The sequence below is a fragment of the Nyctereutes procyonoides genome, unplaced genomic scaffold (genome assembly GCF_905146905.1).
Source record: "Nyctereutes procyonoides isolate TBG_1078 unplaced genomic scaffold, NYPRO_anot_genome, whole genome shotgun sequence".
NCBI classification, from domain to species: Eukaryota; Metazoa; Chordata; class Mammalia; order Carnivora; family Canidae; genus Nyctereutes; species Nyctereutes procyonoides.
The window spans coordinates 35,908,413-36,043,344 of NW_026575042.1; the positions used below are offsets into that span (position 1 = coordinate 35,908,413).

At 43.0% G+C, this 134,932-nt stretch overlaps 2 protein-coding genes across 2 annotated transcripts; one reads left to right on the top strand and one right to left on the bottom strand.

Moving 5' to 3' along the window:
• The first annotated feature begins 58,658 nt into the window (after positions 1-58,658).
• On the top strand, positions 58,659-80,207 carry MRPS22 (mitochondrial ribosomal protein S22). Its single transcript, XM_055321040.1, has 8 exons — positions 58,659-59,749; positions 70,574-70,737; positions 71,829-71,993; positions 74,041-74,184; positions 74,486-74,569; positions 75,825-75,970; positions 79,055-79,163; positions 80,073-80,207. The coding sequence occupies exons 1-8, from the start codon at positions 59,497-59,499 to the stop codon at positions 80,166-80,168; spliced, it is 1,161 nt and encodes a 386-aa protein (XP_055177015.1). The 5' UTR covers positions 58,659-59,496; the 3' UTR covers positions 80,169-80,207.
• A 51-nt stretch (positions 80,208-80,258) lies between these two features.
• Positions 80,259-109,039, bottom strand: COPB2 (COPI coat complex subunit beta 2). The gene is made up of 22 exons (XM_055321039.1): positions 108,909-109,039; positions 100,793-100,930; positions 97,478-97,564; positions 96,949-97,075; positions 95,955-96,103; positions 93,913-94,059; positions 93,059-93,158; positions 92,066-92,208; positions 91,645-91,844; positions 90,279-90,389; positions 88,621-88,709; positions 88,435-88,541; positions 87,107-87,250; positions 86,358-86,488; positions 85,859-86,066; positions 84,728-84,838; positions 83,547-83,761; positions 82,034-82,126; positions 81,760-81,940; positions 81,526-81,594; positions 81,310-81,381; positions 80,259-81,065 (listed from the first exon to the last, which is right to left on the bottom strand). Exons 1-22 carry the CDS (start codon positions 108,909-108,911, stop codon positions 80,970-80,972), a joined length of 2,721 nt encoding a protein of 906 aa, XP_055177014.1. The 5' UTR covers positions 108,912-109,039; the 3' UTR covers positions 80,259-80,969.
• Between the last annotated feature and the right edge of the window lie 25,893 nt (positions 109,040-134,932).

A 134,932-nucleotide genomic window follows, 5' to 3' on the forward strand; every position in this document is an offset into this window, starting at 1 on the left:
GTGTACAACTCAATGATTTGACAAGTTTATACCTTCCTCGGTATTTTTCTGATGCAGTAAAAAATGGGACTGGTTTCTTAATTTCTCTTTTTGAAGTTCATTGTTAGGGGATAGAAATTTGAATGATTTTTTAAATTTTATTTTGTATCACACAACTTTACTGAATTATTTATTAGTTCTAATAGTTTTTGGTGGGATCTTTAGGGTATTTTAAAATATATAATATCATGTTATCTATAATTAGAAACAGTTTTATTTTTCCTTTCCAATTTGGATGCCTTTTATTTTTTTTTCCTTGCCTAATTACTCTGGCTAGGACTTCCAGACTATGTTGAATAAAACTGGCAAGAGTGGACATCCTTGTATTATTTCTGATTTTAAAGGAAAAGCTTTTAGCTTTTCACCATTGATTCTGATGTTAGCTGTGGCTTTGTCATACATGGCTCTAATTATTTTGAGGCACATTCCCTCTATACTCAATTTGTTGAGAGTCTTTATCATGAATGGATGTTGAATTTCGTCAAATGCTTTTTCTGCATCTGTTGAGATAATCTTATGATTTTCATCCTTCATTTTGTAAGTGTGGTGTATACCATTGACTGACTTCTAGATGGCGAAGCATCCTTGCATCCCTGAAGTAAATCTCTTAATCATGTGTAAGAATACTTTCAATGTATTGTTGAATTCAGTTTGCTAATATTTTGTTGAGGGTTTTGTATCAGTGTTCAGCAAGGGTATTGGCCCATAATTTTCTTTTCTTAATGTCCTTGTCTCATTTTAGTATTAGGGTAATATTGGCCTCCTATAATGAGTTTGGAAGTATTTCCTCCTATTTTATTTTTTGAAAGCGTTTGAGAAAGATTGTATTCTTTAAATGTCTGGTAAAATCCACCAGTGAAGCTATATGGTCCTGGACTTTTGTTTGTTGGGAGTTTACTGATTACTGTTCCAATCTCCATGTTAATAATCGGTCTGTTTAGATTTTCTATTTCTTGGTAGGTTGTATGTTCCTGGGAATTTATCCATTTCTTCTAGGTTGCCCAATTTATTGGTATATAATTGTTCATTGTAGTCTCATGATCCTTTGTATATCTGTGGTATTGGTTGTAATGTCTCCTCTTTCATTTCTGATTTTTATTGATTTGAGCCCTCTCTTTTTTTTTCTTGGTAGGTGTAACTAAGGTTTGTCTATGTTATTTATCTCTTCAAAAGATAAGTTCTTAGTTTCATTGATATTTTCAGTTATCTTTTTAGTCTCGATGTCATTTATCTCTGCTCTAATCTTTGTTATTTCCTTAATTCTACTAACTTTGGTAAAAGCTCCCTTTTTTAAAGATTTTATTTATTTATTAGAGAGAGAGAGGCAGAGACACAGGCAGAGGGAGAAGCAGGCTCCATGCAGGCAGTCCAACGTGGAACTCGATGCCGGGTCTTTAGGACCACGCCCCAGGTCAAAGGCAACGCCAAACTGCTAAGCCACTGGGGCTGCCTGAGAGCTCCCATTTTTAATTATTCCTCAATCCTGCCTTTCTAGCCAGGAGGCAGGAGGGCAGCTATATGTCAAAGACTTATTTCTTTATCTTTAAGAAAAATCAGAAATACATTTTTTAATTGAAAAGGGGTTATTTGTGTTGATTATATAAACCTCAGAGAACCCCAGAAAGCATGAAGAAGGTCATAAAAATGATGCTTGCCTCAGCACATGGGGAGCATAGTTTGCATAGGGAAAGCCTAACTGAGGACCTAACCTTGGCAGGTTATAGGAGAGGACTGTGGTTACCACTGAGGACTTCCCAGCAGGGACCAGGCTCCATAAGTGCGAGATTTAAGACATGTTCAGATGACCCTGACCCAAGTCCTGTACTTGATGCATTGTCCAAGTGGGGCCTGCTGATCGGGATGCTACAGAGAAGGGACATTGGTTGGAGTAAATTTGGAGAGAGGGTATGAGGGATGAGGGTTGGCAGGGTAGTGAGGATGAAAGGGAAGAAATGTTGAGCAGGGGACACCAAAAACTGCCCTATGTGGTGCATGGGAGTGACTGTGAATTTACTGCCTTGCAGTAAAGCTATCCTGACGATGAGGGAGAGGCTGAGGGCACGGCAGACAGATCCAGAGATGTCTTGTATCAGAATAGGAAGAAAACCGAGTGACCACATGCACTTGATGAGCAGAGAACGGGAAGCATTCAGACATGGGAACAGCAGTCACAGTGTGGCCAGAGGCCAATAGACAAAGGCCAGATAAGGGGCATCCAGGACCAGTCACTGGGCAGAGGCCACTAGAAGGAGAAATGGGGTCCCTTTCTCTAATGCCTGCAGCTTCCATCTCCCCTCTGGGGACAAAGAAGGTGGAGAAAGGGAAGGAGTGCTAGACTGAGTGGGAGTTGACTGAGAAATTCTGGTAGAGACTGGGTCTCCTATGAAATTAATTCTAGCAGTGGACACACGGTTCAAGAGCTAAATAAGGTGGGGAAATAAAGAAAGGCATAAGTTTGTCTGATGGGGTCTGGATGTGTAAATTCATACCCTCCTCTTCAGTGTGTTTAGCTTTGCTGCTCTGAGGTAGGTCTTCTCTCTGTTGCAAACAAGGAGCTGAGGCACAAGGGGTGAAATTGCTTATCCAAGGCCACAGCAAATGGCTGGGCCAGGACTTGAGCTCCCATCTCTGTGACTTCAAAGCCCCCATCTATTCCTTTGGTTTCATTGTGGTCTGCTTCTTGGGGATCCTGGGACAGCATATCCACTGTATCCCCAGCAAAAAGACCCTCAAATCCAAAGTACCCCTAGCCATGCCTGAGGCCTGGTTTCCCAGCTGCTCAGCACCACGCCCTGTGGACAGAGCTGGATAACATGGGTACAGGAAGCAAGACTGCCTGGGCCCTTTCCTCCCCTTTCAGCATAGCTCTGAGCACTGATTGGAGGATATTTCTGGAGGCTGTTCAAGAGCCAGGCCCCATGCACAAAACACCAAAATGACTTGTCATCTGAAGACCTGAAAACATGGTGGAGAAATCTTGATGAGCTGATCACGGAAGATGATGCAAATCTCCCAGCCTTTGGTGCAGACATCTCCAGCCGAAAGATACCACCTCCAGATGTGGCACCCTCTAAAAATAGCAGGTAGAGTCATCTCCCCTGGCTAATTGTTCTAAGTGGTCCCTCAGTGCCATCTGGAAGTGGGTCTCGTCAATGTACCAGGACGTCACCCCAATTATGTGTGCGATGGCTCTTCAACGCCGGCCCCACAACAGAGGGGCGGCAGCTGTCTCCACTCAGCCCCCTCTCCTGCCGGCACCCGCTCTGCCTCCGATGTGCACTGCACACCCTCACCCCAGAGGTCCTGCCAGAAGAAGCCGTTCCCCCCTAGAGGAAGATCCTAGGAGCCTCCAGGAGGCAAGATTCTGGCAGAATGAGGCAGTTTCTCTCTCCCAGGCTGCAGGAAGGCAATTAGAGTGGGTGAGAATGGAGTCTGCTTTCTCTTTTCTTCACTCGGAGAAATGTGGGCCAGGTCACGCCACTGGCAGATGCTGCTGCTCTGAGTGTGCAGCATCCGCTCTGGATAGCTTTCCTGCCAGCACCTCTGGCAGCCAGGATAGGAGATGTGTGTGCGGCCCCATTTCCCCCATGGGTGTGGGCACCTTAAGGGCAGGTCCCACTCCAGGCAGGTCTGGGAGAGGTACTTGGTTAGGTACCTAGGCCTAGCTGGTTTAGGACTTTGAATGGGTTCCCTCCCCACCTCAGCCTCTGAGCCAATTAGCTGGTCTCCTTGCTCTGTCCACTGGTCAGTTGTGAGGAGTGAGAGATGGCAAAGTCCTCAGAGGTCACCTGGCTCGTGATGAAGTGCTGGGAGTGTAAGTGCATTCTTGGAAAGGGCATGGTCAGCCAGGGTAAGATCCAAGTCAGTGACTTGGAGCAGCATGGAAGAGAAGAGAGGAAAGGGAGCCCAGCGCCTGGCTTGGGGCCCTTTAGCCTTCTGCTTACCTGCCCAGCCCTGCCTTGCAGAGACAGTGAGGGACAATGAGAGCAGGACATCTTCCAGGGAAGGATCCTAAGGATGGACCGTGGAATTAGAATCACAGGGTGTTAGTGCTAGACGTGTTCTCTCAAAGTACCAGGTCATTGTACCCATTATATCTGGGAGAGTCTTTGATCAGAGAGGGCTTCATTGTGATTTTTCACCCAGAAAACTAGAAGAAGAGCTGAACATAGACTAAAGGACTTGAGATATCCAGCCCTGGCTGTTTTCCCTGCCCCCCCCCCAACTGCTTCCCCTCTTCTCTGAAGGCCTGAGTTTCCAAGTAGAGACAAGCTATGGGCACCCTCACCTGGAGATGAGCCCTCCTGCCCTGCCGAGAAGAGCTGGCAGTAATGAAGCAGTCAGGACCCCTCTGTTCAGCTTACTGCAGCAAATATCCCTGAGTGATGTTCATGGGCCAGGCCTGTTGCAGGTCCCAGGTGGTCCCTGTCCTCGGAGGACTGTGGTCTGACAGGGGAGACAGTCACAGCACAGCAGGTAGTGCTCTGGCAGAGGGAGGCTCCCTATACAGTTCTACATTGTCTCTGCGACTTTGTATGTATTGTTCCCTTACCTTCATCTCGTCTCTTCCTAGAGAACTTCTGTTCAGTCTACAGAACTCAGCTCTGGCTTCACCTCCTCCAGGAAGTCTTCCTTACTTCTCTTTCTGCTGGGCCCTCATTGCCCCTTCTCAACACACAAGGGTTCACACACCTACCTGTTCACCAACTTCCCTCCGTCAGGTCATACTGTCTGCCTCTTGACTAGGCTTTGAGCTCCTTGAAGTGAATAGTCATTTGACCAGTATGATGTTTGTGTGATGTAGCTCCTTAGTAAATGTTTGTTGAACAAATATATAGGAGCCAAAGGGGGAATCAACACAGCGTAGCTACCCTGACCTTCCCCCCCGCCCCCGTGATCTGACAATCTTAAGCCATAACACAAGACACTCCCTGTGTTTCAAGGAGAGGCTTCCTCTCAGTGAAGGAGTGGAAGTGACCCTGTGTCTGAGGTCACCTGGCCAAGAAGCCACAGGGAGCATGCTCTGTGCCAGACCCATCTGGGCTTTGGGGTGGAAAGTGAGTACAGTCTGGTTCCTAACCTTAGGGAACATGCAGTCTGGTGGAGTGGATAGGAGCTGGGCTGACAGGGCCACCGGGCATGAATGATGACCATCAGAGATGGCTTTAAATGTCAGAGCAGCCTAAGGAGGGAGGGCTGGTGATGGCTGTTGGGCCTGTGTTCCAGAGGAAGGGGCACTAGTAGAGTTTCAACAGGCTTGATGAAAGGGAAGGATAGTTCAAGTGGAGGGAACAGCAGGGACAGAGGCAGAGAAGCAGAGTCCACAGGGCACATTAAGGTCAGGGAAGATGTGTATGGGGGAGCCCAGCTATATGATCCCAGAATCAGGTGGGAGAAAGGTGAAGAGGTAAGCCTGGTATCTTCAGCTGCCACAGCTGGAGGGCCCCTCACATCCAGACTGTCATCTGTAGAGGGGACCATGAGAGAGGCTAGCCCTCCTGCCAGAAGCCTGGGCCAGACTGGGGGTGCTTTGAGTATCCCCATCCAATAAGCGTAAGCCCTACCCAGGGGATAGCAGCCATCTTCATACAGGGCAGGAGCCCAGGCCGGATAAGCATGAAGGCAAGTCCCCAGTGCAGAGCCACTTACAGTTAGCCTCTGTCCCCACATGTCTCTGCCACTTACCTGTCATGGTACCTTGAACTTCCACTCGGGCGTTGTTTCTTTGGGTTAAGGCCTTCTCTCACAGTGCCAACACTCCCAGAAAGGGTAGAGCATTCAGTCCCAAATACTTGAGCAGGGGTCGGTGGAACTGGACTGGAGAGACCCTAGCTCGAGGGTCCTGGGAGACTGAGGAAGGGGGGTGGGGTGGGGCCAGATAGGAGGACACCAGAACCAGCTTGGCTCCCAGGAAAGCCTGGGCTTCTGGTCTTACCTGAGGTGTAGGATAGCCCTATTATAAGCAGATAGACCAGCAGGCACTCCATCAACCCACAGGTGGATGGGACCTGGCACTGGCCTGGGGCTGGCCTCCGTGGGTGAACTGACCACAGAACTTTGGTGCCTAGAGAGCCTCTGCAACCCTAAAAAAGAATTTTGTATATTTTATGTCCTGACATGGAACTCTTTCTAAGAAATGTTAAGTTAAAAAAGCAAGTCATAGAAAAACAACATGTATAATATGAAACATTTCTGTAAAAAACAACACATACATCAAACAAGTGTAGAGGTGCTTGTAGATGTCTGTAAGTGCATAGAAAATCTCTGGAAGGAGCCACAGGCCACCTGATGACAGTGGTTACTTCTGGGGAGAAAGTGGAATTGGCTGGGGGCGAGGAGAGGACATGCTGTCTTATGCTGTATGATGTACAATCAAGTTTGCAATTTATTTAAAATAACATTGGCTGGGGTACCTGGGTGGCTCAGTGGGTTAAGCGTCTGTCCTTGGCTCAGGTCACGATCCCAGGATCCCTGCTTAGCGGGGCACCTGCTCCTCCTTCCTGTTCCTCCCCGCTGCTCATTCTCTGTCTCTTCCTTTCTCTCTCTCAAATAAATAAATAAAATCTTAAAAAAAAATGAAATAACGTTGGCCAGCACCCTTAGGACAGAAGCGTGCTCCCCACCCTACCTTCTCACATCTTGGCACGTGTGAACCCAGGGCACTGTCTGCTGGAGGTGGGCTCCCAGGCCAGCTAACCCACTCGCCAGGGGGGCCGAGCTAGGCAGGACAGCTCCCTGAACCTGCTTTCTCGTCTGAAAATCAGAACAGTGGTGATGACAAGCTCTCCTCACTGGCTCATCTTGGACATGAGGCTTTGGGGTCAGATCTGGTTTCCATTCCTGCCACTGTTGCTTCCTAGTTATGGCATGTTGGGCCCCATACGGCCTCATGTTACTCTTTATGAACAGAAGAAAGCAACACCTCTCTTGACAGAAGACCTTGTGGGTTAAATGAGCAAGATAATATATGTGGACACGCTTAGCACACAGTGGCATCAATACATGGTTGTGCCCTGCCTCCCTCTCCACTGATAGTTGAGGGGCAGGCCTATTTCTCATGGTAGCCCCACCCAGCAGGCCCACCAGCCATCATCACACGTGATGGTTTTGGGGGATAACCCTACCATGTTCTTCCCCCATGCTACCCACTGTGCCCCTGCTCTAGTATAACGGGGCTCACCCCTACTCACGTGCTCCTGAGGGGCACCCCTGTGGCATAAACGGGAGGGGGGCCTGGAGTCTTAGCATGGCCACGGTGACTCAGGAACCTGTGGAATGCTCAGGAAATGCAGATGCAGACCTCTCCTGAAGCCCAGGAGGGAGGGCGGTGGCATGGGCAGCCCCACACACTATAGACAGCAGCACCCGTACCGGACTCCTGCGTCCCAGCTGGACTCAGTTCCACTCCCATCCAGCTGTGTTACCTCCATCAAGTTGTCCATGGGTCAAGTTCAACATTGGTCCAGCTCTGATGGCATGTGACTATTGAGAGGAAATGCATGCAATTAGAACAGATGGAGTGCAAACTCATGCAGAGGTGGGGTGGGATGAGATCCGCTGGGGCCGTACCTCCCTCAGGTCACCTAACCAAAGTGTGGTGCTGAGCCATGGGGAGGGCGTCTCCAGAAATGTCTGCAGAGACAAGCCCCAGTCCCCTCTCCTCCCTTGGCGCTCCAGGCAGCCTCCCCCCACGCACGTTTTCTGGCCAAATTGTTCCTTGGTTTATCTCTGACCTCCACTGCAAACCAGGCTCACTCTGACAAGGCTTTGAAGTCAAGTGCCTGAGTCTCTCCCTGTGAGGCTGGGCCTAGCCCAGCTGGACACGGGCTGAGCACAGGGCAGAGGTTGGGGTACACGTGGCTGGAAGCAGGAGCAGGGAAGGCCCCAGAGTGTGGGCTGTGGAGGTGGATTGGGAAGGGAAGCACTAAGGGGGGGGGGGTGCTGGGGCTGGTGGGATGGGGGTTGGTGTGGTAATGGGGGAGAGGGCCCGGGGCAGGGTTGGAGGTGGGTGTCAGATGGCTTCAGGGTTTGGCAACCAGTAGCTGGTGCCCAGGGCCTACCCTTGAGCCAAGTGCTGGGTATTTCTGGGCAGCAGTCCTAAAAGGCTAACATAAGGCAAGTGTTGGATCTACTGCTTAAGTGGCATGTACTGAGCTTCCCCGGGGTTCTCAAACTCTCAGCCTGCGTCAGGATCACCGGGAAGGCCTATTAAAGCACTTACTACCAGAACCCACCCCAGAGTATCTGCTTCAGTGGGGCCCAGGATTTGCATTTCTAACAGCTCCCTGGGGATGCTGATAGTCTAGGGACCACCCTCTAGAACCACTGCCTGAAGTCTGTGCTTCCCCACTGTCTGGGAAATAAGGGTGAACCAGAGCCAGAGCCAGGGAGGCTGTGTACACTACAGGGAGGCAAAGGGGACCTCGAAATTCATCTTTTCAGAGTTAACTGTTGGAGTAACATTTGTTGAGGTTTTATTGGGTCTCATCTGCCTACATTATCTTATCGAATCCTTATAAGGACCTTGCCAAGTGGGATTAGCACTCCCATTTTAGAGAAGGATAAACTGAGACAGAGTTGAGTCACTTCTGACCAGCAGCAGAATTAGGATGTGAAGACGGGCAGGCAGGCCGGCCCCAGAGGCCACGTGCTGGGATATAATACTTCGGCCCTTCAACACAGACCATGGGATCAGTTCAGAGCCTGGAGAAACCCCTGTTCATGGAAGGCTCAGGGTAGGCCTGGGCATGCCCCAGGGCAGTACTCCCTCTGCCCCCGATGCTGCCGACCCAGGCTGGAGCCTCCCTAAGGCCAGCCAGATTGGCCTAAAATGGGGGATACACTAATCAGGGGGGAAATGGAGGGTGAGCAGTGAGGAGGCCTGATTTACCCTCGGAACTGCTGCTGACCTGCTGGGCTCCACTGACAGGTGCTGCCCCTCTCTGGGCCGGTCCCTGCATTTATATAATGGGGGACCAGAGAGGGCCCTGTTGTGCCTTAGTACCTAAAGAGACTTCACACAGAGAGCAGCTCCCCCTTAAACCTGGCCAGGTTCACAGTCCCCTGTGGGTCTTCTCCTGAAGCCTTCAAGGAAGTGGGGACAGAGACCAGGCCCTGACTTTCACAGGATGCCCCCTGTGTCCCAAACTGCTGGGCCCTGCCAGAGAAGAACAGCTCTCTGTGGAACAGGGCTGAGCCCGTTGTTAGCTCAGTCCTATCTGATAGCATCAGGAGTGCTAAGATGTTGGCTTAGCTCCTTCCTTTTTTTTTTTTCTTTTAAAGCTGTTTCTGAACCTCCTTAGCCTATATTTTATTTTTCAGTTGAAAGCACTCCTCCTGCCCCCCTCCAATCTACTTGGCTGTATAATTCCTGGACTGAACGTGCTCTCGGTGATGCGAGAGTGTATATGTGTATCTGGGTGTGCACGGGCCCTGTGGACGCATGTGGGTGGCTGTCTCTGCAGAGGAGGGTGGTGGCACGGTGTGGCTGGGTGCACAGGCATGAGGGTCTGAGCGCGCACTGCCTCTGCGCTTCCTGGATGGGCACTGACTCCTAACTGTGAACAGATGTGCCTCGCAGGGCCAGGCAGGGATTGCAGCTGTTTGCTGCCAGAAGGCGGCTAGTTCTGGGGGTCTAGAAAGGAGCCTGGAGCACCTTGACCCAGCAGAGGAGCACCTTACCCTTGGTGGTACTGCTGCTGGCCAGGAGGCTTCCTCTCTCCGCCTGTGCTGCCGCGCATCGTGTGGGGGAGACAAGGCCGCCAAGCTATTTATCAAGCCCTTTGAAATGGTTGGGGGCTGCTGGCCAGGCCCGCAGCTGGGGGTGGGGGCGTGGAGGGTAAAGCAGTACTTTCTGGGCCTGACTTGGTGCTGACCCAGCCTCTTGCTCCTCATGCTCTTCTCTGGCCATTCAGTTCCCTAGGCCCACAAGGCAGTTGTCTGAGAAAGGGGGGTCCCCTCCTCCTCATTCATTCCCCACCCTCTGGGGGAAGGAATAGTTGCTGGAGGATGGAGAGGGGCAGGAGGGCCTCTGCATCCCAGGGCAGGCCTGAGAGCCAGGAAAGGATGGTCTTTCAAGGGCCTGGCTTTGTCTGTCCCCTCTGTGGGTTATAAGGCAACCCTGATCGCCCTCTTAGCCCAGAAAGACCCCTAAAGGAAGACAGAGTGGAATGGCATCCACTAGAACATCCCTATGTCTGCCAACCCTTTCCATGCCCAGTGCTTGGCATAGCCCTTGATACATAACAGGCACTTACAAAATGTTTATGGGCTGTTTCATAAATATTGCTGAATGAAGAGGGAAAGAGCTAGAAGCTTGGGGGTAAGGGTTGGTAGAGAAAATGAAGATGAAGCGGCCAGAGAAATGCCAAAGAGAAGTAGGGAGCCTAGCTGGCTGTGAGGTGCTACACAGGGAGGGATGAGAGAGGAAAGAGGGAGAGAAGAGGAGAGAGGTGCAAGAAGCAGCTGGGCCAGGGGGCAGGGAGGGGAGATTTGCCCCCATATTCCCCAGCTGTAAGAGCCTGGGAACCCAGTGCCCACCCCACGCCTGCCCAAGTGCCGGCACCAGCAGGATCACCCCCGGCCAGCAGGCTTTCTCTCTGCCTTCCCTCGGCAGTGGGTAGCTTGGGAATGGATGGTGGGAACTTCGAGGCTGGTCTGGATTCTTTTTTTTGGGGGGGGAGGGGGAGGGTGGAAGTGCAGGTTCCTCCTCTGTAGCTTCAGAGAGGTGCATCAAAATCAAACCTGGTGGGGTGAGGGTGAAGTAGGGCATGGGGCAGAGCGGCCATCTGGACATGAAGGCCGGGCTTGCTCTTAGAAGGGACATGCTTTCCTGAACAAGGTGCCCAATCACCGTGTCACCTCATCACTGTCACCACACAGCTGCTCTGGAGGATCAGTCTGTCCATACTGCAGCTGAAGAAACTGAGTCTGAGAGAGGCTAAGAGGTTTGGGGGGGCAGGGAGAGATTGGGGGGGGAGGGACCCAGATGTGCCTGATGCCAGAGCCCAGGGGTCAGGACGGGGCAGGAAAGCTTCTTGGAGGAGGTGGAATTTGATCGGCTGAGACTTTGGTGACAGTAAATTGCATTATCTGTAAGAGCCATTTGGAGAGAAGAAACCCCCTGTGTTTTCTTAGGAGAGATGTCCTGTTTCGGGCTGCCACGGCTGCCACCCTGCATTAGGCTGCCCCCGGGGCCCCCTGCATGGAGCAGGGGAAATTAGAGCCAATCAAGGCGATTTCAAGGCAGCAGCTTCCTTCCCAGCAGCCCGTGGCCATGCCTGTTAACCAGCCTGCAGCCCCACTAGCCTGATACCACGAGCAAATGGCCCCTAATGGGGACCAGACCTCCTCTGCCCTCCCACCTGACTGCCTGTGTGTCAGCATCCTGTGCGCTGAGCTGAAAAAGTTGCCCTGGGGGCCCCTGTCTTGCCTGCAGGCCCTGAGTCCTCTCACCCGTATGGGGGCCAGAATGAGGCGGGGGAAGGGGGGGGCTCGATCCCTATGCGTGACCCCTACGCTGGATCAGGGAAGCTCCAGCCTGTGGGGAGGGCAGGGCAGGGCTCAGCTCCTTGTCAGGCTGTTGTAACCGGTCATCTGGTGACTCCAACCTCTGGGTCTCCCTCTGCGCACCAGAGGGTCCAGGAGTGCTGTTCCCACTCTACCAAAGGGAACCCGAAGAGGCTGGGTGCCAGGGCTACTGGAGAGATTTCTGCAATGTGTATTGCTCTCATCCAGGTCCTCCTCTCAGACCCCATCTCCCTAGACTTGGTTGGAGTCCTTATCAGTCCTCCTCTGGGATTCTTGGACTCACTCTTTATGGGTCCTCCTGCTTCTGATCCCTCTGCCTCCTGGCTCCCTTCCACCCTGCTGTTGTTGGGAGATTTTCTAAAATACATTTGATGCCATTACTTCCCGTCTCTACGGTCCTCTGTGGCTCCACTGCCTTCAGGGGGGAAAAACAAAGTTCTGAGCTGAGAGGACCGCTCCCGGGGCCCCTGTCTTGGCCACTTCCCAAGCCTCTTGTCTTGAACGAGCGGCGACTATGAGTGAGGCACTCTCCTGGGGCAAAGTAAAAAAGGGTGCCCCAAAGCTCGAACTCACAACCCTGAGATTCAGAGAGCTGAGATCAAGAGTTGAGCACTTAACTGACTGAGCCAGCCATCCAGGTGTCCCCAGATAAGCCATGTCTTCATGTAGTCTGTTTTCGAATCAAAATTAACGTCAAAAAAAAAATCCGTGATAGAATATTCAAATTTTGAATGAAGAATTGGACCAACAGGGCCAGGATTGATGAGGGAAGTGGTGAGTTGTGCAAGGAAGGACCAGATGCTGCCTTTCTGTGGGCCTTGTGCTGGTCCTGTGTCTGGATGCACTCATTCTCCACCATCCAGCTGGACCGGAGTTAACCGCTCAGCATCCCCCAAGCAACACCTTGCACTGCTGTCCCCTCCTCCTGGAATTCTCTCCCAGCTCCTTCTCTGTTCTTCACCTGGATCTTTTACAATAGCTCTGAAACTCAGCTCTGGCAGTCCCTCCCCTATCCCCAGGTTAGGAGACCTTCCACATACCCCCTATCCGGCTCCTCTCCCTCCCCCAGCACTGCCCATTATTTGGCCTCTGCTCCTTCAGAGTGGAATGTTGACTTGGTCATCTCTGCGTTCTGAAAGCCCATCATGGGGGCTGACGCAGATTAGGCTTTGATGGTTTTTGGCTGACTGATGAATGAATGGACAAATGAAAGAATAACAGGGCTATGGGTCATATGCCATTGCCACTAAAACGTTAATGACCAAAACCAAACAAAACCCCTGAAGTTCCTCAGACCCAGATGGGTCCACATGCTGCCAGCACCATAGAATAAGTGCTGCAATGTTTTGGCCCAATAAAGTGATCCTAGCAGTCTCTGAAACTCTCGGCAATGGAATTTGACCTATACTTTTTAAAAACACTTTTTTTTTTCTGTGAATAAAGCTCTTCAACTAAAAGATAACATAAGAAGAGGGAGATCGTGCTGGCCAATCCTCTCCAAATAAGGCAAAACCCAACTTTCTTTTATTTTTAGCAATGATTTTCTCAATTGTAAGAAGGCACAGTTCCATGAACCAGCCTTGCATTTTGGTCCAACAGACCCACCAATTCCAGAAAAGTTTCAACAACTCATGAAGATTTGAATACCCACGATAACCCAATTGCCCCCTTTAGAGATGGGGCCCCCAGACAAAGCCTGAAGCACGAGTTGGCGCCCAGTTGCCCTGTCCCCAGGACTACTCCCCAGCCAGAGTGGACAGTTTGAGGCGAGGTGGGGTGTCCCAGAGCAAGCCTGGATTCTCTCCTCAAACTTCTGGAGAAATTCAGTTTTGCATTTCCCTGAAGTTTGGTGGATCGGACACCAGAACATCCTTGAAAATTCATATTTTCTGGATAGTCTGACTGAACACTAAGACAAAAAGACTGTCAGTTAACTTCCTGGAGACCCCTGGAGAGCCCAGCCCATAGCAGAAATGCTGGAAGAAGTTAAAGCACCTCATTATTACTATCCATACCCTCACTGTCCTCATCTCAACAGACTGGCCTGGTTCACTCTAACCTGAGCATGAGCCACCTATAAACTGGATGGCTGGAGGGAAATGCCTGGGCCCTCCTGTGGTCAAGTCAGGAGCGCGGTGTGCAAGGACTCATCTGGAAAATGGGGGTAACGTCAGGATGAGCTAATCAATGTGAAAGACAGAGAGCCTGCTGTCTTGCCATCCCTGTTTCCAATATGATTTTTATGGCCTCCAAGCTGGTGTCTCCTTGTATTCTTTCTCTGCCACAGGCTCCTTTTACTCCTCAAATTCCTCCGTGTTTGGCCAAGAACAATGTGTTTTTCCTACATTTGTCAAGTTGCTCAAAATTCCTAATGCTCATTCATGTTCTTTCCAAGGATTAGCAGAACACCCCTTGCTCGTCTTTCACCACACTCCCTCCGCACGTGGGGTAAAAATCATACTTGGGTAGAACCCTGGCTATCAATGCCCATAAAATGGAGACTTTGGCGAGACTCACTTGCATGGGGCAGAGTGGGAATGAGGCTGAAAAGCAGGCCTGAGCATCTTTAATGACGTGCAGAAAGAGAGGGGCCTCTGCCTGCATGGGCAGATGTGCACAGCTGTTAATGGAGAAGCCCCTAATACTGCGACCAGCGCAGAGTAACGGATACCCTCAAATGCTTCCTAGTGGAGTTAAGAATTTTTTGTTGATCGTGCCTTTGAACTAAGGTCATTTAAGTATACAACAGATGTTCCTCTGAGGGAAACAGACTTATAAAGTCAGGAACACAGAAGGGACCTAATGGTTTACTGGGGGTGGCGCATTAAGTTCATAGCAGTTTAACTCCTTTCAATGTTAAACAAAACAATGACGCAATTTTATGCACAATAAAAACCTGTCAAAACAATCATCCTGGGCAGTGGAGGTCCTTTCAGTCATTCTCTTTCTAAAGATGAACTGAGGGCACAAGTGACAGACATTTCTGGCTTCTCCGTGTGGTTAAAGCAGTTGGTTGGCAGCCTCAGCAGTTCAAGTCTGAATCATCTGGGATGGTCAGAGTTGGAAGCGTGGGGGGAGCGGGAGAGGGCAGGCGTAACATTAAAAGGCAGAAAATTCATGGTCTGAGTGGCTTACAGGCCTTGCTAGCCTTCGCAGGTGGTATCCACACTCACCTGGGAGACGAGGTTGGTGGGGAGCTAGGTGAATCCCATTCCTGTACCTGCTTCCACATGTCACACTCCATCATTAGAGTTTATCATTCAGACCACAAATAGTTTTTTGAGTGCCTGTGAAGCATCAGGCCCGTCCAGCGGGGTGTAGCATTGACCCCCTCAGGGTCCTCAATGGCAGTGTGGTTCTCCCTGAGAGAAGTCCTGGAGCAGAGCAAGAGAAAACTGGATTTGAATTCAGATCAGAGACTGAATCCTAGCGCTGGTCTTTATTAGCTGTATGACCTTGGGCAAGTTGCTTAGTAACTCTGAGCCTTTCTAGCTCATTTGTGAAATAGAGGTGGTCATACCCACATCACGAGATTATTACCAGGCTTGAGCGAAAGAAATAGATGAAAATTCCCAGTATGGTTCCTGGAACGGAGTGGATATTTCACTTCCCTTCTCAAGGAAGAGCTAGGCAGTGTCCTGTCATTAGGGAGCATATAGTTTAGATGGGCAAACTCCGTGTGCATAAAAGGCATGGATTCCACTGGGCCTTAAGAACGCTGGTGCTTTAGAAGCTGAGCAGAAGGCAGGCCACTTGGGCGTGGGGACCAGGCATGGGTTCCTGGAGGTATAGGCCTTGAGCTGGGGCTGGTAGACTGTGGAAAGGAGAGGAGACATATGGGTCAGATGGGGCCCAGCGAGTACAGGTGCACTGGGAACCCTGACGGCATGTTGGAGGCCCACAGTGAGGCGGCCCGTCTGGCTGAAGCATATGGTTCAGTGGATTACTGGTAGGAATTAAGGTTACTGGGGATGTGGGGTACAGACTGAGAAGGGCTTTGAATGCCAAGCTTGGCTTTTTCTGAGGCAGCCCGGAGCACTGTGGCTCTTTGAACTAGTGGACACTAATAACATTTGTATTCCAAGATTGTTGAGTTCACAAATGGGAAAAACCCAGCACACTCCCCTGTGTCCTGTGTCCATAGCAGACATTGCTAATCAATCTCAGCCTGGAGGCCTGGAGACAACCGGGGAACTGCTATAATAGTCTATGTGGGGGTGGAGGTGTGCCCTGGGTGAATTTGTTCATTTACTGGAGAGCGTGGGGAGAAAGGGTTCACTGGGAGTGCTGCTCCTAGGATCAGACTGGGGTCTGGAACCTTCTCAGCAGCTTCCTGGCTGCTCAGCACGCACCATCCTGAGCAGTCTCTGGTGCCCCCTGTTGGATCCCAGATCAGAGTCGCCGGCTGCAGCTGGCCTCCAGCCACAGAGCCCTGGCCCGCAAGGAGAGAAGGCCTGGGCTTGGGGCCGGCAGCCTGGTCCATGGACCCCTGGGTCGGAGATTCAGCAATAAGCAGTGAGTTGTGGTTTCCCATCTGCGCCCTCTTTGGCAACAACGCACATCTGAAATGTCTGACTATTTGGGCAGGAGCTTGGCAGGCTTGGCCTCACTTTGGAAGGGGGGTAGAATTTTCCCAAAATGACAAACCATTTAAATCTTTCAGGACTTTCTACAGTTACCAAGGTGCCAGAAATAGAAGGCAAATCTGCTTCACATTGTGGTAATTTCCTTCTTGATTTGCATTTCCAGCCAATTTTGATCTACGGAGATGGCAGCTCCCAGAGCTGAGTCCTGCCTTGAAGGGAAGGGAGAAGCATGGAGGCTGCTGGAGAGGAGAGGCCACCCTTCAGCCAGCCAGGGCCCCCCACCCCCAGGCATCTGTGTGGGGCTTGCCTCCATTCCACCCGGCCCCTTCAGAAGGGAAGGGCAGCTCCCTCTGCTACCAGAGAAGCCTTGAGCAGCCTGGGGAGGTTTCATTCGGCTGCTGTCACCCCTCCCTGAGTGTCACCTCCAGCCACACTCCAGCCACTCTTCACCAACGTGGTCACTGTAATCTCTTCCAGGAGACTGGAAGATTCTCTGCCTCCCTGCTCCACCGTGTTATATGGCAGCTGGGTGGTCTATTTAAAGAGCAATGCCAGTAATAGCAGAGGCTGACCCCGATGCTCTTCTTCTAGGTGCCTTGCGCACCATGACCCAGTGGGGGTGGCATTATCACTTTCCTCATGCCCATTTTATAGAGAAAGAAACTCAGTCTGCTCACCCATTCTCTATTCTTACTATCCTTTTAATTTGGTTCATTCACTGTTACTGATGAGCCTAGGTGTGTCTGGAGCCAGACTAGGTGCGTCCTCTGGAGCTCAGTTCTGGCCCACAGGGAGCTCATGTGAGTGAAGGGGACACATGGGGACAGTGAGCCCTGGTGCAGTGTGCTAAGTGCAGAGATGGTGCCCTGGGTGATGGGTTGTCAGGGGAGTGCCCTCCTGGCAGGCTTCTGTGCTGACTGCCTCCACCCTTATCCTGGGAAGAGCCAGTCCTCCCGGCCTGTTGCAGGAGAACTTTGTATAGCCCTCGGCCAGGGGGGTCCTGGTGACCTACACCTTAGAATGCTTTGGGCTGCAGGATCCCTGGGTAGCTCAGGAGTTGAGCCTCTGCCTTTGGCTCAGGGCATGATCCCGGAGTCCCGGGATCGAGTTCCGCATCGGGCTCCCCATAGAGAGCCTGCTTCTCCCTCTGCCTGTGTCTCTGCCTCCCTCTCTGTGTCTCTCATGAATAAATAAATAAAATCTTTTTTTTAAAAAAAAGAATGCTTTGGGCTGCAAGTGACAGAATTTATGACTCAAACTACTTTTTAGTCAGTCTTGTTTCACACTACAAGAAAGGCCAGAGGCAGGGTGGACATATCCAGCAGCTCACTGATGGCTTCAGGGACCCAGGTATCCCTGTCCCTCTTCTCCGTTGTCCTCAGTGTGGGTGCCATGCTCAGGACGGTCCCCTGAGGTTGAGGTGGCCACCAGTGGCACGGGACTGTGTGCCACTCTGTTGTCACCCAGCAGGAAGGTGAGAGAACCAACCAACCATGGCACATATATCTTCTCAGGGACAGTGGCACAGTCTGGACCATGAACAGGTATCAGGGGTCTTATTAGCTTAGGGCAGAGTTTTCCAAACTTTCTCAGTGACAGCACCCATAGTGCCTCAGAAATTTTCATGGCATCCTAGGCTAAAAGAAAATATCTAACAGTTTTCCTTACTAATTACTTAGGCACCAACTAGTGAGGTGCAAAATTAGTAGTAATTTAAAAAATTAATGCCCGTAAATTGGAAAAAGTTCTCTTTTTTTAAAAAAAAAAGATTGTATTTATTTGACAGAAAGAGAGAGAACAAGCAGGGAGAGTGAGACAGAGGGAGAGCGAGAAGCAAGCTCCCCACTGAGCAGAGAGCCAGATACAGGGCTCGATCCCAGGACCCTGAGATCATGACTCAAGCTGAAGGCAGATGCTTAACTCCTCTTTTTACAGAATTCTTAATTAACCATAGCTATTTACTAAAGGGATGTGTGTGTCTGTTGGGCACTACACAGCTTCCCCAACCTGGGAGTTAGACTGAAGCCCACCATTCTTTTTTCCCCCTACATTGATTTTTGTGCAATTCTTGCTTTTTATGATAGCAGCGCAAAAAACCTGACTTTACAGAGATACGAGGTCATTAATGAGCTCAAAAGTACCTTGAACTAGTAGTTTTTGTGATTCTGACAGATGTCACTGTGTTTCCCTCGAAAAGCTAAAATATCACTTGGTGCTACAGTAAATTCACTGACACACCTTCGTGCGTGGGGCACCTTCGTGCGTGGTTTGAGAACCGTGCGCGGAGGATAATTATTGTGCCTCTAGGATGCCGGCCTGAGAGAGATAAATACCTGAATAAAATTAGGGTTCTGTTTCGAAAGAAAGGGAGCAACTGGGTGCCGAATTGGTAACAGAATCCACTGAAGGGGACTTTACACCTGTTGCCCGAATGTGGAATTTCAGCCCTCAAGGAAAGAGAACTACCTTCTTCTAGCAGCTACTTCCTGACACTGCCCACTGCAGACGCTTAATTCCTGTTACACAGAGTCATTTCACTTGATTTCAGTAGGTGACTCTGTTAACACATCAGTAACTGGCTCAGATTCACCTCGTTTTGTCACAGGCTAGTGAAGCCTCTGAGCCCTTCCCAGAAAAATGAGATGGAGGAAACTAATGTTCACGTGCTGCTGGGCCCCTAATTCAGTTTGCCATTTTAGGTACATTTTCTGACCACCCTCAACCTCAGTTGCTGGTTGAGATCTATGAAATGCTGAGAGGCACTCCCGCACGGCTTCCTCCAGAGCCTCCTCCTGCCCTGGAGTCAGGGCTTCCTCTAGCTGCTGAGAGAACTGGGGTGCTGAGGACACCTGTTGACTAGAGCCTAAGTGTCCCCTGAGCCAACCACCTGTTCATCCTGGCAGGTTCTGGCTTGAACAGGTGGCTGCCCCTGGTAACAGGGCACATCTCTGATCCTGGTCTTTTTCTCTCTCTCTGTTAGGATTCTGTCCTGATCTCACTGCCAGCCTCCACCACCTGGAGCCAGATCCCTGCTCCACGCTCCCCAGAACCCAGAGGAAATGTGTGCACGCTGAGTCAGCGAAGCCCGCAGGTACAGTTTCTCTTGGCCACTCCACGGGCTTATCAGAGTGCAGTGTCCTTGTTCCCCAGTGAGTGAGTTCAGACAATCTCTTTCCGGAGATTATGTTCCCAAGCCTCTGTGCAGCCCAGGGCTTTGATAACCACCTGGTGAAGCGGCCTTCAACTCCCCTCCGGGGGAAGCTTCGTGTCATGTTTCGGAGCTGACTGCCTGAGGGGCACTGCACGGCCAGACCTGGGGGTTGGATGTCAGATGAGCAAGTGTTGGTCACTGCCTGGGCCAGACAGGGACAGGGTCAGGCAACTGCCAGGTAACTCATGCCCTGTGGGCTGGGAGCATTTGCTCTCTCTCCTTGCTGGATGTGTCAACCTTAGAGGACCTCCTTTGATTGCGTTGGGGTTTATGCTCTACAGCAAGCAAGAGTGATCCACCTGTCAGACTTTTTGTGTGCTATTCACTTTGTGTCAGGCACTGTTTTAAAAGGTTTCAATATATAATTATATCTAATCCTCATGATAACTTGATATAGGTCATTTAATTTCCTTCATTCCCATTTTATAGAGCATAGGATTGAGACAGGCCAGTTACATAACTTCCCAAGAGCATGCTATTGGCAAGTGGGAGGGCTGGGCTATGAGATGAGACAATTTGGGAGCTGAGTCCAGATCCCTGCTTCCTCTACTTCTGGCCTCTGCCAGGGGCTGGGGGCCCTTGTAGACCACCCAATTTCAGCATCCTGCCTGACCAGTGAAGACCCTAAGGCCTGTGTTCATCCAGCTCACAGTGGCAGAGATTCTGAGACTTGCTCTTTTGATCTCCTGGGCCCAGAGCTCTTTCCAAAGATGTTTATAGTTTTCTTTATTTCGTGGGGAAGGTGGCCTTTGAGTGGTGGGGAAGATGGGGTAATGTTTGGTGCTTGGAAACCCCAGAACTGATAGTGGTGGCAAAATAACTGGATTCACAGCAACAAGGTCTGTGGGCTGAGGGCTCCTCTATCATTGGCACCGAGCACAGAGTGGTGAATTCTCTGTTTATCAAGTGTAAACTGGTTCAGTCCTCTCAGAGAAGGTTGGGTAACAGAGACCAAGATCCCTAGAAATGTTCCTACACTTTCCCCACCAGTGCCACTCTTAGGAATCTGTCTCAGGGCAATCTTTTGAAATACAGGCAAAGCTTTTCATGTCATCACTTTTGCAATACCACAAAACAAACTAGGGGAATGCTCATATAAACCCTGGCTCAGTCCAGTGAAGGAAGACCATGCAGCCTTTAAAAATGGTGTTTACAAAGAGAGTCTAATGGAACAAGAGAAAGCCTACAGATTTACGGTGAAGCCAAAGGTAGAGAAGGTGAGCACAGAATGACAAAATGATAAATGCTTTAACACCTCAGTTATTTGGAAAGAAAAGAATGAACAAAGGAAAAAAAGACTGGAAGGAAAATCCTATGATATTGATTGCTCCTCTGCAGTTTTCTGTTTGTATGGTTTTCCAAAGATTTAGCTCTACTTTGTATAGTTGGAAAAAACAACCAACCAACCAGCCATAACAATATTTAGAAGTGAACATTCCGGGGGTTGGTGCCTCTCCAGACGCAGAGGACAAGGGCAGCCCCAGCCTCCTCTGCTCCCACAGGGCCCAAGGGAGGGGTGGGCTCAGAGACTGTGAGAAGAGCCATGCTGAACTGACCTGGAAGACTCGCTGCCCCAGTGGGAGGTCAGGGCAGGGGATGTTGCTCCAGCTTACCCTCGCTGGAGGAAGAAGTGTGCATACCTGGGTGGGCTGGGGTGGCTCCTTCCTGCAGCCAGCTGAGCTGACTTTGCCTGTTGCTTGGGGTGGGCCCAGGAAGGAACAGGCACATTGAGAGGGCGCCCCAGCTGGCTGGCCAAGACTTGACCTGTAGCTGGGCTTCCCTTCATCCCTTCTGTAAAGCCAAAGAAAGTCCATGTTGCCCTGGGAAGTGCTGCACTTTGAGTGGGTGGGAAGAAGCAGAGAGGGTCCAGGGCAGATGCAGTCTGAGTTCAGGTCTAGTTTAAAGTACAGAGAGATGGCTGGAGATTCAAGAGCAACCTCCTACATGGTCCAGGACTCCCAGCTGGTCCAAAGCTCTGGACTGGCATCAGTCCACCAAATCCAAGCCACAACTCTCCCTGGATACCCACCTCCTGTGGAACTGAGGGTCCAAATGGCTTGCGCCCCAAGTAAGCCACTGGCTTAGAGAGTGAGGGGACAGGGCCGACACATAGGAGATGTAGCCTTAGCAGAGTGGACTCCAAAGGCCCTGCTGCACCATTCATAATCATATCTTCTGTCTATTGCGTGCTTGTCTTGCTGTGGTGTGCCCTGTCCTGGGAACTACTCAGATGTCTACACAGAGGTCAGTTGGATGAACAGTTGGAGCAGCCTGGGACCCGCCCCAACCCTTGGTCTGCTGCCTGGGGGAATCAACCATGACCAGCAGGGAAGGGTGGGGAGTAGGAGTTGGCCTCCAGAAGAGCCACAGGGTGCTGAGGAAGGCCCCTGAGGAGCCAGCGGAGGGACTCTCCACGTGGCAGGGTTGACAGTGAGGCTCCACTGAGTGGAAACCTGAGCTGTCCATGGCTCTCCTCTGTTCATGTGATTCCTGTGTTCTGCTCATTCCTGAGCCTCCTCTCCACCCACCCACAGACTCACGGCCAGATTGGTGTCTCCGGCGCTGTGCAGATGTGCACATGGGCCCCACGCTGCCCCCCACTCGCCCTGGCTGCCTTGGTCTCCACGCTGGAGTCTGACTCACCCCCCCAGGAGCAGTCTCGGGTTTCCTCTGCTGGATCTCGCCAGGACTGTTCTCTCTCCGTGGTGGCTGGACTGGCCCGCAAAGCTATGCCTGGCATGTGTGTGGTCACGGGACAGTTACGGAGTTACTTGGTGCTGGTTATTTTGGTTTTGCGTTTTGTTTGTTACTGTTTCTTAATGCTGCTTAGATGAGACAGAGATGTGGTTATGTAAAAAGAGTAAGGACTTTAGGCCATCAGTGGCAAGAAAACTCACAGTGCAGGGCCTCAGTCCTTCTACCTATTTTATCGTACTAGCTACTGTGTACTGAGTGCTTACTGTGTACCCCGCCCACCCTCATCATGTTTCCCCTGATTCTCAAAACAACCCTAGGAAGTATGCATTTTTTGGGTCACTCATTCACCACACAACTCTTGGACTAGTTGTCACCACCCACCCGGCATTCTTACCACCCCTACTATAAGGTGAGTGACCTAGGCTCAGAGAGGCTCAGCAACTTGCCAAAGCACTCAAGGCAAGGAATGAAGGGAGGTGAGGGAGGATTGAGGGGTGTGGGCTCAGATCTAGGGAGGCCGGTGTTTGTCAGGCTGGCGAGGTTGGGGATTGCTGCTGAGAATGAGACCCTTAGGAACACGACTTAGAACAAGCAGGGATATATATGTGTGTCTGATGATTTATTGGGAAGGGACATGGCTCTGGAAGTATCCACGTGCACTGAGTAATGAGCCTGGGGTCTGCTGCAGATGAGCCCAGTTCATTCTACAGGCTCCCCAGACTTGCACTGAATGAACACCGAGGCTGAATTTGAAATCATGAAATTTGTTTTATTGGATTTGACTTTCTAAAAAGCTCCCTGTAAGGCTCAGATTACTCCCAGCCCCCATTTCCATCCAACGTTCTTAGCGGACACGTACCAGGTGCTTGAGCCTGGGCCTGCTGCCCTGGGGAGGGAGGGAGAGAGAAAGAGCAAGTGTGGGGCCTCCACACAGGCAGAGGGGACGAGACCAGCATGTGTTTCCATGCACCATGGGCTGAAGAGCTCACGGGTGAGTTCATGGAGGAGGTGGCCCCTGACTTGGGCCTTAATAGTAGAGTAGGAGCCAGACTGGTGAGACAGAGGTAAGGACATGCAGGGAGAAAACACAGCAGGACTAAGGGAGGGGACAGTTTTACACGCAGTTGTTGTGGGCCAGGGTCTAACTTGAATGGCGTGGAGGACAGTGGGTGTTCTTTTTTCCTTTCCAGTTATTGAGCTGTAATTGACAGATACCCCTGTATAGTTTAAGCATAATGACTTGACTTTCATATATTGTGAAATTATGACAACAATAAATTTAATGTTAATCATCTCATACAGACACAAAAAAGAAACAAAAGAAAAAAATGCTTCTTCCTTAGTGATGAGAACTCTTAAGATCGACTCTCTTAACGACTTTCAAATATGCCATAGAGCAGGGCTAGCCATATAGTCATCTTGTGCTTGACCACCGTGGTGCTTATTCATCTTCTACGTGGAAGTTTGTCCATTTTGGCCACCTTCCTGCAGTGCCTCTCTCACCGCTCCTGCCTCCCTCCAAGTCTGAGTTTCTTTTCTATGACTTTGATTTTTTTTTCTTTTTTTCAGATTCCGCATGTAAGTGAGATCAATACAGTAACTGTCTTTTTCTGACTTATTTCAGTGAACATAATGCCCTCAAAGTCCATTCATGTTGTCACAAATGGTAGGATTTCCTTCTTGCATACAGCTGAATAATATTCCATTGTATATATCTACCTCAACTTCATTATCCATTTGTCCATGGACACGTAGTGGTTTCCATAGCTTAGCTGTTATAAATAACACTGCCGTGAGCATGGGGGTGCAGATATCTCTTCGACATAGTTGATTTCATTTCCTTTGGATGTCTTTCCAGAAGTGGAAGTTCTGGATCATATGGCAGTTGAATTTGTAAATTTTTTAAGATTTTATTTATTTATTCAGGAGAGACAGAGAGAAGCAGACTCCATGTGGGGAGCCTGATGTGGGACTCGATCCCAGGACCCAGGGATCACGATCTGAGCCAAAGGCAGATGCTGAACCACTGAGCCACCCAGGCATCCCTATTTGTAAATTTTCGAGGTACCTCCATACTGTTTTCTATAGTGGCTGCACCAGTTTACATTCCCACAAGTGATGCACGAGGATTCCCTTTTTCCCCACATCCTCACCAACATTTGTTATCTCCTGTCATTTTTGTGGTAGCCATTCTCAACAGGCATGAGGTTTTGATTTACATTTTCCTAATAGTGGTGTTGAGCACCTTTTCATGTGCCTCTTAGCCTTCCATATATCTTTTTTTGAGGGGGAATATCTAGTTCTTTCCCCTTTTACTTTTTTTATTTAAATTTATTTTTTATTGGCGTTCAATTTGCCAACATATAGAATAATACCCAGTGTTCATCCCATCAAGTGTCACCCAGTCACCCCCACCCCCCGCCCATCTCCCCTTCCACCACCCCTAGTTCGTTTCCCAGAGTTAGGAGTCTTTCATGTTCTGTCTCCCTTTCTGATATTTCCCTCTCATTTTTTTCTCCTTTCCCCTTTATTCCCTTTCACTATTTTTTATATTCCCCAAACGAATTCATTCTTTCCCCTTTTAAAAATTTGATTACTTGGGGTATGTGTTCTTTGAAAGCTTAATCTAAGATGTTCCTGCTGAGAAGGAAAAGCAGAGTCCCAGATCTCATATGAAGACTAGAAAAAACCTGTCTTGAATTTCTTGCCACCCACTCCCACCTGAAAAATCATACCTGGAATCCCTTTCTGGTGAACTGCCCATTCTCTTTCAATTACCCACAAAGATTAAGAGGTAGTATGACAGGGTGTGAGGTCAGCCTCCAGATCAGAGAGTTCTAGTCCTGCCTGAGCCATTTCTCAGTGCTGTACTGTAGGCATATTGTTTAGACTCCCTGCATCTTATTTTACTTAGCTATTTAAAGGAGATGATGATAACTTCTATTTCACCCAGTTGTTGTGAGGATTGAGTGAGATATAACACTAGAGGTCCCAGTGTCTCTGCAGCTCAGATTGTGCAGAGCATATTCAAGGAAGCCTGGTCCACAAGCCAAAAGTAATTTAAAAAATATTTCAGTCTTCATGCATGTCTTGAAGAACTTAACAGGAGAGCCTTTCGGTAGCTCTCGGAGTGATTCTCAAAGTCACTCTCCTTTTCCCTCAATTCTCCTGCACCTGCCGCAAAAATCCTCACTCACCAAAGGGCTTTTCTGTTCTTTCCCTAGTGATTATAGCTGAATTGCCTCATAACGTGGCAAGAGGAGTGACCCAGTGAATGCTCATACATCGGTTGTGTGTGTGTGTGTGTGTGTGTGTGTGTGTTTGCGTTGTTACAGAAATAGTGCTTATAAAGCACTTAGCACAGAATCTGGCTCTTTAAGACCTCAATGCATTCTGTTATTAATAGGAAATACTGTGGGGGCGCCTGGGTGGCTCAGTCACTTAAGCATCCAACTCTTTATTTCAGCTGAGGTCATGATCTCAGGGTCCTGAGATCGAGTCCCACATTGGGCTCCCTGCTCTGCAAGGGAGCCTGCTTGGCCCTCTCCCTCTGCCTGCTGCTCCCTCTGCTTGTGCACTCTCTCTCCCTCTGTCAAATAAATAAATAAAATCTTTTTAAAAATAGGAAGCATTGTGAAAGCACATAGTAACTGTTCAAAAATTGGAGCTCAAAAATATAATTATCTAATACAAATAAATAGTACTTTTTCTCCTAAAAATATTAAATAACTGAAAACTGTTATTTAAACCTTGAAAACTTGAAAAAAGTAACTCCCCTAATGTTTTAGTTCCATAGATCTGCTTCCTGAAATAGTGTCTGTGGATTGGCAAGGGAAGTTCTCTCCCCTGGCCAGCTCTGGCAGCCTTTCTGTTTCCCTTTGCCACTCCTTGTCCCCCAAACCTCAGTGAGCACTGCTCCAGGCACAATTCAGGGAGCTCTGAGGCTGGAAGGGACTTCTGGGATCCTTGGCTTCCAGAACAGGGGCCACCAGAAAGGAATTCCAGGTGGGAGTGCACAGGCAAGAAGTCCCAAGTCACTTGCCACTTGTGTTTATTGGAGTTGGTTGGAATCTTAGCTGAGAATTGTGTGAGGACAGAGGAGAGATGGACAGTACAGAACAAGAGCCATTCATTCATTCATTCATTTATTCATGAGTACCTGCTAATTATGGCAGACTGTCATTTCCAAAGATAGCCACACGTCTATATTTCACCCTACATGCTTTTCTTATGGTGTGACTGCCGCTCTTCCCACTGAGAAGCGGGTGCCTACATTTATTCCCCTTCAATCTGAAAGGGTGTATGTGGCTACCTTAAGCAACAGAGTACAGCAGAAGTAATGCTATGTGACATAATATTAAGTTATAAAAATGGTACAGATTTTTCTTGTATTTGTCTGACTCTGTCTCTTCTTGGATGCTTGCCCTTGGCACCCAACCACCCAGAGGAAGCCTAGACCACATGGAGGGACCCAGCTAGTACTTGGTAAATAAGCAGCATCAACTACCAGCCGTTGTGATTAGTCCTTCAGATGGTTCTAGAGTTTAGTGTAAGGCCCTAGATGCTGTGGGTGTGATGTCCCTGCTGTGGTAAATTCCTGGCCTCTGGAGATGTTGGATACAATAAATAATTGCTGTTTTGAGGCACTGATTTTTGGGATAGTTTGTTATGCAGCGATAGGTTGCTGATACATAGGCTCTGTGGGGGGCTGGGCCCACAGAGTGGAAGCGTCGTCAGGGTCTCTGGGGAGATCTCTAAGTAAGCAGACAGCAGTTCTCTTGCTTGATAAGGCAGGATAGAGAGAAATGCTGAGGATGTATGTCAAATTCCCCTGGGGCAGTGGGGTGAGGACTCAGAAAGGTTTTTTGGAAGATGTGACACTTCAGTTTGCTCTGGAAGGGCAGGTGAGAGTTAGGCAGGGAGAGGATGGAAAATGGGGAAGAGTGTGGGGAGACCCCGAACGAGGGCCAGATCCCTGGAAGATGGCTTTCAGGGAGTTATCTGGGTTTTCTCACTCGCGCCATGAGTGATGGGTCTCTTGAAGAAATGACCATAGTGTGGGGCCTCACACCTGGCACAGGGCCTGGCATCTGCCAGGGCACATCAGGACTGTGGCCTCAAAACCCAGTGCCCAGCCAGGTTCTGGGCCCAGGCAAGGTGCGGGGCAATGGCCCCACTGACAACAGTGGGAATTTCTCCTGGACTCTAAAGGGTCAGCTTCTGAAGGGACGGGCAGCCGGCAGTGGTGAGCGGAGGGTCAGCAACCACAGCCAACGCACTGGGCTAGCACTGGGAACTTTCAAAATGGTGCCCTGCTCAGGGGGCAAAGGTATTTTTAAGATGAATCACAGCATCAGTGATCTGACCTCCTTAAGATGCTCCGGTCACTCCTCGTGATCCAGCGGCACTGCATGAACTACCCTTCTCTGAACATAGCTTCTCCCCAGTTTTCTTGGGTTTTGTCCTTCTCCATTTTCACCTCATTCCTCACTTTAGGCGTCCCCTCCTCTGGGAGGACCTCAGAGATGCCCCAGGCTCCTTAGGACTATACACCCCCCTCTGTCACAGCCCGGAGATGAGGGGATGTCCTGGCCTGCTTACTCGTGTTCCTCCCCGACTAGGCTTGGAACAGTGGGGTATTAGAGTAGGTGGGCTTGGGGTGTCTGTGCCTTTGTGTATCTATGAGTATCCTGCATTTTGGGTCTGTGTGTCCTCTCTAGGTACGTGTGCTTGCATATGTCTCCGGGTGTCCATGTGTGTCTAATCCTGGATGTGTCCATATGTAACTTCTGTGACTGCGTGCCTGTGTGGGTTGCGTGCCTGTGTGGGGATGCTCCCTCTGGGCTGGGAGCGGGGGGTAGAGGCAGTCACCAGTCAGAAGCCAGCCAGCTATGTCTTCATGGAGTCTTTTGCCTGCCAGCCTCCCAGGACAGCCAGCCCCAGCCCAGCAAGACACTCTGTGCCCTCTCTTCCAAGTTAGGACGTGTGACACAGACACAGCCACGGCCCTGCCCACCCTCCATCCCCCCCCTGCCTGGGTGGTGTGCATGTAGACATGGCCAGCATCTCCCTGGTCTCCGTGCTGCTCAGTAAGGAATGGATTATAATTCCTGGGCAGGCTGCATCTGCAACCAACTTGAGGGAAATAATTGTTGAGTGAGTTGAAAGAAAAAAAATCGTAGCAAGGAACTTCAATCCAGCCAGCCATCCGTGTCATTAAATTAGGCTAATCTAAATCCTCAGAGCCTAATTTAGCAGCCTCCAAGGCCAGCTGAAGCCTTACCCTACATGGCTCTCTGGAGTTCCCAAGACAGTGTCCCCAGTAGAGGTGAGCTTCAGGGGACACAGTGGGCAGTGGCTTCGTGGCCTGAGGACATGCAAAGCTCTGATGGACACCAGCTGCTCCTAAGGGACCTGGCTGTGCAGGACTGAGCTGGGGCACAGGCGGGGTTCTTGCTGGCCCTGCCCCTGCGCCAGTCCCCAGCAGCCCCCGGGGCCTCATCTGTGCTGGCCCAGCGCACAGGGCTGTTAGCAACATCAGCAGGGAGGGGCTGGCATGGGGCTGAAGCTGAATTCCCTCAAAGTCACCTTAGCCTTGCTCCTCTGAGCTACATTTCTTGTCAACACCAATCAGTGGGTGAATGTAAGAAAGAATGCAAGAGCAGTCTGTGCTATAAAATACTACTTTTGTAATGATTACAGTGAATCATTAATTCTTTCGCCCGTTTAGACACTTTGAGATTCATTAATTCAACCATTGGTCCCCTCTGTTATTCATTTTTTTCTTAGACCTTCTCCCTCCCTCATTCTCTCTGATTTATTCATTCATTCACTGGCTCTTCCTATCCCCCTGCTTCTCTTTCTCCCTCCCTCCATCCCTCCCTCCTCCCCTCCCTTCCCTTCTTTCTTCCCTCCCTCCCTCCTTTTATTCCTAGCTTTGAGGAATTGCCTGGTAGGTGCTCATCCCAGTGGCTGGCCAGAAATGAAAAGCACTTGAGGCCTCTTGCCTCAAGGATCAGTGTCTATGCCAGGCCCCTGAACTTGTTCCTCTTCTTCCATCCGTGCCCCTGGCTCCCCACTGCTCCCTTACTGGCATTTCTTCCCTGCTTCCCTCCCTAGGAGTGGGGGGGGGGAGCTGATGGTGGGCTGTTGGGTGCGCCTTTGCCAGGGGCACTCAGGAGGAAAGGTGCCGAACTGACCTGATAAATGAACCAACAGGGATGTGTGGCCTGGCCCCCCTCCCCCTTTGATCAAAAGCCTCTGAACCCCTGATGACATCCCATGGCGTATTCCTCTATTAATCAGAAAAGCCTTGACAGATGTAAGCAATTTGTCTTTGGAGAGGACTGGGGGGGGGGGGCGGCAAGGGGAGGGAGCCCGCTCCAGCCCCGTCAGCATGGAGAAGATGCTGAGGGTAAGTCTTGAAATGGGGGCTGAATTCATGCATACTAAGAAGGCAGGAGAACCAAGAGCCAGGCAGATCAGAAAGAGAAGCGTTTTCATTTCAAAGCATATTTCTTCCTTGATTGAATAGGGCCCCCCCACTTCCACCACCAAACCAGGATGCTGGAATGAGGCTGGGATCCAGGGGTTAATCCCACCCAGACCCCTTCAGGGCTCAGATGCTCAGAGCAACAGGGCCTGGCAGGTGGGGTTCAGGTGTGGATTCTCTGCCAGAACAGCAGTCAGCATTCTCCGAGTGCCCTGTGGCTGCTTCGGTTCCTGCCTGCTGCTGATGGTGAAGCTGAGCCTAAAAACACCGCCAGCCAGCCAGCCAGCGAAGCCACCATGGAGCAGGTCCAGAGTTGGCCCTGGAGACGCAGAGAGGAAGTAATGTCCACTGTCCAGAACACCCAGCCTAGACCACCAGGCAGATACAGAACCCAGAAGATGAGTCTTGGCATGGGGTGGGTAAGGGAGGGAGTGGACCTGGTACAGTGGGGACAGAGAGGGGACACCAGATCGACAAGCTGGGGACACTTCGCAGTGGAAGAAACATAAGCTGGGTCTTCCAGGATGAGCAGATGTGCTCACATGGGAAGGGCCTTCCCTTCTTTGTCAGTTTGGAGAACTCCTCCTCATCCTTCAAGACCCACTGGGCCGCCTCCTCTCTCAGCCTCTTCTCTTAATTCTTGAGTCAGAAACTATGTCCCACTCCTCTCTGTGTCCTAGTGGCCAGCCCAGGGCCTGAGTAAAGTAACAACAAATGTTCCCTGAAGTGAGTGGAACAGAGTTGCAGACAGTGGGAACAGCATGAACAAAGGCATGGAGGCAGGCAGGAATCAGCGTGGGGGGAGGAGACACCTCCGGCCTGTGTTTACTCGGTGGGGCTGTGGCCACGCAGGGTTGTGTATCAATAGGGAACCTGAACATTGAATTGCACATCTCAGTTTTGACTCAGATATCTGGCGCCCTACAAAGGCAGCCCAAAGATTCGGCTGCCACTAAGGAGTATATACAGTCTTATTCTCATTGTGGTTTTTTTGTTGTTGTTGTTTTGTTTTTTTTTTAAAGAGAGAGAGAGAGAGAGAGAGAGAGAGCTCCACAAATCCGTTTAGATGCTTCCAACATAGATTTTAAATCTCGCTCTTGCAAATTTCAGAGACCAGAGCCACAGCCAGTGTTTTGATCATTTGCCTCCTTCCCTTTCCAATAAACACCTAACATACTTTGCCAAGCTTTCTGTGGTCGGGATTTACAGATCTGTGACTCACCCAAGTGAGCCAGGGAACATGAAAAGATGTCGCTGGGGAGAAATATGCAGGAAGGATGGGAGAGGTCAGCGCCTCCACCAAGCAGGACAGACTCCCACAGCTTTTCCTAATAAACAAGTTTCCAGGGCCCTTTGAATTCTTCTGGAGAGGAGAGGAACGTTAGCATTCACATGGAGGGGAGGAACATCATGGACAGTGACCACGTGGGGCTGGAGCCTTAGAGGGGGTGTAAGCTCGGGCAGGAAGCAGAACTGGGAGGTGGGCTGACACCCGTGTGGTTGCTGACAGCCATCGTTGAGCACCTACTGTTTGCCCATCCCGCAGAGGAGGTGCACTGTCCTGTCTGGGGTCTTGTGGCCAGTAAGCGGGGAGCTGGGATCAAAGCTGGGGTTTGTTGGTTCCAAAGAGCCTATCGTTTCGTGTTCCATGATTTGGACAGTGTTGGGTCTTTCAGGAGGGCTGTGACCTGGGGCCTCACCGGCGGACCGCTCATTGAAACATGCGCAGGACGCTCATTGATACCAAGGCTCTCAAATCAGTTCCAAAGGAGTTTGGGGTAAGAGGATTTTAAATAGGATTCACCCCAGGCTTAGGGTATCCTCTGAATGCTCTCCAACCTGCAGGGCAAACGCTCTTCAACCAGGCCCGCGCACATGTAAGTTCCATTCCCCGTGTCCACACTGTTTCCACCACCTGCCTGAACCCCTGTGAGGCCAGTGCAGCCTCCCCCACCCCTGCACACAGCCCACTTTGGCTCCTCTGGCCTCCGTTTATGCCTTGGTCTCTAAGTGCCTGAGCATGATAATAAAAAGCTGTCCTGCTTACTCAGTGCTTTCTGGGTTAGCTCCTCAATCCTGCCAAGAGGTGGGTCCCACTGTCTTCGTTTCTCCGATGAGACAGTGGAAACTCCAGGAGGTTAAGTAACTGGCCAGAGGTCACACAGCCAGGAAGTGATGGCAGCGATCCGAATGTCTCGTCTGTAGGACTGGAGAGCCAGTGTCCCCACCGCCCTATGCTCTTCTGTCTGCAGGCTGCCTCACACAGGCTCACTGCCCTCCTCTGGGCTGCCACTGACAGGGGTCCATCTGGTTAACCCTGGCTTCCCAGGTGAGGGGACCAGCCCCTTCATCTCCTACTGTGATTTAAACCCAGCTTTTGTAAGGCATTTTTATCATGGTCAGACCTCAGCATATGGCTTCTGGAAGGTCATTCTTTGCATGAGGAGGCCTATGGTCATGTGCATCTGTGCACATATGTGACACCACGTGTGCATGTGACTGTGAGCATATGTGTGCATGTGAGTGTGTCGGTGGGCAGGGATGGGAGGCAAGAACAGAGAGGAGTGGAACAGAGCTTAGGACGAAACAGGAGATGAGAGGAGGTCTAGTGTTCCCAGGGCTCTCTGCTGCACCCAGCATGGGGCAAAAGCAGAGTGAGCACCCTGGCAGGGGTACAGAGACTGCAGGCGCTGGGATGGGCAGGCCTCTGTGAGGCAGACGCACTCCTCTATGATACACTTGGCCGTGGCTTCCAGGCAGCCTGGCACAGGTTGTATAGACCCACAGGGAAAAAAGACAAGCTTCCTACCAAAGCAGGACCTGCCTTAATGATGAGGTGTGAAGAAATATAGTAAAAACTGCCATTAGCTGGGCACTTCTTATGTGCTAAGTGTGTTGTGTGCATGAATGTATGTAATCCTTATACCCTTGCAAGGGGTACATTATGAATGAGGAAACTGACCCAGAGAGGTTAAGAGACTTGCCAAGCAAGTCACAGCACACCGATGTATATGGCAATATGAATCAGGTAAAGGACAGGGCTGACTTCCAGTGACCGAAGCTGAGTGCCCTCCTGGGAGCCATCAAGTCTAAGCTGGTAGGGGTGCCCCATGTCTCTGATCAAGGAGGACCCATGGGTTTCTCACTATTGGCAGAGTATGTGTCAGCAATGTTGACAGAACTTTGGAGAGCTTTGTATCTGAGTCTTGAAGGTCGAGTAAAGGAGACCCCTGGGCAAGTGCACGTTCTCACCAAGCTCATCCTGCCTCTGGGTCACTGAGCTGGCCTTCCCCTTCCTTTCCTCAGTGTGATTCTTACCAACTTATTGGGGCTGAGTTCCAGGCCCACCTCATCCAGGAAGCCTTGTCTAGTCCAACCATGTTGATCATACCCCCCAGGCATCCCCAACCTGGCCCATATGCAGGATGGCTGTGACCCAACCTGGATGATCCAACTTGGTGGAAACACCACAGCCTGGAGGCCCAGCAGAAAGCTGGCTGGAGAAAATGGAGAGGGAAGGGAGACAATGAGCCACTGTCATCTGCTGAACAAACGCAGTGGTGGGAAGCTATCAATGGCCTCTCATTTGGAAATGAATTCTAGTCAAAGAGCTGTTACTAAGCAGGTCCTTGAAGAGTGTGCAGATGTGAATATAACCAGCATACTGTTTTTAAAATGCCTCTGAACGTGCATTCTAAAATGAGTGAGCTGACTTTTTTTCTCTGAAATCCCACCTACCCACTAAGGCAAAGCCACGGGGTTTGTGCTCTAGGGGAGGGGCCTAGAAGATGGTGTTTCATAGGGCAGGGAAGGAGGAAATGTCAAGGGGAGCCTCTCAGACTCCAAGGGGGAAGAAAGCCTCTCTTAGGTTTGGAAGGGAGAAGGAAAGAGAAAGAAGGCAGGAGGAGTGGTCCTGACTATATAGGTCCTCCAGCTTCCCCTACAAGCCCTCCACCCCTCCCCATGAGACCCAAGAGAAATGTGGCATAAGCTGCAGAGAAGTCTGAGGGTATTTCTGACTTCAGGGCTTATTTATGGTTCCCATGGAAGTAGACAGAAGATTTTGATCCCTCTTAGAGAAGTCCACCATCCAGCATGGTGCCACTGCCCAGAAGACAGAGTCAGCCATGGCTGGACAGGGAACTATGTGGGTAGTGGATGGTCTTCTTTGGTCTTCCTCTAGAGGACTTGGGAGTTGTCCACAAGTTCCCACTGGAAGATATAGGAAGAAGAGAGCAGAACAGCTGAGGGACTACCATGGTGAGGGTCAAGGGGTCCCAGAATGGAGACTGGGATGGGGGAGGCTGAGACACAGGGCATGCAGTACTGAGGACAGGGCTGGGCACTGAGGTGGGGGAGCCCGGTGGGCATGGGCCATGCTGAAGGAGACCATGAGTTCTCAGCCTTGAGCTCCATCAGAGGAGGTAAGGGGTGAGTGGGTTGAGGAAACAATTCCAACGCTTGTCTTTCACTTTCCCAAGACTCCTCCACCTACCAAAAAGGGCCACATAAGCTTCCCCTACTCTTAAAAGCTATTTTGGGAAGAAAAAGAGGAAAGCAGGAGAAAGACAGCCTTTTTACCTGAAGGGAACTGGGATTCCTTTTTTTTTATAATAAATTTATTTCTTTTTGGTGTTCAATTTGCCAACTTACAGAATAACACCCAGTGCTCATCCCGTCAAGTGCCCCCCTCAGTGCCCGTCACCCATTCACCCCCACCCCCTGCCCTCCTCCCCTTCCACCACCCCTAGTTCGTTTCCCAGAGTTAGGAGTCTTCATGTTCTGTCTCCCTTTCTGATATTTCCCACACATTTCTTCTCCCTTCCCTTATATTCCCTTTCACTATTATTTATATACCCCAAATGAATGAGAACATATAATGTTTGTCCTTCTCCGATTGACTCATTTCACTCAGCATAATACCCTCCAGTTCCATCCATGGCAAAGCAAATGGTGGGTATTTGTCATTTCTAATGGCTGAGGAATATTCCATTGTATACATAAACCACATCTTCTTTATCCATTCATCTTTCGATGGACACCGAGGCTCCTTCCACAGTTTGGCTATTGTGGACATTGCTGCTATAATTCCTTTCGTTGTTAAGCTCAGTGGCCGCCTGCTTCCCCCGGCTATCCTGAGACAGGAGATCATTTACAGAAAATAAAAAGAAGTCTCAGTTTGGGCCTTAGTACAGTGTGTTAAAAAATTTTTTTTATCATGAAACAAGATTAATCTCAGGTTTGGCCATAAGTTAATGCTGAGGGCACAGTATGTCACATGTGAGAAATCTCTCTCTCAGATCATTTACCACTTACCATTTTAAATTATATCGTCATTTATTACTTGAAATGTCCAGAATCAGAGACCTTCAAAGACCCACTCCTTCTTTCCTTCAAATGGGAAAGTTCTTGCTGTACTCCCTCACTCTTCCATCCTGGTTCCTACGTACTTCCATCCTGCTCCACTGTGCTTCCTTTCTGCAGGCAACAGGAGCGAGGGCGGGGATGGGTTCTCTAGGGGCCCAGCTTAGCGGCTACCCCATAGGGAGGGGACCTGACCAGCTAGAGTGCAGATTGCTGGGCGGAGTAACAGATCTAAGCTTTGTAGCCTGAAACCACATTTGCTATCTTAGCTTTTGGCTGCAATTAACAACTCAACCGAGGGTGACCTAGAAAATACAGATACTTAATAGGGAAACTGAAAAAAGGTGGCTCCAGAGTTAGTTCAGTGGCTTGAGGATGTCATCAAGTACCAAGGCTCTTTCCAGCTACTTTCCTATCCTTAGCACATCAGCATTTTGGCACCCATGTATGATGCTTTGCAGTCACAATATAGCTGCAATAACTCCAGACATCACATTCTCATACAAGTGTATTCAATTTTAGCGCATCTACCTCTCTTTTCTGGTAGGAGGACTTCCTGACCAGGGGAGTGGGCTCATGTGCCCACTCCCCAGACTAGGTCCTACACCCACATGCCCTAGATCAAGACATCTATTATCAGATAATCAACGTTCTCTTAGCAGAGAGAAAGGTTGGGATGTGTTTGGGCCAGAAAGCCAGCAGTGTTGCCGGTGGTTCAAGTAAGGCCAGGCAAGGAGAAGAGCCAGGGTAGGAAGCCTCCTGAGGCAAAAGCTAAGAGGAGACAAAAAAGAGAGTTTAGAGTGGGTCACTGCTCAACCACCCTGTAGATGATGATGGTGGCAGTAGGGATCGAGCTACAAGTGCTGGAGCACTTACCTTGTGTCACACTTGCTCACAGCAATGCTGTTGTTTTACTCACAGAGTAACTAAGGCCCACTCCACGTGCTAGCATGGGGGGCGTCATTATTGCCCACCACTGGGGCTGCTGGTGTGGGATGCTGGGAGCATTTCAAAGCAGCTGCAGTACATAGATTCCTTCTTCCCTCTCCCATCACTATTTATTTTATTTATAGGATTTTATTCACTTATTCATGGGAGACACACAGAGAGAGGCAGAAACATAGGTAGAGGGAGAAGCAGGCTCCCTGCAGGTAGCCTGATGTGGGACTCGATCCCAGGATCACACCCTGAGCTGGAGGCAGATGCTCAACCACTGAGCCACCCATGTGTCTCTCCTGTCACATATTTAAAAATACTTAATGAGTCTCCTGAGTCTCCTCCATTAGACTCCTCAAAGGTCCTCACGTTCTGGAGAACAAAATTGACAAGGTCCCTGCTCTCCTGGAGCTACATTCTGGTGGGAAGTGCAAGAGATTGTCTCAGTCAACAAGAAAGACACTGTGGTCAGGACATTGTGACAAGTTGGTGCCACCAAGAGTTCCTGGAGGGAGAGCCCTGTGTGTACTGGGCGGTTTGAGAAGGGCTCTCTGAGGAGAAGGTGGTTGGGTTGAAACTTTAGTATGAGATGGTACAGCCATGTGGTAATCTGGGGGAAGAGAACTCCAAGCAAAGGGACAGCAAGAGGCAGGCTTGGGGGTTGTTGGTGGCACTTAAAGAACAAAAGAAAATCGTCCTGGCTGGGGCCTGGCTGGAGGTTGGCTGGGCAGGGATGAGAGTGTTGTGGTGAGGAGTCTGGATTTTTTTTCCCAAGAGATAGGAGACACAGGAAAGCATCAGCAGCGGGGGCATGCCTAATCTGAGTTATGCTTTTGGATATGTACTCCTGCACACAGGGCTCTCCCTTTGCTGTGGGGCACACTGACCCTCGTTGTTCTGTGGGCATTGGTCATGTGTCCCTAGGAGGACTGCAAGTTCTGGGAGATGAGAACAGAATGGTGCCTCGTCTTGCAGCACCTGCATGAAGCCATCAGAAGTAAACTAGTGACAGAGAAGCCAGTGTCATGAATAGATACTGGAAGATCCTGTCTTCACCTGAGGGAACCTGATGGCAGCTGTCCTGGGTGGAGAGGTGTCTGCTTCTCTGAAGTGCTGGGTCCACCACTTCACACAGTGCAAAGCAGGCTTGGAAGGGAATATCCTTCTTCCCTGGGAGAGGTTTCTCCAGGGTGTTGGGGGTCCTTCTCCATCCGGCCTCCCCACACAAGCTTGGGAGCAGCCCTGGGTCTCATTAGGAGGAGACTGTCAGATGATCTCAGCGTCCGGCAGATCATTCCCCCAATGAGATCTGATAGGTAGCAGACGTGTGCTGGGGGTGACCTGGTGAGCAGCTACCCCTCCGCCCCCACCCGCCAGCCAGGGGGCTTCCCCCGCCCTCGCAAGGTGCTCTCAGAACTCGACTCTGAATACACGAAACATGAGGCCGTCCCCCTTAATCAGAGCTGACTTATGGGAAAATTAAACACAGAAGGGACACGCCAGCTCCAGGGAAGTTTCCTTCCCTGGCTTCCTGAGGCTCAGCCCTGATTCGGAGCACCATCAGGGGGAAAGGCCAACCCTGCTGTCGGCCGGAGAGCTGTGACCCCACGGTGGCAGCTGCATCTAGGTGATGTGTTCCTATTGACTGGAACAGGGAGACTAGTAACGAAAGACGGGAGAGAAATCTTTTTGTTTAATGTTGTATCTGCTGTCTAAGTCCTCATGGCTGGATATCATTGATCTTTCAGAAGTACTGAACTCAAGTCTCATTAAGTTTTTCCAGGTGTGTCAGGTACAAATTATCTAACTCCTTCTGAAGCCATTGGAAGGAATGCAGGTTCTGCTTGAGGCAGTTTACAATAGAGGGCTTTAGGGGGCCAGGGCAGAGGGACTGTCAGGAGGCCAGGCCGGGAAACCTGGAGAAATGGCTCAGGATGTTGAACTCTGTGGAGGGGAGACTGAGCTAGGCTGTGACTCGACTCCGCTGTCCCCACTTGGATTGAAGGACAGGCCAAGAGTCTTCTCCTTTGAGCCGTAGTGAACTTGCACATGGGGCAGCAGGGTGATCCAGAGCCAGGGGTCTTCTGCACACACCCTCATTTGTCCAGAGAGCCCTTTGAAGGCCTGCTGTGGGCTCCCTCTCCACTTAAAAAGACCCTTTCTCATGAGGATTTAAAGCATATGCTTGCTTGGCCAAGGCTGTCAAAATGCATCACAGAGATGGTCCCAAACCAACCGCTGAGCACCCCCCTGTCCTGATCAAAGCAGAAAAAGCAGACGTCCCGCTGCCCGTGGATGCTGGAGCAGAACATGGGGAGAGCCAGCTGGGACTACAGGCTGACAGCCCTGCTAGTCATGGGTTTGGGGGTGGGGGAGCTGCCATCTATGTGCTGCTGACCAGTTAGGCACCTGGCTGGGCCCTATATTCAAGGTATCCGAGATGGATCAGTGACTACTCATGTCCAAAGCTAGATCACAGCAGCTTGGGCTAGACCAGGGAATCAGAGTCTGGCAGGGATGGATGGGGAGGGGCCATCCCTGCAGGAGCTAAGTGAAAAGTTAGAATGCACAGATGGTACTTGTTCCCTGGAGGTGGGTGGAGGACCAGAGGAGATATTGGAAGCCCCAAATCTGAAGCTAACTCTACAACAGCCACCTCGCTTGAGCACCCGCCATACACCTGGCATTATGCCAGAATCGTCATGCTAAGCCTTGTGCAATCCTCCTACTGGGCCTAGGGGGGTGGGCATACTGATGCCTCCCAATTTGACAGATAATACAGTGAAGCACAGAGAGACTGAGTGCTGTGACCAACTTCACCCAGCCAGCTTGTGGCAGAGTTAGGATTTGAACCCATGGCTGTGTGAGCCCCAAGTTGGAGCCCCTGATCCCCAGCTGTATCGCTGCCCAGAGATCAGACCAGACATAGCTTCATCACAGAGGAAAGGTGATAGGGGGCTGAGACGGTGGGGGTACAAGGGCTTTCCAGTGGGAGGCTGGAAACAGAAGAAGTCCATGCATGGAGAACCCCAGCTTAGCAGTTGCACACTCAGGGGAAGATTGAAAGAGGAGGATTAGAGCAATTTGGGAGAGTGGGGGCATGGGTCTCCTGCTGGTGACCACCCAGCCTGGATCTGCTTAGGGATGGCCAGGGCATTTGGCAGGGCCAGTGAAGAGCTCTTCTTGCACCCTTAAGTCTGGAGTGTGGCCCCATTCTCTGTAAACTCCTCTTTAGAGGAGAAATGAGTGCTGGCTGGCTTATGGTCATTACAACAAAGAGGCCATTTTCAGAAGAAAGCTCCAGATCAGCTTAGGAGATGATCCACTTGGGATCCCAATGGCCTTGCCTTGAGATGACTTCTGTTGAAGATTACTGTGTCTAGGAGAGAGGCAAGATCGCCCAGCTTCCTGGACTCTGTTGTACTGGTTCCTCGGCTCAGACAGCCTGGATGTCTCAGGACATCAGGCCACTCTGGTCCTATATTTCCTGGGAAGTGTCTATTAAAACCATCTGCCCATTTAAAAGGATTTGATTGCTTTCTTATTACAACTATAAGAGTTCTTCACATATTCCTGCTGTCACTACATCTGTGGGATCTCAGGGCTCGCTTTTCCCTTTTCAGTTTTGTGATCCCCTGGTTAATTCTGTGAAATGGGCTCTGCCAAGCAGATGCTTTCCCTCTCCTGATGGAGACACCTGTTCACACCTGGCTCCCCACCTGTCCAACAGGGAAAATGACTCCGCGTCCAGGTGGTTGTGAGGACTCAGTGAGGAGGTACCATGAAGAGCATAATGGTCTGAGACCTGCAACCAGGGAGTGGCCCCGACCGGGGCCCCCAGTGCAGCACCTTGTTTCTATCATAAGCTGAGGGCAGAAGCAGAATAGTTGAGTTTAAGTGGGCCCTAGTGAGAAATCAAAAACTTCTGACCTCCCAAATGCGTTCTTAAGAAGCAGAAACGAGAGCCCCAGACTGCCAGATACTAATTCAATACTTAAGTCTACAAACAACTGAAAAAGGGCAAAAGATTTGAATAGCTGCTTTGCAAAAAAAAAGACATCTGAATGGTCATCAGGCACATGAAAAAATGCGAGTGTCATTTGCCATAGAGCAACGCAGATTAAACCACAGTGAGATATCACGACACCTCCACTAGGATGGCTGAAGCTAAGAGACTGACCCATACCAAGGGTCGAGGAGGGTGAAGGGCAACCAGAGCCCTACTGCTTTGCTGGTAGGCTGCAAACAGATATAACCACTTTAGAAAACAGTTTTCCAGTTTCTTATAAAGGTGAGCAACACCCGCACAATGATAGAGCCACGCCGCCCACAGGTGTTTACCTGAGAGAAACAAAAACCGATCTCTCTACAAAGACTCGTATGCAAATACTCACAGAAGCTTTGTTCCTAATAGCAAAAACCTAAAAAACAACCTAAATGTGCAAGAGCAAGGGAAGGAATGAATAAATTGTGACATATAGTGCAATGGAATACTAATTTCACTCAGCAATGAAATCGGCCAACACCTGGTGTACACAGTAGCGTGGATAAATGTCAAAATTCTGCAGAGGGAAAGACATCAGGCACGGAAGAGTACACACTGTATTTTCCCATGTATATGAATCTCTAGAAAAGCCAAGTGGAATATATAATGATGGAAAGCAGATTGGTGGTTGCTTAGAGCCAGAGGTAGAAGGGAGTATTGACTAGGAGGGGGCCCGGAGTGCTTCAGAGGGATGAGGATGTTCTATATGTTGATTGTGCTGATGGTTACATGGGTACGTAAATTGTCAAGAATCATCAAAACATAGACTTAACATGGGTGTAGTTTACTGAGTGGCGTTATACCTCAATAAAGTTGACTTCAGGGGTATCACTGAGACATGAGGCAGAGGGTCTTGACAAGACTGGCGTATGAGGCAGGGACACACCACCGGAGCCCCCTGTGGATTACATCCCCTTCACACCCCCCTGTGCTGGGCATCTGTGTTTGCTCCCCACCCCTCCATCCTGTCTCTGAGGCTGACTGGAATGGACTGCGTGGATGGCCCCTTGCCCACGGTCTTCCTGTTAAGATCCGCCAGCAGCAGGCACCAGCAGGAGATCTGAGGGCAGAGGAAAGGGAGTTGCTGCAGGCCGCTCCTGCCCCTGGACCTTCAGGTCACAGCCCCCCTCAAGACAGCCCTGCTGGATCCCTCTCTCTTCTGGGTTCTGGGAGCCCCCCTGTCGTCCCACCCTTTCTGAGTCTGCACCGTCCCACAGCACCCTATACTTGCACACACACACTGATCAGTCCATTGGTTAAACCCTCTTCAAAATATCCTAATTCAAATGTGCCACCTCGAGGCAGCCCAGGTAGCTCAGCAGTTTACCACCACCTTCAGCCCAGGGCATGATCCTGGAGACCCGGGATCGAGTCCCATGTCGGGCTCCCTGCATGGACCCTGCTTCCCCCTCTGCCTGTCTCTCTCTCTCTCTCTCTCTCTCTCTCTCTCTCTCTGTCTCTCTGTCTCTCATGAATAAATAAAATCTTTAAAAAAAAATGGGCCACCTCCTGCTTGCAGGGATCTCAATGGATAGAGCACACCATCTTTTTGGTGAAATAAAAGAGGCTCTGACCCTGGCGAGAGAACCTGGGGTGCAGGTGGAAGTGGCAGAGGAAGGGCCAAGGGGTCCCACATTTCCCATTAATGTGCGAGCTCTGATGCCATGGCCCATTGGAGTGGGCCCCAGGGGGCACAGTCCTCTTCAAGAGCCTTGACCCAGGCCTGGGTAGCAGACAGGACGGCTGCAAGAGGCTGGGGCCATGCAGGTGGCACACAACAGCCACTGCCTGCTGTACCACGGCCTGCTCAGTCCGCCGCGGCAGCTGCCTCTTAACGGCTGCTACTGTGCGCTCGCTGTTAGTGTGGCCACCTTTCCTACGTGATTTCATCTTTTCCTCATGCCAGCACTTGGCTGAGACACTACCGTTTCCATTTTTTATACATGATGAAATGGAGGTTCAACCAAAGCAGGTAACCTGTCCAAGGTCACACCGCTTACAGCTGGCAAGCCCAGCTTCGAACCCAGGTCTGACTCCTAGGACACCTTGCTGCTGCTGCCCTTCCTTGCTAATCTTGGGATTTAAAAAAGCTCACAGCTTGTTTGGTGGTACCTCCACCTGTAAAACCCAAGGACCCAAAGGATCGATTTTCTGGCATCCTCCAAAATACTTCAACGAAGTCCCAGACCCCAGGCCTTGCTGAGCTGAGAGGAGGGGAGGCAGTTGGCCAGGCCATTTCTCCACCCGCATCCCCCCCCCACCCCAGGTCCCCATCATAACCTACAATGGAACAGAGCCTAGAGAACTCACCTCGTTGCAAAGGGCACTCATCCTTGACATGGGGAGCTCCTCTGTGTTCCGATGTCATGGCGGGACATTGATAACACGTGCTGGGCTGCCCACGGCTCTGAAACGCCTTGTAAGTGTGTCCCAGCAACAGCGCTGGTCCCCGGGCTCCCCTTTAGCTGGTGGTGACCAAGGCTGATCTTGTCTCATGGGCCTCCCTGCTGATCCCCCAAACACCCAAATGCACATGCTGTAATTATTTTTGGAGCGTATAAAACATTTATGTAGAGGTTAGAGGATGTATATATATGTAGTGACCACCCTGTACATTGCCAGGATCTTAGAAGCCCTATGTGAGCATCCCCCCATTGTCCCTTAGACTAGGGTGCCTTAAGAGCAGCACTATGACACTTGGGGCAGGATAATTCTCTGGGGAGTGGGGCTGTCTCATCGTGCATCGTAGGCTATTCAGCAGCATCCCTGGCCAGTAGCACACTCCTACCCCCCACATTTGTGGCAATCAAATATTTCTTCAGACACTGTCAAATATCTCTTGGTGGGGAGCAAAATCACCCCAGTAGAGAAGCTCTCCCATGGAGAAAACCACCATTGTGACTTGGTGACAGTCAGGACTTTGATTTTTAGATTTGTAACACCCATGCGCACATCCCTAAAGCAACATGGTTTTGTTTTGCTTGTTCTGAAACTTGGTAGAAATGGACTCACACATTACGTGCTCTTGAGTCTGGATGGGATGGCTCCTACCGCTGCGTGTAGCTGCCTGCCGGGCGTTTTCATCGCTGTGCAGCATTTTGTCGTGTGAACACGCCACACTTTGCTCTTCTACATTCTAGCACTGATGGCCCCCGGGCTGTTTGAGTCGGGCTGTGGTGAGCAGGGCCTCTGGGCACTTTCGGCTGTTGCTCTCCTGGTGCACACGTGTGTGTGTGTGTGTGTGTATGTGTGTGTGTTTCTCCAGAGCACATACCTGGGAGTGGAATTTCTCCAAGGGGTCATAAGGAATGGACATTGTTTTTTGACTAGTTGTATTCAATTATCCTCCTGCTGGCAGGGTGTGAACATTCCTATTGTTTCACATCTTTGCCAACATTTGAGATGACCAATTTTTCAACATTCGTCAACTTTTGTGTGTGTATATGTTCTGTTCCTCTTCACACTCGTTAGTCTGCACACTGTGGGGAGCCTGTCCGCATGCTCTCCCCAGTGATCGGAGCCTTCCTCTGACTCAGCTCTCCCTGCCTGCGTTGTATCTGCCTCATTTCTGTCCCCCCTTTCTCTTGCCTGGGTGCCCCACAAAGAGGGATGTGTCTGTGTCCTCCAATCTCACCAGCAGACCATGTGTTGGATGAATGAATGGATAATTCTGTTGGGGGGGGGGATCCACATATGTGTTAGCCTCTCCTTCTGACAAGGGGAGAAACTGCAGCCCCACCCAGTGGGGTAAGGCACAGGCCCAGAGCTCCATGGTGAGGCAAGCAGAGGCTCTGGACTCTTAACCCAGTGTTTCCCAGTGGGACCCACACCCCAGCCCTCCCCCATCACCCCACTGCTGCTTGGGCTGAAAGAACAAAAAGACCCTAGAGTCCTCCTCCTTTTTATTGTTCCCTACCCACCCTCATTCCCAAAAACACTTTGTCCTGGAAGCCACTTGGGGTCCGAACAGGGGAGCAGTGGGTAGGTTGGGGGGACCTACCCTACTTCCCTGAGGTAGCTGGCTTTTTGGTAGGCCTTGCTTGGGGAGGGAGGGCATATGCCTGTAGGGTGACCAAGACACAGCTGCAGTGTGAGCCGTGTTTGTCTGTTTGTCTGCCACATTTGGGCAACAATGACAAAGACTGTCATTTCCCATCCAGGAAGGCTTGGGGAGGGGCAGACAGATGGGCACTAGGGAGACAGAAGCTATGGAGGCCAGTAGCCTGAAATCCTGAGTGTGGGAACAAGGGGAGAGGCAGCAGTGAGGGAGAGCCTTCCCCCCAGACAGAATGTATGGGTGATGGCCACTGGGCCGGCCTGGCCTGGTGGAGGGAGGAGCCAACAGGTGGTAACTAGCAGGTGCACTTATTTAGTGCCCACTGTATGCCTAGCATCCTATTAAGTGCTTTACTGCATCATCCTATTTTCCTATCTTAAAGCGAGGGTTGGCATCCTGTCCTCTGTTATACAGATCAGGACTTTGAGGCTCAGAGACTAGGAGCAGCTTGTCTTGCAGGCTCTGCTTCTGCAGGCACACACTCCAGCCAGGGCTGTTGAGTGGACTTAAGACCCTTGCACTGCAGCACATGCTCCTTGAAGGCAAAGCCACAACAAACCTAAGCCTCGTGAACCACGGAGGGCAGGACCCAGAGCAGAGAGTGGCTCCAGCAGCCTCCAAGAACCAAGCAAACCTCTCCAGAGCTTGGAGGTAGGTGGTGTGTGTGTGTGTGTAGGGGGACAGGTGTGAATGCAGCAGGTGGGGTTGGAAGAGCAGGGGAGCCCTTGAGAGATGAGAAGACTCTATGAGAGTGGGGGACATTTGGGGGTTCAAAGTGAAAGACCATTTTGGTTGCTAAGGCTACTGTCCACCATCTTTCTAGAATACCTCCCAGTCCTTTTCAAAGTATGGACCACTTTGAAGCCCTTTCACCCAGACGACCCCTCATAAAGTCTGAGGGAGTAGAGTTGCCCCATAAAACACAAGATGCCCAGTTAAATTTGAATTTCAGATAAGCATCAAATAATGTTTTAGTAGAAATGTGTCCCAAGTATTGCCTGGAATATACGTGTAGGAAAAGACTCTTTGTTGATGATCTGAAATTCAAATCGATCTGGGCATCCTGTATTTTCATTTTGCTAAGTTTGGCAACCTTAAGAAGGAGGCCTGGACTGGTATCCCCATTTCACCTGGAAAGGAAGGGAGGCACAGATAAGTTGGGTGGGGCATGGCTGGGACCCGCACCGTGCACCCCGATCCCAAGCCCAGGCCCTTTCCACTGCACGCAGCTGCCACCTCTGAGAGCTAATTGCTGAACAGAGTTGCAACCTGACATCTGGGGCATGTGTCAGACCACAACAGAGCCTGTCTTCCCTTTCATCAGGCCGGGCCGGGGGAGCTGCCGGAGCCCTCGGAGGGAGGGAGAGCTGGAACTTCAAAGGCCGTGTCGCTGAGGATTCCAGCTACAGCCTTCCAGGTTTGCATTTGGCTTCATTTCTTGGACTCACTTGGCTCTGGGGACTGAGGTTGTACTTGTATGTACCGAGAAGAGATTGCTTCTTTTTTTTATTTTCCACTGGGGGGGAAATACCACCTTCACTAAATGGTACGTGGCCATTTTCCAAATCCTTTTACAGGGATCCATTAATCCTCACGTCAACCCTATGAAGTGCCTTCATGGACTGTTGTCCCCATATTACAGATGGGGTAATTGAACAGGAAGCACTCTGGGGGCTGTCCAGGACACACAGAACAGGGCTGGCTCTCGTTCAAAGGTCTTGTGAGGCCACCACAGGGAGGGGAAAATTATGTGATAGGCAGACTTGCTCCCGGGTCTCAGAATGTAAATCTCACTGAGCCAGAACCCAACAAACCAAGTCATCCCAGATTTTGCCTTCTTCCTCTGCCTTTTCTGGGAAGGAGGCAGTCTCAGGAGGCATGGAAATAAACTAAGATTTGAATGTTCCTCCGAAGAAGTGGTCCCCACATATGTCTTCAGGACAGGCCAACCCCCACTAATGTCTGGCTCTTCTCCTCCTCCTGTGGGCTTTCTGTTGCTGGGGTTCAGAGTTAACATTCAAAGCCACCAACAGTGATGGGAACTATGTACACTGATATTGCAGAGAGATTATCAGCCACAAGCAGAGAAAGGGAAGCAATTTTGGGTGCTACCTTATTCCCTAACAGAAGCACCCCCTGCCCCACCCTCTGGCCGGCCAGAGTCTCCTGGCCAACAGTCCCAACCAAGGCTTGGTGATCAGATTGCTGTGGGGGGAGACACCATGCTGTATGGGAGGGGCCCCCCAGCTGCAGCACCTTCACTTCTGGTATGTGGCAGAGGGGATAAACCCCATCAGCATCCCACGTGGCCATGTGTCACAACCTGTGGCTAGAGCAGAGGTGGGTCCTGACTTCCACACATTTCGTTCCTCAAGTATATCTGTGTGTGTGTTGGGGGTGGTGCTGCTGTGGGTGCCGTAACCAGCTTCTTTCCTTGAGACGGGCCTCAGCTGGGCTCCTTGCCTTCCTGGGAAGTGGGAAGTGAAGCCTCAGAAACACAATTTGTGGTATCAGTGCAGATGGGAACACATCTGCGTGTGTGTCTGTGAGCGCGTGCACGCGTGCATGCAGTGACCTAGACAGTCCTGTCCCCCCTGAGACAGAAAGGACAAGTGAGCCTCTGCTCTTGGGCCCATTTCAGTAGTCAGGAAAAGTTAGAGAAGGAGCAGCCATCCAGAGTCACTATTAAGAACCACCACAATGACAAGGCCGCCTGTAGGTGTGTGGATCAACAGCTAAGCCCACTGCCTGGACATCCCCTCCAAGGTGCCAGCATGTAAGGAAAGTCACCTTATATCCCTCAGACCCAGCTTATGCACCAGCTGAATACCACAAGGAATCTCAACTGATGCCATATAGAAAAGAAGGATCACCCAGCTGAGTCCTACTTGAATTCCTAACTTACAAAATTGTGAGAAGTAATAAAATAGTTGCTGTTTAAACATCTTAGAAAAAATAAACCAGGGTAAAATGCACGTTGATTACAACAGCCTCCAGGCTGGATTCTCACTGTTTCATTCTCACTGATACTAGAGGGATCTCTCCAAGGGCTGCCCCCTGTGGGTGGAATTTCTCTGATGGCTGGGGTACCAAGTTCAGATTCAGCAGCCAGGCACTAAAACCATCCTACTGCCCCGTCCTCCCCACCCCCATCTGCCTATGTCCTCTCATTCCAGCCTGTGCTCCGGGCTCCACTCACCCGACACTTTCCAGTCCCTGTGTGCCTGTGAACCCACTCCCCCTCCACCCTTAATCCTGTTGTCCTGGCTCAAGGTCCCTCTCCCTTCCACCCCCTTCTGGCTTCCCTGACCCTGCCCATAACAGCCATTTTGTACATGTCCCAAGGCTGTCCAAGTTTATTATCTTTTTGTGATAATCACATCTCACAGGTGCCTAGAACTTTCCAACAGACAAAGCACTTTCACAAGATACACTCATGTATTCTTCATGGCAACCCTCTAAAGCGGGGATCACTCACCCTACTTTGCAAATAAGCCTCAGAAAAGTTACCTGCGACCTCTGATTCTAAATCTGTTTGTGAAAAATGGGCTTGCTTTCCAGGCCTGATTCTTCCTGACTCGTGCTCTCTCCTCTGCACACGTTGAAAATTCCACAGCAAAGGCCTGTGGGCAAAAAATGGGGCTCCTCAGTACCAGATGGGAGGAGGACTCAGCTTTCTGGCTCTATTAATCCCTTTTATTAAAGCAAGTCTCCCCAAAGACAGGGTTTAGAGAGCTTTATCATCAAGCTTCCAGAATGAGAGGGGTTTGCGTGCCTGGATGTGGGTTATTGGCAGTTACAAGGTAGATGGGGTCTTTGCAGCAAGATCACTCTCTCTCCCCCTATTGTCAGCCTTTTTCTCCCCACTGCGCCTGCATCCTGGGAGATCCCCTGCCTCTTTGGTTCTATGTCCTTTTTAAGGAACCAAAAGGGGAGGACACACTCCCCCTTTCCAGTGATGCTGACCATGGAGGGTTGGGGGGAGGCGGAAGAGGGGAAAGGCACCCCGGGACTCCATCATCTGGGAGGACTAGGTCCAGGCCCTAGTGTCTGGGTCCCGACGGCGGTCCCACAGCGCCATCTAGTGGCAGCCAGTGAGTACATGCGTGTCCTCACACAGAGTGGGGCTCTATGCAGGAACCCAGAACACCTCCTAAGTGTCGCAACCTGGGCTAGGAAATTTTGCACAGTAAGTGGCTGGATCACCTTGTTAATCCTCCCATCAACTCTGCCTGGCAGGAGAAAGGGACGAGGCTCAGAGAGAGTAGGTGGCCCTAGAAAAACTTGGTTCCTTGCTGGGACAAGTCAGAGCTACTTCCAGCAGTGGCTCATGTCCCCCTCCAGTGCCCTTAGCCCACAACCGCCTGTGTCCCACCTGTGCCCCCGATTCTCTCTTGCCTCCTGAATGATCGATTATCTGCACTCTTCTCCCACCAAGTCATTTTGGGGGCAAATATAAAATGTCTTACAGAAGTAGTGTCACTCACTGAGTACCTGCCCTGTGCCTGAGGCTGCTTATAATTTTTTGAGTATTCTCACTAAGTCCCATAGCCATACTGAAAGGCAGGGATTATCAATCCCATTTTATAGAAGAGAGACTGAATCTCAGCGTAGCAGAGTAATGCACACAAATTTATCCTGCTGTACAAAACAAAACTGAGACTTACACCTTTAAGCCCTTAGATCCCTGGTTCCCTGGAAGGACCTCTTGCTCTTATCATCATTGTCTTAGAGCAGCCTCTGCTGTGGTGGAAGAAAAAATTGGCAACAAGAAAAAAAAACATAAAACAGTAGTGATCTTTTTACAAATTCAGATCCATTTTCTCTTCATGGCTTAATAAAAATGGGCACCATTATTGTCACCATCATCGATATCACATATTCCGCAAACATAATGAATGCTGTCACTGTCACTGCAGAAGGCCAGCGTGAATCATGACCCTTATGTGCCCTCAAAGTCACCATGATTGCTATTCTCTGGTTCTGATTGGGGTGGGCTCTTCTCATAACTGCCTGGAGGCCTGGACTCTTCTCTTCTAATTCTGCTTATAGTTATTCATGTGCTTATTCATTCATATATTTAATGGATATTTGTTGAGCTCCTATTATGTGTTAGGCGTTGTGATGAATACTGAAGAAATAGTGCCAAAAGGCCCTGCCCTCACAAAGCCTGCAGTCTGGAAGATAAATAGATAATAACCAAGTAAACTAACAAGCATTTGACCACAATCTTCATAAATGCTCTGAAGGCAGGACTGGGATACTATGACAGCATGTCATGGAACCCTGCCTTAGTTTGGAGGCTCCCTTCCCTGCAGCCAGCCTCACATGCTCCAGCCCACACTAACTGCACTAGAGGAAATCCTCCAGCCTCAGGGCCCTGCATCCTGGATAATCAGTGACATTTCTGGTTCCATGGGATTGCATTGCTTTCTTTGAGTTGCCTCACAGTTTGTATTACTTTGTGAGTCTTCATGAATTATAATTTTTAAATCAGAAGAAAAATGTTCCTTGGAAGTCCGAGTTTAGAAAATTCATGTTCTAATTACTCCCTAATGGTATCATATGTGTGTTCGTGTCCTTCAAATTCCTTTGAGGGGGACCTCCCCTTCCACTGGAGATAGAGGAACAAGGACTAAGATATACCTGAAAGAAATAAACAAAAAATATATAAAATATATAAAATGATGATTTTCAGAATACTAGACACCAGGCTCTGAAGGGCAATGATGCTTGAGATAGGAAGCAAATGAGGTGAGTCCTACAATTTTCACATGTTACTAACTTGAGAAGTTCTTCAGGCTATAGCACAGAGAAGGGGAACCCAGCCAGAGACCAGAAAACTACCTGAGCTCAGGAGATGGCGTTGAAAGTCCAGGGAGACCAAGGTGGCTAGAGTTTGCCAAATATACCAAAGAAGCAGAGGGATACATGTGGACCTCTGAAGATCCACAAAGTGTTCCCTTCAGCAGAGTACTTGTCAGAGAATGTATATGGAGATACTACCTGAAGCTTAGGCAAAGGCGACATCAGAAAGGAATAGAGAACAGTGGACAGCACACACAAAGGGCTGGAAATAGTGACTGTTCCCACCAGCAAGAAAAATTCATAAATTATGGGATATCATGCAGAACATTTGGAAAGGTCTTATCTGAGTAATGGAAATAATTAGCCCTATGTGGAGCACTGTTCCCGACCCACCTAACAAATCATAAAAGAATATCCAAAAAGATAGGATGTTTTAAACTCACTTAACAGAATCCCAGACCAAGACACAAGAATATGTATAGGATAGGAATACTGAAATATCCAGCACCCAACAAAGTAAAATTCACAAGCTGTAGCAATCTAACAAATATTAACTGTCATAAAAAAGCATGAAAACATGATTAATAACAAGAATAATACATCTAAACTGATGCAGAACTGACACAAATATTAGAATTAGCAGAAAAAAGACATTAACAGTGATGATAACTAGTTCATCTATTCAAAAAGTTAAGTGGAGACATAGAACATAACAAAAAAAGGCCTGAATCAAACTTCTGGAGATGAAGTGTACAATGTCTGAAATTAAAAGTAGACTAAAAAAAAGTAGACTGAGTTAGATTAACAGCAGATTAGACTCAGCAGAAGAAAAGATTAGTGAACTTGTAGTCATAGCAATCGAAATTATTCATAATGAAACACAGAGAAAAGGATTTTTTTTAAAAAGGATAGAGGATTTTTTAAAAGGATAAACTGAGGGACAACTTTAAGTGGCCTTATATATATGTAAATGGAGTCCCTGAAGGAGAGTGAGGGGTTAGGGAGTTGACAGGAAAATATTTGTAGAAGTTATGGACAAAAATTTTCCACATTCACTGAAAACTATACACCTATTGATCCAAGAAGTTCAATAGAGCTAGAGCATAAGATATGGGAATAAAATTACACTAAAGCACATCATAAAGTATTCGAAACCTAAGATAATGAGAAAAATCTTAACTGCCAGAGATAAAAAGACACATTATGTGCAGAGGTACAAAAAAATGAGTGCAGATTTCTTGTCATAAAAACATAATATGGAATACATTAGAGCCACATCTTCAAGTACCAAAAGAAAAAATTGACAATTTAGGATTTTATACCTTGCAAAAAAATCTTTCAAAAAATGAAAGTAAAATAAATATTTTTTCAGACAAAAAAAAAGATGTAAAAATTTGACATCAAGCGAATGAAGAATGCCTTTGATGGGCTCATTAGTAGTCTAGACATGACTGAGGATAGTATCTCTGAGTATAGGAAGACACATACATATTAAAAGTAAATGGATGGAGAAAAACGTACAATACCATTACTAATCAAAAGAAAGAGAGTCACTGTATTCAGACAGAGCAGACCTTAGAGCAGGGATATTATCAGTGATGAAGGCACATTACACAATAACAAAGAGGTCAGTTCTCCAGGAAGACATAACAATCCTTATGTGTATGTACCTAACAAGCACATCAAATATGTGAAGCAAAACATCTTAGAACTCCAAGGAGACTAGATGAATCTGTGATTATAGTTGAAGAATTCAGCAGCCCTTTAACAGAAATGGACAGATTTATCAGGCAAAAAAAATCAGTAAGGAGACAGTTGAACTCAATACCACCATCAATCAGCTAGTACGATTGACATCTGTCAACCACTTCATCCCATAACATCAGAGTATATATTCTTCTCAAGCTCACATGGAACATTCACCAAGATAGACTATGTTCTGGGTCATAAAACAGACGTTAGCAAATTTGAAAGAACAGAAATCATACAGTGATTGCCCTCAGATCATAGTGGAATTAAGCTAGAAAACAATAACAAGAAGATATCCAAGTGCACACTGAGCATTTACTAAGGTAGACTATACTTTGGCCCATAATACAAGTCTCATTTAAGTTATGCAAAGTATGTCTCTGACTGAAATGGAATTAAATTAGAGGTGATTAACAAAGATGTCTGGAAAACCCTCAAATATGGAGGAATTAAATAGCCCATGGGTTAAAAAAAGGAGTAACAAAGAAAATTCGAAAGTATTATGATCTGAATGAAAATGAGAACACAACATGTGAAAATTTGTGGGATGTTGCTAAAGCAAATCTTAAGGGGAAATTTATACCATGAAACACTATATTGGAGAAACAAAAGATCCCAAAACAATAACCTCAGCTTTCACCTTAAGAAACTAGAAAAAGGGCAGCCCCGGTGGCCCAGTGGTTTAGTGCTGCCTTCAGCCCAGGGTGTGATCCTAGAGACCCAGGATCAAGTCCCATGTCAGGCTCCCTGCATGGAGCCTGCATCTCCCTCTGCCTGTGCCTCTGCCTCTCTCTCTCTCTCTCTCTCTTTCTTTCATGAATAAATAAATAAAATCTTAAAAAAAAGAAACTAGAAAAATAAGCAGAATAAAGGGAATAAATAATAAAGATCAAAACAGAAATCAATAGAAAACACAAGAACAGAGAAAAAAACTGGTTCTTTGAGATGATCAATCAAATTGATAAACCTCTAGTTAGACTCATTAGAAAGAAAAGAGAATATACAGATTATTAATATCAGGAATAAGAGAAGTGATATATTTATAGAATCTACGGATTTAAAAGGCTAATTAGTTAATATTATAAACAATGTGCCAATAAATTTAATAACTTAGATTAAATGGACAAATTCCTTAGAAGATACTATGAAAGGTCACTTAAAAATAAAAATAAAAAGGTAATCTGAATAACCCTATATCTATTAAAGAAATCGAACTTCAGTTAAAAACTTTCCCACAGTGAAAAACCAAGGCTCAGATGGCTTAATGGGTGAATTCTTCCAAACATTTATGGGAGAAGCAATACCAGTTTTACATAAACTCTTTCAGAAAATGGAAGAGGATGAAAGATTTCCCAACTGACTCTATGTAGCAACAATACTCTGATTCTAAAACCGGACAAAGACTACAGAAAAAGTAACTACAGATAAATCCTTCATGAAGATAGAGTAAAATTTCTAAAAATGTTACCAAATCAATCCAACAATATGTATTTTAAAAAGAGACATGCTTATCAGATGGGGTTTATTACAGGCATATGGGGTTGGTTAAACATATGAAAAGCAATCAGTGTAATTCACTATATTAACAAACTGCAAAAGAAAAACCCTATCATCATCTCAACAGATTCTTAGAAAGCATTTGATGAAAATCAAACATCCATTCCTGAGAGAAATTTCTCAGGAAACTAGGAATAAAATGAATTTCTGCAACCTGATAAAGGACATCTATGGAAAATCAACAACCAGCATCACAGTGTGAAAGACTGAATGCCTCTCCTCTAAGATCAGGAACAAGACACTGCTCTCCAACATTGTACTGGAGGTTCTAGCAAGTATAATTAGGCAAGAAAAAAGGGGGAAAAGTCATCCAGATTGAAGAACTAAAAGCTATCTTAATTCACAATGTGATTATTTATGTAAAACATCTGATAGAATCTACAAAGAAGCTACTAGAACTAAAAAGTCAGTATAACAAGTTTATAGGATACAAAAGCAATACACAAAAATCAGTTCTATCTCTAAACTAGCAACAATCATACATTAAAACTAAAGTAACATTTATAATAGCATCAAGAATATGAAACACTTAGGAATAAATATGACCAAAGATATGATCTGTACATTGAAATATACCAAACATTGCTTAGGGAAGCTAAAGTAGACCTAAATAAATGGACAGATTCATAGGTTCATGGGTCAGAAGACTCAGTATTGTTAAGATATCTATTCTCTCCAAATAAATCCATTTGATTTGGTCAGAGATCTTAGATTTGATCTGAGATTTGACATAATTTTAATCAAAACTCCAAAAGAATTTTTTAAAAAGATTATTTATTTGAGAGAGAAAGAGAGCACAAGTAAACATGCATGCACACAAGTACTAGTGTGGGGAGGGGCAGAGAGAGAATCCCTGCTGAGTGGGAAGCCCAACATGGGGAGGGGGCACTCCCGAAGGCTGATCCCACAATCTGTGGGATCATGACCTGAGTGGAAACCAAGAGTCGGATGCTTAACCAACTAAGCCACCCAGGTGCCCCTCCAGCAGGATTTTTATAGAAACTGAAAACCAGATTCTAAAATTTAAATGGAAATGCAAAGAACATAAAATAGCCAAAACAACTTTGAAAAAAAAGGAAAAGAGAACTAAATTGGAGAACTAACACTACCTGATTTCAAGATTTATTATAAAACCACATAATAAAACAAACAATGTAGTATTGGCATAAACATATAAAAATAGGTCACTAGAATAGAATAGAGACTTCAAAAGTGTGCCCACGCAGATATAGATGGCTGATTCTGGAACGATTGGCATAAATTTGCAAAAATATACTTCAATCCATACCTCACAGTAATATACTGTTAATATAAAAAATTAACTCAAAATGTACCATATACCTAAATGTGCAATGTAAAACTATGAAACTTCTAGAAGAGAACATAGAAGAAAGCTTTGTTACCTTGGGTTAGGCAAAGCACGGCCCATGAAAGAACACACTGATAAACTGAACATCAAAATTAAAAACTTCCCTTAAAGATGTTGTTAAAAGAATACAATGGCAAGCTGCAAACACGGAGAAAACATTTGCTTGTGTGCATGTCCATACATATTTTGAATACATATGCACATTCATGGCCACCCATGCATATACACGTGCACACATATAGATCCCCTGAAGACACATACACATTTGCACATACACATACACGTAGGCACACACGCTTAGAACACCCTAAGAATTTATATTCTGGTCTTTTGGTTCCAGCTTCCCATCAGCAGCAACCACTGCATCCCACTGCCAGCCTCTCCCAGTCCAGACCCCAGGAATCTTCAGGACGCTGCAGTTCTGAATCAAAAGTGAAATTACGTTCAGGTCCCTGATCTGGCGACTGCCTGCAAGTCAGGGCAATCAGATGCGTCACATTTTCTCATAAAAGAAATTTCTGACAGGCTTATTAACCTTTGAAAATACCAGCTCTCTGTCCAAAGGAGTTCCGGAGTCCAGATCGAACTGAAAAATAATCTTGTGACAGACCACCCGGTTCTGAGCTGATGGGAATTACTTTCAACCCAGGCCAGCATGTCCCTCTGACAAAATGTTCCACATACCAAACCTGACAGCAGCCGGCTCTCGGGAGCAAGGGAGCCAAGTGTCAGCTATTATAGATCATATCCATGATGGCTGTGACATGGGGTGATTGCTCTGGGCCTCCGTCATTGTGGGGGCACCTGGTATAGTGGGGAGGAGCCAGTCTAAGTGCCTTTAACATTTATGTCCCTGTGCTATCGGACGGAGAGTCTGCCTGTCATCAGAGATAGATGTAGCCTTGGTCTCTGGCTATCATTTTCTGTTTCTAGTGTTCAGTTTGGGGTAGAACCATAGTTCAGTGGGTGCTGTCAGAAATAAAGAGACAGAGTGCCATGCGGAAAATTGGAGATAGATTAACTCCAGGGTTGGAGGCAGTGACTCATCCGCCCCCACTGTCTCACGGTGGAGGACAATCTTCTTGCTTGCTCTTTTTGGGCCCCTTTCTGGGCTCAGAAGACAGTCTGTATCATTTCTGGAAGTCTCAGTGTTTTTCCTTACCCCATGAAACACATGTGAAACAGCTTTTCCACCATAATGTTGCCAGGGACCCCAGAGTGTAGCCCTGTCTTTGCTTTGAATAAATTGGATGGCCTTGGGTAACACCTTTAACTTTGGAGCCCCAGCTGACACTAGAGAAGATGGTCATATTGATGCCTCTCCTGTCTGCTTCACCAATTTGCCATGACCAGCAGGACTGATGAAAAGAGTGCACTCCAAGGGACAGGGACAGTGGCTGTGCTTTGTCACATCTTTCAACATGCTCACCATTGCTCAGGGTGTCTCTGTTCAGATCTAGACTTGCACAGGCTTCCAGGCAAATGTTTTCCATCTTCCTCTAGAACTATCAGGAATAACTTCCTGGCTTCCAGATCCTGGTTCCTTTTCTCCTGCACTGCTGTGAGTGCCCTACCACTAGAGGGGTGCTGTTTCTTCAGGTTCTGGCATCACAGCCAAGTGCATAACAACCCCCCCGCCCCCCCACCCCCCCACCCCCGGCCCAGCAGCACCATCAGACTTCGTGTTCCTGCAGCTGCCAACACAACCCTGCTTCTTCTCGGCCAATGACTTTGCTTTCTGTTGCTTGGAGAAAAGAGGCAGAGAGGCAGGAAGGTCTTCTGATTCCTTCCTCAAAATCCATCCGCACTCAGGCACTTGGGTGACTCAGTTGGTTAAGCATCTACCTTCTGCTCCAGTCCTGGAATTGAGCCCCACATTGGGCTCCCTGCTCGATGTGGAGTCTGCTTCTCCCTCTGCTCCTCTTATGTGCTCTCTCTCTTTCTCTTTTCATAAGATTAAATAAAATCTAAAAAAAAAAAAAAAAACCTATACATACTCAACCCATTTTTCACTTCTTGCTTCCTAGTACAAAGACTGCTTTCCATCAGTGGCCAATGTTCCCACTTAGGGCCTCTTACTCTGCAGCTTCCTTGGGAACCTCCCATCATTACTTGTCCCTTCTCATTTTACTATTTGCCTCATTACCCATCTCTTCTCAGTGCACAAAGGGGCTTTGGCCATGGAATTTGTGTCTGTGGGAACATGTTGGGAATTTGGAGCTAAAACGGGCATGGAAAAACCACTCTGGGTGAAGACAAAAATGGGGCACATGTGGTCCTTGGGGAAGATGGTGTTTTGAAAACTATGTAGAAGTTTCGAGGGTGTTGCTGGAGGTTAAGTTTTCCAGACTGTCACTCTTCTTTCTCAGGCCCTGTCTTTGTTCTCTCCATCCCTCTTCCTGACTTCTGCCCCCAGATCCTCATCTTGAAGAATTCTTAAAATCCCAGGGCAAAATCCCAATCCCTTTAGGAAAACAATGAAAAGTTTAGACCCTGTAAAACCACTGATAGTTGAGTCTTTGAAATGTTGCTACACTTTTGTTTTACATTAAGAACGGGCAGCCCTGGTGGTGGTGGCGAAGAGGTTTAGTGCCACCTGCAGCCCAGGGTGTGATCCTGGGGACCCGGGATCAAGTCCCACATCAGGCTCCTTGCATGGAGCCTGCTTCTCCCTCTGCCTGTGTCTTAGCCTCTCTTCTCTCTGTGTGTCTCTCATGAATAAATAAATAAGATCTTTAAAAAATAATAATAAGACCAATTCTTGCTCCACAGAACTGAAGATCCCAGATTTGATCTGATGAACCCTACCACTAGAGGCATCCAGGGTGTTGTGGGACGCTCAGTTAGAATATTGCACTGGTGAATACGACCTCAGTTGCTCTTACCAGGCCAATCAGTTTCTCTCACCAGGAACTTGAATTTCATGGAAAGCATATAGTTGGAACCCAGGCATTCTGACAGCAGCCTCCTGGAGAGATTTCTCTTGAGTTCCTGCCTCTGGGGACCCTGGAGCTTCCACTGTTCAAGGCCTTCCTGCGGTTTGGCTGATCAGCGTTCCCTTTAACTCTGTGAGATATTCAACATCCTTCCCATCACTTCCATCTCAGTTTTAGACAGGAAAGATTTCTGTCACTTATAACCAGATAAACTTAATTGATAAAAAGTAACTCTCTATAACTTTCTCTCTGAAGATGTTCAGAAAGGAACTGCCACCCAACCATCTTGCGTCCATCCCATTTGTGAAATACCAGGCATCAAATCCTGAGAATCCCTTATCCTCAAAGTCTGCAAGATAAGTGCCCTCATTAAACCTCTTTTGTAGGCAAGGAACTGAGACTCTGAAAGATGTGGGCATCTCTCCAAGGTTACAGCTGGAACCAGGCATTGTGGTTGATATATGTCAGTAAAACTTAGTGCGGCCTAAGTAAAGGACATCAAATGAAAGGAACCGGGGAGGGTCCCCAGCCAAGATACACCTTTTCCCATCTCTTTCTCAGTGCATGTGGATACTTGTTTGACAAGTATTTTTTTTTTAATTTTTTGTTTGTTTGTTTGTTTGCCAAGTATTAACACCCTCTTTTAGCCAGGCCTTGAGACGAGTTCTTAGCACAGGCACCAGACTATAGGGAAGAGAAACACATCCTGGACAGCTGGTAAGAAAACAATAGGATCATTAAGTCATTCATTTTGTCATTTATTCAACAAATGTCTGCTGTGCATAGAGATATACCACGTTAGCCCACAGTATAATAAAATATATAGAGCGATCATCTTCATGGGATGGAAAAAAATAAGAAAATATCATAAAATGAGAAAAGAGTGATGCACTAAAGGAGTAAGGTTCTGAAACAGAATGAGGTGTATGAGTTGGTGGGGATGAAGGTGGTGGCGGCAATCAAGCCTTGGAATCAGGAGCTTTATCTGGCGTGCAGGAAGGACTGATAAGTTTGAATGGATAAGTCAAATAGGCAGTTGGGTTTAAACCTGAGGCTGGGAAAAAAGGTTTGGGCAGGAAATGGAAATTTTTTAGAGCCATGGAAACGAAGGAAAGGTCCAGGAAAAAGAGGGAGATGGTGTAGGTTTTACCTTTTCTGTACATACAGAGGACACGAATCTTTTTTTTTTTAATTGGAGTTCAATTTGCCAACATTTAGCATAACACCCAGTGCTCATCCCGCCAATTGCCCCCCTCAGTGCGCATCACCCAGTCACCCCCACCCCCAATCCACCTCCCTTTCCACTACCCCTTGTTTATTTCCCAGAGTTAGGTGTCTCTCATGTTTTGTCCTCCTCACTGATATTTTCACTCATTTTCTCTCCTTTCCCTTCATTCCCTGTCACTAATTTTTATATTCCCCAAATGAATGAGACCATATAATGTTTGTCCTTCTCCGATTGACTTACTTCACTCAGCATAATACCCTCCAGTTCCATCCACATCGAAGCAAATGGTGGGTATTTGTCGTTTCTAATGGCTGAGGAATATTCCACTGTATACATAAACCACATCTTCTTTATCCATTCGTCTTTTGATGGACACCGAGGCTCCTTCCACAATCTGGCTATTGTGGACATGGCTGCTAGAAACATCGGGGTGCAGGTGTCTCGATCTTTCACTGCATCTGTATCTTTGGGGTAAATCCCCAGCAGTGCAATTGCTGGGTCGTAGGGCAGGTCTATTTTAACTCTTTGAGGAACCTCCACACAGTTTCCCAGAGTGGCTGCACCAGTTCACAGTCCCACCAACAGTGCTAGAGGGTCCCCTTTCTCCACATCCTCGCCAACATTTGTTGTTCCCTGCCTTGTGCATACACATGGCCAACAAGCACATGAGAAAATGCTCCGCATCACTGGCCATCAGGGAAATACAAATCAAAACCACAATGAAAAAAGAAAAAAAACCACAATGAGATACCGCCTCACACCAGTGAGAATGGTGAAAATCAACAAGACAGAGGACACTAATCTTTTCCACAGGTGCAGGAGAGGTTTACAAGAAATCGTAAAGTTGCTCAGTTTTGCCTCCCGCCTCCCTCAACCAGACTACATTTCCCAGAATGCCACGCGAACCTCGCGAGGCCCGGTTGCTTCCAGCGGCTTCCGGCGCAGGTGCCCCTCCCCGCCACCTCCGGATAGTCATGGCGGCCCTCAGGACGTCTGTGACGCTGTGGAGCCTCCTGACAGGTTCTCGGAACTCGGAGCGGGGCTGTTTCCGGGCCCGAATTCGGCCCCAGCTCGGCGCCCTGCTCCAGCCGCCGCCCGGGCCCTGCGGGGTGGGGCTGCCATGCCGTCGGCTTGCTTCCGAGGCGGGTGAGTGACCGGCCAGATGTCCGCGGGCGCGTGGTCCGGGGAGTCCTAGCGCTCGCTTCCGGCTGGCGACAGCCCGCGGCCGCGGGCCCCTCCCCGCCGTGCGCCGCTCTTCTAGCTGCGCGCGCAGGCCCGGCCGGCTCCTGCACCTTGAAGGGGCGGGGTCTGTGGTCGCCAGCAGGGCCCGAGCTCGGAGGTGTGCGGGCGCCGCGCTGCGTGTAGGGGGCGTGGCCAACCCAGCGAGTCTGCCCTTGAGGGAACCGCTGGCGCCGCGGGGCAGGGGCAGTGCAGCGTGACCCAGAGCGGCGCGCAGACTTGGTCGGAAGGACCGGGAAGGGTCCCTGGACCTTAGGACCGGAGCTGAGACCTGGCCAGCCGTGCCGGGGAAGCGTTTCAAGCAGCGGGGACAGCCTAGGCCAAAGTGCTGACGTGAGACTGAACACAGGGGGTCTGGAAACCCGTGTTTGAGGTGGGATTCCCTGATTGGTAAGGCTTGGGTATGGCTTGGCTCCGAGTCTAAAAGGAGACGTCAGCCTTACGTCTCAGGGCTCTGGCTTGAACGTTTGAGCGGGAAGTATTCCCATTTATACCAAGACAGAGAACGTTAATTGTAAGATTTCTTTTTTTTTTTTTTTTGGCGGGAGGAATGAAGGGGTGAGGGATGCAAAGGGAGTGGGTGAGGTGAGATCGGAAAGGAGGCAGAATTAAACGTCTGTGTTTGCACATATTAAATTTGAGGTACTTTTGAAATTTGAGTGTAGGTCACACAGTCAGATGTAGGTACACAGTATGACCCAAAACACGGTTGTATCTAAAGTGAGAAGCGTCGGGTCAGAGTGGTAACTCTGGGACGCCCGGGTGGCTCATGCCTTCGGCCCAGGGCGTGATCCTGGAGACCCGGGACCGAGTCCCACGTCGCGCTCCCTGCATGGGGCCTGCTTCTCCCTCTGCCCGTGTCTCTGCCTCTCTGTCTCTTATGAATGAATGAATAAAATCTTTTTTAAAAATCTAATTTTAGATTTAAGTCTAAAAAAATCTAATTTTTCCTATTTTAAAGTAAAAGTGGAACGCCTGGGTGGCTCAGCGGTTAAGCATCTGTCTTCGGCTCAGGGCATGACCCTGGAGTCCCAGGATCGAGTCCCACATCGGGCTCCCTTCATGGAGCGTGCTTCTCCCAACGCCTGTCTCTGCCTCTCTCTCTCTCTCTCTCTCTCTCTCTCTCTCTTTCTCTCTTTCTCTCTGTGTCTCTCGTGAATAAATAAATAAAATCTAAAAATTAAATAAAAGTGATAATTCAAGCTGGGGAAATGGTGAGATTGAGGAAAGAGCAGTGCTGAGCACATACTGTCTGTGAAGCGCTGGGTTCCAGAGGTGAGTTCAAGACCACGTCTGGCCTTTGGAGGAGCACCTTGTTTAGTGGGGAGCACGTGAAGTAAGCAGACTACCTTAGTTTTTTTTCTAAATGAAGTTGGAAGTCATTGGTGAGTTTTGTTTTATTTTATTTATTTATTTATTTATTTATTTATTTATTTATTTATTTATTTATTTATTTTTTCATTGGTGAGTTTTAAACATGAATCTTGATTACATTTTTTTAATTTTCAGTTTTACTGAGACATATTTAACATACAGTACTGTATAAGTTCACAGTGTGCAACACAATGACTTGACTTCATATATCATGAAATTATTACCACTATAAGTTTAGTTTACATCTTTCCTCTCATGTAGATACAAAGAAAAAAAATTTTCCTGTGATGAGAACCCTTAGGATTTACTTTCTTAACAACTTTCATAGATATCATTCAGCAGTGTTAACTGTTTCCATCATGTAATATATTACATCCTAGTTCTTCTTTTAACTGGAAGTTTGTACCTTTTGACCACCTTCATCCAGTTCCCCCTCATACCCTATTCTCTGGTAACTAGAAGACCACAAGTCTGATCTCTTTTTCTATGAGTTCTTGTTTGTTTGTTTTAAGATTCCACATATAGTTGAGATCATACAATATTTGTCTTTCTCTTGGTTTATTTTACTTAATGCCCCCATGGTCCATCCACATTGTCACATATTGCAAGATCTTTCTCTCTTTTTTTTTAATTGAAGTATAATTGACACAATGTTACATTTCAGGTGTATAGCATAGTAATTCAATAAGTCTGTGCCTTATGCTGTCCTCACAAGTTCAGCTACCATCTGTCACCATACAGTGCTATTATAGTTCCTTTGAGTATATTCCCTGATGTGGGGCTTGATCCCAGGACCTGAGCTGAAGGCAGTTGCTTAATCAACTGAGCCATTCAGGTGCCCCTATTCATTTGTTTTGATTTTTAGATTCCACATATGTTGAAAATATACAGCGTTTGTCTTTCTCTGACTTATTTTAATTAGTATTGTACTCTCTAGGTCCAACCATGTTATTGCAAATGGCAAGCTCTCGTTCTTTTTTTTTTTTTTTTTGGCTGAGTAATATTCCATTGTGTGTTTGTGTGTGTGTGTATGTGAGAGAGAGAGAGAGAGAGAGAGAGAGTATACACATACCACATCCTCTTTATTCATTCATCTATCAGTGGACACTTGGGTTGCTTTCATATCTTGCTTATTGTAAATTATGCTGCAGTGAACATAGGGGTGCATATATCTTCTCAAATCAGTATTTTTGTTTTGGAGAGGGTAAATGCCCAGTAGAGTAGAATTACTGAGTTATATGATATTTCTGCTTTTCATTTTTTGAGGAACCTCCATACTGGTTTTCACAGTGACTGCACCAATTTACATTCCCACCAGCAGTGCACTAGAGTTTCTTTTCCTCCATGTCCTTGCCAACACTGGTTTGTCTTTTTGCCATTCTGTGGTTTTGATTTGCATTTCCCTGATGATTAGTGATATTGAGCATCTTCTCTTGTGTCTGTTGTCTGTTGCCATCTGTATGTCTTTGGAAAAATGTCTGTTTAGGTCTTTAGCCCATTTTTAATCAGACCGTTTGGGGTTTTTTTTGGTGTTGAGTTGTATTAAGTTCTTTATATATTTTGGATATTAATCCTTAATCTGATACATCATTTGCAGATATCTTCTCCCATTTAGTAGGTTGCCTTTTCATTTGTTGATGGTTTTGTTTGCTGTGCAAAATTTTTTTTCTGATGTAGTTCCAATAATTTATGTTTGCTTTTGTTTCCCTTTCCTGAGAAGATATATCTAGACAAATGTTGCCATGGCTGATGTCAGAGAAGTTACTGCCAGTTTTTTTTTTTTGCTCTGAGTTTTACGGTTTTGTATCTCATATTTTAGGTCTTCAATCCATTTTGAATTTCTGTGTATAGTGTAAGAAAGTGGTCCCCCTTTATTCTTTTGCATGTAGGTGTCCAGTTTTTCCAGCACCATTTATTGAAGAGACTGTTTTTTTCTCTGTCGTATATTCTTGCCTCCTCTATCTTAGATTAATTGAATGTGGATTCATCAGGGATACTGGCCTGTGTTTGCTTGCTTGCTTGCTTGCTTGCTTTTTTAAAGTGTCTTTCTGGTTTTGGTATCAGGGTAATACTGGCCTCATAGAATGTATTTGGAAGCTTGCTTCTATCTTTTTAGAATAGTTTGAGGAGAATACGTATTAACTCTTTACATGTTTGGTGGGTTTTAGCCTGTGAATCCATCTAGTCTTGACTTGTGTTTTTGGGAATTTTTTTAATTCCTGACTTAACCTTATTAGTCATAAAGAGTTTATTTAGATTTTCTGTTTCTTCCTGCTTCAGTTTCGTAACGTTGTATATTTCTGGGAGTTTATCCATTTCTTCTAGGTTGTCATATAATTTTTTATAGTAGTCTCATATAATCCTTTGTATTTCTGTGATATTGGTTGTTACCTCTCCTCTTTTATCTCTGATTTTGAGTACTCTTTTTCTTGATGAGTCAGGCTATAGGTTTATCAATTTTGTTTATCTTATCAGCTAACCAGGTCTTGGTTTCAATGACCTTTTCCATTTTTTAAAATTGTCTCATGTATTTCTGCTCTAAACTTTATTATTTTATTCTGTCTGATGTCCGGCGTTGTTCTTTTTCTAGTTCCTTCAGATGTAAGATTAGGTTGTTTATTTGAGGTTTTTCTTGATTCTTTGGTAGGCTTGTATTGCTATAAATTTCCCTCGTAGAACTGCTTTTTGCTGTGCTCCAAAGACTTGGGGCTGTTGTGTTACCATTTTCATTTGTTCTCATAATATTTTTTTTATTTCCTTTTTGATTTCTTTGTTGGCCCATTGATTGTTTAGTAGCATGTTGTTTAGCCTCCATGTGTTTGTGTTTTTTCTTTCTTTTTCCTTGTAATTGATTTCTAGTTTTGTACTGTTATGGTTGGGAAAGATATATGACATGATTCAGTCTTCTTAAATTTATTGAGACTTGTGGTCTAACATGTGATCTATCCAGGAGATTCTTCATGAACACTTGAAAATAGTATGTATTCTTTTGTTTTTGGATGGGATGTTCTGTATATATCTACTAAGTTCATCTGATCTAATGTGTCATTCAAAGACATTGTTTCCTTATTATTGATTTTCTGCCTGGATGGTCCATCCTTTGAGTAAGGAGGGGTGTTAAAGTGCCCTGTTATTTTTTTATTGCTGTCAGTTTCTCCCCTTATGTCTGATAATATTTGCTGTATGTATTTAGGTGCCTCATTGTTGGGTACATAGATATTTACAATTGTTCTATCATCTTGTTGGATTGAATACCTTTATCATGTAATACCATTCTTTATTTCTTGCTACAGTTTATTTTTTTTAAGATTGATTTTATTTATTTATTTATTTACTTACTTACTTACTTACTTGCTTACTTATTTGAGAAAGCCTCTGCACACATTTGCATGTAGTACATGGGGCAGAAGGAGAGGGAGAGAGAATCTGAAGCAGACTCCCTGCTGAGTATGGAGCCAGATATGGGGCTTGATCCCATGACTGCAAAATCACAATCTGAGCCAAAACCAAGAGTTGGATGCTCAACTGACTGAATCACCCAGGCACCCCTGCAGTCTTAGTTTTCAAATCTGTTTTGTCTGATACATGTATTGCTACTCTGGCTTTCTTCCCCCCTTCCATTTACATGGAATATCTTTTCCCATCATTTCACTTTCAGTGGCTGTGTGTCTTTAGTTCTGCCATGAGTCTCTTGTAGGCAACACATAGATAGGTCTTGGGTGTTTGTGGTTTTTTAAATCTATTCTGCCACCTTATGTCTCTTGTTTGGAGCATTTATTCCGTTTACATTTAAAGTAATTATTGATAGGTATTGTACTTATTGCTATTTCATTAGTTGTTTTCTGGTGGTCTTTGTAGTTCTCTGTTCCTTTGTTCTTTGGCTCTCTTCACTTGTTTGGTGGCTTTCTTTAGTGTCATGTTTGGTTTTCTTTTTATCTTTTGTGTACTATAGGTTTTTGATTTGTGGTTACCATGGGTTTCATATATAACATCATGGGTGTATGGCAGTCCCTTTTAAGTTGATGGCTGCTTAAGTTTGAATACATTATAAAAGTACTAAGTTACTACTTACTTTCTCTATCTTTTAATATATATGATGTCATATTATACATCTTTTTATTTCGTATATCCCCTATTTTTTCCTAATTTTAGTAGGTATAATTGATTATACTGCTTTTGTGTTTTAACATCCATACTGACTTTATAAAGTGATTAACCTACTACTTTTACTATATGTTTGCTCTTACTAGTGAAATTTTTTCCTTTCATAATTTTCTGACTTGTAGTTTTTTCTCCCTGATTAAAGAATTTCCTTTAACATTTTTTTTAAAGGATGGTTTAGTGGTAATGAACTCCTTTAATTTTTGTTTGTCCAGGTATCTCTGTCTCTCCAATTCTGAATGGTGGATAATCTTGCAGGGGAGAGTATTCTTGGTTGTAAGTTTTTTCCTTTCAGCACGTTGAATATGTTCTGCCATTCCTTTCTCGCCTTCAGTTTTTGCTGAAAAATTAGGTGACAGGGTTACATGGTTTCCCTTGTGTGTAATTGCTTGCTTTTCTCTTGCTGCTTGTAATATTTTCTCTTTATCTTAAATTCTGAATTTTAAATACTTTAAATTATTATGTGTCAGAGCATGGACCTTTTTGGGATTTTTGTGTTTCCTGAATTTTAGCTATTATTTCTTCATAAGTTTTCTGCCCCCTTGTCTCTCACTTTTTCTTCTGGGATCCCTATTCTCACTTTTTTTTTTTCCTGTTGTTCAGCTTGGCTGCTTTCCATTACGCTGTATTCCAGCTCATTGATCCATTCTTCTGCATTTTGTAATCTGCTGTTGATTCCCTCTAGCATATTTGACCTCCCAGTTTTGTATTCTTGAGCTCTGACTGGCTATTTTATTATATTTTCTGTCTTTGTCAAAGTTATGAATTCATCTGTTCTTTTCTCAAGTCCAGTTGAGTATCTTTATAAATGTTACTTTGACCTTTTTATTAGGGATATTCTATCTCTATTTTGTTTAGATCTTTTTCTGTGATTTTGTTTCATTCTTTCAAGACTTTTCAAAAGTCCTGTGGTGTCCTGTACCACAATCCCCTCTTGTCACGAGACCAGCTGTGTGAGCTGTATGCACCTTCATATTGATTGTTGTGGGCATGCTGTACTGGTGGTCGGGACTGGACCTGAGCTCAGCTGGCTCAGTATCCTGCTTTGTTAACTGCAAGTACACTGGACAACATTTGCTATCTTTACTGTTGAGAGGTCTGGCTGCTGCTGCTGTGGACTTGCTGGTAAGTGGTCTGGCTGTCTGCAGTTAGCTGCTGTGACAGCTGTGGGCCCAGTGAAGAGGGCGGGATTTGCTCCCTGTGTAGGCAGGTAAGAGGCCTAGCTGCAGGAATCGAGCACATGCTGGTGTGTGGTATTATCTCCCCTACTCTCTCCATGACAGGAGTTTCTTTGGCAGGGTGCCTGTCAATGTAGGTGGGTTGGGTGGACAGGTCCACAGGGCAACACCACAGCAAGGCACCCAGTGTTAGCAGGGTAGATGGAGAGTTTGTTAGAACTGGTTCCCAAAAGTGTCTGGCTGTGTAGTCTTGGGGAGGGCAAGAAGAATGGTGCCCACCATCAGTTTTGTTCCTGGAAGTTCCTGCAGGTTCCTGTCTTTCTGGCATAGGTCCTTAGGTTAGGCAGGAAGTCTCTTTCACCTATGCCCCAGGCACTTTTCAGACTGCAGCTTTTTTTTTTTTTTTGCTCTGTCTGAGGTGAGTTATTGTTTCAATTTTTTAACTTCTGGCTCTCCCAGAGTTTAAAATCAGCCCCACTGATTTTCAAAGCCAGACCTTATAGGAACTCCTTTTTCCAGTATGGGTCTCCCAGGGCTGGGGGAGTTACATCTTGAGGTCTGATCTTGCTCCTCTGTTCTTTTCTTTGTTTTGTTGAACCAGGGGTTTGGTTCCTGACTATGGTCTTCATTCTATAATTAGCTGTGGAAGATCCGTTTCGCCAGTGTTCTGTTTATTTTCATAATTGCCACGCATGTAATTATTACCTCAGTGTGCCATGGGATGAGGTAAGCTCAGGATCCTCGCACTCCACCATCCTTCCTGCATTCCTCTTCTTTGATTTTCATCAGTGTCTTTTAGTTTTTAGTATATAGAGATCTTTTACCTCCTTGGCTAAATTTATTCCTTAGTATTTTATTGTTTTTGAGGCAACTGTCAGTGAGATTGCTTGCTTTCTTTGTCACAGAACTTACTACTATAGAAATGCTACCAATTTTTAAATGTTTATTTTATATCCTGCAACTTTACTGAATTTGTTGATTAGATCTGGGAGTTTTTTGGTGGAGTTTTTAGCATTTTCTGCATATAAAATCCAATTGTTTGCAACTAATTGGAGACAGTTTTACTTATTCCTTCCCAAATTCTGATATCTTTTATTTCTTTTTCTTGCCTAATTGATTGGCTAGGACTTGCAGCATTATTTCAATAGGAGACATCCTTGTCTTATTCCCAAACTTAGAGGAAAGGCTTTTAGTCTGTGGGTTTGGTATATATTATGTTGAGGTATGTTTCTTCTGTACCTGATTTGTTAAGAGCTTTTATCATGAACTGACGGAGAACTTTGTCAAATGCTTCTTCTGCATCTATTGAAATGATATATGATTTTTCTGTCATTCTGTTCATTGTGATGTATCACATTGACTTGTATATGTCAAACTATCCTTGAATCCCAGGGATAAATTCCACTTGATCATGGTGAATGATCTTTTCAATGTGCTGCTGAATTTGGTTTACAAGTATTTTGTTAAGAACTTTTACATCTATAGTTATCAGGGTTATTGGCCTATAGTTTCTGATAGTGTCCTTTTTTAGCTTTAGTATTAGACTAGATTGGGTGCATTCAAAGTGGTATGGCTGTAGAATCTGGCTTTTGTATCAAGATAATGCTAGTCTAGTAAAATGAGTTCGGGGATGTTCCCTCCTGTTCAGTTTTTTGGAGGAGTTTAAAAAGGATTGGCTTTGATTCTTCTTCAAATGTTTGGTAGAATTAACCTGTAAAGTCATCTGCTGCTGGGCTTTTCTTTGTTGGGAGATTTACTATTGCTAATTGCAACTCCTTAGTAGTAATAGGTGTGTTCAGATTTTTTGTTTCTTCCTCAGCCTTGATAGGTTGCATGTTTTGAAGAATTTTCCTGTTTCTTCTAGGCTGTCCAGTTTGTTGCTATATAATTATTCACATTAGCTTCTTAGGATCCTTTGTATTTCTATATCGTGAGTTGTATTGTTTCCTTTTTCATTTATAATTTTCTTGATTTGGGTCCTCTCTCTTTTCTTGCTTAGCCTAGCTAAAAGTTTGTCAATTTTGTTATCTTTTCAAAGAACCAGCTCTTAGTTTTGTTAACCGTTTCTATTGTTTTGGCTACATTTTTAAGAGATTATTCTGGTTGTTCCATGGACCAGGGAGACTGGTTAGGAGGTTAAGCCAAGAGATGAGGATAGCCTCGATCAGAGTAATGGCAGTGGGAAATAGAAGATTAAAGAGAGATTTATGAGGTATAATAGGCAGTATGTTCTGTATTAGTGTTTTCTGTTTTTTTATAAAATGGGGATAACTGTAGTATTTCCAGGGTGGTTGTGAGGATTTGATGTGCTTAATATGTAAGTTATTTAGCTCAGTAAGTTGTGGCATATAGTAGATATCTACTATATTAGATATCATTGCTAATGTTAGTTATCATTGCTGTTACTATTACTACTGCTGTTGGCTAGATGTGGAGGGTAAAGGAAAAGTCAGGAATGTCTGTAAGGTTTCTGGCCCACATGACCTGTTGGATGCTACTAAAATAGGGAAAAATAGGAAAAGCAGATTTGAGACAGAAGAAATACTGAAGTACACATGAGATGTCCACGGGGTAGGTGGATTGAAGATGATCTTGACTGGAAGAAGATTCAGATTTTAGGGTCCCCAGCATATAGAAGTAATTAAAGTTATAGGTTGCGAGGATATCATACAGCAAGAATGTAAGAAAGGAGAAGAGTATAGTTCAGAATTTTTAGGGCCATCAACATTTATAGGACTAGCAGAGGAAGAAGTGGCTGGGAAGGAATGGTATTTTTCCCCCATTTTTTTTCCTGATGGAAATAGAGGAAGTTAGATAAAGGGATGGGTAAACTGTAAGGCAGCAGTGATATCCGGGTCTCCTCTCCTGCCATGGCTCTTCTGTGACACCGCATGGCCTTTTCAGTCTCACGTCCAGTGATCCAAGCCTGTGTTTCCTAGTTGCAGCCCCTTAATCTGGAATTTCCTTCCCTTTTTTTCTCTGTCCTGTTCAGGCCCCTGGAGAAGACCTTTGACCTGCCATGGTCTTCTCTTCTCTGAGAATATGTATGTAGCACTTGCACTGGGGAGCACCAAGATAGACTACAGTTGTTCTAGTTTCTAGAAACAAACTTTGGTTTAAATCCTGACTCTGTGACTTAACAGCTAGTTGTCTTTAGGCAGGCTTCAATATCCTTATTTATCTTATTTTGTGAGTTGTAAATACTCCTGAAAACATTTCCTGAAAATGTATGTAATGCCTAGCATCTAGGAGACAACTCTGTAAATATTATTAACATTATTATATTACTTTTTTTATTTTAAAGATTGATTTATGTATTTGAGAGGGAAACAGTCCTCAAGCAGATTCCCTGCCAAGATTACAGCCCAACGTGGGGCTCGATCCCACAACCCATGAGATCATCACCCAAGCTGAAACCAAGAGTGTACACTTACTGACTGAGCCACCTGGGCACCCCTTATTAATTTATTTTTAAGATTTTGTTTTTAAGTAATCTCCACATCCAACATGGGGCTCAAACTTACCACCTCAAGATCAAGAGCCCCATGCTCTACTGACTCCAGGTGCCCCACATTAATTACTTTAAAAAATTTTATTTTCGAGAGAGAGAGAAACCCCCAAAGCAAGAGGGGCAGAAGGAGAGGAGAGTCTCAAGCTGCCTCTGTGCTGAGTGCTGAGCCCAATGTGGAGCTTGGTCTCATGACTCTGAGATCACAACCTGAATTGAAACCAAGAGTGGACGCATAACCACCTGAGCCACCTGACACCCCTTAATTACTTTTTTGTGTTGCTTTCTCCACTAGATTTTGAGTGCCTTTTTTGGTAGTATTCCCATTACTATTTTTGTAAATGCGCAGTAAATTTCATCAAGGAATGAATGAATGGATTTTATAAGTATTAACATTATACATATTGAGGTAGACATTTTGTTAATCATTTCTGTTAGCTTTTCTGTTCAGAGATCTTATTGGCTTATCATTTTTATCATCTTCTTATTTACTAAAATCCATGTTAACAGAATCTGGTAGTTCAGAGATCAAGAAACCTACATTTATGGATGAGGAAGTCCAAAACCTACTCATCAAGATGACAGGCTTGAATTTGCAGAAGGTTTTTAAGCCAGCTGTACAAGAACTGAAGCCACCAACCTATAAGCTAATGACCCAGGCACAGTTGGAGGAGGTATGTAAATGTAGAAATATTGGTAGAATGCCTTTCTTGAAAGGGTTAATACACAAGATTTCCAGAGGTCCCTCCAGAGCGATAGCTGCTCTTGCATCAGCACTCATGATGGAACTTCCAGGCACAGATTGAGAAAAGAAATGGGAGCAGGCAGGCAGAGAGAAGCAGGGAGCATGGCCGAAAATAGGCAGATTGGAGGATGTGGGTCAGGCCTATGTTTCCACATAGAGCCTCCTTTTCTCCCAAACCTGGCTGAGCATCCTTCCTTTGTCCTGCCTGGCTCACCTTCCTTCCTAAGAAGCCTCTTCTGTGAGCTTCTTTGAGGCTGAATGCTTTGGTGGGATTATGAGATATTGCTGAACCACATCCTACTCTAGGTACCAGGGTCCTCCTGGAGTCATGGGTATGAGTGGTTTATGGAAAATGCTTTGATGTATGAATCTATGAAGCATTATTTCTCCTTTTTCTAATTCAAAAGTAAGTTACAGTCATAGCAAAACATTCAGATATCTAATAGTACATCCCAAGAAGAGTAGAAGTCCCATTTTCACTTCTCAGAGGTAATCACTGCTAACAGTATGGCATGGAGCAGTGTGGTCAGTGGTTAAGAGCATGGGCTCAGGAGTTGGGTTGCCAGGGCTCAAATCCCAGTGCTGCAACTTTGTAGCAGTTTACTTAACATGTGTATGCCTCAGTTTTCTCTTCCATGAAGTGTCACCTAGCTCAGAAGGTAGTTGTAGGCATTAAATGAGGCGGATACATTCAGAGTATTTGAACAATATATGGTGCATAGTACATGCACAATAAATGAAATCCTTTATTCTATTTCAGGCAGCTTTTGTGGCCCTCAGTCTGTCTCAGAGTATTCCTTTGCTACGTTGAGAATGGTTGAACCTGCAGGTGGTACTCTTCTGCCACACCACAGAGTTTGCAAAGGCCAGGGCCCGGGAGCCTTTTCACTTAGTGGCTACAGCTTCTTCTCTCTGTAGTTCTTGGCATTTTTTAAATCAGCGTATGTGTCTGCTTTTGTCAAAAGATCCTTCTGGTTTGTAACCCTGTGGCTCTCCTTAAGAAATATTTTATTTTTTTAGGCTACAAGAAAAGCAATTGAGGCAGCTAAAGTACGATTAAAAATGCCACCAGTTCTGGAAGAACGAGTGCCAATAAATGATGTGTTAGCTGAAGATAAGATATTGGAAGGAACAGAAACAGCCAAATACGTATTTACTGATATATCATATAGCATACCACACCGGGTGAGTACATGTCTAATTGCAAAATGATCTTTATTTGAAATATGTGGAGATGGGCCCGAGGGATGAGGGTCAACATCATTGTGACCCGGTATCTCTGAATCTTCCAAACCAGAATTCCTGTGACTGGGTGAGACCCTTCTGGAAGATCCAGCCCAGCATAAGGAAGAAGAGAAATGCAGACCAGCCCTACATCAGCATGTTACCATTTCCTTACAGATTATGGACCCACTTTATTCCAGACTGACTGCAGAGACAGAGACAGGTGTGCTAAGACAGAACTTGGGGTTTACAGACAGAAATTTCCAGACCACAAATAGGCAGACCACAAATAGGCAGAAATCTTCAAGGCAATGGGAGAAGGGGATTCTTTCTACCCAAGTTAGGCTAACCCCCTTAGCTGAAACATTTTGAGAAAGTGGTTTCTTTCCTGTAAATTCTTGATACCCAGACTTCCCAAAGGATTTTCACTTTTTAGAATTTGCAGCAAGAATGACAGGTTTTCCTTAATTTTCAGACACCACTGCTGCTTCTGTTTTGGATTTTATTCTCTAGATCCTCTTCCCTTGATGGCCAGTTCCAAAAGAACACTCCGGCACTTATAAAATAGATCACTTTTGTATTGAATTTTTTCAACTGAGGGTGAAACAAGCAATTTACAAGGTAGCCCACAAAATGCAGAATAGTGCGTAATGCTGTGGTTGGGAGAAGGGCCACCCCACATTAGTCTTTTTGTCATCTATGATCATGGTTAGAAGACATGATTTGAGCGATGTCCACGTCTGTATATCTGTGTATCAGCCACCTGTACACCTGACATGATGAACAGAGATCACAGAGTTTCATTTTAATTAAAATTTTTGCTTTGGGGTGCTTTGAAGGCTGTTTATGGGAACATTTTATAACCTGAAATGGAGAAAGGACTTAGAATTCAAATTACCATACTCCTTTTGAGGAATAATTGTTATTTAGACATCTGTTATATTTGTAGTACTTGATGATAGTTTTAATTATATTATCCTGAGAACACATTCAGAGACTCTTACACCCGAAAACTTGAAAGTACCATTTGGTTAATTTAAACATTAATCAGATGTGTATCAGTTACCTGCTATGTGCAAAATTCTGTGTAATCACTGGGTATGGCAGTGAATTGTAATGTGCAGTTCCTGCCCCTTATCAGCTCTCTGACAGTATCTGAGCAGTGTCAAGAATCTTGCACGTGGGGGCACCTGGGTGGCTCAGCTGGTTGAGCGTCTGACTTCAGCTCAGGTCATGATCCCAGGATCCCATGATCGAGCCCTGCATCAGGCTCCCTCCTCGGCAGAGAGCTGCTTCTCCCTCTCCCTCTGCCACTTTCTTGCCTGTGTTTGCACACACTGTCAAATAAGTAAAATTTAAAAAATCTTAGACATGATAAATTGCTAGTCAACTGGCACAAACAGTGGGTAGAATTCTGAGGGAAGTGATCTCATAGCCTAGGACTTGGTAGTTGGAAGAGTGAAGAGACCAGAGGCAGGTGGACTAGTCTGTCTCTTACACATTTATGTCTCATGTCAATTCGAGGAATTATAGAGGTGTGGAATTAAGACTCCACATTCTTGGGTTTTTTCCTTTTATCCCAGGGACACTTTAGAAGTAGATCACAAAGTAGTAAAGTCTGTTTCAGTGAGACTTTAGGATGGGATGGGAAAGTGAAGCATTTTAAAAGATCTCATAGCACTTCTTTCCTCTGAAATGGATTTAGATGAATCTGACCAGCTTTTTTCCCTTGAACCATTTTATGTATTAAACCCACTTTAGGACCATAGTTGGCAGTTAGTAAATACTTTCATTTTAGATTTCTGATTGTCAGAGGCACGGCAGTGATTAGTGAAAGAAGTATCAAATCTTGCCAAGTCTTTGAGGTTTAAAATTATCATATATGATTGCATTTTCTATCTCCCAGATGCATTTTATATTTTGATTGCAAATTATAATGGTGCTTAGTGGAATATTGGAACTAGAAATAAGTCTCCACAAACTTACCCTCAATTGTGTTCTATTTCAGGAGCGTTTTATTGTTGTCAGAGAACCAAGTGGCACACTACGCAAAGCTTCTTGGGAAGAACGGGACAGGATGATACAAATTTATTTTCCAAAAGAAGGCCGTAGAGTTTTAACACCAGTAATTTTCAAGGAAGAAAATCTTAGGGTAAGGTGACTTTAGTTTCATAGAGTCAGTAGTGATGGTTTCTTTGTGGAACAAGTTGGCTCTGGTGCTGCAGGGCATTCTGCTTGGTAAACACAGATACATGTTTCTAATAATGACTCCTCTATTGTTATCTTGCAATTGGCTTAGCTGGGATTTGAATTTGGTGTGACAACAATTATGAAGCCTGTATGATTTCTGCCTGCCTCTTACTGGGCACAGAAGTGGATGGGCACATCTGTCATGGCATCAGGGCAGGTGTTGATTTTTCTCATCTAATTCCAACTATGCTTCGTGGTTTTAGAACATGTACAGCCAGGACCGACATGTTGATGTCCTCAATCTCTGTGTTGCCCAGTTTGAGCCAGATTCTGCTGAATATATCAAAGTGAGTATATTTCATAGTTTCTAAAGTGTGGGCTTAAGTATGGTTATGAGTAGGATTTTTGCAGAAGGGAAGAACATCTATCATAACTGAACATCTATTGATTACCTGATGTATACCAGATATTTTATCCTCACAACAGCCCTTGAATTAAAGATGGGAGAATTTAAGCTTGGAGAGTTATGTAGCGTGGTGCAAGTTGCACAGCTAGTAGGTGGTAGCATTAAGGATCCAAACTTTATAGCAGAGCTGCTTCTCTTCATTTTATCATACAGGAACAGTCATTTACTAAAATTTGCCAAAATCTGTTTTACAATTCAATTTAATAAGTAATCATGTAGTGCTATCTCTATATAAGATAGTATTGTGGATAGCATAGGTGATGACATGAACTAGCATAGGATGTACTATCAAAGCTTACAGTCCAGAAATGATTGTGAGAAGGGTGCTAGATAAGTATGCAGATAACTATCACCTTAGGTTTAAGATGTTAGGTGCTAAGAGAAGATTAGAAAGTGCTCTCAGTGAAGGTTTCATATGGATCTTGAACAGGGTTCTAGAAGGGCAAGGAACATTGTGAAGTTGGGTCGAGAAGAGGTGTTTCAGGCAGGGAGAGGAAACAAAGTGTGCTTGCAAATGGCCAGTTGTCTGGTTTGCTTTTACATGCACTATAAATGTATGGGAGGTGTTCAGGGTTAAGCTAGAAAAGTAAATGGGGCCATGTGACAGGTGACTTCAGATGCGAGGCTCAAGAATCTGGACTTCAGTCAGCAGGCCTTTGAAACCTTTTGAACACAGGAATGCCCTTATCTTAGTCCTCAGTTCGCAAGATCAATCTAGAAGAACTGAAGGAACATTAGTTAATAAGGTGGAACGGGTAGTTGATGGGATAGGGAGAAAAGGGAGGAGTGAAAAAAATATCGATTTTTTAAAATCCTCTAATGACCAAGATAATGGTGGTCCATTATTTCTAGTGGTCTACATATATGTAATAGGTGCTGCATAAATAGTGCTTGGCTGCTGAAAAGTAATTGTTTTGGCTGTAAATGTGCAGCAGACTTGTTCCAGGCTGCACAGACTTCTACAGTGGAGGGTTGATCTAAACCATACCTGTTGGTTAAAGAGAGTAGAAGCAGGTATATGTAGACGTGGTTTAGTGATACTTTCTGGGACAACACTTAGTCAAATAATTGTGTATCCAGTAATGCTCACTTTTTATTTTCATGTTTATGAAAAAAATTGCATTTTATGTGGGTAGATTCATCATCAGACCTACGAAGACATAGATAAACATGGGAAGTATGACCTTTTACGTTCAACAAGACACTTTGGTGGAATGGCTTGGTATTTTGTAAATAAGAAAAAGATTGATGGTTTACTGATTGATCAGATTCAGAGAGATCTGTAAGTATGATCTTAAGTAAGTAAAAGAAATTCTTACTATTACAGGAAATCTGTATTTAAGCTATTTTCTCCCAGTGATGACAGTGTATTGTCCAGTGATAAATACCCTTCACTTATTTATGTGTTTGTTCTTCCAGCGTAACCCAGTTTTCTCAGCCTTTGCTTCTGTGTTAAACAGGGCTAGATTCTTTAAGAGTAAGTGGCTGTGGCTCTGTATTATATATCTTGAACACTGACTTACCTTGGCCTCACTGGTTGGTGTTCCTTGGTATCAGTAAACTTTCCAGACGCTCAAAGGGGATTAAATGGGCAATGTAAGACATAAGCCCTGGCAGGTGCTTGTTTCCCCAGTGGAACTGGAGCTTTTCAGTAAAAGTCATTATTTATGAAAACACTACAGTTTTTGATACTCCTTGCCTTTGCAAGATTTTTAAGGCACTGACAGAATTACAATTTTTTTTTTCCAAAGTCGCATGAATCATGGAACGTCTACTGTATTTTAACTGGTGTGCTCCCGGGTTTCTAGCTGAAACAATAGTGTATTTTACAGCTTGTGATGAAACTGAAAAGAAAATTGTTTTTGAGTATCAGTTGGGTTAGAAATGCCAAAATGACAAGGAAAAGAAACCACAGCTCTAAGGAAGTCCACTTTCTATGGAAAGTCCTTGACTGACTCAGAAGTCTGAACTACAAGAGGGTTTAGTGATTATGGCTGCCTTCAGACTATAGGGGGCTGTGACTCAGCTTATCCTCCATGTCATCTAATCAAAGCCATTCACATAAAGGTCCTAAGGCATTTGGAAATAGAAGGTTCCACAGGTATTATCTAAGAAATACAGCCCATATTTGGAAACAGCACCATTTCTCATAGAAGCAGCATTCTTAATGGTAGATGTCTTCAGGCCAGCCCACTTCAGCAAGTGTAGTATAATCCAATTCAGTGGGCAGAAATACACCTTAATCCCACATAAATAGGGGGCTGGTTGGCACTCATGAGGATACTCAAAAGGGATCTACTTTCAAGTGAGTCGGCAGTGACATCTGTGAATGAATTTTTTTTTAAAGAGCTTTTTTTTTAAAAAAAAAAAATTTTATTTATTTATGATAGTCACAGAGAGAGAGAGAGAGAGAGAGGCAGAGACACAGGCAGAGGGAGAAGCAGGCTCCATGCACCGGGAGCCCGATGTGGGACTCGATCCCAGGTCTCCAGGATCGTGCCCTGGGCCAAAGGCAGGCGCTAAACCGCTGCGCCACCCAGGGATCCCGTGAATGAATTTTCTTATGAAGTTTTTTGGATCAAATCATTCTGAAATGATTTTATTATAAAGACATGTAATATTTTTGTAAATAATTAGAGTAAGAAATGTGTAATTGAACATTAAAGTTCTTTATTAAAGTGTACTAATATAGGCTATTATAGTAATACTCATTACCACATATGAGCTTTTACATCTGAAGCAGTTTATTTGTATACCGGGAGGGAGTTTTGAGTACTTAACCATTCCTGTGGGATTTCTGCCCAGGACAGCATGCTGCAAACCCCAGACTAGACAGTAGAGGGTGCATGTCCTCCTGAATGGAACCCAAGGCAGAACGGGGATTCTGCAGTTTATTTCAGACTCAAGTCTGAAAATAATTGAGAGTTGGTTGGTTTTGAGAGTCTTTAAAATTTTTTTTGAACATGTAAATTGATTTGCTCTTATTTTCAAATACAGGCTGGGTGTTAAGCTAACTTGTTCAATAAGATGCAGGCATTATACTTTAGCATGAATGTAATGAAGCCCTAAAGAGGAATCTAAATATAGAAGCCCAGTTAAGCTCTTTACAGGACCACAGGCCTACGCTCCAAAGCTCCAAAGAGAATGTTATCATTTGGGGAATTTTGCTGCCATGTTTATTAGACTCTGTTAGATTATAACAAGCACAGTGCATTTGTAATGAATATGTTTCAGTTTTTTTTACCTGAAACATTTTACTATATGAACAGCGCTGGTTTCTCAGTTCTCCCAGAAGATGGCCTTGAGAGTGGACAGACCTTGGGATAAGCCTAGAGGATTTCTCTCAGGTCACCATGGCTTGAGAAATTATTTACCTCTTTCCACACTGTCAGGCCACTCTTTATCCCCCAGGGCAGGTATAATGGGAAAATTAGTGAGATGGCTGGGGGAACACTGAATTAGGATATCTTCACCGCTCCAACCCCAACTGGAAGCCAGTAACTCAGTATACGTAGCACAACCTCAAAAGCACAAGCATTTTAGAAAGGTTATTTACCCCTCAGCTTTGAGATGGCAGATGGCAGGCAAGTGTTGACTATGTGAGAAGATAGTGATTGGTTTGGGGAAGTGAAGGAGATTCTTATGCTAATTAAAATTGTTTAGAGTTTCTAGAAAGATAAGTACAAGCCAGAAGAACTGAATTCTAGATTGCTGAAGCAGAACCTGACATTCCTTCTGATGCAGGAAGCAAAATTTTAGATTTGCTTCACTAGGACACTCATTTTTAACCAATGGGTTCCTATGAATAGACTGGGGCCTGGGAGTCTTTCCTTGGATTCTCAGGCGTCTCATACAGGCATTTATTCATTAATTTGGAGTCTTAATGAAAATTTGTTAGGAGAGGTCAATGCTAATGAACTTGAAGGCTAGTGGCTTTGAGCATCCCCTGCACACCAGCTTATGTGGGATGAAGGTGATATTCCTGCCCTCAGAGTTAGATTACATTATTTGCTGGTGAGGTGGGTTGGCCTGGCACCCACCCATCTACCATTAAGAATGCTGTTTCTATGAGAAATGATGCTCCATTTCCAAAAGAAAATAGTCACATTTAGACTATATTCAGGTTCATAAATTGGGCACTGCCTGTACAGATTCCTGCCCTGCCTACCTTAGAGTACATATGAAGCTTAAACTGGCCAGTTTACTGAAAATGCCTTTGAAAATAAGTTTGAAAATATCAAACTAAAGGCCTAAAAAATTTCTGGCCTGAGGAAAGTCTAAGTGTAACTTAAAGTTGGCACACATTTATAGGACTGTGAAGCAAACGAAGAAAACCCACTGATAGCAGTAAACCCTTTCACTCTAGAGTCGATGATGCCACCAGCTTGGTCCAGCTATATCACATCCTCCATCCAGATGGCCAGTCTGCTCAGGAGGCCAAGGAGCAGGCTGCTGAGGGATTACATTTAATTAAGGTAAAGGGATTTTTCCCACACTGGCTGTTTGTGGTGATAATGGAGTTGGGAAGATTCTGAAGTGGGTCATATTTAATGGTAACTAAACAGATTGACACATACAGAAAATTGTGATCTTAAAATAGTAACTAGAGCCCCATATTTCTTCATCTGATAATAGAAACAGATGGGATGGGGGTGTGGGAGCTGCAGCTGGAGTCCAAGCAATTCAGATAGTAGAGCAGCAGCTCCCTTGTGATCAGGTCACCAGAGGGCAGGGTGGAGTACAAGGCAGCCCATGTTCCTGATCACATTCCTGTCCAGAATGGGAGAAGGTGGTGCTTATATATTACTAAGCCTTGGTTGCATTATCATCTTGAACTGCATACCTCGCAGAACCATGGGCTTATTACATATATTTCTCTGTCATTATATAATTTTCACCTAATGCTCAGAACAGACATAGTTTTGTGGGTCTGGCTTCTCTCCCAATCTTATTTTATGCATACTGCAAAAACATTTCTAAGGATACAAATGACCAGTGATGAGCCCACCCCCTAGGAGGAGCAGAGAAAAACTGTGGTACTAATTCTGGTTTTCTCTGATATTTGGGGGAAAATATTCTTTAAAGTGAAAAATTAGTTTGCTAACTTTCATCCTCTAAATTTATCTTGATGATCTGGCAAGAAGTACAATGTCAGGTTTTAATTTTTTTCTGGAAACAAGGTAAGGGAGATGGCAGCCATTATCAGGATTCTTCTGGTGTTTAGAATTACTATAGCTTGTTTGGTCCATGTAGTAGTAGGCTTATTGTTTCATAGTCAGAAAAACAATTGTGAACCTTGGAAGACTTTTTAAACTGGACCTTTGCTAATGCAGAAATGGGAAACTTTAGTGTATGTTGCTTAAAAGTTTTTTTTTTTTAAACAGGTCTTTGCAAAAACAGAAGCACAGAAAGCAGCATATATAGAATTAACACTACAGGCTTATCAAGAAACAGTCATTAGCCATTCTGCAGCTTCCTGAAAACATTTTTAAAATAAATTTCATTTTACTAAATTGTAACTCACTTTCTCTGTTAATGTTGAACTGAATATTTTAAGACTGTCAAAAGTATTGAAGGGAGTTTCCTGATGTTTTTATTTTAACAGTGCCTCTACTGAAATACAAAGAAATCTTTGATACTCTACTCATTTTCCTAGGTTATGAGGGGATGATAATTGAGAAGTATATTTGAGTGTCTGGTTAGAATTTCTCTAATCAGGTGCAGTGTAAACAACAAAAAAGCACTTCTATCTCTCTATATCACTAAACAGAGCCCAGCTTAAAGAGGTCAGAGGAGCTGGGTTTGAGAAACAGATAATTAACTATAAGACAAAATTAGGGTTGAGGCATAAAAACCCAAGTATACCAACTTGGTGGGAACATGGTCAAGCAAAAGGGTTAAGAGAATGTGGGCTGATCCCTAGGTGAGGTGTAGTTTGGTTCAGCCTTCTAAAATGAGGAGCTTATTTTCATTATTTAGAAAGGAAACTTCAAGTATTTTTGTTAATTCAAAAGATTTTATGAGATACAGTCTAATGACAGTATGAAAAAAAAAATCAAAGCCCACATTTGGTTTACTTAATAAGGAAACAATGATTTAGATGCTGCACATAAATGACTCCTAAGATGAGAAGAGCAGTGTGCTCCCAGTGGGCCACAAACAGCCTTTCCATATAAAATCTAAGGAGGTTCTCAAGAGTCTAAAGCACTGTGGTCAGGGTGGCGATCGATACCTGTCCATTATAATGATCTGTGTAGTGGGGTTCTCAAGAAACATTACACTCAATCATCCGAAATATCTTCATCCAGGTTGATGTCTGTTGTGTCAATATCTTCTAATTCCAAATTATCCAGATCTATTTCCAGTTCAGGTAAATTCTGCAAAGAAAAGAGTTATATAGCACTTTGTTATCTCTGATAAGCTTTTGAAGCTACCTCTGATTCATGATCCAAAGAGAACCAAAGCAATAGTCAAAAGGGACATTCTCTCATTTCAGAGCCCCTGCTCTGAAAGTGATTACGTCACTTGAAATGCAGAGGCCTGTCCATCCTGCAGCCGTTTCATGGGGAGAAAGGAGTGCACCTGGGGTTCCCATGCAAAGTCTAGGTATGATGTCTGTACCTTTTCTTCTTTGTTGGCTGTGTGGGAGGTGACAATTACTGGAGTAGGAGAAGCAGGTTTCCCATCAAGTTCCTGAAAGGCCAAGTGGAGATACATATATAAAAATGGAGAATTTATTCAGGTAATTTTCCCCCAGTGGAAGGCTATTCAGGATTAGGAAATGGGAGATGACACTTGAACAAATCTTAACCAGATTATCTCAGGCAGTATTCTGACCTGTTGAGCTGCAGATCTTGAGGGCTGAAAGCCTTTTGCCTCTTCCATAACATTTCTTTCTTCATTTGGCTATCAGAATAAAGTAATAATGAAATATTCTGAAGTCATAATTCATTTATGAATTTGATCCAAATCTCAATTATCAGCTCTCAATCCAACAATAAAGTATGTAAAGTAGGAACACACTTCTACACTCTAGTCACACTGAATGAGGTCTGCTCCCTGGCGACTCACCGTGACAAGTGGGTATTGCTTGGCTGGCCAAAGATCAGCATGTGTTTCCTTCACCCATTCTTCTACAACAAAGGCTTCTTTTAATCCAGGAAAAAGGTTTTCATATTCTGTTGGATCTGCAAGGGATTCTGCTGCTTTCTGATTGACTTTTGAAAGATTTTCTCTCCAGAGTTTCACCACCCTATTGTAGAGATCAAGGAACCAAAGGGAGACTTGAGTAAGTGTGCTCTAGTTTTTATCTGAAACATTTGTTCCTAAAATTAAAAGTCCGTACCTTGAAACCTGACTGGGTAAGTAAGTCCGGGCTAGGAAAGCGGCTTCTGGCAGTCGACCTGTTCTAATCAAGAGTTCCAGGCAGGCATCTAGCCTAAAGATGAAAAAGGAGAGGCACTATTACCAAGAAGAGACAAATGTAGATGTAGTGTTGCAAGGTCAGCATTCTCTCCCCAACTTCCACACATATACCTCACACCTCATTTCTGTCACTGAGTCATTTACTTGTCATCATCAGTGTGTTTACATAATCAATGGACTCCAAGAGCGTGAAGGGTAGGACAGGTTTGTGATCATTTTCGCTCTCTCGGCAACCAGTTTTAACAATTAACAACTCCTAAGAAGAATCTAAGGGGGCTTTTCAAGGCCAGCTAAGGCAGCTTAGACAAGCACATTTTCAAAGGCTTTCAGGAGCTACAGGAGCAGAAACTTGGTTTCACAAGTGGGAACATTGAGGGCAGTGTCTCCCATGTGGGCTGTGCTGGACAATCCAGTGGTCTCTAGCAGGAAAATGTCCTAGTGTCTATTTTTTTAATTTCAATTTTTTTCGAAGTTTGGTAAAGTAGACAATGTGTAGAATCCATAGGTTTTGGGGGGAAAAAAGGGGTTTTGGCTTTTAGAAATGTAATACATTACATATATATTACCTAATATCCTCGACATCAAATGAAAGTCCAACAATATTCTGCAATAACACATGAATACTAAATGTGATAACAAGAACAAGTAGCATAAAAGCATAAAATAATATACTTCGGAGTTAAGGTTTTGCCATCAAATAAATTATAGGAAACTGTTTTCAGGACAGTTTTTGGTTTTTGAATTATGGACCTATTCCTACAGGTACACAAATTTATGAATATATTATAAAAACATTGGGATACACTAAGCTTTGATAATAAAGTGTGAGGTTTATTTAAAAAGTCACTATGCAGGGCAAGGTTACTGAATATTTTTGTGTTTTATTTCATAATATGGTCAACTAATGTTGAGATGATTTAGTTTGCACTAACTGCTAGACTTTGAGAAGTATATGGTATTTTTATGCTTTACAACTGGACTCAATTCTAGAAGTACCTGACATCCTCAATCCCCTTTATTCTTGCCATGGACAGGTCAGAATTACCCAATTTGGGTAAAACTATTGGCCATTTGGGTACTACAGGAACAGCACAATAGCTTCCTGCTGTGGTAAAATAAAATGGCTCAGCCAGGGAGAGGCCAGGCTTTTGAGAAAGGTGTTTTAACATTTCTCTCAGTCCAAGCCTCCTTAAACAGCACATTTTGCTTATTTCGACCAAATGTGTCAAGAGCATCCCTTGCTGAAGGTGAACACCACCACAGTAGCACTGTCCTTCCTCGGACTACCCCTACTAGCCAGGGCTAGGCCAGGTGCCTGTCCGTTCTCTCTCCAGGGTTCATTCTTCCTCTGTAAACCACCCTCATAGTCATTGCAGAAACCAGTGCTTTAAATTACTATGCCCACCTCTCTCAGACCTTGGATTAACACTTACTTGCCCTGTAAAAAGTAGCTCATGAATGCCACGTTATTCTTGCCATCTCTCTCTGCACCCTCTGCTAGTTTGTTCACCATACTAGCATTTCCAGAGGCAGTGGCCAAGAGCAACAGGCCTCCATAATCCTGTGCATGGTGCAGGCACTCTTGGGCAAGGCCAAACTGACATTTACTAATGGCAAGTTCGGCAAGTTGTTTCCACTTTTGTTCTGACTGTAAAAAAAGAGTTTCCAAATTAAAACATCTATGGAAATAAACATTTGAATTTTCAACATAACAGTCTTCTGTTAACCTATTACTGGGCTGCCAATGGGAGATATTTCATACATATACTGAGCTGTGCTTATTAAGCTGGTTCTATCAATCAAAGTAAGAATGGAATGACAAAATGTATAATGAGAAAATGGCAGTTATTCGCATATACAAAATGAATTCAAACGAATCAATTTTAATGATGCATGAATAATCATCAACCCATTATAATTTTGTAATTACACAGTAAAACTAAAAGTAATATTATCTAATTGGAGTTTTAAGGTAATTAGATTGCAGTTATTTTAATGATTTAGTACCATTTCTGGAAAGTGTAGAGCATTGTTTTTTATATTCTTAAATATTTAACAATGATGTTATCTGTTATTTGTAGCTTGTCAAAAAATCAAAATGCTACACATTTGGATGATCTCAATGTAGCTGAAATTTATTTAGCACATCTGAAATGAATTTACCAATAAATGCTAGACTTAAACCACAATTGGGGGCCCTTAATACATAGCAGTTCATTAAAATCATTAAATTGTGTCAAAATATTAAAATCTTTAAAACCAACAACTTTCTCACTAGTTTGGGATAATGACAAATTACTGCTTTGTCTGTCTGTACTCTAAGTTCCCAGGCTACAATATCTAATATCTTACGTCTTCTTTTACAAAACAGATCTCCTATAAGCTATTGAAAACACTTTTTCTTAAATTCACAATGCTAAAAATAGATATCCAATAAAATTCATTCATGTAAAGACTAACAAATGCATTTTTTAAGTGAACAAATAGAGGCAGTCATCCAAAGAGATTTACTAATTTGCATTTCAGAAAAATTTAACAAGAGAACTTACACTAAACACAAAGAAGTAGCTACTAACCTTTGAATCAATACAGAAAATCATGACTTAGTACATACCTCTGCTTCTACTGCTAATTGGTATGCGATTTTCAGTTCTCCAAGCTGTAGAGCAAGTTCAAAGCGATGCTCCGGATCTGTGGATACTGTAAGAGCTTGCTGCTTGAAGCCCTAAACAGAGAACATATGTAACTGTGTGTGCAGTCTATGTGTGTATATCACACACAGCAAGTCAGCCATTTAGCTCTCTCTTGAACCAAGACTACCTTGCTAACACACAAACCCCACTGCCTAAACATAATAAATAATACTCTTTAATGAGAAGACAGAAAAGCGAAGGAAATCATTAAAAGAACAAACCAGCAGACAAAATGCAGTCCCGCAATGCTATTTTCTAAGCACTGGAAGGTGACTGATGCTGAACAAACTCATGTAAAACTAGTAAATCAAAAATGCAAAAGCACGCAAATGTCAAAAAGACAAAGATTCTGGAAAGCTGAGTGAACTAGAGGCATTTCAAAGAGAGGCTCAGTGGTGTAGACCTAGCCATTCACAACCTACTCGCTAAGCTGGGCTCAGAGATCATGTAATCCGGTCCCTCAAAGAAAAGCAGTTAAATGTAAAAGCTTCCTTCCAATTTTTCCTAATCTGTGGGTCATTTAGCAAACATTTTGCTTGCAGGTCCTGACACTGATAGGGTATCGTTACAGGACTTGACTGCTGGTCTTATGTCTACTTTATTCATCAAAGGGCAGGAAATCTAAAACTGTCTTCCATATTCCAGAGAGTCATCAAAACAGGCTTTTAAACCAACTACTGTAATTACCAAATTAGCTTCTCCCCTAAGACAAGGAGTACTGATGGGAGTATGCACTGTGGGCAAGTTCATCAGCTCTATGGATGTGGTGCATTAGACCAAGCTGAGACTTCAAGAGACTCCCCTGGAATGAGGAAGAATGCTCAGTTATGGGGTGGCCAAGAGGGAGTTGCTGGACAGCTATCCAAGTTCTGTCCAGCTGGATCTCCAGGAAGGCTGTATCATTATGTTTAAAATGTTTTAACTTCCCAGACTACACAAACTGCCCCCTCTCCCTCTCTCACATATAAATAAATAAAATTTTAAAAACAAAACAAAAAAACACCCAAAAAGAAAACCAGCAAACAAACAAACAAAAAAAAAATCCCTCTTACTTGCTTTTCCAGAAAGTGTGCAACTCTGGTCCTCTGTTCTTTTGGAATGGTAGGAAGAACCTTATCAGCCATGCTAAAGTCCCTTCTCATGACAGCTGTCTGGTATTCCAGCACGGAAACCAGCAGAGAATAGCTAACAATGTTCAGTTCTTTATCACCCAGATAAAGCCTGTTGTCTTTAGGAATATAGCCCAGGAGATACATTGTCCTGTAACAGACACAGAAACTAATTAGGAGTAGGCCCAAATCAGTAGAATGATACACACACACACACACACACACATACACACACACACACACACACACACAACCTGCCTCTTGCTCAGAATCTTTTCACTTCGACTGATGCAATTTTGATCAACAAGAGCCAACCTACTAAAACTGTTACACACTGAAAAATCAAGCCTATCACTGCTACAAACCAGCAATAGGTTTTGTTTAAAAAACATAATTCTGAATTTAGAATGCTTGACACAAAAGTAAAACAATATTCAGTTACCTGTCCAAGTGGGCAATGGTGACTATTTCTCCTCCAACATAATAATTTAATCTGTTCACAGAACTTGTGTAAATGAAGCAATCGCCTACCCACAGCCCTGTTTTCACAATTTCCTGAATCTCACCAAGAACCTGCAGAGAGAAAAATAGTCTATTATTACCTTACTGAGAATTAGAAGTCCTGTCAATCATAAAAACTGAGTATGACTGGGGTGATAAGGTAATACAGTAAGGAACGCAAAGTAAAATCCTACTTCAAGAAAGAAAATATTTTCTTGGAATTTCTATCTTCTTTCTCCATTTAAAAACAGATTCCTGGATGAGTATTTGTAATGCAGAATCTCACTGCTGCATCAGAGCTGTGATCTAAACTCACATACATGAAACTGGAAAAGGAAGTATTTCATAAAATCTTCCAGGACCATCTCCACAATAGATGACTTAATTTTACCATTTGAGAGCTCATTTAAATCACTCTGGGTGAACTGTCTAGAGACCAAAACACCTAATTTTCCTTACTGAAAGATATCAAAGTGAATCTAATGATTTTCTAAAATCAAAGTACAAATTTCTTTTAAACATACATACTTTCAAACTCTGATCTTTGAGTCAAGACTTTAATTTTCACATTTCACTGGAATTCCTTATATGTTCACTTTCTCCAAAACTTAATAAAATATGAAACTCAGTGAAGTTCATACAAATATAAATCACTTAAAAAACAAAGCTAAAGTTGTGTTGGTGAATTACCTCAAAGGCGTCTTCAATGCCATCTTCAGTAACTCCCTCATGTGTTTCCTGTGCAGCCAAGACTTTTTCAGACAGATACTTCAAGATAAAAAACGACTCCTCGGTGGCAATACAGACCAGCTCTCCAGAGTCAGACCAGAAAATCTGTAACATGGCAAGCAGACACATGGACAGTTTTGGATTTCTGTGTGGTATGACTAACTGCATACACTTAGTTTCTAACAAGATTTGTTTTTCTTACATCAGGATAATAAATACACATTTGACAAGTTTATATAGTGCATGGTGTGTACATATATGTACAGATACATATACCACATATATACATATACGTACATATGTGTATATCCATGTTTGGAGGGTAGATGGGGCAGTGCCTTGCTATTTATTTTTTTTTATTTTTATTTTTCTTATAGTGCCTTGCTATTTAGCTGAGAAATGGAAAGACCAAGGGGAGACAGGAAGGAAAGCTGTTAGGAAGCACTGGACATGCTGTCATTTAGAAGCAGCAGCCCATTCCCTATTGCTCTAAAAAAGTGTTTTTCAGCCTTTCTTTTTTCCATTATCACCCTCACCCACATACCCAGGAATATTTTTAGACATTTTTTTCCCTCACCTCCCCCTACAAAATACCACGGATACTATATATGCTTATACATATATAATGCATATACATACATACATGGTATATACACACACACACACACACACACACACATAACATATATATACATCTAAGTATCTCCCCTTTATAGATAAAGTGCAAATTTTCTTCACCCTCAAGAACCAATTTTTCTCCACCAGGGTGCTAGTGCCCATTCAGAATGCATGCTATAAAAGACACAACCAGGGCCCTAGGGAGGTGGATTTGTCTCCAAAGATTTCTGTCTGACAATGAAAGGTGTCAAAGAAGCAGGTAGTTCCAGAAAACTTTGCCACTGGAGACATTTACCTGAAATTTAAACAGCCATCATCAGGTAAAGTATGAAAAGGCTTCCTGAATGGTATGGGAGCTCTTAGGCCTTTCCAAGTCAAGAGCTCCCTGACTTCTTATCTTTAAAGCATGCTTTTTATACTGTCAAATCCATTTAAAATATGAATGGCACTTGGCATTTGTGTAACTTTGGATGCTTTTCAAAATACCCACTGTCTACTGCCTCATTCATATACCACAATTCTGATTTTCTAAGCAATTTTGAAGTAAATGGTACTGAGTCCAACACAATGGAACCAGGACAGCTGGGTATAAGGACATTTCTTTGCCTCAGGGACCCAGAGCTCCTCACAAAGCTACACGTTCCAGAAGTAACAACTGAGGGAAAACTCACGTGTTTGGGCTGAATTTCAATTCTGCGTATGAGTTCTGTATTGTCCCAGTCATAGAAAGCTAAGCCATTTACAGATCTGACTCCCAATAAGAAGCCTCCATAGATACCTGAAAAAAGATTTCTGTTTAGCTGTTTCTGAGCCATTGCAAAGCTTCCAAAAATGTGTCATATATAAATAGCACTCACTTTCAGCTCCAAAATCTGGTTTAAATGATTTTTTTTCCTTAAAGTTCTTAAATATCTTTACAACACTGTTGCTCTCTCTTATTGCATATCTGAGGGAGAAAGGAAGAAAAACATAGCATATTATATACCCAATCATACTTCCATCAAATGTTAGAAATTTTTTCAGATATATTTGAGTAATGATTATGGGTTTTACACTAATACACACATTATTAGGGTATACAAACTATTTCAGAAACTAAGACCCAACATCACTCGCTAAGTGAGTGATTAAACTGGTATATTCCTGCAATGGAACACTGCAAAAATGGGAATCAATCACTGATTCATGCAACAACCTGGATGAATCTCAAAAACATGATGCTGAGCAAAAGAAGCCAAACATAAGAGTGGATACTGTATGACTCCATTTATATGAAACAAAAGACAAATCTAATCCACATGGTGACAAAAAGCAAATCAGTGTTTCTTGGGGCCAGGGAAATGACTGTTAAGGGAAAACAAGGGGATTATTTGGGAATGATAGAAATGTTCTATGTTTTCATTGTGCTGGTGGTTAGATTGTATACATTTGTCTAAATTCATTGAAATGTACATTTAAAATAGTGCATTTAATTTTGTATGAATTCAATAAAGGTGACTTAAAAAATAAAGAAAAATTTTTATAAGTGGTGTAGACATTTTTGGCAACTTAGAACAGTGTGTATATTCCAGCCTCTTGAAAAGAGGGGCTGGGGCTGTGGCTGTTACTGGATATTCAAGAGTACTTACGGAAGTGATCTGATAAGCATTCCTATCAAGAGAGGAAAGATGTTAAGTAGGGCCTTGGCTGGATAAAGCTAATTTAAAAAAAAAAAAAGGCAAAAAGCAAACTATCAAAACAGAGGGGATCCCTGGTTGGCTCAGCGGTTTAGCGCTGCCTTCAGCCTGGGGCCAGATCCTGGACCAGGGATCGAGTCCCATGTTGGGCTCCCTGCATGGAGCCTGCTTCTCCCTCTGCCTGTGTTTCTGCCTCTCTCTCTCTCATGAATAAATAAATAAAAAATCTTAAAAAAAGAAAAAACCAAAGCCCTGATATTTATTACATGCACCAAAAAGGAATCAAGAAGGAACACTCGGTAACTAGTATGTAGTATAATTATAAAGAATTATAAATAACTAGTACCTAGTGTGATAATTCAGAGATTTTTCCTGCTTTTAATGAGAATATTTTATAAGTACTCTAAATTCAGGCAGAATTTGTTTTAAGAACAGCAGTTGGATAACATCACAGAAAAAAGATTCAATGAAGTTCTCATCAAGATGACATCAGATTGTAGTCTCTCCCAACTAGCTCTGGACCCTAACAGTCAGTACCTGAGGATGCCAGGTCACAAGGAGAGACTACTTTGTCTTGAGCCCAGAAGCACCAAGCCCTGCCACAGGCTCTATTAAGGAAATGGGTGCTGGGCCCCCAGTTTAATGGGATTATTAGATGAACTTGAGTGAGCTTGCTGAATACCAAACACAGAAAGGGCAAAGGCAGCTCTGATGAGAATTGTCCTTGAACACGGAAAAGCATAGCCAACACCGAGGCTTTGGAACATGTTTCATATAGCCACACACAAATCACCCATCTGCAATCAGTGCCAGATGGACAGCCCCAAGCCAAAACTTACTCTGAAGAATCATGGGCCCATGCAAACTCCTGGGCAGATCCAAAGCTCTTGTTTCTCAATGCCATTGCTGTGTAGATAATATACTCACCATCGCCACACACCACAACAAACCTGCAAATTATGGAAGCCAGGGAGAGAAGTAGGATCAGTGACATGTGGAAGTTATGAAACAATGCTTCATCTTCATAATAAAATACTTCTAATAACAAATGCTACTTCAGCTGACTGTTATTATTGAATCTGGTATCTTTTAAAGTTACGCATTTCTTCAAATACAGAGCTACCCATACATATTCTATCCAAAAACATACTATGAAGATGAAGTTTTGCTAAAAACCTTCTTGCAGTGGCCTTCTCTTATAAACAAAGGAGACTTGAGGCACAAAGAATGGCTGGAGATGCACAGGGGCCAGGATTTTAATAGTAGCACTTTATTCATTACATTTATACCATAAGAAGGTGCTACTTTGTTGCAAGATTATCTTAATTTTAAAGCATATCACTGGAATGAATAAAAATACTCATTTTTAATGACTGTTAAGTTTATCAAAATAAACAGAATATTTTAACATTTAATTAGTGAAAATAGAATATTGTATATAGTCAAGTAAAATTTTCTCAAGATATAAAACTCTCTGTAAAATATTGTATTAGCTGCTATTAGACTGCCAAAGGTAAAATGCAAAACTTAGAACAAAAAAAATGTTTTTTATGATATCAAGGGAAAAAAATTTAATGCATTCTTCATCTTCCTAAGAAAATTATATTACAAGTAACCATGGATACCATTTACTGAACAAGGCAGCACACTTGGTTTACAGTTCGTCTTTTTCAATACCCAGCACAGAATTATAAGACACCCAGATCTATTGTAAAGTAACTTTTAAAGGCGCACAGGTTTAAACCTATGCTTCAAACTCTTTTACAAGATGTTTGGTGCTTTCTAAATCATAAGGAATGAAAATGATGGTTCAAATATAGATAAGCAGAATTATTACCATTCCCTCAATTTTTTCAAAGGACACATACTTGAGTCAACTTTTCTTCCTAAGTTAGCAAATTTTTAGAGCACCTAAGGAGTCTCAGGATAAGACATGGTATCTGCCCTTGAAGGAGCACAAGGACACAAACCCCATACATTTAAAATGAATAAATGGGACAGAGCCAGATAGGTAAATATGCTTACATCCTGCATGCCAACTTGATCGATGGACATGCTCCCTGCCAACTGTGTTGAGGATTGTTAGGCTAGGGCAAAGCTCATCAGGAATGCCCACCACAGAGTAAGAGTGGTATACACTATGGATATGCAAACACTGCTCTAACATACACAGAAGCTCAGAGGGAGATTCCGGTTATGGCTTACCGTCCATTAGGATTGTGCTGAATAGTCTGGGGGTATATTTCACAACTGCCCATGTCCTTGACTGCTAATGGCAGTCTTTCTCCATCTTTAATTTCAGCATCTCCCATTGCTTTTAGGTTGGCCTGCTGGACTTCTGAATGCTTGGCCCAAATTATCTTTCCATTGGCATCCATGGACATGGCAGGTTCCTCCCGACCAAGCTGGAAGAATGATAAATAAAACCACAAAATAAACATTTCTATTTTCACTTAACAGAAGGCTTCTTTTTTTCCACTTTAAATCTCCAGTACTTACTCTCTTATGCTTAATGAAAGAAGAGCCAGTTTAATAAAACTGGTGGCTTAGAAGATGATTGTACTAAAATACAAGGAAAACTTCTTCCACTATGTTCATTTATTCAGAGAGTATAATTAGAGATTACCTTAACAATGATGCTCCCTTCGTCATAGCCCAAAGCAACATTGTTGGACCCTCTCAGACTGGCCACACACCACACCCTCTCCATTCCATAATTCAATGTGCTCTCAAGGCGGTACGTGCTGGAATGCCAAATACGCACGGTTCCTAAAAAGAACAATGTGAATGTTCCCTTTTAATCTGAACATATAACAATGAACTGTGTCGGGTGAACCGGCCACAGGGAAGTCTTTATTAAGTTTCCTGGTAGCTTAATTTTTTGACCTATAGTCTGTAGGTGATTTTATAAAGCAACATAAATAAGTGAATAGAAAATTTTAAGAAACTAAGAAATGTGATTTTCCATGTAAAATAATGAATTTCCTAGGTACACTGCTTACTATATACCTGCAGATGCTTTACACACATGTGATCTTTTCTTTTCACTATAATCCTATGGGGCAGATATGTCTGTTCTCATTTCATAATCTACTCAAACCACTATCTATGAAGTGGCAGCACCTGAATTTGATCCCAGGTTTTTAGACTCCAAAGTACTGACAGGCTTTTTCACAGTTTTTCTTTAGGACTTCTGGGCATCCTTTTACTTAAGTAAGAGAGCCAAAACACAGGAGGAGGAGGAGGAGGAGGGTGAAGACAACAATGTCCCTTCACTCTCCTAAAGCTCAAGTATTCTCTAATAAAAAACAGTAAAGTTATCAGAAACATCCAGTTACAATGCAGGGCACTACCTGGCTTAAACATGCACTTAGGGATCCCTGGGTGGCTCAGCAGTTTAGCGCCTGCCTTCAGCCCAGGGCCTGGTCCTGCAGTCCTGGGATCAAGTCCCACATCAGGCTCCCCGCGTGGAGCCTGCTTCTCCCTCTACCTGTATCTTGGCCTCTTTCTCTGTCTCTCATGAATAAATAAAAAAATAAAATAAAATCTTAAAAACAAAAACAAAAACCACGCACTTAGTAATTATAAGCACAGGAACAAACATACATTTCTAACTTACCATCTTCTGAACCTGTGATGATGATTGGCAACTCAGGATGAAAACTGGCACAAGACACATTTTGAGCATGTCCCTCCAGTGTCTGTACACATGTCTTATTCTGTAATCAAGACACAGAAAAAAATATATATTTTAAATATATCTATTTTTTTAATGAAAAACAACTCATCCTTAATTTTTCCAGTGCACAGATACATAAGTGATAATGGTTGTGACAATTTAAATAGTTTTTATATATAGAAATTTTTGAAACACAATTGTCTTATGTGCATATTTTTTCTAATTCTTTGACAATACAGGGAAATGTAATTGCAACTATCACATTTAAAGAAGAGATCTGATTTTCATCTGAATATTCCCCCCCCCGCAACTTCTAAGATAATATCTTTAATATTTTTATTCTGTACTTAAACACAAATCTGAATAAGGTGCTGAGTAACACTGGATTTCTAAGCCTCATTTTATTAATAACTGTTTATGGAAATTTTGATCTAAGAAACAGAAAATCTGTCTCTTAGAGACAAAAAGCATAGTAACAAGAAGTTGTAATTAGGTTTACAAAGCCTATGTGACAACTGGCTATACCATGGCTATGTCATAGTATTATTTGTTGATCTGCTAGTTTTCAAATATGAACAGAAGTCTACCAGTGAGGATACTAGCGAATGTAATACTTCATTTTAATCAAAATGATTATAATTTCTACTGTTGAATGAAAAGTAAACATAATGGCATTTTATTTTAAAATCTTGATAGGTATTTGCTTTCATTTTTATGGAGAACTCTGAGACCACTATTTAGATGCAAATACTGAAGCATTATTACTATGAATAGAGTTCAATAATAAACTGTACCTGATAGTCCCATATTTTAACAAGACGGTCATCTGCACCTGAAATGAGGTATGGTTTATCGCCACCACTGTAGTAATCGATGCAATTCACGCCTTTCTCATGTCCCTCCAGAGTGAAGTTTGGTGAGGAAGAACCCAATTGCCAAACCTTTAGAGAGCAACAGCATCTGCCAGTCAATAAGAGCCTTGCTTTTCAGAAGGCAGTTCCACCACACTTCTAATACATTAGATAAAGTGTCAAAGCCCAGGAGAGGAAAACTAAAAACTAAAGAATGTATGTATTTTTTTTCATCCATTTGTTTCCATTCTTTCTCACCTTACTTGAATTTCCAGGGGGCAGAATAACTACAGTGTTCTCTGAAAATGCCAAATTCCAGGCTTTATCCCTAAAGAGTTTTTCCCTATCCCTACAGATTCTTCAGGAATCTAGATTTTTTTTTAACAGATACCCCAGTAATCCACAGGCTGTGGTCTGAAGAACAATTCTTTAAAGGTAAGAAGTGGTTTTTATGAGAATTTTAATATAAAGATAATGAAAGTGGATTTAATTTAATAAGGTTTGTTAAAAAGAGAAAATTACCACTTAACTAAAAAATTTAGAGTATGGAAAAGTAGTCAAACATTACCATAGCACTAGTATTGAGCTTTATCTTTACAAATAATTACTGAGAGCCTCCTACATAAGTGGCCCTCTAGGAGGTATAAAAGATGCGTAAACAAATGTTTACCACTGAATACATATAATAAACTTTACTAGAACCAAAGATAAGACAGTTTATGTTCTCAAGATATACCTTTTATTGAAGAAAGTTTGAAACTAATTTCTCAAAGTTTCCAACCTATGTCAAAAACAAGGACAATCCAGCAAAAGGAGGAAAAAGGTCAAAACCCTAAGATACTTGGACAGATATCATTTAATAATAAATTATCAAATAACATATAATATGTTACCTAAGTTAAAGGAAAATTAATAAAAATGTTACATAAACATACATGCACACATGAAAGCAAAAATTAATGCAATTATCATTTTAAATCTATGCATATAGAGATTTTAAATACTGTAATGGAAAAAGGAGTATGACTAGTCTCATGCAACATGTATTAAGTGTCTGGTACAAGCAAAGCACTGTGTTGCTGGCTACTGAGTGTCTGTTTGAGGGAGTGGGGGTGATACCAGTTCCTACCCCAAACATCAACATTTTGGAGGATAAAGATTTCTGAAGACACATTAGTTATCATTCAGAATAAGGGCCATAATAGAGACAAAAAAGGAATGGAAGGAATGGGATGAGCACGACTGGCTCTGTCTGGGGATGTAATGGAAGTCTGAAGAGAGCCTCTCAGAGTAACTGTGCTAAGCCTTGAAAGATGAGTAGTTCTCCAGAGGAAAAAAAGTCAAAAGGGAAAAATAAAGAGTATCATAAGTAGAGGTAACAGCTGAATAAGGTTCTCTAGAAAATGGTGGGTAGGCCAGGGTTATAGGAGATGTCTCATAATATTAGCTGTGGCTAGTCTGGAAACCCTTGTATTCCACATTAAGGTACTGGGACTTTATCCTTAGAATGGGAGCAGAAAGGTCAAATCCATGTTTTAGAAAGATACTTGGCAGCAGTAGGGAGAAATAAGAAAAAGAGAATGGAGGCAGATGAAATTTTAAAGTAAAATAGATTAATACTCAGCTGAGGTCAACAACAAATACACTGAAAGGAAATAGGAAACAATACACAAAAAGGAGAAGAAACAGGAAATATGAAGAGATACTGGCATCTTTCTTATTCTAGGTTTGCAATGGTTTACAAGTTTTATAATAGATTGCTTTGACATGGAAAAACACTCCTCCCATTGAGCACAAGTTGTCATAATATTTTTCTAAAAAGAATTATGTCTCTCCGGACCAAAGTGAGAAGTCCTATTTTGACTTCAATATGAGCTCTTGAGAGAAACTTCTAAGCAGGAATAACTTTCTGGACAGCCAGGAACACAATACCTAAAACAATGATATTTCGCCATCATAATGGATATAAATAATAGACACCCTACCTTGATGGTCCTGTCCAAAGATGCACTGGCAAACTGATTGTTATCTTTGGGATTGATCACAATCTGCATGACATAATGAGTGTGTCCTTCAAACACTTGTGAGCAGGACCATTTTTTATCCCAGTCCCAGAGCTTAATAAGCATGTCATCTAGGCCAAAAGAAAGTCTCAAGTTAGTTGCAATTTATATTTCTTTCATTCAGAAGATGCAGTCTTTGTTCCTTTTAAGGCAGGAAATCTAAGAGAAATCATACATTCCATGATTTAAAGAAACAGAATCAGAACTGAACACATTTTTCAAAATCCTTATTTATCCTATGAATAAACTTAATTCTCTATAGAAGAGTGGCGATAAGAGAGAAAAACTACTAACAAACATAAAAATTTCATGAAAAAATTTAGAAAGACTCTGGGCTTTACAGAATGACAGAAGAGTAATACAAGTTTGATTAGAATCTAATTATGACTGAATAATGATGGCAGTGACTAGGGAATAAACATTCTTCTTCTAAGAATGGTGAAAAAAAGCTTTGAATTACTTCTCAGTTTTAACCTAAAAATGTTTCAAAGAGCATTACCAAATCAGTGCAATTTGTTTTAATTAGCCTCCAAAAGTCTACTGTTTTAGATTTAATACTGAGAGCAAACTAGTCTGAATATGAAGATAAAACTGACGAGGGTATATGGCAATCTGGCAAAAACTCACCCACCAGCATGTAAATTAGCTTTCTGTTCAGCAGATGTTTAATCATCTAGACCTTCAGGCCTTCCCTGACAGGAACCAGAGCAATTGCTACACAAATCCTAAGTAGAGTTGATATTTCATTAAATACAAAAGCAAGCGGCACTGATAGCACGTTAATGGATTTAAATAGTTTAAAGGCTGCTTGGAATTAGAACTCTACATGTAACAGCAGTGAAAAAATTGCATGTCTCACTGAATGAAAATTAATTACTCGAAGAGATGCACATGACCAAAAGGAGTCCTCTCTTACCGCTGCTAGTCAGAATGAAAGGCTGGGTTGGATGAACAGCAATACAACGAATATAGTCTGAGTGTGCTTCAAACATATGAACTCTCTCCAAAGTATTGTAATTGAACACTCTAATCTGCATGTCATCCTAGAAATGGAAATTTAGAAATAATTATTATTGTTATGAAGTAAACTATGCAAAATATGTAGGGGTACCTGGGTGGCTCAGTGGGTTAAGTGTCTGACCCTTGACTCTTGACTCTTGATTTCCTCAGGGCCCTGGGATCAATCCCAGCCTCAGGCCTGCTCAGTGAGGAGTCTCCTTCTTCTCTAGCTCTCCCCCTCTACCCCCCCTCTCTCGGCTCCCTCTCCCTCGTTCTCTTTAAAAATAAATAAATAAATCTTGAAAAACAAGTGTATTATGGGCTCCGGGTATTAAGTACATGCCTCAAAACATTACACTAATTAACAAATCAAGAATCAAAATTATTCACATAATCACTGGCCAATTAAGAAATTGAAAGGATTAGAAATTCATATAATTACTTACCGCTCCTGTCACAACCCAATTCTTTCTTGCAACAAACTTTGCAGCTCGAACAGGAAGATCACACACTTCAAATGTTTTCACCAATGTCTTTAAAATTTAATAAGAATATACACTTTTAGTTATGAGAAAATAACTGAAAAATCCATTGTTTTATATTTAAAATTTCCAATTATTTAGGTCACTCCTAATTTAAAACTATTCTCAGGCTGAAGCATGAAAGCTCAACCACCAAATGAAAAAAAGATGATTATCTTTTCTTTACTAGTTTCAAAATTAAAATATTATAAAGGATAAAAGACAGCAAATGTCCACAAGATGGAATTCCAGATCCTCTGTGCTCCAGCCTGCCCTTCCTATCTCTCTAGCCTCACCTTTGGCTACTCCCAGCCTTACCTTTGCTCCTCCTGTTCTGACTGATAAGCCTGGGTGCACAGAACCTTATACTCCCCTTCCATAATATAGTATCTTCATAACTCTGTGTTTAATGTCAATCTTTCCTGCTAAGCTCCCCAAAGGCAAGAATCTTGTTCACTGTGTTCCCAAAACCTAGAACAGTATCTGGCAAACAACTGATTTGTAATAACTATCTGTTGAATGAATTGGTTCTTAGTTTTTTCTTTTTAAAACTAAACCTATTAACTCACAAACAAGATACAATTTTTTGTACACTTTAGCAATATGTTTCCATATAAATGCTATTTACCTCTCTTTAGTGAAGCATGAAACAGTGATTTTAGATGTCTCTTCAAGGTGCTCAAAATGGAATAATAATACATACAGGATAAAAGTAGAAAACTAGGAGACCATCCTAGGAAGAACAGATAAATGCATCTCTTTGTCCTCCCACTTTGATGCCTTATTTTTTTAAAATTCTGAAAATCAAACTATCATTTTGCAATCTCTTTTTGTACCAGAGAATAATGATAAACAGCACAATCTTACTACCCGATTAACCACGTGCACTAAATAAAAGAAACTTACACCTGAAACTATGTTATATTGTATGTCAACCATACTAAAAAAAAAAAAAAAAAGTATAAAAGAAAGAAAAAAAGAAGAGACTGGTTCATAAGAACCGCTGAGCCTACTGTGGTTTCTGAAGCCAGACCTCAAGAGATTTTTCACACAAACAGAATAAATGGGCACATCAGCTCGACTTAATAAGACCACTCCCAGCTGACTACAATACAGACACTGAAAACAGAACAAACAATCTGTAGGATGACAGACAAATCCATGAAAGCTCTTGAGGGGCCAACAAATCCAGGGGACTACTGAGCAGTACAAATAAAGCAGCTGCAGAACAGAGTTCAGGTCCATGTTAAGTACTGTGGCTGATAGAAATGACACGAGAGATGTCTCCACATTCTAGAAGCTAAACAATCTAAAGAGGAGGAAATGCTACACACTCAACATGCACTTAAGTTAGAAAGATAATGACTAACCTTGTATGGTACCTTATAGATCTCCTAATATTATCTAGTTTGATTTAATCCTTTTGACAATCTCATGATATAGGGAGGCAACAATACCATCTTCATTTTAAATAAGTAAACTGATCCTTAACATGGTTAAGAGGCTTTCCCACATCATTAGCAGAATGGCCTCAAATTCTAACATACTGATTTTTCACCATTGAACTCACCCTTCGAAGACTTATTTGAAATTCAAGTACATTTGAATTACTTTCAAAAACTTTTTGCCTCTTTCGAGAATTTTGTTCTCAATATACATGAATGGCAAGTAACTTCTGTTGGTGATAAATGGAGAGAAAAAAAGAGGGAGAACCAAAAATAGAACAAAGATTCAATAAAGACTTACTCAATATCTACTCTAAGTCTGGCTGTCAGATATGCAGTTGGAAAAACAGTGGAAAATTAGACTAGGATAATCCCCGTCCATCCCAGGACCTCCATTCTTGAGGGAAAGAAAGAAATTAGAAGTCACCAACAAGATATATTATAAAAGTAGAAGCAGATGGCCCTGCCAGAGGGCACAGGAGGGAACAAAAGAGAAACACCAGGCAAAGTGGATAAACCAGATAAAATAGAGTTATGTTACGAAAAACTCATAGAAAAGTAAGGCAACTACAGCTGGGATTTAGAGTATACTATAGTGAAATGGTAGTGCTGAGAAATGGCTAAATGGAGTTGATAGAAGAGCTCCCTAGGAAGAATTAGGCCGTGTGGTGGGAGTTGGAGAAGGCATCAAATATCTGTTAAGCATAAAATCACAAAGATTTTAAACCTGTGAAAGCAGAAGTAGATCCCCCCCCCAAAAAAAGAGGAGTTAGCATGCATATTAATGCATATCTGCATTAAGACAAATGGATTCATAAGATGAAGATGTGAAACTGCAGAGGTCAGAAATCCTGATACAGTCCAACAGTGATAAATGGAATATTATTCATTAGCTCAAAAAATAATTGCCTTATGTGTCAGACAATGTTATCAGCACTGGCATAAACCAGAGAACAAAGAGTTAATGTGTATGAAAGGTCACTGATGCAGTCCTGGTGTAGTGTGCATTCGGTGCCATTAAAGTGACCTAAGACTGTAAGGTTGTTTTTAGGTTTATTCCTGACCTTGGTTCCCTAAACCTATTTTTGCCATCTTAAATTACTCAATGTGAATTCTGTCTGGATATTAAGAACTTAACCCTGATGTTGAAGATATTGATTGTATAAATAGACCTGTAACTGTATGGAATAGTGTTGACTATATGTTCTGTATTTTGAAGGAAAAAAGATGAAGAACCATCAAGAAAGACTGTAAAATATGAGATAAACCGATTTGAAGGATAAATTACTCAGGTGAAAAGAACAAAACAAGCATTTAAGACAGATAATCTGCAGAAAGCACATTCTCATGTGTATAATCAAAAGGTGATTACAAATATTTCTCTGACATACTCTAGAATTTGTATGGTTGGTTGAAAGTTATCTACATATCATCTTGGGAAAAAATAAATGAAACTAAAAATCCCATTCCTAAGTCTATTAGAATATTCACTGAATGAAAAATTAAGTACTATTAAATACTTTAGAGCAAGTGACCTTATATTGGTGGCAGTTTCCTTCACTTCAAAGAAAGCGTAACACTACCTATATCAGAATTTAACATTTAATTATTGTACATAGCAAGACCCAAATGTTTTCTCCCACAAGCTATAACCCCATAAATGTTAGTTCCTCTTTACTGAAAATGTTTTGGACCAAGTAAGAAAGCAATCTGCATATCTACTGGACTCTGTGTCTTCTCTTTCATTATAAACACAGTCTAACACTTTTTCTAAAAAGTCCTTAAAAATTCCTACCTGTGTTTCATGATTCCAAACGCACACACTGCCATTGTAAAGACTTGCCAACATCCATGGCTCTGTAGGATGCAAATCCACACTCTTAACTCGATCCGATCGAGCAGTTAACTTTCTCTTTATATCAAGTCGCAGAGGCTAAGGAGAAACAACATAAAAAACCCTCATAACATTAAATTGCTACGCCAAATAAAACATGTTTGAGATCTTAACAAAAAACAATGCATTAACAGGCCTACAAAACAATTCAGTTTTTACTTTGCTAACCTGAAGACACAATTTCAAGCCTAAGGCGCCTACTTCATTCATGCAAACATAGGAGTATTTAAATTTAAATTTACAGTAGTGGTTGTCCAACTTTTTGGTCTCAGGACCACTTTCCACTCAAAACAATTTCCTAAAAAGCTTTTGCTTATGTAGGTTATATTTATTGATATTTATAATGTGAAACATTAAAACTGAAATGACTTTAAAATATTTATGTATTAATTCATCTTCAAATAACAAAAATAAGCCCATTACACGTGGACTTAAATAATATTTTATGAAAAATAAGTATATTTTCAAAAGAAATTTAGTGAGAAGAGTGGCAACGCTTTTTTTTTTTTTTTTTTTAAGATTTTACTCATTTGACAGAGAAGAGAGAGCACAAGCAGGGGAGCAGCAGGCAAAGGGAGAGGGAAAAGCAGACTCTCTACGAAGCAAGGAGCCTGATGTAGAGCTAGATCCCAGGACCATGACCTGAGCCAAAGGCAGATGCCCAATAGACTGAGCCACCCAGGCACCCCTCTGTTTCACATTTTTTGCAAAACTCTTTCACATTCTGTCTTAATAGGAGATAGCTGGTTTCTCATATCTGCTTTGGCCTTCAATATGTTGTGATGTTTTTCTGGTTAATGTACATAAAAAAAAAATAAAAAAAAAAACTTGGCCTCACAGGTAGTTGGAAAGAGAAAAATATTTTAATAACTTTTTTCAAATAGCTGTGAATATTCTTCTTTCATACACACCAAAACTTGACAAGTGGTAGTTTCTTAAAGTTTAGCTGCAATATAAAATCTGAAACTACATAAATGAACTTTTTGTACTTTGTTACATATTGGTCTATTATGTATTTTGAATGGATCTTTCACTCAGGCATCTTTTGTAATATCATGCATTGGTCATCTGGAAAATTTTGGTTTACTGAATAAAGCAGAATTTCCAAATTTTGACACATTTCATTACATAGTGGCAAAAAGTCATATTCATTAATATCACCATCTACCTCAACTGCTAAGTCTTCAAGTATTAGAAATCTATCCAGTTCAATGACAGAAGTTTTCTAAAATCCTAATTTTCACTTAAAAGCACCAATTTTATTATCGAAAACAAATACTGTCAGGCACCAGATAGCTTCTTTCAGTTTTTAGAAAATGTCTGCTAAATAAACATAGTTTGTCACCGTTTCATGTAAGCTTGCAACACAAGTATTTTGTGCATACTTCTGTCATTACACAGAATATTTAAAAGATGTATACTCAAGTATTGAGATGTAATAAAACTAATATTTTTTTCCTGCTTCACAAATGACATTCTTAAGTGAGACTGGCTTTAAAAAAAATTGTGTGGTAATAAAGAATATATCATCAGTACAACCTGGTGACCTTCCACCAGCAGTTGTTTTACATTCCATTACTTACTTTTACAGCAACAGTGCAAATGATCAACACAGCGCACTTCCTGGAACAGTATGGGGGACTCCTAGGAGACTAGAGATCACACTTTGAGAATCCTTGGTTTATAGAGTATCTAGTGACTAAATAAAAAATATCTTCTAAATCACAATGTTCTGTCCATGTCATTAGTGCCCTATGAGAAAATATTCTGAAGACGTGTTATTCATGAAGTCTTAGTAATCCTAAACTATAATATCAAACAAAACAGCATGGTATTGGCATAAAAACACACAGGTCAATGAAACAGAATAGAAAACCCAGAAATAAACCCATGCATATATGGTCAATTAGCCTACAAAAAAGGAGCCAAGAATATACAGTGAGGAGCAGATGGTCTTTTCAATAAATGGTGTTGGGCAACTGGACAATGATATGCAAATGAGGGGTGCCTGGGCAGCTCAGTTAAGTGTCTTGACTCTTGATTTTAGCTCAAGTCATGATCTCGTGGTTGTCCGATCAAGCTCTTTGTTGGGCTTTGTACTGGGTGTGGAGCCTGCTTAAGATTCTCTCTCCCTCTTCCCCTCTTTCCACCCCTCTCCTTCTCCAAAAAAAAAAAAAAAAAAAAAGAAAGAAAGAAAGAAAAAGAAAAGAAAGAAAGACAATGAAACTGGACCACTATCTTACACCATAGTTAATTATACAAAAATTAATTCAAAATGGATTAAAGACTTGAAGGTAAAACCTGAAACCATAAAACTCCTAAAAGAAAACACAGGCAATAAACTCACTGACACTGGTCTTGATGAGTTTTTGGATTTGACACCAAAAGTAAAGACAACAATTACCAAGTGGGTCTACATCAAATAAAAAGCTTCTGCACAGAAAAGGAAACTATCAACAAAATGAAAAGGCAACTACTGAATCGGAGAAAATATCTGCAAAACATCTATCTGGATAAGGAATTAATATTCAAAATGTATAATATATAAATATAAACATAATATTCAAAATATATAAAAAACCATACAACTCAATAGCAAAAGAAATTAATCCAATTTTAAAAATAGGCAGAAGTTCTCAGACATTTTCTCAAAGAAGACTACAGATGACCAATAGATAGATGAAAAATGTTCAATGTCACTAATCATCACAAATCAAAACCGCAACGAGGTATCACCTCACACCTGTCAGAATGGCTATTATTAAAAAGACAGGGCGCAGCCCAGGTGGCGCAGCGGTTTAGCACTGCCTTCAGCATGATCCTGGGGACCCAGGATTGAGTCCCACATCAGGGGGAGCCTGCATGGAGCCTGCTTCTCCCTCTGCCTGTCTCTGCCTCTCTCTCTCTCTCTCTCTCTCTCTGTGTGTGTCTCTTGTGAATAAAATCTATAAATAAATAAACAAACAAACAAACACAGGAAGTAACAAGTGAGGATGTGGAGAAAAGGTCCACCAATAGATGTATGCATAAAGAAAACGTATATTATACATTTTATATATAATATTTCATTGTACATGTTTTATATACATATATATGCATATAATACACATTATTTGCATATGTATTATTATATACACAGTGGAAAAAGATTAAAAAAAGCCTTGTGAAGTGTTTGCTTTGTCTCAGGAAATTATCTCTGCTGAAATTATCTAGTAATCTTCATCTTGTGTTGAAAAGTAACCTTAAATTTCTATTCCATTCATGATCATTGTGCAAGATCACAAAAATACTCACACATACATGAATATTATTCAGACATAAAAAAGAATGAACTTACTACTTCTGACAACATGAATGGACCATGATGGTATTATGCTAAGTGAAATAAGTTGGAGAAAGACAAATCCAGTATGACCTCACTTACGTGTAGAATCTTAAAACAGCTCAAGCTCATTCATGCAGAAAACAGACTGGTGGTTGTCAGAAGCAGGGGCTGGGCAAAATGGATTAAAGAGGTCAAAGGGTACAAACTTTCAGCAATAAAATAATTAAGTCATGGGGGATATAACGTATAGTTAATACTGTGTTGCATATTTGAAAGTTGCTAAGAGTAGAACTTACAAGTTATGCAAGAAAAAAATTACTGTAACCATGTATGGTGATAGATGTTAACTAGACTTACTGTTGTGATCCTTTCACAATATTTACAAATACCAAATCATTATTAATATAACATCATGTCAATTATACCTCAATAAAAAAAACTGATTTCTTTGGAGAAAAGTATTTTGGCAATAATATTAGTAAATGGTAGGTGAATGTGATGTGTGATCAATACAGGTTATATCCATGTCCATGAAGGTCTTTGTAGACAAAAGGGAATGTTTACAGCATTTTAGTGGATTTAAGTTACAGGAACCTAATGTAACTTTACTGGAACCTAACTAGTTACTTAGTAATCTAATATCAGAACCTAATTCTAATCAGAACAATTTTATTTTTTAATTTTTTAGAAGATTTTATTTATTTACTCACGAGAGACAGAGAGAGAGAGAGAGAGAGAGAGAGAGAGAGAGGCAGAGACACAGGCAGAAGGAGAGGGAGAAGAAGGCTCCATACAGGGAGCCCAATGTGGGACTCAATCCTGAGACTCTGGGATCATGCCCTGAGCCAAAGCAGACGCTCAACCACTGAGCCATCCAGACATCCTTAATTAGAACAATTTTAAACAAAAATTAAAATACTCTCCAGGGATGCCTGAGTGGCTTAGTGGTTAAGCGTCTGCCTTCGGATCAGGGAGTGATCTCGGAGTCCCAGAATGGAGTTTCCCATTGGACTCCCCAGGGAGAGCAAAGCCTACTTCCCCCTCGCCTATGCCTCTCTGTATCTCTCATGAAAAAAAAAATCTTTTTAAAAATTAAAAAAAAAAAAACTCTCCAGTCAGACAATGCTAATCGTTTAAAAGAGGAGTTTTCAACCTGGATCCATCTAAACAGACAAGAAAATGATGTGAATAAGTATTTTCTCAATTCTCCCAAGCATACCAATGAATTGGAGAAAAGCCAATTCATTATAAAAAAATTATGCCTTAGGTCAGTAGTCTTAATTTCCTCTTGGACAGAGACTGGGTAAAATGGATTTAAACTATGTTTCCCCTTCAAAAGGTTTTAAATACAACTTAAAAGTTTATTTGACAAGTTACCACTGGATCTTTTATTTTTGTGATCTTCCATTATGATCATGAATGGAATAGAAATTTAAGGTTACTTTTCAACACAAAATGAAGACTTGCTGTCTTCACTAGATAATTTCAGCAGAGATAATATCCTGAGACAAAGCAAACATCTCACAAGGTTTTTATTCATTTACTACTTTCAACCTTGTTATTACTGCTATACATGCCTCCTCTGCTTTTAGCAATAACCTAGATCTCTTGACTTTAAAAGATCAAAGATCTTTGGTTCTTCTCTATAATTATCCAAAAAAAAAAAAAAAAAAAACTTCTACTGCCATGCCTTCCTCTCCATCCCAAAGTCTTTACTTTCTTTTCTTTTCTTTTTTTTAAGATTTCATTTACTTATTTGACAGAGAGGGAGAGAGACAGCATAGTAGGCAGAGGGGCAGGCAGAAGAAAAGGGAGAAACAAGAAACACACTCTCCATTGAGCAGAGAGCCCAATGCAGGGCTCAATCCCAGGATCATGAGCTGAGCCACCCAGGCACCCCTCAAACTTCCTACTTTCAAACGATCATCGTCACATTCCTTGGCCATTCAGGGAAGCAGGGCCTTTTACTTCATCCTTAATTTTGCATGACAGATTTCAACTCCTATAACTGGTCTCTTTAGCATGAACAAACATGAAGTGTCTTTTGTGTGCCAGGAACCACAGTGGGAGCTTTCACAAAGGTCAACACACTCATCTTTTTTCCTCTAGCAAATGAGAAAATCCATCACTTACCATATGGATGTTTAATGATTACTAAGTAAAAGTGATGCTATGGAAAGGTGAGCTGGGAGACTAAGCAATTCTAGTGTAGCTCCAAATACCCTCAATTCACAAATCCCAGTTTTAAAAAGCACAGCCAAGATCTTTTGCTATATTTCTCCCAACATGTAATTACTTTGAATGAGACATTGTGTAGGGCACCTCTGGAATACAACTATGAGTGAGATTATTTATATTGTACCCTTAATTCTAAATGTCTTCCTTCATCTTCCAAAAGCTGGGGGCATTTAGGTTTCAGCTTCAATGCCACTGCCACCAATATCATCTTTTGGATTACCCTAGCCAGAACTATCTTTTCCTAAGGGCTCTTAAAGAAGTGAATTTTAACTCCTCATATTTGTATAATTGTCTCTTTTTGCTTTATTTTATTTATTTATTTATTTATGATAGTCACAGAGAGAGAGAGAGAGAGAGAAAGGCAGAGACACAGGCAGAGAGAGAAGCAGGCTCCATGCACCGGGAGCCCGACGCGGGAGTCGATCCCGGGTCTCCAGGATCGCGCCCCGGGCCAAAGGCAGGCGCCAAACCGCTGCGCCACCCAGGGATCCCTCTTTTTGCTTTATAGAGTACATGCTCCTTCAGGGCAGGGTCACTGCTTACTCCTGTCTTTATCTCCACAGCATCTCATGTATTTGGATATGGGGGTTTAAGGACAGATGGTGTAACTGAGGTCTACAGAATTATGCTGAATTCAAATTTCAGTTCCACTACCCATTTTAAATATGCAATATTGGACAAGGTTACCTAACTTCTCTGAGATTCAACATACGTAAAAGAGGGGTAATATTTGTATGTACGTTTCAGTGTTACAAGAATTAAATTCAAAATTAAGCAGTTATGGGATCCCTGGGTGGCTCAGCAGTTTGGCGCCTGCCTTCTGCCCAGGGTGTGATCCTGGGGTCCCGGGGTCAAGTCCCACATCGGGCTCCCTGCATGGAGCCTGCTTCTCCCTCTGCCTGTGTCTCTGCCTCTCTCTGTCTCTCATGAATAAATAAATAAAATCTTAAAAAAAAAAAAGTTAAGCAGTTAGAATAGTGCCTGGCCTATCAAAATCACTCTATAAACATTATTTATAACTCATTCTCCCAGCTGTTAAGAATTAGGAAGCAAATGTTTAGCAAAGTGCACAGACACACAGTAGACACTGTGTGGTAAAGAAGTGAATAAGTAAATTCATGTTTTGTATCTTATACAAAAAAAAATCTTAAATGCATTAAAGAATGAGGGACATTTCATTACGAAATGTCCATTACTGAGAGCACAACAGATCCCAGACCAGAAAAGAACCCTGGTAACATGAGATGTACAACTAAGAGACCCTAGATCCTGCTGAGGAGCTCAACGTCCTTACTACCCATGAACTTCTTCATGGGAGGGAAGGTGTGGTGCCTGTGAGCGAACCCACCCAAGTTCCTGCGACACTGTGTGCTTCTCTGCTCGTTTTTCTAGAAGTATCCATAACTTTTACCAGTTTCCCCCAAGGACTCAACCTCGGTTGTTAATTCCACCTCTGCCTCGATTAGCTTCGTGCAAACTTAAAAAGTTTGAGACGACTACATTCAGAACTTGGGACTTACTCATCCCAGAAGGTCTTTGAGCTCCAAAATCTTGGAACCTACGCTTCCTAACAAGTAAAAAAGAAGGAGTGGGCAGGAAAACGTTTAAACATAAAATACTGACTTTCTTACATTATTTTTCCCTCATAAAGGATATTCTCATACTATTGTATTTTTTTTTAATTATTATAACACTAGAGCAAAAGAACTTTAGGATATTTGGGGGAGGGGGAGGGAGGTGAGAATGATAATTAAAAAAAAAAGCGTTGCCTGTCGCGCCTGCCATTCTTTATCAGCCCCTATATTTGCAAATGCAGAAAAAAACGTCAAGGGCAGCCCGGGTGGCCCAGCGGTTTAGCACCGGCCTTCGGCCCAGGGCGTGACCCTGAAGACCCGCGATCGAGTCCCACGTCGGGCTCCCGGTGCATGGAGCCTGCTTCTCCCTCTGCCTGTGCCTCTGCCTCTCTCTCTGTGTCTCTCACGAATAAATAAATAAAATCTTTGAAAAAAAGAAAAGCACGTCAGTTTTAGAAGCAGCATCCTAACCCTTCCTTGGCCCCCTAGAAACTTAATGCGGGATTCCCAAAGCATCTGAAATTGCACTTCTGACCCCACGTACACGTCACCTCATTTCAGAGGGAGAGCTTCTCTGCTCTAAGGCCGCAGCGTGCGGGGAGCACACACCACGAGAGCAGGAACAAGCCCAACAGGAGAGTAAAATCATCCGCCCCTGCTCTACGAGCACAATGAGTTAGGTCTGGCCAAGCCCAGGCACCGCCTCTCCACACCGCCTCCCTCAGCGGAGCTCAAACTGGACCAGGAGCCCAGCAGGCCTGAGGCGGCGGGCGGCCCAAGCGGGAGCCCGGGCCGCTGCTTACCGCAGCCCCCAGGGAGAGGCCCAAGAGCGGGCCTCACACGACCAGGCCCCGCTCCCTCCGGCAGGGTCTGGACCTACCATCGCTCCGTCGGTGCGAGCCCGGGAGCCCTTACTTGCTTGCCACCGGCGACACACACCCCGAGACACCCAGCGACCCGCAGCCCAGCCGACTGACTGACGTGGAACTTCCGGGAGGCAGTTCTCGCGAGAGTGCAGGCCGGGGCCGGGGCCGGGGCCGGGGCGCCTGCGCAGACACGACACGGCCCGCCGTATTCCGACGCCCTCCCCAGTTTCCTAGGCGACGCGGCCATCTAAGCCGCCGGGAGCTTGCCCCGCCCCCCCGCCCCTCCCCGCCCCGGCCGCTAAAGAAGGTGGGGCGTGGGCTTTACCGCCGAGGGGAATGGCTTGCGGCTCCCGAAAGTGGGAGAAAACTGGAAAACTAAGGAGGAAAAAAAGATGAGAAAAACGAAATGCGTGGTCCCCTTGGACGCCGACGGCGGTGGGGGGAGGGCCCCCTTGGTGGAGTTGTGGCTTGAGGAGCGCGGTCGGGCTCGGGGTGGGGGAGGGATGGGGAGGAGGGATGGGGGAGAAGAGGGAGGATGGGGAGGGGAGGGAGGATGGGGAGGGATGGGGAGGGGAGGGATGATGGGGAGGGGAGGGAGAATGGGGAGGGGAGGGATGATGGGGAGAGGAGGGAGGATGGGGAGAGGAGGGATGATGGGAGGGGAGGGATGATGGAGAGGGGAGGGAGGATGGGGAGGGGAGGGATGATGGGGAGAGGAGGGAGGATGGAGAGAGGAGGGATGATGGGGAGGGGAGGGAGGATGGAGAGGGGAGGGATGAGGGGAGAGGAGGGATGATAGGGAGGATGGGGAGAGGAGGGATGATGGGGAGGGGAGGGATGATGTAGAGATGAGGAGAAGAGGGATGATGGGGAGAGGAGGGATGATGGAGAGAGGAGAGATGAGAAGAGGGATGATGGGGAGGGGAGGGATGCTGGGGAGGGATGGGGAGGGGAGGGATGATGGGGAGGGGAGGGATGATGGGGAGGGGAGGGATGATGGGGAGAGGAGGGATGAGGGGAGAGGAGGGATGATAGGGAGGATGGGGAGAGGAGGGATGAGGGGAGGGGAGGGATGATGGAGAGATGAGGAGAAGAGGATGATGGGGAGAGGAGGGATGATGGAGAGAGGAGAGATGAGAGAGGGATGATGGGGAGGGGAGGGATGTGGGGAGGGATGGGGAGGGGAGGGATGATGGGGAGGGGAGGGATGATGGAGAGAGGAGGGATGATGGGGAGAGGAGGGATGATGGGGAGAGGAGGGATGGGGAGAGGAGGGATGAGAGGAGAGGAGGGATGATGGGGAGGGAGGGATGAGGGGAGAGGAGGGATGATGGGGAGGGGAGGGATGAGGGGAGAGGAGGGATGATGGGGAGGGGAGGGATGAGGGGAGAGGAGGGATGATGGGGAGGGGAGGTGAAGCAAGGCTCCGAGGCCTCAGGCCCAGCGAGCTCTGTGCGAGCCCTGTACGGAGCACCGGCGCACCGAGGGAGGCAGGGAAGAACTGGCCCGACTCGGGCTTCAGGCCTGTGAGTTGGAAGGAGGCCGAGAGCCTTCAGCCTGGAGCCCCGCCCGCCCCGGGAGATGAGGACTACCCCGCCAGGCGTGAACACTTACTGAGCATGGCCGGTCTCATTCACTTATTTAACAAATATTTATCGATCTTTGGCTATGTGCCAAACTAGTTTCAAATCCCCACATCAAATCCGAATTCTCTCTATGATGCTAATAAGAAAACTAAGGCTCAAAGAAGGGCCCTGGGGGCACCTGGGTGGCTCAGTTGGAGAAGCAGGCTCCATGCGAGGAGCCTGAAGTGGGACTGGATCCCGGGACTCCAGGATCACACCCTGGGCAGAAGGGAGGTGCCAAACCGCTGAGCCACCCAGGGATCCCCATGTTCCTCATATTTAAAAAAATGAGGTTGGGTAATTTCTAAAGATCTTTCCTTTTCTACTATTCTGTGTTTCTGTGATATTTAATAGTAGAAGAGCAGACCTGGAACTGGATTTTGATGCCGGCAGTTTTATCTTCTGAAGTGTATATTGAGGGACGCCTGGCTGGCTCAGTGGTTGAGCATTTGCCTTGGGCTCAGGGCGTGATCCCTGGGTCCCTGGATCCAGTCTCTCACATCAGGCTCCCCATGGGGAGCCTGCTTCTCCCTCTGCCTGTGTCTCTGCCTCTCTCTCTCTCTCTCTCTCTCTCTCTCTGTCTCTCATGAATAAATAACAAATCTTTTTAAAAATGTAAATTGAGACTAATAATTGAATACTTTGCTTACTCCGTGGAGTGATTGAGGATCACAGGAGTTAGTTGTAAATTTTACAAATATAGGGCATACCTAATTTGTTTGAATCATGGAGCTACCAATATTTCTGATTCCTGGGTACTCTCGCAGTTGAGGAAAGTATCTTCAGACTTGGTACATTACCAAGTAATGCAAAATAAAATGACATCACTCTATTCTCAAGGCACTCAGTTGGGGGGGATACTTAAATCCTTATATACCAGTAGGCACCCAGGACCTATTTAGCTGATATTGATGAGGGTTGAGCCCCCAAGTGTCATACTCACTTTGACTATATCTTTTCTCATTTTTCCCACTGCAGTTGTATACTATAAATTCATTTTTCTTTCAACCATTATATACTGAATTTGTACTATACCCAAAGCACTATACCAGGTGCTGCCTGAAAATTATACCTATAAAAATTTAGTCTTGGATTTGGTTGAAATAAATTACATTTTAAAGAAAATTGTCACATATGAACTAATGCATAAAATAACATTAAATATATATGTGTATATTCTATGTTTTCAACTGCAGGTTTAAAATCTTTTGTTTACTCTAGTTTAGAGGAGCCTGGAAGGTTAGGAAAATAGCTCTGGGGAAGAAAAGAAATATGGACAAGCCTAGCAAATTGGTAAAGGGTTTCCCAAGAGGTTGATTGCAATTGATCAACAGATCTTAAAGTCTTACCTGGTCAGTTTCTAGGATGACTGTTTCAACCCTGCCTTTTTTCTGCTGTGGGGGAGAATTCCAAATGGTAGTTCAGCCAGCAATGCCTCCATCAGTACTCTGTATACACCTTGTTCTCCCTATTCGATTCCCACCCCTTCATAAAGAATTGAGGAAATGAAAATAATTCCTTGAGGAAAAGTCTAGTTGATATTTTAAAAAATAAATAAGCCTGCCTCCCTCTCTCTCTCTCTCCCTCCCTCCTCCCCTCTGTGTGCGTGAGATCCCTTAGCAAAGTTGTGAGTAGGCAAATGAATCATAACCTAGTTTGTCTCTTCAGAGGGAGATCATACCGAATAGGAGTACCCTGTACTAATCAAGTACAATGAGAATAAAGTTTTCAGCCAGGGGTATCAGTTTCCTAAAGGAGGCATAACTTGAGCAGGACTTTAAGGTAAAGAGTATGTGACATGTTTGAGAACCACAAAAAAGTCCAGTTTGCATGGTGTTTGTTTAGAAGGGCATTGAGGGAGAAGGCTAGAGAGGAAGGATGGAGCTAGAACATGAATATTCTTAAGTAGGGAGGCATTGGGCTTTGATTTAGTAAGCAATTTGGAACCATTTGGCCAGAAAAGAAACCTGTTCATATCTGCACTCTGTAAGGTTTACCTTTTGTTGAGGTGTATGAGGAAATGGATTGGGACAGTGAAATACTGCACAAGTTTAAGGAAAGTGTGGAAATTACATTAATTATGAATAAATTTTGAGCGCCCATTGTGTACCTAGCATTGGAATATGCACTTTGCTTACTGCAATTCCTACAGTCACACTAAAAGACATTATTTTCTCCAATTTATAGATGAGAAACTGAGGTCCAATTGCTTAAGTAATCTCCTCCATGCCCCAGTGCTCAAGAATGAATGACAGACTTGGGATGTGAATCCAAGTTTATCTCCAAAACAAATGCTTTTTTTTTTACTGGACTGTTTTTTCTTCCTTTTTTTCACTAAGAAGCTAGAATGAACAAGATACACAAATGATTTGCATTTGTTATGAGTTACGGGGTTGGGAGGCATCCTAATGCTAATGTTTTGAATCTAATGAACCTAGAGGAACACCTTTAATTAGAGGAGAAATGAAGCTAGTAAATGACACAGAGAAGAAACAGAGTAAGACATCTAGGAAAACTGTATGCCTAAAAGGAGAAGAGAAGGAGACTGTAATAAGGTGAACAGCAGTTTAGATGGCTTTAGAAAACTTAAAGAGGTTTAGTATTTGGAAAAAAACCTCTTGCCAATGAATTAAATGATTATGAGGACACTAGCAGCCTTCAAAAAAGTGTTTTCAGTTAAGTAATGCTAAGGGAAGCAGGTTTGCAAGGGATTAAGAAATGATTGGATGATAAGGAAGTGGAAGTAAAAATAATCTATTTTATCGAAAGAGTAGTATGGAAAGGCAAATGTTGATGTCTCGCTGAAAGTGAATCGATTGTTTCTGTATTTAGGGTGTAGTTGACATTACTTCATAATAACACTCTAAATGGGTGTATGCAAGTAAACAGACCTTTGAAGTGTGAGTAGGAACTAGCCAGACAAATGTCAAAAGGGTATATGCAGAGCATTTTAAATGAAGGGAAGAGAGAGAACTTTGATTTTTCCAGAGAACTAAAAGTGGTTTAGTATGTCTGGGGCAGGTAGTAAGAAGGGGGAGGATTGAGAATGGGAGTAGAAAGATAGGTGAAGCTCAGATCTTGCAGGTCCATGATTGCCAATTTAAGGAGTCTGGACTTTATCAAGAAGGCTCTAGGGAACCATTGAAAAATGTTAAGTAGGGTAATCTTCATGCTCCATTACTGATTCATCATTTCATGTCAGTAACTTTCCCTATTAGAGGAAATGTTAAGGTTATCAGCTAGATTTCTACATGAAATGAATAAGGAGAGTTTTGACCACATAATCACATACCAACCATGAGCAGACTAAATTGAGTTGAAGAACCACTGAGCTGTCTTCCAAGAATGAAGCTTTTGGATGCCGACACTAGAGGCAAAAGCTTTGATTGCGAAGCATTGATTAACTACAGTGTGCTGTGCATTTCATCTGATTACCTTCTAAGTATTTAAAAGTTGTTAAAATAAATTTACTCCATGTGATGTGGGGCTTAGGATGAGAGAATGTTCACTTTTGTTTACCTGAAGGCATAAAAATCTAAATTTTTAGTCCTGTTTTTGGTATGGGTATAAATTTTACCATTTGAAAGAATGCACTAACTTCATGTTTAATACAAATTTTTAGAGGAGGCAGGGTTTAAAGTGAGCTTTGAACAGACTAGAGGAAGTGATGGCACAGATTGGAATTGTTAGACATTGAAAGTATAGTAGTAGAATTCTGGGAATTTGTCATTTGGTAAACTCCATAGTGTTCCACATGCCAGAGCATTCCATACCCCACTCTTCACAGGTAGAGTGCTAAGACCACCGTGTTAGGTCTTGACTAACAGGCTCTGGAGACTTCTCTGTCTCAGGGTTGTCTTGTGGGGTGACTTTTCCTGGTCTCAGTTACATTACCTGCAAAAAAATGTTGGACAAGATGACTCTGAAATCCCTTCCTACCCGAAGTTTCTTTCATCTTTTGAGTGTGATTCTGTGTTCTTGTCAAATAAAGAGGGCAAAGGGATGTAGCATGTATTAGTAGACTTTTGTTTTCACTTCGTATGTCAGTGCTGCAGTTCTACCCACCTATTTCACAGCATGCATCTCTCTTTTTCTCTGGAAGCCATTTTTGATCAGCAAATTTGGGGTGAAAGTTCATTATCCTTTGAACGATACTGCACAAACCTGAGGGTCCTAGGGCTTAGGGCAAGGAACCTGATGCATGTGAGGGGACCAGGGGCAGAAGCCCAAGTGTACATCGTATGCAGAGGTCCTTGGTGAACATTTTCTGACAACCAATGCTTAACTTTCTTTCCAGAGAAAAGATTTTACAAAGTTTTACATAAGCAAGTTGATAGGTTTAGAGCAATTATGTTTCCTTAAGAATTATGTCCTTGTAAGTGACAGTGCTGCATATAAATAAATGAATAATAATGACAAATAGCCTGGATATCTGGCATGTAGCAGTTACCTTTAAATTAATTGAAAAAAATTTAATGTAAAAGTGAAATATCTGGAGTGACAAGGCATTGCACAGTATAATTTCCATCAAATTGCCTTATTCCACTTTCTTCTAAAGAATTTGTCAGCTCAAGTTGATCTAAGGGCATTACTGAATTTGAATTCAAATGTATTTCAAGCCCAAGTTTTAAAAAATGAAGTCCTTGGGCTCTGAGCTCCTGATATGCTTTTGTACCTGAAGATGATAATCCAAATCATATTGAGCTGCAGTACTACAGGACTTTTCATTTGATGTCAAAACAACTTCACATTGATAGTGCTTGATCCATCACTAAAATCCAAATAAAGGTACTGTTGCTAGGAAGAAGAAATTTTTTCTTTTGCTTAAATATGGCTATGCCTTGGCATATCTTACACTGGCAGAGAATGCAGATATAACTTTATCTTGAAAAAGTTTATATATAAAGTGAATGTTAGCTAATTGGATCATATATACATTTTATTTGCACACATACATATATATTACGGGTGGTTTATATTTTCTAACTTTTTTCTGTTATAAACATACCATGTAATAAGATTTGTATGCAAATATATAGCAAAGGAGCTTGTCATTTAAGGGAAACTTAGTTTGAATCTGACTATAAAGCAAAGAAATACCTCTTATTTTCTGCATAAGCCTGGGTTTTCATTTTATAAAGCCCATTTAAGGTGCAACAAAAATGATATAGTTATATCAGGAATGAACAGTTTGCCAAAAGAGAATATGAAATTCCTGTTTGAGTGTTCCAAGGAACGTAAGAACCAGGCTTTGCCAAAGGAAGTTATCCTATAGATTTTTTGTTAAGATGTATTCCTGATAGAACTAGACAAGCAGCAGCTGTGTTGGAAGATTTAAACGTGCGAGGAGGGTGGGCTTGGTGGCTCAGTCGGTTAAGCATCTGATGTCTGCTCAGGTCATAATCCCAGGTTCCTGGGATTGAACCCTGCATCAGGCTCCCTGCTCAGTGGGGATTCTGCTTGTCCCTCTGTCCCTCCTCCTGCTCATGCTCTCTGTCTCTCTCTCTCAAAATAAATAAAAGTTTTTTTTTTAAATAAATTGTGCAAGGGGGTAAGATGAGGCAGGGATCAAGAGGGAGGAAGGTCTGCTTATGGTAGCCCAGTGGAAGGGGTGTAAGCAGGGCTTGTATTCAGCTGGTACGTATTAGTACTGCCAATACGTGTGTTAAAGTACAGTTGCTAGATAGCTGCTACTTTGAATGTTTCCACTGCCATAGCTCATCAGGCCCCTCCTTTGGGCTTCTCCATGTTCTAGCCACTTAAGGGGTAACAACTTGTACCACAAGGGGCACCAGAACCCTGGTCTTGTGCAACAGCTACCACCTGGTCTGATATTGGGAATCTTTTCTGTTTGATGAGCACGTGCTTTTGAGTCCTGTCACATATTTTAAGTATCAATCCTGCCTGTAAGGTAAGGATAAGGTAAAGAACTGGTCCTTGATGCATCAGTAAATGAGGAATCACTGAAAGGAGAAAGAGTGGTTTTCCACCAACAAGCTAAATTCATGGTAGGGCAAATTATAAGGCAAGCTTGGTTGATCTTTGATAGCTGCTTTCAACCTCTCAGGTACCCCTTCTTGCTTTTCCATCAAGTCTGTGGGCCACTACAGACCTTGTTCTGTAACTTTCTCAAACACCAGTCTGACGAACTTCTCTCCTAGTCCTTCACTTTAAAGTGCAATGGATCAACACCGGTTTTTCATGTCCCTCCCAGAGTGTCCAGGATTTTAGAAGAGACCATAGGCTAAGAAAAGGGATCAAATTCACTTTTGAATGGTGGTTGATTTCCAAGTAGCACTAATTTTCCTTGAGCACATCAAAACTGGATCAATGTACCCTTTTCTGATATGCTGTTTAAGAAAAGTCCATTATCAGTTGCTCTTTTGAAGATAACTTCTTTCTCTGGTTGCTTTCAGATTTTCTCTATGTCTTGGTTTTCTGCAGTTTCATTATGAGTTGTCTAGGCATGGGTTTTGTTCTATTCTGCTTGGAATCCATTGAGTTTCTTAAATCTGTGAATAGGCATCTCTCCTCAGTTCTGAGAAATTCTCAATTTCTATGCTAGTTTCTCTTTCATCTGTTCCTGGCATGGCAGCATTCGAACTTTGTACCATATTCTCCACGTCTGCTATATGCTTTTATGGATTTATTTTTCATTCTTTCAGTACTGCCTTCCATATAAGGTCTTCTGCTTCACCTTCCAGTTCATTATTTCTCCCTTATATTGTCAATATGTTGCAAATGTGATCATTGAGTTTTTCATTTCAATTACGATCTTTTTTAGTTTGGTTCTTTTTCAGATATGGGGTGTCACTTTTTATTGCCTCCTTATAGTTAATTTCAAGGTTGTTATTTATTTCCAGAAACATATAGGTATAATTGTTTTTAAACCTGAGTCTAACAGCTGAATTCTGTATTGTCTATTTCTTCTCTTTTGTTTTGCTGTTTCTTATTCCTTAGATGCTTGGTTACCTTTGATTGGAGAATTAACTGGTCACTATCCTAAATTATTTATGGGGGTACTCTGAAGTCTAGTTTGGCTATGCCCCTCCTCCACCCCCAGAACCTTTATATTGGTTTCACCAGGCACCTGGGAGCAATAACAACTGAGATCTCTTTTTGTTCCTTTTATTTTTAAATTCTCCTGTCTTATTAATTGCCAAGGCAAGCTTTTCTGCAGCCTCCTGAGGTTGAGGGGCAGGGGAAGCAGATTGAGATGTGGTTTATCCTTAATCTGCATATGTATTAATTTGGGGTAGTTGTCCTACAATACTCTCCAGTTGCTGCAGGGCCCTAGGTCTTACCTGGTATCCATCCAGTCCCTAGTGGCCACAGCAGTGTTGGCAGACACTCAGGGGTTTTGATTATCCAGTAGTCTTCTCACTGTTTGGTAGCATCCAGATATTGACCTGGATGCTATTGAACAGATATTGACATGAAAATACCTTATTGTGTTTTCAGGTCTTTAGCTATTTTAAGGTTGTAGTGTTTGTTTAAATCTATTTGAACAGTACTTTTTGTTTGTATTCTCAGTAAGAGTGCTGATCTGAATAACCTAGCTCGCTATTACCTGAAACCTGTATAGAAAGTAACACCAAAGCAACCAAAACCAATCTTCTTTCTTTTTCTTTCTTTCTTTCTTTCTTTCTTTCTTTCTTTCTTTCTTTCTTTCTTTCTTTCTTCCTTCTTCCTTCCTTCCTTCCTTCCTTCCTTCTTTTCTTTTCTTTCTTTCTTTCTTTTTCCATTTTAATTTTCTTTAGACAGAGAGTGTGCGTGTGAGTGGGGATGGGTAGAGGGAGGTTTGGGGAGAGGTAGAGGGAGAGAGAGAATCCTAAGCAGGCTCCCTGCTCGTGCAGAACTTGATTCAGGGCTTGATCTCATGATTCTGAGATCATGACCTGAGTGGAAATCAAGAGTCCACAGACACTCAACTGACTGAGCCACCCAGGTGCCCCCCAAAGCTACATTTTTTTTGACAGGAGGGCAATTTATTTTATTTTTCCTTTTTTAAATTTCAGTAATTCATCAGTTGTGTATAACACCCAGTGATCATCACATCACATCCAAAGCTACATTTTTAAAGGAGGTGAGACAAAGCCTTTCCCAGAGCCTCTGAAAATTGACCTCATCTATTCATGATGTGACAGGGTAACATATTGACATATTTGGCAAGAATTTCCCCCATATTTCTTCATATGCCTATTTTCTCTCAGCATCTCTCAGCTTTGACTCTTTTACAGGCTCTGTTCAATCATCTGTCTCAAATTCTCCTTCCATTCTCTCCACCACTGCTATCTCCTTTACCTGGAGAATATGAGAGAAAGATTCACATCAGTCACCAATATTCCCAGGTTAAAGCAGGATCTTGGATCTCTCAAGGGCAAAAAAAGTACATACACATATACATTTTCATACAATTTCAACACTTAATGGAATCTATGTTAAAACCCAAGCTCCAAGTCTATGATGTAGACATTGCAATTAAATTCAACAAACATTTCCTGATGATCTTTTATATATTTGGAATTATGAAGAGTTCTAGAGCTAGATAAAAAAAGACACCATCCCTACCCTAAAGTTGCTTAAGTTTATTATAATACAATAAAAACATTGTCCTCACAAACATCTCCAGGGTGAGTTCTCTTCAAAGGGGCTTTATAAAATTATTTTACCTGCTTAAAAAAAAAACAGGAAGATTGGATACACTGTAAATTCCATTTGTAGCAAAAGGAGCAGGGACCTAGCCAAATATCTTAGCGCCTATAGCCACATGGTCAAACAAGTGAACAATCAATGACACAATATAACGATCATTCTGCAGGTGTCTGCAGCACTTACACCCTTGGAATGGAAGGATATGTTCCCATGAGAAGCTGGGGCCAATGGCAGTGGTAAGAGCATTCATGGGATGCCAAAGAGAAATGCAAATGCACATTGCCACCAGGCACATTGCTGGATAAAAAGGAACATAAATTTTGCTTTCAGCATTAGGCAAGTAGGCAGAAAACACCAGAAATGTAGCCACATCTTCCAACAGTCAAGATCACTGTGAATAGGGCTCTTAATATCTTAATGCAGTATTAGAATGTTTTCCATGGATCAGATATGTTCCATTTCTCTTATCCCCTAATGATCTCATTTGCAATTCACTGAAAAGTTAGGGTGTATGGTACCCACCCTCAGTGAGATTCACCAAAGAGCTATGATGGGGTAAGTTCGTTAGCCTGTAACTACCTAGTGGAATTGCATCATACACTTCAATTTATGCAAATTCAGGTATTTGGGCTCAGAAATAAAGATAGCTTAAATAATACTAGCAGTACCTCTCTCTTTCTCCTGGAAAGAACACAAACCAGAAGTGAATCTGCTATTCCTTCAAAACCCTCGAGTTCCTCTGTATCTCCCATGATGAGAACCGTTCCCTCAGTGAATGAGTCTAGGTAATTTCCTATATCACACCTCTAAATGCGATCCATCTATTATCTAGAGCTAATCCAGGAAACACTGATCAAAGGGAAAAATGGCTATGTTGGGTTATTAGGTGCTGCTACTGATACAGTAAAGATCCTTGATGTCCAATAGGCTTCACTACCTGCATTGAGCTCCAGGAAGAAAGTGAAAACCAAAGACAAAAGGAGCACCAAGACAAAAGATGGAGGTGGCATACCATCAGCTTTGGGAGATTAAAAAGCCTTCCTGGAGAAGGAGACACTTAAGAATGAGCCAGATTATTTCACAGTTGACCATCTATCACAGATGATCCATCCAACAACTCTGAGAGCATCTCTATTTTGTAAGTGAAAAATCTGGCAGTCACAAAGGCTACATAACTTGCTTAAGGTCACACAATATGTGGTAGAGCTGGGCCCCAAACCAGGTGGATACAGTAAGGTAACATTCCTACCTGTTATAAGGATAATGTTAGGGATCCCTGGGTGGCGCAGCGGTTTGGTGCCTGCCTTTGGCCCAGGGCGCGATCCTGGAGACCCGGGATCGAATCCCACATCGGGCTCCGGTGCATGGAGCCTGCTTCTCCCTCTGCCTATGTCTCTGCCTCTCTCTCTCTCTCTCTCTGTGACTATCATAAATAAAAATTTAAAAAAAAATAAAAAAAGGATAATGTTAAGTTGATGAGGTTCTTAGAACTCTTAATATAAGTGAACACTCAGTAAATATTAATTATCTTTCCTTCTGCCCATATTGTATCCCTCTATAGCACCTAGCTCAGAAGCAAATGTTTAATAAAAGGGCCAAGAAAAAGTGGGGTGGAGGATGGGTTGAGATGTGAAAGCAGGAAAAATTATACAAATCACTGGGGCTTGTCAGTGGACCCAGGGCAAATCCCATGTAAAGATTTCTAAGGATATAATAAAATCAATATACAGAAATCTGCTGCATTTCTATACACTAATAACAAATTCAAAGAGAAATTAAGGAAACAATCCCACCTACAGTTGCATCAAAAAGAATAAAATACATAGGGATAAATTTAATCAAGAAGATAGAAGACCTACACACTGAAAACTATAAGACATTGGTGAGAGAAATTGAAGAAGACACAAATAAATGGAAAGATATTCTGTGTTCATGATTTGGAAGAATTAATATTGTCAAAATGTCCAGAATACCCAAAACAATCTAGGCTCGGTGCAATCCCTATCAAAATTCCACTGTCACTTTTCACAGAAATAGAATAATCCAAAAATTTTCATGGAACAACAAAAGACCCTGACTAACCAAAGCAATATTGAGAAAGAAGAACAAAGCTGAAGCGTCACATTTCTTAATTTGAAACTATATTACAAAGCTATACTAATCAAAATAGTATGGTATTAGCATAAAAACAGAGCCATAGATCAATGGAACAGGATAGAAATCCCAGAAATAAATCCACAGATTAATTTATGAAAAAGGAGCCAAGAACATACAATGGAGAAAGGGCAATCAATCTCTTTAATAAATGCTGCTGAGCAAACTGGTCACATCCAAAACCATGAAACTGGACCACCATCTTATACCACACACAAAAAATAATGCAAAATGGATTCAAGACTTGAATGTAAGACCTGAAATCATGAAACTCCTAGAAGAAAACATAGGCTATAACCTCTTTGACATTGGTCTTGGTGATAATTTTTTGGATTTGACTCCAAAAGCAAAAGCAACAAAAGCAAAAATGAACAAGTGGGACTCTATCCTACTGAAAACCTTCTGCACAGCAAAGGAAACCATCAACAAATTGAAAAGTTAACTTACCAAATGGGAGAAAATATTTGCAAATCATCTATCCGATTAGAGGTTAATATCCAAAATATATAAACAAACCATACCACTTAATAGCAAAACAAAAAAACCCAATCCAATTTAAAAATGGGCAGAGGATCTGAACAGCCAGTTTTCCAAAAACAACATGCAGATGACCAGCAGGTACATGAAAAGATGCTCAGCATTACTAATCATCACAAACAAAAACTATAATGAGATGCCACCTTCTACCTCTTAGAATGGCTATTATTAAACTATCATCAAGCATTGGTGAGGATGTGGAGAAAAAGAAACCCTTTGCATTATTGGTGGGAACATAGTTTGGTGAAGCCACTATAGAAAATAGTATGAAGATTCCTCAAAAAATTAAAAATATAAATACTATATGATCCAGCAATTCCACTGCTGAGTATTTATCCAAAGAAAATGAAAACACTAACTCAAAAAGATGTATGCATCCCCATGTTCATTGCAGCATTATTTACAGTAGCCAAGGTAAGGAAACAACCCAAATGTCCAACAATAAATGAATGGATGAAAAGATTGTGGTGTGTATGTGTGTGTATATATAAAATGAAATATTATTCAGCCATAAAAAGATTAAAATCTTGCCATTTACGATAACATGTATGGGCAGCCCAGGTGGCTCAGCGGTTTAGTGCCTGCCTTTGGCCCAGGGCGTGATCCTGGAGCCCCAGGATCGAGTCCATGTCAGGCTCCCTGCATGGAGCCTGCTTCTCCCTCTGCCTGCGTCTCTGCCCCTCTCTCTGTGTCTGTCATGAATAAATAAATAAAATCCTTTAAAAAAAACATGTATGCATGGATGCACCTTGAAAGGATTATGCTAAGTGAAATAAGTCAGAGAAAGACAAATACCATATGATTTCACTTATAGGTTGAATTAAAAAAAAAGCAGCTCAATCTCATAGATACAGAGAACAGATTGGTGGTTGTCAGAGGCAGGGAATGGGGTGGGCTGTAGAAATGGTGAAGGGGATCAAAAGGTACAAACTTACAGTTATAAAATAAGTAAATTTTGGGGTTGTAATGTGTATCATCATGACTTGAGTTAATAATACTCTATTATATATTTGAAAGTTACTAAGGAAGTAGATCTTAAAAGTTCTCATCACAAGAAAAAAATTCTGTAACTATGTATGGTAATGGATGTTAACTAGACTTACTGTGGTGATCATTTTGCAATATATATGGATATTGTATCATTATGTTATACACCTGAAACTAATATAATGTATATAAATTATACCTCAATAAAAAGGAGTGAAAGCTTGGGGGAAAAAAAGATTTCTAGCTAGTCTTCTATTACTGAAGAGTTGAAAATAAGATCTTTGCTGGGACATCCAAACCTACCATATGTATATATTTGTTGATTGACTTCCAAAAAATACTCATATACACATACGGTATTATATGATATAGTATATATTAATATATGTGTGTGTATATATATATATATTTTTTTAAAAAATTGGATACCATATGGGAGTACTTTCATTTTTTTCCCTAACTCATGTACAGTGGGCATTGTTTTGGCTGTCTGTATACCTTTTCTATTTGAGAGAATTCCCCATCCCCTGGCAGCCTGAGCTCAAGCATGGCCATGTACAACTTATACAGTGCTTCTGTCTATGCTGAATCTTGAGAGGCTGGTCAGCTGGTGATAATTCATGGTGGAGTCCAGTAGCATAGAGGGCATGACCAGTGCAGCAGAGCCCATGGAGAAGATGCAGAGGCCTAATAATCATGGTGCCTGCAGAGGCTACGGTACTGTGTTGAGCAAACAGATTCTTTTGTTGTTTAGACCTTCTTTCCTGGCCAATGTGCTTCTGATACATGCCTAGAATTGTTTTCAACCAAGAGCCCTGCTTAGTGTGGTATTCAATACCCTGTCCACAAACAAAAGATGATATGACGGTCGCAACAGTAATTTTTGAAACCTGAAAGAAAGCCTCCAAATATCACAGTGATTTTAACAATAGCCAAAGCAAGTTTGGAATAGCAAATAACCATTCCAAATTGGCCTTCAGTTAGGTTACCATTTATAGAAGTAATACTGCCTTCTCCCTAGATGTATGGGTAGCAAGAAAAAAAAAAAACAGTCAGAGTCAATCATAAAACTAGGCCTGACCCTTGACTCTATGTGGTACAGTTGGTTTCTTGGGTCATTTCTTATTTTATCCAAAGCCAGGTCAGACTGTCCAGGTGGAATGTTCATAAAAACCAAAACCTTAGTGTGAACATTTTCTTTAAGGTCAGTGTAATTTACAATCTGTCCAGAGAAGCTTTTAGAGATGTAGAATGTGATGTAGAATGTGACTGTAATCCACAATGCACTCTCATTACCCTTCCCTCCTATTAGAAATTGATTCTGGCACAGCTCCTTCAGGTGGAAAGTGACTCTGTCAGCAACTGCTGTTTCGTTTTTCACACATTGGTGTTCCCCCTACCAGAGTATTAAAGCCTCCTTAATGTTCCTTTAGGAAAGGTTAAAAACAGTTATCACCAACATTTGGAGTTTCATATCTCCCTGTTATTTCTACTGTGCTTTGCTCCTTGGGCAATTAGCAATCATGTGGAGTGGAAGATCTTTTCCTCAAATTACCTGAGCTTGACTACTCTGTATGCCAAGTGACCCTGCGGGAAAACATGCCCAAGCAAGTCAGCTAGCCCTGGCTGTGGTTGGCAGCATTTGTCTCCCTTTCCCCCTCTCCCTATGAATCTCCCTTGCACTTTAGGAAAAGACAACACTGACACCAAACTACTGACACCTTGCAACTTGCACTTTAGGAAAAGATAACACTGTTACCAAACTACTGACAGCTTGCAACTTGACTCTAGACCTTGCAACTTGACTCTAAACCAGACTTTTTCCATAGATGAGTAGAAGCTGACAAAAAGGATGGCTAGCCCATCTATGTGTGTGGCTATTAGCATTCCAATAGCTTTCAGGGTATTGGGTAGTGTGATGATTCATTTTATCTGTCAACTTGATGAGATCACAGATACCCAGCTATTTGGCTAAATGTTATTTCTGGGGGTCTCTCCAGACAGGGTTTTTCCAGATAAGATTAGCATTTGAATTGGATCAAGTAAAACAGATTTCCCTTTGCAACATGGGTGGGTACCATCCAATCTGTTGAGTCTGAATAAAACAAAAAAGTGGAGGAAAAGAAAATTTGCTTTCAGCCTGACTGCTTGGGCAGAGACATCCATCTTCTTCTCCCTCAGGTTGAGACTTACACCATCAGTTCCCCTGGTTCTTAGGCCTTTGGACTTGGATTAAATCACACCACTGGCTTTCTTGGGTCTCTGGTTTGCAGATGGCTGGTCGTGGGACTTCTCAGCCTCCATAATCAAATGAGCCAATTCCCCATAATAAATCTCTTTATCTCTCTCTCTTTCTCACTCTCCTTCTCCTATTGGTTCTGTTTCTCTAAAGAACCATGACTGATACAGATCGTGTCTCTTATGAGTTCCCAAGGTGCTCCCTTCCTGATACCATGCTTTTCAACCTGTTTCAATTCATGCATACCCCCTTTGGTTAAAGATAAAATATTCTTTCACCCCATTACACCCCATTTCACCTCAAACATTATATCTTTCATGAGTAGATGTTAAGTTTAACTTTCTTTAAACTTACAAATTTTTAAAGTTTTCAACATGGAAGCATATTGAATATGCCCTTTAAAAATGAAGTAGATTCCCTAGACTTTCACCTTCATCAAGCTGTAATGAGATGTCCCAACTCTCTCGCTAAAGTGGTGTCAAAAGAAGGTCAGTAGAAAGCTAGAACCTTTATCGTCACTGGATAATAAGGAGGCCCACCCTTCCACAGTGTCAGCAGAGACCATATGGGAGCCTGGGCTTCCACCTTGATCTATCAGTAATGAAGTACTCTTCCTACCCACTGGGGTGGTAGCAAAGGAGGCCTAGTGGAGAGTTAGCAATAAGGAGGCCACCCTCTCTTCCGTCCTTATGAATTTATTGGAGGCCATGTAGGGAATACCAATGAGACACTCCTACCCCTCCCAGCTAGAGAGGTATTAGAAGAGGCCTAGAGGCAAACTAGAACTCCTACCTCTACCTAACAGTAACAAGGACCTCCTCCACCCTGCTTTCAGATATCAGTGGAGGGTAAGTGGGGAACCTGGCTTCCAGTGGTATCTGGCAATAATGATATTCTCTTCTCCCTCTGACCCCCGCCACTAGAGAAATATTAGAGGAAGTCAGCTAAGACAAAATGTTCAAATAAGATCAAGAGTCAAATGTACTACCCAAAGTGTCCAGATTTCAATTGAAAATCACTCATCATGGAACCTGGGTGCTTAGTGATTGAGTGTCTGCCTTCAGCTCAGGGTGTGATCCTGGGGTCCTGGGATCAAGTCCCACATCAGTCTCCCCGCGGGGAGCCTGCTTCTCCCTCTACCTATGTCTCTGCCTCTCTCTCTGTGTGTATCTCATGAATAAATAAATAAAATCTTAAAAAAATAAAGTAAATAAAAATGATTTATAAAAAAAGAAATCACTTGTCATACTATGAACAAGGAACATTGCAAAATGAAGGAAAATACAATAGATGTCAACACAAAGATGCCTGAAATGTTAAAATTATGTGACAAAGAGTTTAAGCAGCCATGATAAAAATCTTTCATGAGCAATTATGAACATACTGGAAATAAGTGAAAAGTAAAAAGTAAAAAGAAAGTCTCAGCAAAGAAATAAAAGAAGAATATTCACATCATCAGTGTCCTGGAAGGAGAGGAAAAACAGAATGAGACTGATAAAGAATTTAAAGAAATGACGACTCGCAACGGCTCAAATTTGCCAAAAGACATAAAGCATAAACATATTTGAGATGCTGAGAGAACTCCCAACATGATAGACCAAAAGAAATCCATACCAAGGTACATTATAGTCAAACTTTGGAAAATTACAGACAAAGAAAAAAAATTGAGACCAGTAAGAGAGAAATGATACTTATGGGGAAAGACAATTTTTAAAACAAGATTTTATTTATTTATTCACAAGAGACACAAAGAAAGAGAGAGGCAGAGACATGGGCAGAGGGAGAAGCAGGCTCCTTGCAGGGAGCCCGATGTGGGATTTGATCCTGGATTCCAGGATCATGCTTTGAGCTGGAGGCAGACCCTCAACCACTGAGCCACTCAGGCATCCCTGGAAAGAAATTTCAATCACAGATTTCTCATCAGAAATCATGGAGGTAATGAAGGCACATTTTTCATATGCTGAAAGAAAGAACTATCAACTCCAAATCCTATATCTAGCAAAAATAACCTTCAGAATTGAAGAGAAAAATCAAGACATTCTCAGATCAAGGAAAATTAGAAAATTTGTCACCAACAGACCTACCCTATAAGAATGACTAAAGCTAAGGAATTTCTCACAACAGAAAGGCAATGATAAAAGAAGGAAAGGTGAAACATCGGGAAGTGGGTGAAAAAGCATGGTAAGCAAAAATATGAGTAAATACAATAGACTTTCCTTTTCTCCTATGTTTTCTGTATTATGTTTGATAATTAAAGCAAAAATTATACCACTGATATAGTTCTAAATGTATGTGGAGGAAATGTTTAAGACAACTTTATCATAGGTGGGAGAGGGTAAAAATATGTGAAGGGAGATAAAGTTTCTATACTTCACATGAACTGGTAAAGTGATATCAGTTGATCATGGTGTTATGTATTTATAGCATAACACCTAGATTAACCACTAAAAAAGCTATACAAGGAGATATACTAAAAAAAAAACATAATAGAAGCTATATCAACCTTGAGAAAGAACAAAGCTGGAAGTATCGTACCGCCAGATTTCAAGATATACTACAAAGCTATAGTAATCAAAATTATATGATACTTGCACAAAAATAGACACATAGATTGGTGTAGCATAATAGAGAGCCAGCTAATTTGGTCAATTAATCTATGACAAAGAAAGTGGGAATATGCAATGAGGGGAAAAGACAGTTGCTTCAATAAATGGTTCTGGGAAAACTGGACAGCTATTTGCAAAAAGAATGAAAGCAAACCAATTTTTATGCCATGCACAAAGATAAGCTCAAAATGGATTAAAGACCTAAATGTGAAATCATAAAACTCCTAGAAGGAAACATAGGCAGTAATCCCTTTGACATTAATCATAGCAACATTTTTCTAGATATGTCTCCTTATACAAGGGAAACAAAAGCAAAAATACTTTTGAGACTACATTAAAATAAAACAATCTTTTGCACAGCAAAGGAAACATAACAAGATGAAAAAGCAACCTACTCAATGGGAGAAGATATTTGCATATGATATATCTGATAAGAGGTTAATATCTAATGTGTATAAAGAACTTACAAAGTTCAACACCAAAGAAACAAATAATCTGATTAAAAATTAGTGGAGGACCTGAACAGACATTTTTTTTCAAAGACATACAGATGGCCAACAGACACATGAAAAGATGCTCATCATCACAAGTCTTCAGGGAAATATAAATCAAAACCACCATGAGATATCACCTCACACCTCTCAGAATGACTAATACCATAAGGTCAAGAAATAACAAACATTGATGAGAGTGTAAAGAAAAAGGAACCCTCATGCTCTGTTGGTAGGAATGTAAATTGATGCAACCACTATGGAGAATGGTATGGAGGTTCCTCACAAAATTAAAAATAGAAATACTACATGATCCAGCAATCCACTAATGGCTATTTAACCAAAGAAAATGAAAAGATATATGCACCTCTGTTTATTGCCATATTATTTATTATAGCCAAGACATAGAAGCAACTCAAGGGAAGGCAAGTAAGGGATGGGCAAAATGGGTGATGGGTAGTGGGAGATAGAAGCTTCTCAAGTGTATGAGTCACTGGAATGAAGAGTACAGCATAGGGAATATAGTAAATGGTATTGCAATAGTGCTGTATAGTGACAGATGGTAGCTACACTTGTGGTGAGCATACCATAATGAATAGAGTTTTCAAATCACTATTTTGTACACCTGAAACTAATGTGACATTGCATATCAACTATACTTCAATAATAATAATTTAAAAAAATCTTTCCATAAAGGTAAGTCCTGGACCAAACAATTTAACTGGTAAATTTTACCAGATATCGAATGAGAAGAAAATGAAATTTTCACTGACACCTTGAAAAAAAATGGAAAAGGAAATATTTGCTAACTCATCCAATTTTGCCAGCATTATCTTAGTATCAAAGCCAGGGAAAACTATCACAAGTAAAGAAGATTATGGACCAATATAACTAATGAATATCGATACAGAAATCCTCAAAATATACTAGCAAACTGATTTGAGCAACATATAAAAATGTTTAGACTATGACCAAGTGGGATTATTTCATAAAGACAATGATTGCTTAATATCCAAAATCAATCAGTGCAATACACAGTAGAATAAAGAACCAAAATATCATTTCTACAGACCCAGGAAAACATTTGTCAAATCCAAAATCTCTTTGTGATAAAAACCTCAAATAAGTTTTTAGTAAATAAAAATTTCTGAGACCTACTAAAGAGCACCTATGAAAAACTCATAAATAAATTCACACTTAATGGTGAAGTATGAATGTTTAGGAACAATATAAGCATATTTAATTTGCACTCTATCCAGCATTATTTGGGGAATATTGCCAAGGAAATTCTCAAGAACAGAAATAAAATTCTACAGTTTGGAAATGAAAACAAACAAACAAACAAACAAAAAAACAACCCACCATTATGGCTAAATCAAAATGAAATTCCTTTTTTTTTTTTCAAAGTAAGCTGTATGCTCAAAGTGGGGTTTGAACTCATGACCCTGAAATCAAGAGTTGCATGCTCTACTGCCTGAGCCAGCCAGGCACCCTCAAAATGGAATTCTTAAAAAAGTTCAATTAACCCACAGGAAGGCAGGGAAAAGGAAACAGAAAAGTGAAAACCAGAACAAACAGAAAACAAAAAATAAAATGGCAAACTTAAAATTGGAAAGAAAGTTACATTAAATATAAATGATCTAAATACACTAATTAAAAGACAAGGATTGGCAGACTGGGTTAAAACTGACCCAGTATATGTTATCTAGAAGAAACTCATTTCAAACGATATAGGCAGATTGAAAGTAAAAGGATATTATATACACATTAGTCAAAAGAAAGCAGAGGTAGTTATATTATTTCAGATAAATAGACCAGAGCAAAGAAAATTTCCAGAGATAGACAGACATTATATGATGCTAACAGGATCAATCCACTAAAAAGAGCAATCCTACATAGGTATGCACCAAATAAGAGAGCCACAAGTATGTGAAGCAAAAAGTGATAGAACTAAAAAGAGAATAAGACAAATCCACAATTATAGTTGGAGACTTCAACACCCCTTTCTCAACAATTGATGAAGCAACTAGACAGAATGTCACCAAGGCCATAAAAGAGCTCTGAACTCAACACCACCAACAACAAACAGGATCTAATCAATATGGACCATGCCACCAAACAACTCTAGAATACATAATCTTTCCAAATGTCCACAAAATATATATCAAGATAAACTGCATATTGGGCCATAGAATAAATTTTAAAAAAAATTTAAAAGAATTTGAAATAATACAGTATGTTCTCTGATAACAATTGAATCAAACTAGAAATCAATAATTGAAAGATAACAGGAAAATCTCCAAACACTTGAAAACTAAACAATACACATCCAAATAATCAATGAGTCACAAAGGAAGTTTCAAGGGAAAAGAAATCAATTGAATGGAATGAAAATTAAAAATGTATCAAAAAATGTATCAAAAATTTAGAAGCATTGCTGACAGGGAAATTTATAGCACATTAGCAAAGGGGAAAAGTCTCAAATCAATAATATAAGCTCTCACCTCAAGAACCTAGAAAATGAAGAACATTATAAATCCAAAACAAGCATAAAGGGGAAAAAAATCTGTTCTGTAAAAACTGATTGTGAATTTGAAACAGAAAAATAATATAGAAAAATTAAAGAAATAAAGGGCTAATTCTTAGAAAATATCAATAAAATAGACATATCTCTAGTAAGACAGAAAAGAGGGTGGACACAAATTACCAATATTAAAAATGAACAGGGGCTATCATTACAGACTTTTCAGAAATCAAAAGGATAATAAAGAATATTACAAAAAACTTTGCATAAATATGACCACTTAGGTGAAATGGATCAATTTCTAAAAGAAACACAAATTACCATGACTCGCAACTAATATGGAATAGACTATTTAAATAGCTTTATGACTATTAAGGAAATTGAGTTCATAATTTTGAAACTCCCATAAAGGAAATCTCTAGGCCCAAATGGTTTCACTGGAAAGTTCTACCAAAAGTTTAGAAAGGAATTAATAATGCTCTTCTAGGAAAAAGAAGAGAAGACTTTCCACTTCACTTTATAAAGCTAGTATTACCCTAATACCAAAACTAAACAAAAACAATACAAAAAACCCTCACCCTATAGACTAATATCCCTCATGAACTTAGAGACACAAAAATCCTCATTATAATTATATATTATAGCACATGTAATTCATCCATACATAAGATGTTTCACGTTGAAGCTTGATATATAGCTATAGTAATAAAGACTGTGGTATTAGAAGAGAGATATCCCCATAGGTCAATGGAACAGCATAGAGAACCCAGAAATAGATGCACACAAATATATCTGATTGTAATAAAAGTGCAAAAATAATTCTACAGAAGAAATGCAAATGATACTGGAGCAGTTGGATATTTATGGGAGAAAAAAAGAGAACCGAATGTTACTGGACCAGTTGGATACTTATGGGAGAAAATGAAGAGAACCTCACTCTAAGTCTCATTCTTTTAAAAAAAAAATAAAATCAAAGTATATCATGGACTTAAAAGTAAAACATAAAACTGTAGAGTTTTTACAGAAAAAAAATAGGAGAAAACCTTCATACCTAGAGGTAGGCAAAGAATTCTTAGACTTGACACCAAAAGCATAATCCATGAAAGGAAAAAGTTGACAAATGGGACTTCATCAAAACTGAAAACTTTCGGTCTCTGAAAAACCCTATAAGAGAATAAAAAAGACAAGCTACAGACTGGGAGAAATATTCATATATCACATTATCTGACAAAGGACTACTATCTAGGATTTATAAAGATTGCTCGAAACTCAACAGTAAAACAAACAGTTCAATTATAACATGAGCAAACAGCATGGAGATTTCACCAAAAAGAATATACAGAAAGCAAATAAACACATAAAAAGATGTTCATCATTAGACATTAGGGAAATGCAAATTAAAACCACATGAGATCACTATGCGCTAATCAGAATGGCTAAAATGCTGATGAGAATGCAGGACAAATAGACTACTCATACATTGCTGGTGGGAATGTAAAATAGAAAGACCACTTAGGAAAATGGTTTGGCAGTTTCTCAAAAAAAAAAAAAAATGGAACTTGCATCTACAATACAACTTAGCCATTGTACTAGGCTTCTATCCTAGAAAACGAAACTTATATCTACAAAAAAAAAAAAGTCTGTACACAAATGTTTACAGCAGCTTTATTTGTAATAGCCCAAACTGGAAACAATCCCGTTGTCCTTCAACAGGTGAATGGTTAAAGAATTTGTGGTGCACATACACCGCGGAATACTATTCAACACTGAAAAAGGATGAACAATTGATATATGTGACAACCTGGATGAATCTCCAGAGGATGATGCTGAGTGAAAAAAGCCAATTCCAAAAGGTTACAGATTGTTTGACTTCATACAGCATGCATGGATTAAATGAAAAGATTATAGAAACGGAGAATAAAGTAGTAGTTGCCAGGGGTTAAGGGGTTAAGGATGCCAAGGGCAAGATGCCACATCTACTTGAGAGGGAAGTAGATGTGGCTAAAAGGGCAACATCAGGAATGTTTGGGTGTGGTGAAGTCCTGTGTCTTGACTCTATCAATGCTAATATCCTAGTTGTGATATTACACTATAGTCTTGCAAGATGTTACCGTTGGGAAAACTGTCAAAGTGTATATGAGATCTCTGTATTCTTTCTTACAACTGCATATGAATTCACAATGATATCATAATTAAAAATTCAATTAAGAATATCAATACTTTGTTCAAATAATGTATTTTATTATTTATAACACAACTTGTGTCCTAGGCATTTAAACAAGTATTTATGGAACTTTTTATTTTGAACTACTTTTAGGCTTAAAGAAAAATTGCAAAATAGAACAGAGTTTCCATATATCCTTCACATATACACTCCCAATTGTTAACATCATATATAAACATAGTATAAATATCAGAACTAGGAAATTCATATCGGTACAATATCATTAACCAAATTCAAGACTCCAAACCTCAGCAGTTTTTCCATTAATGTTCAATTTTTTTTGGTGTTCCAGTGTCCCACTCAGGATCCTACATTGCATTTCGTTATCATTTATCCATGTTCGGTGACCAGCCCAACTGTTACTCAGTCTTTACTTGTCTTTCACAACTTTGACATTGCCAAAGATTAGTTGTTTTGCTGAATGTTTCTCATTACCGACCTGTCTGGTGTCTTCTTGTGACTGGACTGAGCTCTTGTGTTATGAAACCATCTGAAAGCTTCTAAAATTAGGAAGGATTCCTAGGGAAAGGGAGGGGTTGGGAAGAAGTCATAAGGAAAAAAAGATCCTTTCTCTTCTGAACTTTTTGATGTGTCCCTGGGAGAAAGACCACAGAAGTCCCAAATAGACCTGACAGCTCAAGAGTGAAAGGAACCTGTGTCCCTTTCCTGGACAGACAGATCGGGGGACCTCTCACCCAGCAAGGACAGGAAATATCAAAGGTATTACATGAATCCTCCTCATTCTGCCACCACATCTAGATGCAATCAAGAGGCTCGATAGACCCTCCAAACTGGTTTTTCACTTAGTAGAATACGAGCTCAGACTAGAATGTATTTTGGATTTTACAAAAATAAAGACCACATTTCTTAAGCCTCTGAGCTGTGGCCTGGAATTTATATCCATTGGTAAAAATTGAATAAATGACAGTGAATATTGTGAATAATGGTATATATGCACAGAAATGTGTGGATGAGTATGAGTGTGTGTTTCAAGAAGAGCAGCATGTTCAAAGGTATAGAAATAGAAGTTGGCATGTGTGCTTTGGGAACTGCAGATCATTCATGGAAAGGTAACCAATTGGCTCTACTTGTCAGGATGGGGGTAGGGGGGTTCCCATCCATACTGTGTTGCATTCCTTCTATTACACAGTGACCTGTGTAATGTACCAAGTTGTGATGCCATAAAAACATCTATTTATGAAATGCCATAACCACCCTTGGAGTAATGGTGGCCACATGCCTTTGGTTCTCCAGGCCACCCCAGAGGGTATACTGCCATTGGCCATGAAGGTGAGCCCATGGCATGTTTACATGTGTAGGTGGGAAGACTTGCCTCTTCTTCCAGGTGATAAGCAGGTGAAGTGAGAGCTCAACCAATTCCACCACCAATAAAACTCCCCAACACACTGCAGTCCTTTAAGGACTGAATCTGTTCACATTTGTAGACTTACAGAATGATGGAATTTTAGACCAATGAGGTTCCTAGAGGGTCCAGCTCCCTTCATTTACAAAAGAAGGGAGTGAATTGCAAAGAGGGAAGGTTTGCTTGTGTAAACATGCCCAGTAAGCCAGTAACTGAGTCTTTGGGCTCCAGGTTCCCAGGCCAGTGTTTGTGGCTACTTTACCATATTTCTTTTTTTTTTTTTAAGATTTTATTTATTTATTCGTGAGAGACACACACAGAGAGAGGCAGAGACATAGGCAGAAGGAGAAGCAGGCTCCCTGTGGGGAGCCTGATGCGGGACTCGGTCCCAAGACCCCAGGATCATGACCTGAGCCAAAGGCAGATGCTTAGCTTCTGAGCCACTCAGGTGTCCCTACTTTACCATGTTTCACGGCCTCCCCCCAGGAAACTACTACCTGCCTCTCCAGCCTACCTAACTCCTATCCAGCTTTCAACTCCCCTACCCCCCCCCATATATCTCATGAACTGGACTCCCCCATGGCAATTCTTGTCAATACTAGTAGTTGGTAATTAAACAAGTATTATCGTAAT

Coding starts and splice junctions, on each gene's coding strand:
- MRPS22 (XM_055321040.1), top strand. CDS start 59,497: ATGCCACGCGAACCTCGCGAGGCCCGGTTGCTTCCAGCGGCTTCCGGC. Junction 71,994..74,040: donor CATATAGCATACCACACCGG/GTGAGTACATGT, acceptor GTTCTATTTCAG/GAGCGTTTTATTGTTGTCAG. Junction 74,570..75,824: donor ATTCTGCTGAATATATCAAA/GTGAGTATATTT, acceptor TTATGTGGGTAG/ATTCATCATCAGACCTACGA.
- COPB2 (XM_055321039.1), bottom strand. Junction 93,159..93,912: donor TTAAAATATGGGACTATCAG/GTACAGTTTATT, acceptor TCTTGATTACAG/AATAAGACATGTGTACAGAC. Junction 92,209..93,058: donor CATCACAGGTTCAGAAGATG/GTAAGTTAGAAA, acceptor TGTTCTTTTTAG/GAACCGTGCGTATTTGGCAT.